Here is a 144,179-nt window from a genome sequence, read left to right on the forward strand (position 1 = left end):
AGCAGATATTTCCAGAGCTATTACACCAGTAGGCCTTTTACGGTAGCTGTTTAATTGATTTCTTGGTTAGCCAGTCATTTTAATGATTATCTTTTTTTAATAGTGTTGTGCTTAATGCCATACACCCTCCCTGATAGTTTATAAAGGAATAAATAATAGTAAATGCCAAATACTTACACAAAATAACTTTGTCTGGAAAATGCAAAGTACACACGCCTTGGCTAACAACTTCCCACACTGTAAACAGATATTTCAACCCCTGAAGCAAATAGGTTAATGATGTGACATTGCATACAGAACACTTATTATACCTGATAGAAGTTTTATTATTATTATTGGACAGATGAACTAAAATAAGCCAACAATATAATTATATGCCAACAGCCATCTCTCTAGCACAGGTGGTGATACACTGTATGCCCCTTTTCATCTGCCCCAGGCTTCCCCTGCTCAACCACTGCATTTAGGCTCAATTCCCCACTATTTTAATTCTGATGTTTGTGTCTGGGAAGGAGAAGCCGGGGGTGGGGGGCAGAGGAACCAGAAGCAATAAGCAAAGCATGTTTGTAGATGCTCTTTTGAGATTCCCATGCTGACGACACCAGGTTGACTGGTGAGCCACCTCAATTAGTGGGAGGCTTATTGCTACTCTAGTTGAGGCAAAACTCTACCCAGTACAAGCCAGCAAAGGGCTAGATGCAAAACGCCTAAGGGGAGGGAAAGGAAAGGGGACCTTTTAAGGAGAAACAAGACAAATCTCAAGCCCTCCCCCACCCCCAAAACAAAATATCTGCATCTTAAGCCACTTTACAAGTAAAAGTCACTTCTTATAACATTTATAAAATGGCAGTACCACCATCCTAGAGAGAGACAGACAGAAGGGGCTTGCATTAAGGACTCCCACCCCATCCCACCAAGGGAGGGGGGGAAGTGGGCAGAACAAAAGAAGACAAAGCGGTAGCCCAACTCATTAAAAAATGTGGTTCTTCTCTAAAAACAGCACTCATCCATCTGATAGGGGAGAAAAAGAAATAAGGGAGCAGGAAAAAAAATAGAACTGGTGCAACTTCTCGCCAAGGATGATGCATTTAAACGAAAGCTCCATACGTCTACATGTCCTGTGGTGGCAGCATATTTGCTTAAACTGTCATGGCTGTGTATGTCTGTATATATATACACAATATGCACATATACATACACACAAAGAATATAGAGTGTTTTGTTTTTCTTAAAAAAATGTTAGCATTAGTTTTGCTCCTGCTGGGACTCATCTCTCCTTCACATGGTTCTGTGCTCCTGCGCCGCTGCTGCCACTGCCACCACTGCCGTTGCCACTCCCATTACTGCTGCTGCTCCCACTGGTGCTACAGAGGACCTCCGTGAGGTCGTCCATGATGGTGGTTTCTTTAGGGTCCACCAGGTTGAACTCCCTGATGAATAGGATGAAGTGTATGTAGAGTGTGTTCAAATGTCCATGCAGCTCCAGTGCCAACGTTTCCTTGAAGTGTGAGGAGTAGATGTGGGCTAGCACATGAAACAGGTACTTGCAGATCTTCTTCACTAGAGACTCAAAAGAGTTGGGGAATTCCTTGCCTGCCACAAAAGAGAAAAAGAACAGTTTTAATGCTCAGTGGCCCATCAAAGCACTCTAGGCGTAAGGCAACATTTGCTTAACTCCCTGCACTGGAATTAGCCTTCTGCCCACTGGGCAAGAAGCTTGAAAGGCTTTTTGGTGGAATTCAACATCACTCTTCCAATCAGTCTGTCTGCGCAAGCATTTTAACATACCAGAAGGAATGAACCCCCCCCCCGCCCCCAACATATTGTTCTTGGGATTCTTCCAACCCCTCAATTGGGGGCAAGGGGGAGGGAGAAAGCCCTGTTCTGTAAACATATGTCCTTGCACAAGGGCTGTTTAGGTGAATCTCTGTCTTTGGGAGAGGCCAATGTTTCAGATCCCAAACCGTACACAAGCCACCCTCACATTTAGCCAGAAGTGTGTTCTCATGTCATCCAGCTCCTGGCACAGAAAAAAACTATTACGTGTATAGCAAGGAATAGCAGAGATGTGGCATACGTTTAGAAGTTGGTGTCATTTGATTATTCACTGATCAAAGTAGTTTGAAGAAGCTGCATTTAATATACAGTTTCACTTATTATTTATCACTTCTACAAACAATAGTAATTATACATATGTAATGCTTGTGTTTCAAAGCCATAAAACTCTTGACTGGGACGACTTCTCTTTGTAAACTGCTTTGAGGGTTTTTTTTAAAACAATGTGTATAATTTTTATGAATAAAATCTTTCCTGTGAAGCAACACACCATATTTTGTAGGAAAGACATCCTCATCTGTTACTAGCTTCTGCACTGAACTCATGACGAAGTCAACATATTGAGGAGCAGTACACTTGATTTTCTTTCCCCGCTCATCATACCAGTAGTATTGTCTGTGGAGAGAATTAACAACAATGTATTATCTGTCCTAGAAGTTTAATTCCATGTAGACCAAAGCAAGCAGAGTCATAAATTGTCCTCCCTGGAGAGCTAGAAATTTCACACAAGGTCCTGTATTTTTGCTTACTGAACGCAAGAGCTGGTGTTTAATTGGTGATGTAACACCAGGCGCTGACCTGAGAGTCTGTTTGTTTAAGCATTTTAATACTGCCTTTCCTGTGCCATCCTCAACAAAATAAATTAAAAGTGTTTTAGAACATTAACATTTTGATTATTGATTCTGGCATATTAAGAACACCATCTTCTGGAATTAGATATCAGCAGAAGCCTGGAAGCACAGATATGCTTTACCAATGCTTATAAAGATTTCATTTGCAGGTTTGCTGTTGGACCAAGCAGATCCTATTTAGAATTTTTACGGAGACCAACTGAAACAGAATGGTATTGCTCTTGCAAAATACGCAGCTCTTGCTTCTCCCAACATCAGCACAAATTCATCCTGCCTGCTGACCATTCTCGAGGCGGCTTGTAGCATTTAAAAATACAAAGACAAAATGAAACTATGTCAACAGAGCTGATCAGTTCTCTCTTATTTTGAGGACTACTCAATTGGCAATTCATTCTCTGCCACAGCCTAAGTCAATTGAGCTGTCATCAAAATAACATCTTCCATCCAAGTCAGTAGGTCCATGCACTACTGAAATGTGGGCCAAAAGCATGCCAGTGATCTTGTGACAAAGTATGACAAGTGAATACAGAATTTCAAGCTTTCAGACTGAATTGCAGCAGAATATTAGTGTGTGTAGAAAGACTATACATATTGTAAAGTTTAAAGTGTGTTAATAAAATCAGCTGTCAGGAGAGGGCACTATAGCAAGACAGACTTAAGAACATACTTTAACAGTCATTACACAGCTTCAAACCAGACTGATGTTAAATGTGTTCTTGCATTATGTGTCCACTTTTTCTTTTCTTTTTTTAAATGCAAACAGCAGTCACTTGGGGAGAGGCTGGTAATTACTGTGATTGAAGCAAGCAAGGGGAACCAAACTCTTTCCTCCTATGTGGAGTTCCTGATAGACTAGATCTTGATGCTGAGAGATTCAGGAAAGGCAAAAGAAAGTGTCCCTTCATACAGCACATAAACTACAGCATTTGCTCGCAAAAGATGTAGTGGTGTCTACCAATTTGGGTGGCTTTAAGAAAGGATTAGACAAATGCATGGAGGATAAATGGCTGTTCTACCACTGGGTAGCAGATGCTGGGAGTCACAGGCTGAGCTCCACTTGCAGGCTTTTCATTGGTATCTGGTTGGCCACTGTGAGAACACATTACTGGACTAGATGGACATTTGGCCTGATCCATGAAGCTCTTACGGCCCGATCAAAGTTGTACTCTGGAACAGCTATTCACATTGAGCAGAAATCTTCCCAAAGCAAATGGCTGTTTCAAAGAAATGATTTTCATTTGGAACACAAAAGTGGATGAGAGGTTGCTGTTTGCATTTTAAAACAAATAGGTAACAGCAGTTGTAAGCAGTAGTTATAACTACTGTACAGTAATGCATAGTGAAGTAAGAATAGTAAATTACACATGGTTACCATAGAAATACTGGTAATTCTGTCTACATCAATCCTGCCTCTGTCTACATCAATCCTGCCTTCCCTGCTATATATCTTATTGTGCATAAAGTAGGCTTTTACCTGTCTTGGTTGTCTGGAACTACGCATATGACCAAGCTTCCTTCAAGCTACCACTCAAACCTACCATCTATATTTCACTAGATTATACTGGAAGAATACACTCCTAATTCCAGTTCTACAAGTGGGTTTTAATCTCTTTAAGGAGCAGAGTTCAGAAGCTGCAGGACTCTTATTACCACCAGCAGTAAGGGTTTTGAGTTTTAAATTTGCTCCAGCCTTTAACCATCATCTAAATAATCCTTGGATTTAGACACTCAGATGTTGACTGTTACAACCACCAAATGAGTTTTACATATAGCAATGGGGAACCTTCTAAATGTTTTTATACTGAAGCAGCATCAGCTATCAGTATTCATTGTCATGTTATCCTTTTAAAATACTTTAGATATTCTATATTGAGAGGTTTATAAACAGTGAGTGGGACTTTGTTACAATACGGAAGATGAAAGTCATAGCATTCAAAACAAAACAAAACATAGTAAGATCCCTTCATTATAGATCAAACTGGCATCAAACTAAAACAATTCGGCAAACAAATCAATTCAGCTGGGTGGCCTGAGGAAAAAGAATGATTTTCAAGAGGCATCTAAAATGCATTATAATAGAAGCCTGTCTAACTGCCAAGGGGAACATCTTCCATTATGCTGGTGCAACCACACTGAAGACCCTGCTGCTGGTAACTACTGTACATGCAGAATGTGTAGCAGCCTCATCAGCTGAGTGCAGGAAGCAGGAGGGAATCAAGAGGGTAAGGCAGGAGCTAGGTGTTAAGGGTTTAAACAAAAATATAATTTTATATTGGCTCTTCAGGCAACAAATTTGCAATTGTTGATAACAAGGCCAAAAGAAAAAAGAATAATTTTATTCTTACTGGGAAATATTTTTAAAATCCTGTCCTTCATCCTAAATGAACAGTGGTGGAATGTCTCCAAATTCAGGCTGCTTGGGAGAGCAAGGGCTGCCAGCACCAGTGAGTCATTGAGGAAGCCATAAAACAAGACTGGGCTGTGTTTTTCAAAAGGGCAAGGTTTCCTTCCCAACTTCAAGAATATGTGCTTCTTGCATAACCCACAGAGCAGCTTGCTATCTATCATTCCCCAGTCGAGTAACTTTCAAGATAGGCTTAAGGACGACAGTTTCAATAGTCACACTCCTATTGCCTCACTGCAAAGTATATTTTCTGATTAAACCAAGACAGAGTGAGCACATGTGACCCCACCACTGATGATGTGTGCTAGAGAAACCAACCTGGCCTAACAGGGTCAGAAGTACTGAAATAAGAGGAAAGTCAGTCCCATGTCATTTTTAGGTCAACCTCAAGAAAACAGAATTGAACCGAAGCAGCTACAAAAGCAACAGAAGAGTGCTTTGAGAACAGAGCTCATGTACACTGGGCATGAATATAAAGGGCAAAATACAACTCTGTTGTAACAGGTCAGCAGGTGCCATTTCCAGCTATGCCTATCCCTTTCCATAGCTTGAGCTTCAGTCTGCTGACTTAAGGCAGGATGCCCTGTCTGCTAACCTCTAGGAGAGGTTCCTGATCTCAGCTGTCACATTTTAAAAAGAGAAAGCTGTACTTCCCAGAGTATCGAGAGCACAATCCTTTCCCAGGGGCAGCTCACTTTCTAGAGAAGCAATAGTGGACCTCTCTCTTCTGGCTGGTCTGGTCTGTGGCATGATTCCCTTGGGTCTTGCTTAACTCTCTCTCTCTCTCTCTCTCTCTCTCTAGTCACCCAGCTCCATCTCTGCTTGACAATGGGAAACCAATTTCAGCAGAACAAACTGGACTGATACCTGTATTTTTTTAAAAAACTGACTAGTGCTAATGATCCCTGCATCTGAAAAAGGAGTTGTCTAGAGCAAAGCAGAACTGAATACTTTGTTGGTCAAATGCTTATTTTACAGCATGAGCATTACTTTGAACACAGCCATCTTCAAAAGCAAATACATAAGGACTTCACTGTACTCACTCGATTTGCAGAGTCCAAGCTTAAACTTGTTTGTCTTTACACAGCATGCCTCTGCAACAGTCACACAGTGCAGAGATTGAATTCTAGACAAAAACTGTCTTAAAGTTCAAGAGGGCAACTTTTGGTCCAGGCAGTGTAACAGGAAAGTCCTGCTTTGGGCAAAATGCAGGAGGCATGTCCATTTTAACCGCAGGGAAATAGAAGAAGAACTTAAAAACTAAAGCTTCATTCGTGGCTGTTCATGTGCCCTAACAATCCAAAATTCTAGTTATTCCCAAAAGGGGTTTGACAACTGAGAATATGTATTGCAGCACTGAGCCTACAGAGTTGCGTGTGCCCTCATTTCCAGAGATAAGGTGGGAAAGACAGTCACAAACAGAGGTGAATTCTATAAGGAGCAGCCATGTACAAATATACGCCCCCCCCCCGGGTATAGGGCCAGGCATTTCCCATGCAACAGCTGAATGTCTAGCAACGACCAAAAGTCATCATATTACCTACATCAATCAGTCATATTGTCACTCATCCATAAAGCTTGAAAAGGATGTGACAAAGGGCAGGCAATGAGTGGAACCAAAACCAGGATAGAAGCACAGCTACTGCTGCAGCTGCACTGACTTCCTTGCAGAATAAAAAGTGAATGACATGTGGAAAGACTGCCGAAACTGAGGGATACTGAGGGATACTGGAGCAGACAAATGCAAACATGCCCTCAGATCCCATATATTTTTCTTGTGCAGAAGCAACTAACAAGACAGCACCCTCACCCCCACCCCCAACACAATTAAAAATGGGAAAGAAGACAAGGAGGAGGTTATGTAAGGTAGTAATTTCAAAATGAAGCAAAGCTACAGTCTGCAAGCATGATTGTTCAACTGCTCCACAGCACAGGAAAAACTGTCTCTCTGTTTAGTTTGATAACAACTTAACAGAATTGCACCCAGATGCTGCCTATTTCCTGTTATCCCCAAACAGCTGCAACTTCACTTTTCCAGAACTTTAGTAGTTTTCCAGCACAAGTTCCTACATGATGCAATGGCCAGTAGCATAAATACTTTTGAAAGAAGGTTAGGTATACAAAGAGTAAATAAGGTGAATAGCTTACTACCTATGAGTGTGGGAAATTCCAGCTGAATATAACTAGCAAACTTAGAGCTAGTTAATGCATAGCATAAAGGGTTTAAGACAACAGAACAGTATCCCTAGACTCAATTACATCATGCTCCCTCTCCTCTAGTAAAGAAGGAAGTAAAGCTTCTTTCTTCATTCTCTTCCACCATGTGAAGCCGACCTGGCAACACGCCTGAGCTTGACTGCTTCAAGCCCAGACTGCATGCTCAGAAATATTTTGCAGTATTTTGTAACCCAAGAATTTTCTATTTGTGTTGCTCTTCCTGCTGCATGGAATAATGCATGAATCTGACCTTTGAGTTTGTAAGTAAAACATTTAAGCTTACTAAACGGTGTGGTCTGTACACTGTAAAAGGGGTAGAAACAGGGGAGTGCTGTAAGCAAACTAAATAAGATATTAAAAAGGTCTAACCACCTATTGTTCCCATGCTTCACAGTGATGCATTTTCTGTAATTTTAATACTCTGCTGCGGGCTATCTCTTGCTGGAGAGTATGTTTAGCCCCATGCTTTGGATTTAGGATCCAGCCAATTCTTTTATTAACTAACCTGACATTGCTACCCCAGCAGTGAGAACTAGAAATGCTTCCATGTTCTGGCACTGTAGATTTTAAACTACCAGACACAGGACAAAAAGGGATTGAATAGCCTCACCTTGCTTATTATTATCAGTTTTGAAATGTGACACACCACTTTCCTATGGGACTGGGGCTGAAGTCACATTTCAAAACTGATCACCAAATACTTCTACATATTTTTGTTTTACTAGAAGTTTTTTAGTCCATGTGTGGAACATTAAAGGAAAATGCTATTTCATAGCACATAAAGACTGCCATTTTACTGGGCAATCATCTTGTGAACGTTTTATTTATTGATTTATATAGCCCCATCAGTGTGCATAGTTCTTTTTAGAACATAAGGGGCTTACGATCCAAAACACAAGTGAAACACAAAGTGGAGACAATATGCAATTGTTTCAGTAATTTGTGCTTGTGCTTAGTCGTAGTACAATATAGGAACTAGGAGGTGTGCTAAAGGCATCACAGAAAAGGTGGGTTTTAAGAAGGGACAACTGGGCTTTATAAGAAAATGTGAAGCACTCCTGTTCAGTCAGGCCCTCTTCTAAGTTATTCCATTACGCTCCTCTCCATTCTCTCCTCCCCCCGCCCCCCCCCCGGACAACAATCAGCCAGCACTTGTGGCCACTAAGCATGCTCAGTCTTCACTGGGCAGATTTTGGTGGTCTTTTATACTCTTAGCGTCCCTCCTCTCTCCAGCCTAAATACTGTTCTTCTGCAAACTTTGGAGCTTTCTCAAGTCTGCCAATGATACACATTCAAATATTGTGTTCAACTGTTGTTGTAGAATTTTTTTAGGAAGAAAGACAGGTGTCCTCATGCAGTTTTTCTGGGAGGCAGTTCTGAGCATACACGGTAGAAAGATGGAGCTGAAGGAGCAGGGACTAGGATACAAAAGAGGTAATTCAGGGAGAGGTTATGGGGGGCTTTGAAGGTTAGGGCAAAATATGAGTGCTGGATCTGCAAGAAGTCAGTGTGGTGATGTCACATGATCAGAGCTATGAGAGGTTAAATAATTTTGGTAGCAGGGTACTGGATAGATTTTCCTGGCACCCCACAAAACTGGCCTTGGAGAGGTTGACAGAATCCCCCAGAAGTGTGCATGGTGGGAGGAGAGAGGGGATTGTTCCATCTGACAAGCTATAACGCTTGCACCAATGCAACATTCACCATAGTGTGACACTGAATTTGGATCACAGAGGTGTGAAAGTGCAGATTGGCAGATGGCAGATAAGAAGCATGTGTGGAAATAGTGAAATACCAGCTTGAAAATTAAAATTTCTCAATTTTTTTCTTACATTTGAATGGAATTACATTCTTGTTTCAATAAAAACATAACAAAAACTATTTGCTTTACGTTTTACATGCATACTCTGATTGAACGATGTTTTCTTTTTCCAAGATTGTGATAGAGAAACAACCCTTCTTTTCACTTTCAGCAGTTCACTACTTTTAGAAAGATATGGTCAACCTCAAAGGGAAAACACTACGTAGGAGCAGAGCATGTTTTTTCCTGGTCCCCGAGAAACTGCCAAATCATGCTCACAACACTTCAGAGCTTTGGCAGCTACACTACTTGAAGGTTGTCTGCAGAATGGCTGGGTGCCCAGCCATCATTCCTGAGGTTAAGAAAGTCCCCCCAGGCTAGCAGCTCAAAAGTGGCCTTTTGTACTTCCATGTTGTGGGTTTTTTTTGGGGGGGGGTTTAGAGCTTTGAATAATGCAGAACTCAGTTCCAGAACCATAGAACTGTAGGCCATGGAGAAAACTGCAAGTGTGGATTATTTTTTAGGGTGGTGGGTAAGGGCCCAAACAAAACACATGCCAGATGCAGCAAATCGTTCTGTTATTTCTTCTAAAATTGTTATTTCAAAAAAGAATAACACTGAGAGTGAATATTTGATTCAAATTTGGACTTTTCTCTTCTTCCTTACATCTAATCCTTTAACAATTGTTTGGTCATCCTTTTAGCATGCACTAAGCACTTTTGCAGTCAAGTCTGAAAGCTTTCCACCTCTCACCATCCCTCACACTGTAGCAGAAAAGCCCAAGCCATCACCATACTATCACAAATGAAGACATCACTTACGTATTGCACACTGCCATGGTCTGACATGTATCTCCCGTACAAAATTCAGAGATTGTACTATATTGTAAATTGATATGGTGGAAAAAGGTTGTTGCTGAAAGAGAAAAAGACACCAAGGTGTTTCCATTACTCATTTGAACTTTTAGTTGCAGAAAGAAAGGAGCTGTTTAGGGAAGTTTTTAATCTGTGATATTTTAATGTATTTTAATCTTTGTTGGAAGCCGCCCAGAGTGGTGGGGGAAACTCAGCCAGATGGGCAGGGTATAAATAAATAAATAATAATAATTACACTGGATTTGGTGGTTCGCTTGAACATTTTCACAATTAGCCCAACAACAATCACTAAATTTCCCCTCGCTTGGTGTGTGCAATCCATGGCGTAGCAACCCTTTCCAGTACCTGGGACAGAGCTTTTTTTTTTAGGAGACCACCCAAGGTGTTGAGCTTTTTTGGGGGGAACAGCTGCAAAACTTGATTAGCTGGCATTTTGAGGGACAGACAGCTGTTCTGCCGCTCACCAGATCCCCTGCCGCCCTGCTGCCCCCAGCCCCATGATGCCCTGCAATGAAGATCATTGGCTGTCTTTGGACCAGTCACACATTCTCAGCCAACCTACATCACAGGGCTATTTGCAAGGGTAAAATAGGTGGGGGAGAACTTTAACCCTAAGCTATTTAGAGAATACAAATGAAAATAAAATAAGCCTATAGAAACATACATATCAAAATCCATTATTTTCCCCAAGGCCTTTTTTGTTATTTCTTTGCATGCATTTCAAAAATGGCAGTGGAGAGCACTAATCAGAAGCACTACTTAAATTATCCACAGGCAGCACAACAACTGGAGTAAGCAGGTCTTATTAGCACACTTTTCAATGTATGCCTAGAGGGTCATGCACACCAAGACCAGCCTGAATGGTTCAGATGAGGTTGCACATGTTTCCATACGTGAAGGAACACAGATGTCACCATCTAAGGCAGGGGCCTAAAATGCCCTAGCACTTTGTATCTTCTCACATTGACCAGAATTTTTTTTCAGTCATCCAGGCTTGTATTTCAGCACTCAGGATTTCTAGTTACAATAAGGGTACAATCATCAGCTTTTAGAAACGTATTCCATAGCAAACTGAAGGTCTCGTGCAAATGTCAAAGTGAAAGGAGAAACTTTTCACCTTGCTGAACTCATTTGTTTTGCAAAGTGGAAGAGTTGTTATCCAAATGCAACATCCTCTGCCTATTACAATTCCTTTAAAAAAATCAGAAAACCTACTAGCATGAAAACTATCTAGCAGGAATATTCAGTTATTATAAATATCATGGTACTTACTGTTGCTAGCTAGCCACTCATTAAGGTCTATTTCCCGTGGTAACATGACTAACTCTTTGAATTCAAAGTCAGTAATCCTTGACTTCGTGTATTCCGGCTCTAGGTAGAGTTTCTTTTCTTCCGGTGCTGGCTTTTTACCATTTGGTTTTCCCTTGGATTTCCTGCAAAAGGAAAAGGAAACAATGCCTTGAATTACAAGCTGAGGTGTACGTTATATAAACTCATCTCCCATCTTTTGTAATAACTTTCTCTTTCATACTGCATATTCCAATTTCCTTTATTAACAAAGGAAACCTGCTGTTAGAATCCCTGCAAGAAGGAGACCAATGGTAACCAAAGGAAAAGGCATACTGCTCCAGGCTAGTTGCTCATGGCCTGAAAATGCTATTGCACCCTGCCCTTTTCCTGGTAAAGAAATAATGAAAACTGGGTTCATGCCCAAGCTGATTTAAGCCTCCCTCTACCAGGTGATCGATTAATGCTGCCTTCTGTACCAGAGGTGTCCACTTTAGAAGATTGCTGCTTTAAATATTTAAAACTGTACATGAATCCAATTGAATCACAAAGGAAGCATTCTGAGCTGTTATGGGAAAATGTAGGATGAGAAATGTTATAAGCTGTTGTGAAAAAAAAATAATTAAGGTAAACTCAGGGTGGGTCCTTTGGACATCAACACCCGCACTGCAATCTTGGTATCTGTTTATTCATATATATTTTTATATTCTACACAAAAAACATTTTGTGCGTGCACACACACACACACACACACACATTCTCTCTCTCTCTCTCTCTTTTTCAAGTAAGGCTAACACAGAAGGGGTGAGAAGTTGAAACTAAAGAGTATGTTACTCCAGATACTCATTTTATTCTACTGAACATTTTTACAGTATTTTGCATTATTTGCATCCAATGAAGCATGCTTCTGCCTACTAAACTTCATGGCCTTGATTTATTACATTTGGCGTCCAACCTTCCTTAGGGGAGCTTAAAGGGGGTCTACACAAGTTTCCTATGTGTTCTTCCATCTAGCCCCTGATTTAGAGACCATGCCTGGCCTGGGCTCTCTGCCTCTGGGCCTCATTCAAGCTGAGTCATGCCTCAAAATACCAGCTATTGCTCAGTCCAAAGGAGCATAAAGAGAGAAGAGTCTTGCACCCGTGGAAAACACTGTTTAAATCTTTCTTTCTCAAAGTGGTCCAACTGTAAACATTCCACTTGACCTCTTCCTCCTCCAGGAATGCCAAGCTCCAATCATGGAACCAGTTTATCTTAACAGTAAACAGCATAAATCCAGTTCAAACTATGCACTTTGCCTCAAGGTAGCCAAGAAAGCACAACATGATGAGCCTGCCTCGTTCCAAAGGAAAATCTACACTAGTAACCCCCTGAATGCTGTGGACAAGCTGGCCAGGTTCTGTGCAGCATGCCTTTAATTCTTCTGTTCTTCTCTAGACAAAGTTGTGCGTGTAGAAAATAACAAGGTTTGGGGCAGGGGCAGCATTTAGGAGAGCCAATTCAAAACCTTTGACTACCATAATTGAAATTATTTTAAAAACAGAGCAAGGAGAAGCACGAGAATCCTGAGCACAATAGCCTTAGAAGAGGTTACACGAAAATGATGCTAGTTGCTGCTCAAAGTGGAAAGTGTGATACCACCACCACCTGAAAAATATTGTTTAATACTTCCTGTTACCTTTCATGCATTTATTTAGGCTGGAAAGCTGCTCCCGTGTCAAAGAAGAGATGGAGAAATTATGCCGAGCCCATTTGATAAGTGCAACCATCCTTGGGAGGCAAGGAAGGAAAGGAAAGCTGTGCTTTTGTTGTCCATTCAGTGTAGTGAGCGGGCATCTACTTGTGCAAAGGGTCTTTTTCTTTCCTTGTGTGTCCCCAATATCTGCTTTAGGGAATTGGGACAACCTCTGGAGCAATTTTTAGAGGTGTGAGGGCAGTTGCAGAAGGGAGACAAGAAACTGGAAGTCCTATTGATCCAGTGCTGTGTGATGATACACCCAACCCCACTCCCACCTATCACAGATACACCCGACCCCACCCCCACCTACCTTCCCTTTTCTTCCCAATGTCTCAACAAATGAAACTGATTTGTAAAAACGTTATGAGAGACATTGCACATATTTTTGTAAATCAAGAAGATCTTTAATAAGAAAGAAAAAAAGAAAGAAGGAAGGAAGCTCAGTGGTAGTAATTTGTGCACAGAGGGGAAAGAACTTCAATATAGTTTTATTTCTCCTTGTTTTTATTTTAAAGCCCTTATTTGTATCCTTGCATATCTACCCTCTTGCCTGCTTACTTTACCTGCTTTTTAGCATGTGGATAGGCTACTGACCCCTTCATTCTCCACAAACACCACTTTCCATGCTCTATACCGCTGGAGTACCCTGCAAGGAAATACACAGCGCGCTAATCCTATTCACCCAATTCAAGACTTTCAAACCATTGATTTTGGAGCTTCCTTAAGGGCTGAAAATCTTGTTCATGGTGCATGCCTGTGATCAGATTTTTCCTGTCACCCAACATTTTTCATTTTGGGTAGTACTTCTGGAGGGGGACATGTTGTGCTTCTCCTGAGATAGTTTGTCCACCTTTGGCCTCCATCCTGCATTAAGCTCTCACCTGTGGCTCCTGGAAGCTGTCAGCATGTGACAATGGTCACACTCCAGGAAATAGATTCGACTGGCCAGGTGAGGGTAGCTGAGTTAGGGATTTGCCCCTGCATGCAAGGACACATCCCAATGGATTGAGTGGATGAGACCAATAGAGGGTCCAATGGTCAAGAAGGCAAGACAGATGGATGCCAGCAACATCTACTTTTCCATTCTTTTGAATCTTGATAACATACATACACTTATTTCTAATGTGTTGGGCAGGAGAAACAAGGTATCCTTCAATACGCTTATTCACAAGTCACTCTGTCATGGCTATACATGCCTTTATATCTGAGTCTCACCAAACTGCGGGAGGCAGTGCAAAACAGGAGTGCCTGGCATGCTCTGGTCCATGGGGTCACGAAGAGTCGGACACGACTAAACGACAACATTCCTTCAGTTCCTGGCTAATCTGAAATGCCTCTACTAGATATACACAAGCTTGGACATAAAGAAACAAATGAAAAGCCCACTTCATGATGCTCAAATGTCAGTGAATATCCAGCTTGAGAAATGCAAGCTTTTTTCCCCTTTGTTGCTGAAAGTCAAATCACATCTCCTTGCAGTCTCTGAGGAAATAAACCTCAGCTATGTTAGTCAGTGAAAACACGACTGCAAACCAATTCTTCAGGCGGCTCTTCAAGCAAAGGTTACTTAAAAACCCAAACCACAGTTGATGCAAATGTCACAGGCACAAATCACCCTACAGAGTAAAAGGGAGAGAGAAGGGCAGAGAAGAATGCCAGACAAATGGAGTGTGTACTGAGGTCATTGTGTGAAATCTTATGCTTGCTCAGGTTTTTGCTGCTTCTAGCCAACCTTTTACACACATACCACTTTATATTCAGCTGGGAGAAAGAAATCTCTCTGTAGCTGGAATAATATAAAACACAATTACTGTAATGTACTGTACTGTAATGTGCAAACTGCTTTCTATCAGCCCAAGTGATAACATTTTTGTACTCAGCAGCCCACAAAATGCTATTGCAATGAAAGCTCGACTGCAAACCCACCACTGATCTCTGGGTTTGGCAAGCTACTTGCCTGGACCAAACTGTTACTTGCCTGCAGGCAAGTGGCTAATTTCAAGGCTTGTTACTCTCCTTGTTACTGATCCTGATAGATAGTGATATCCCCGCAAGTCTCAGTTCTGATGAAGGATGGTCAAACCCTTTTACAATGTGTCTATTCCATCCCATTTCTACATTTTTCCATGACTTTAAAAAAATGCATTTGAAAATTCACATTTTAATACCATTAAACAGTTACAGTGGTGCCTCGACTTACAAATTTAATCCGTTCTGAAGGCACCTTCGTAAGTCGAAAAATTCATAAGTCGAAAAACGCCATTGGAAACGTGATTTCCCATAGGAATGCATTGAAAATGGAAAAATTTGTAAGTCGAAGCAACCCTATCTAAAAATTCGTAAGTCGAAAAATCCCTATCTAAAACTGCCACAGGTTTTTTCCAGATTCGTAAGCGCACGGCCATTACCCCCATTCATAAGTCGAAAAATTCGGTTGTCGAGTTGTTCGTAAGTCGAGGTACCACTGTATAATTCATTTTCAAAACCTGAATTCTCTCTCTTAAAATGCCTCATCACCACGCTCCCCCCTCCACCACTACTTAGTTGAATATTGGTAAACATAATCAAGTTTCTTACTTTAAGCTCCGTCAGCCAGCTTTGGAACACAGCTTGTGAAGTTTCACAAAGAGAAAATTATTATTTGGCATTTTGTACTAACACCCAAGAATCAAAGGACAAAGAAACACAGATACTGTGAAATGTTTATGCATGTCTAAGTAGATCTTTAAAATTTATAATGCATTATGCACCTTATTTTATACTGCACTGAAACAGTAAAGGAAGGATTCGGTATCCATTTTCATGTATTTGAAATAAAAGTCCCCCTATTTTCTACACGTCTTCCCTTCACATGTCCAAAGACAAAGGATCAGGTGAGAAGATGCCCTATTCAAGCAATAAAAGGGCTTGAGAATACTTAAGATATATAAACTGAGCCATTTAAACTCATATGCACCCCAGCGTGTTGTACAGAAATCAAAACGCTGAACTAAAGAAAACATCAATTACCAAAAGATAACTCCCAGGTAAATATTTCTGGAATTAGAATCAATTTTTTTTTTTAAAAAAATATTTTTATTAATTTTCCAATTAAAACCAATTATATCACATTCAATATTTCAAATTATACATATATATATATCAATCAAACCGAATGTTATGCCAAATCATCTAAATAATTTATTTTTGGGTTCCCATGCTTCAAGAAATTGGGAATTCCTCGCAACTGTCCACTGCCGTCTTATTTCTAAAGTTCAAATCGTCCTCCAAGCTCATAATATTCCAAATCTTCCCCTTACAGTCACCTAGATGTTTTCCACTTTCATCCAATTGTTCCAGCTGCTGAGATAAATGTCAAACGAAGTTTCACAGATGTTCTTTCTCCTGTGTGAGTTAATCAGTCCAGCCTCCCCATAAATCTTCTTAGTGGAGCTCCCTGTTGCGACGGAGTAGCAGCGCCATCTTAAAAGGCTCAAATCACTTTCATTTTCTCTCATAGCCATGAAGATTTACGATTTATTTATCTTTATAGAATTTACAGCTTTTTCAGGCAGGAGACCCAAACATCCAACCATGAACTCTTGGTAAATTAATGGATCTCCTTGCCCTATAGCTGAACTTAGCTTCAGGTCGCTGCTCCAATTTAAAGTGCGTCACAGCTCATAAATCCTCCGAACGCGTCCAGGACTCCTTCCGTCTGACTAGGGGGGGGCTTTTCTCATCGGCAACTTCACATCTTTAAGAAATATGCTCAGTAACAACAGCTATAGAGTTCAACTCACACAGTCTTTTGCTTCTCTTTCACTCCAAACAAGCCAGGACATCGCGTCCGGGAAGATACGAGGCAACAATATGAAGAAAAAATAAAAACTTGCTTCCCTTATCGCTCCGTCCCCATCAATCCTTCTTCCAGATGCCGTACATTCTTTGACTCCTCTCGCTCAGCAGCATAAAATTCTCAGCAGTAAACAGCGCTTCTTCCCCTCCTTCTGAAGTATGTCCATAGATTTAAGCCTAATTATCTTCTTTAACCATGGAAATCCCCGCCATGCAGATTAGCGTCCGGGAGTCCTGGCCGTCGTAAGTGCTCAGCCCAAGCTCCCCCCACTCCAAAAACAGTCGGAGTGGGTCTGGGGGCATCGCGGGCCAGCGGCCCCTCTCCGTAACCCCCGGAGAGGGTAGGGGGTTGCCATTTACTCCCCTAGCAACCGCCAAATTCCTTACGAAGGTCAGAGAGATGGAAAACAGGTCCGCCATTCCTGCAGGCGGAAACCGGAACCCTGGAATTAGAATCAATTTAAGTTTCTGCAATGTGTATCAACAACTAGAAGCAGCACCCAAAATGGACAGCAACAACTGTTATGAACACTACAGATATAAATAAAAATAAATTAGAAATATTTGATCTAAGCATCACTACAGCTGAAAGTTATTGAAATGTTTTTCTTTTTAAAAGCAACTTGTTCCCTATATATACACTACACATGCACACAAATTTTCTACCATTAGCCAAGGATTCCATGGATATATATAACAAAGACATTGACCTATCTGAGGTTAAAAAGAGTTTCACAAGCCTAGTCACATAAATCACAACCTTGTTAAAGTCCAAATAAGTGACAATGAAGTGTTATAGGTTCTGTTCCCATTTATTATCACATCTAGGACTGCCAGATGTCCTTTATTCTCCTCCGAGATATTCTTTATCTCAGAGAGTTGCAGCTGCATACAAAGCATAATGAATTACCCCTGTTTGACATGCCATACCTCCAAACTGCCTCTTGTTTTTTTAAAACTTTGGATTTGTCACCCCTTGGAATGCATGCAAATATCAAACTACAGCCTAAGCTATTTCCCTGGAAACACATCTGAGAATGTCAAATGGCAGTTCCATGCCAAGCACCTCATGTTGACTCTCCCTTTCTTTTCATTTTGTCAGCCCTGAGGATCAGAAACATTTCAAACCAAATAACACGTTAACAATGTTCCTCAAAACAAACTGTCTATACTCACAATACTAACAACGTACACTTTATGCGTTCACTCCCTTATCAGAAAATGGATGAAACAGTAGAAGACAATATTAACCCCTTTCTAAAATCAGATTTGACCCTGTGGAAGAAACAGAAACTGAAACGTTTACCTTTTGATTCCCCTTTAGTTCCAATAACTCAAAAGTCTTCCTTCACACAGCAGCCAAATCAGGCTCACTTGCTAAGTGGGATTATATAAACTCAAATACTTCTACACTAATCAAAGCCCCTTATAGCTCCAGAAACAATTTTTATATTGGGAGATAACCCCAAATTAAACTTTTTCTAAATCAGCCAAATATATAGGGACATAGCTTAAATAGTTTAAAGCAACTACTCAATTTGATCAACCCACTGAGAAAGGAAATGATCTCCCAACTATATAAAATTATCACATAATTGGTTACCCTTCCTCTCACCATAGCTGCCAAGTTTTCCCTTTTCTCACGAGGAAGCCTATTCAGCATAAGGGAAAATCCCTTAAAATAAGGGATAACCTGGCAGCTATGCCTCTCACTCCACAAGACTAAAATGTGGGAAAGATTTTGGGGGAAAGTTTTTGGAGAAGAATTACACTATATACAGTTAGCATCATAGAAAACACTGACACAGCAGAAGAGAGAAAGCATATCTATTCAGGACATTAGAATGAAGTACTCTTAGTAGCATAAGGTATTTTTCCCCAATAAAGTCAACCCCAATAGCCTCCCAAAGAGAAAAACTGGCTTCAATGTCAGCCAATGGACAATTATGCAAGCAGTGAGACAATATTTAATCACATCTTGTAGGCCCAAACTTTATTTGAATTCCTTGATGTTCTATGCCAGGCATCCCCAAACTGCGGCCCTCCAGATGTTTTGGCCTACAACTCCCATAATCCCTAGCTAACAGGATCAGTAGTAGGGGAAGATGGGAATTGTAGTCCAAAACATCTGGAGAGCCGAAGTCTGGGGATGCCTGTTCTATGCTTTACTGTGAATAGAACTTTCTTTTTAAAGGAATCCACTCCAAAAGGAATCCACTCCAAAAGAAAAGAAACATGATACATGTTTCTAGTTTTACAAGTTCTTTTGATGTAGATAATTTAGTGATCTCACACCTTGAGGCCCCAAACAAGCTCTATCAACCCCCTTCCCATATGAAACATTGAACAAGTAGTGTTGGGTTTTGTTGAGTAGAATTAACCACATTTCCAAGCTAACCAGGTTTTGGCCCATGGTATGTCATGGTTGTGTATTGAGAAATACACAACCACAGACAAACCCCAGTGTTGTACAAGACACCATGTGGCGGGTGTGCATGCATGCTCCAAACAGGCTGAAGTACAGTCATACCTCGGTTTAAGTACGCTTCGGTTTGAGTACTTTCAAGTTTAAGTACTTCGCGGACCCGCCTGGAATGGATTAATCCACTTTCCATTACTTTCAATGGGAAAGTTCGCTTCAGGTTAAGTACGCTTCAGGTTAAGTACAGCCTTCTGGAACCAATTGTGTACTTAAACCGAGGTACCACTGTATTATGTTCTCTCAGACTTGCCAGCTGGTTAAAGCTTGTGTCAGCTTCAGAGGCAATAATGTTCCTTATCAAGCAAAGTTGTTCAGTGCAAAAATGCAACAAAATGTGTATGTTTACATATTCAAATCTGGTGCCTAACTAGATGCTCTGGAACAAAGAGGACATGTTTCCTCAGAAACTGTTCCAGTGAGTCTGTAGAACTTACTAGAACAAGTCAATATAGACTATTCTGACACTCAAAGTGACCCTCCTCTCCTAAGTCACAGGCAACAGCTATGGGCTATTCAGAGCTAAGTGAACAGTGTCACTGCTCTTGCTTGCTCTTGACCCAACCAAGAGTCTGCTTTCGTTTCTTAGGCCCTACACAAAAATTCCATTGTTATCATTATCAGGCATTCGAAAGTGGTTTACCATAACGTATATAAGATAGTTACATATATAAAGGCAGTTAAAACAATTTGCATATATAAAAACAATTATAAATATAAAAACAGTTAAAAACAGCAACTGTAGCTGGGGCTCTAGCAAGAAGAGAAACCCCAGACTATTAACCTGCTCCTTCAGGCAATTGAGCAGTTATCTAGACTCTGGATCCAGCCACAACACCTCTGTCTTGTCAGTTTATTGGTCCTCATCACATCATATCAGGGATGCAATAGTACCCTATGGTGCGGCATGCCACAGCACAACTGTGCTATTCTTTGAAACAGACACTGAAGATGAAACTGGAACCACTACAAAACAGTGTTCCAAATACTCATCTCATAGAGCTGACGTAGGAAGATACCACGGTCATTGGTATCAAAAGCCACTGGTGTATCAAGTAAAAATAACTGAGATCTGTACTTGAATTGAAGCTCTTCTGAAGAAGTGTGCATGCACACGAAAGCTCATACCAAAATAAAAACTTAGTTGGTCTTTAAGGTGCTACTGAAGGAATTTTTTTATTTTACTGATGAAGGATAGTAATAGCCCATAGTAGGGCCTGTTTTGTCTGCTACTGTTTTGGGACATAGATGGTGGAAGAAATGTCTGTTACATAACAGGGAGACTGTAGCAATTAAAGAGAGAAGGACAGAGGGAGTATGACCCTTTATATAGCACTTGGCATGTCCAAATCCATTATTCAGGCACTACACAGAACCTACACAGTTCTACAAGCATCTCTAAAGCATGTAGGATTTTAATAACCACTTAAAGCTAGTAGCGTCCATGCCTATATAAGGTAATGCTAAGAGTTCCTGTTATGGGATATATCAGGCATCCCCAAACTTCGGCCCTCCAGATGTTTTGGACTACAATTCCCATCTTCCCTGACCACTGGTCCTGTTAGCTAGGGATCATGGGAGTTGTAGGCCAAAACATCTTGGGGGCCGCAGTTTGGGGATGCCTGGGATATATCATTTTGTGGGATGCTTGTGAATGGGGTAGTCAATCCTCTACTTCCAGTGTTGGATGGGAAAAACAGAAAGGTAAAGCTCAACACAGAATAGTAGACAATCTAGATTGCATCTCTCAAAAACCTGAAAGCAAGTTATCTCCTCCAACATATCTGAGATGAGAGAAATCTGGGGTTAGCAGTACACAGTGTAAACCCTACCCAGCAGAATGCATGGCTAAAACAAAGCAGTGGATCAATAATGCCTGTGGGGTCTCAGAACTGGAATAGCTGCAGAAGTCAAGAACAAAAGAGGGAGAAGGACAGAGCATGTAACTTCAGGTATGCAATTCCCCCCCATAATGTACGAAGCAATGTTCAACATAAATTAATTAGTCAGCAAGCATTGCCAACAATTTAACAAAATATTAGTTACTTTTGTAAAGTTGAATAAGCTGTTAATCAGAGAGCCACAGCTTCAGATTTAGCTAGTTGTTTTATACAGTGCTGAAAATTCAACACATGCACCTCAGCTCCCTGTCTCTCTTGTTCCAGAGTCAACAGGTTCTCCGCCTTCTCAGTCAACCTAGAATACATGTGCAACTTCCTACAGCTCTTTCCCACCAGTTACTGCTTCTGAATCAACAACGTACTCTGTCCTTTTTCTAGGCTTCTCTATTCAGCACTTTTCTCAACATGGGGGCTTGCATGTTTCATATAATCACTGCAATTGATTGGCCAGGGTCAGGTGGGGTTGCAAGCTCCTTAGCTCAAGATATGAGCTCAACCCAGATGTTTGCCTGCATTTGTAGGGAGAAGGGGTGGGGGCAGAGAGACAGGTAATCCCTACCTGCAGCATGGCCAGGCATATCTTCCTTATTAGACCTTTGCATGATTAACGTGAAGGTTTATACATACTTTCTAAGTGCTTTGCATATAGCACACAGAGAACCTAGTGCTTCGTACTAAACACATGAATGTCTAAAATAAGGAGCACAGGGAGCTGCGAGCAAGGGGCTTGTATGGCTTCCCTGTTTTGTGTCTATGTTAAACCCAAACTTGTTCATCCAAATTCAGGATGGTGAATCCCATTAAATGGAACTCATATTTTTAGCCAAACTAAATTGCTTTAAAAATGTTTACATATTAAGGGGAAAGCATCATATTTAGGTCTACTTTGCTCTAAGCAGTATGAATGGATTTATACTTCAAAAATAAATAACTTTAATGAGGCAGAAGGTAAAGATTTTGGCAAACACTTAAGTCTACCTGAGTATAACTTACTGGAATATCTCCTCCCCTCTCCTCAGTAGTGAGAGGGGACAAGATTATTCAAATAATGGGATAATGGGTCAAGAAAATTCAAGTTTAATACTCAAGGTAAAATGATACATTCATAGTTGACTTTTCTGCGTGTGTGTATCCAACCTGAATGCTTCAATTTGAGCCCAGGTATTTTGACAGATGGGGATCAAAAACCAAAAGGGACAGTACAATGCTAGAAGGGAACACCAGTAGAACATGACCCAAATCCCATGAGAGACAGACATAAAGAGTCTTCCACAAACACTGCTTACGTATTAGCAAAACTTATTGTTATAAATCTTTGTCATTTTTTTAAAAAAGCGGTGTCCTCAAAAATCCAAATTCCCCATCACACATTAAATTTCATGCACCAGAATGTATATATTGGGATTTCATCTTCAATATTTTGGCAGGAAAAAAATATTAGCAAGAATAAGTGTTTCCCTTATGAGAGCAGCTTTTAAGTGCTTTTTTATTGCAAGCTTTTGTATCTGGGAGGTATGAGCACATTGTAGAGGGTCTAGCTGCAAGGTAAAAGTATGGGAAAAACTATTCTTTTATTGTTGTGGTCAGTTGGTTGCAAAAGAGAAGGCAACCAAGGCCTTTATGAATAATGATTCCCCCAGAACCCCATTTTATAGCTTATCTTTTGCAGTCATATGCTGGCTGTGGGCAAAGGAGAATCACATTGCCTTCTTTTGACTGCCAAAAGTTTTTTTTTAAAAAAAAAAAAGTTGGCTCCAACAACAGCTATTTACCACCCCCATTTTGTCCTTTTAAAAAAGTTGCTAATAGTTTAAGAGAAGGAAGGAAGGAAGTTCACTGCATGCCCGGGAAAAGATTTTCTTTCATATTCTCAGAGCAGATCTTTCCCTTAAAAGGCAATCTCTGCCTTGGCTCCAGATCCTGCTGGACTGAACACAGCCAGTGCCCAAGCATGGCAAACATATTAAAGATGACAAGTGCCATAACCTTATTGCATAATTCTGCTTTCTAAATTCAGCATTCACTGTGCAAATAAATGTACTTAACTTTGAGGTATGAAGACAAAGTTGGGCTTGTTAGTAGTATAATTATTGTGCCCAATATATTCCCATGACAAAATGTGTTGTTCTAGACTTTCTATGTGTCCAAGTCCTTCCACTTAAAAGGTCAGTATTAAGGGGGGGTGGGGAGGGCTCAATGAAATTTAATCAGTCTCATCTTCTGAGCTATATCACTATCAGTTTCTACTTCTTCATATTTATCATGGATTTTTTTTAAAAACTGAAGGTTTGCCCATATTGAAACAAGCTTACATATTGTTTCACGTCTCATCATCCAAAAAGCTTCCATTTTTATGGGGGGAAACAAAATGCTTACACAATCTATTTCATCGTTGAGATCACATTACCTCCTCTCATCAAGTATATAGCCCACATGCTGGTTAACATGTACACATTTATGATGATACAGAAATGAGGAACACGTTGTTATTACAAACAATCCCATCATGAAGGTTCAGATTTATTCATGGCTGGAAATGTTCACATTCATACACATACAGACACTGCCACATACAGTTTGTTACCTTTCTCTCTGATGCCAATATTTACGTTATACTTCAATAATTGTCATTATATCTTGAGTATATGATTGTTTGGGTTCATCTCTACTCTTCATCAAGTGATTAGAAGGGGCACCATTACAAGAGCGCTTTTTGCCCTGTAGATCACTTATGCAAAGGTTTGCAGCTATGTAAGGAATGGACAGGGCTTTCCCAAACTGTCTTCAAACAAATGCTTAAGAGGAACATGTTACACAGTAAGGAGTTACATAGTTTCACATTTTAAAAGCCGATCTAAATTGACACATTTTTCTAACAGCAGCAAACAAGATGCTTTCAATAAATCCACAAGCACAAGATGCTTTCCATAAGTCCTCCTAACAACTGTCCCTGAACATGTGAAGCTCAATATAGCTACACTGCCTGGTTGCCTTTTACAGTCATACCTCATGATACGTCCGCTGCCGGTTGCATCTTTTCAGGTTACGGACGCGCCGAACCCGGAAGTCCCAGAACGGGTTACTTCCGATTTCGGCGCATCCATAACCTGCACGCATGTGCAAAAGCGCAAAATCGCGCTTTGCGCACAAGCGCCACATTGCGTCATGCATGTGCGCAGATGCAGCGCTTCAGGATGCGGCCTTTTCATGTTGCAAACGGGCCTCCGGAACGGATCCCATTCACAACAAGAGGTACTACTGTATAAGCTTAGATACATATTTTGTGACTTACTGGGTGTGTTTTTTAATCAGCTGGAGAAACTGACCGATGCTTATAAATATTTTTGTACTACCATCATTTAAGCCATTTAGTTTTTTTGCTTTGAACTGTATTATGCTTTTATGATATGCAAGCTATTTGGGGCTAGACCCCCAAAAGTAGTCTTATTTTATATAATGAAAAGTGGGTAGAACACATTTTACTATCGAGCAAAGCTCCAGCATGGCTAATGGGCATAGGTGGTGGTGGTGGTGGTGGGGGTCCTGCAACATCTGCAGGGCCACAAGTTCCCCACCCCGATACAATTAAGTGCACCATCACCTTAATTGCTTTTGCTGCCCATATCTGTTTTTATGCCAGATTTTCAATATTCTTTCAGACCCATTTCCAACCCTGTCAGTAGATGTGTGGTTAGGATTTTTGGCCCCAATGCACATTACTTTGCCCATTGAACTGCATTTGCCATTTTTTTGCCTATTCAGCCAGTCTGGATAAATTGTTTTGGAGTTCTCTGCAGCCATATGAATTTTTAAGGGAACTAAATAATTTGGCATGATCAAGAACCTTGGCTATATATTGCTGACTCAACTCAGATCATTTATGAAACATTAATAGCACTAGGTCTTTAGGGGGCCAGTCTGCTTGCTTATCTTCACTTCAAGGTCAGTTTAATCCTGCTTTTCAACCCAAATCCATATTTGGCAATACCTTTGTTAGGTCAACAAAAATGTCACAAAATACTGTGGTAGGTGGTTTAAAAATGTGAGGGGTTGGGTTGGGGGATAAAAACTATGTTTATCAAGCCAGCCATGTCTGCATTTGGTAATAGTCCTAAGATGGCCATAACAAGAAATAGCCCCATTTAAGGAATCACTAATATCATCCCCCACCCCACCCCTGGCTGAGTGAAGAATGAAGCTGGGTTACACACTGTCGCTGATGAACGGGGGTGGGAGGTGGGGTGGGGAGCCAATGTGAAGTGTGAATCTATCTACAATGGAAAAACTACTTCCAGAGTGTTCAAGGCTACAAGTCATCTCCAGATATGCCATAAGATTCCAAGAATGAAGGCAGCTTTGTTGTTTAGAAGAAATACTATGCTATGGAATCTTTCACCTGGTCACTTTGCCCAACCAAGTGCCCTCCAGATGTTTTGAACTACAGTTTCTATCATTCCCAACCAATGGGCTATGGTGGCTTAGGCTGTTGGAGCTAAAGTTCAAAACATCTGGAGGGCACCAGGTTGGATAAGGTCCCCTATATAAAAGTGCAATTGGCATGGACTATTTCAGGGGCAGCCAACGCCCAAGAGACTGCAATCTACTCACAGAGGTAAAAACTGGCAGTGATCTATCCCCTTTTTGGGGTTCAGGTCAAAGTTGTTGAGCTTTTTTAGGGAGGAGGTAAAATGTTGAGCTTTTTTTAGGGGAGCCACGGTTGTTCAGATTCTTGGGGGGGGGGCTAATGATCTACCAGTGATCTACCGCAGACGTCCAGTGATCTACCGGTAGATCACGATCTACCAGATGGACATGCCTGGACTATTTCATTAGTCAAAGGAAGATGTATTGTGAGGACTGTACAGGCATGAAGGGCACAACAGCTGCAATCAGCTGCAATTTGACAGAGTGGGAAGCACAGATAGGAGAGTACAAAAGGATATGAATGAAGTAAGTGCATGTTCACAGTTTGAAAACACTTTCACAGTTCATCAATCTACAGAAATGCTTCCATGAGGATGAACGTTAGAAAATGTCACTAGGGGACTTTCCTTCATAATGGGCTAAGTGAGCTCCAGCTTCTTGGCTTCATTCCAAAGGGAGTTGTTCCCTAGCAGGTGGAGAGTGAAGAACAACACCAAAGAAGAGGGCAGGAAATGCTACCTGAATCATCTTGGCACCACAGGAACACCATGTAATTAATATTCCTGGTACCAGACTTGAATGTGACTTCTATTGTGAGGGGCTTCTTAAATCCACTAGTAGTGACTCTCTAGGCTATAAAGCAAAATATAAGTATTCTAAAATAAACCAAGCAAGCAAAAATAGTGCTATGCTGGAATGCAAAGATGACCACGTTCACCCACCACCATCAGTGAGTGAGTTCACAGAACAGTCATTCCACAAAGCTGAGCCCTCTTCTGCAGGATAAATATTTTTCAACACGGTGCAACACGTCAGCTGAGTTCACTCAGTCTTATTTCTGTTTTAAGTTCCCTGGGGGGAAGGAACAGCAAAAGGTCTGTCTTTAGTTCAGACTTGCCTTGTCCTGCCAGAAAAGCCATATATGCATTAAAGTGCTCTGAGATGAAGAGATTTGGTTTCTGTTTTGAGGGAGTGGAGAAGAAACCAGGTATTTTCCACATTTGCTCACTTCATTGTGTCTCGCCCTCACTGAAAATAAAAGGGTCCTGCCCTGCCTGATGCCCTTTCTGTACTCTTTCAAATTAGAGATTATAATACCTTTTAACCTCTTAACTACTTTGTGTGTACAATTTTCAGCACATAATGCCTTGCTAACAGTATGTCAAAATTCAGTCCATTACTGGATCAAACAATAACATCTACACTTGAAGCTGAACACCAGCATGTTGGGACTGGCATTCAAAACACCACCAATTCTATCTGGTTCTAAGTGAGTTGGCTGGCAGGACAATGTTGTTCCATTGAATCCAATTCAGTGTTGAATGGTAACTGCAGTATACCTCTCTGCCTCATTCATAAGCACAAGGTCAAATTAACCAGAAACTATTTTGTTTCTGGACAAGCCACAGAAGATTTTAGAAATACTGCAGGAATGGCTACAAGTACACACATACAAATTACTGTGGAAGAAAGAGAGCCTCACTCCAAAATATTCTGAGAATATAGCAAGATCTAAAAGTTCACTCTCCCCCCCCCCTTACAGCATGCTGCAAACTAATGTCTCCAAGTGGAATTTCAACATTCCTTTTCAATTGATTCAACAACATTGTAAACAGCAAGCATTTCTACACTTGGTAAATGGTTTGCATGTATGCACAAATACACTGGCATTTTCCTATGTACTCAATGCTGGCCAGACTGTAAGAACTAGGAACAAGGGTGACAGATCCCACACTTCTCTGCTCATACATTTAAGAAATCCTTCCATGTGTACTGTAATTAAAGAATACACCTACCAGTTCTTCTACATATGCCACTATATACAAGTTGTTTGGCATAACATTTTAAAACATGTTATGCTTATTAAAACATGTTATGCTTAAAGCATTAATAGGATCTGATGTTTCCCCAAAAAAGCTTTGGACAAAAATTGGTCTGCAAATGCCAAAGGTTCTCTCAACAATTTAAAACCAGCTTTGTGAAAATAACTTTACACTTGTTTTTTTAAAAATCAATAGTTAACAAGGAACATGGGCTTCTATTGTTAAATTTAAAACTAAGCTTCAGACTGCATCTTTAACAGGATTGGAAATATTCCCTTTCAATATAACTGACAATTGAACATTACACCTTGGATAAAATGATGTATCAATCAGAAAACTTCTTCCTTAGGTGACAATCATAAGTACCATATTGGTTCTCCTTTACACATCAGTATAACTCAAAAATTGACTAAATTCTTAATTTAAAAACAGAAGAAGTTTCAGAGTCCATGTCCATTCTTAAAGAAGTGACAGAGCATCTTTGAGAAACACGCACACATTTGGGCCAGGATTTCCCAAGTTCGTGGAGTTGTACTCAAGTGTACCACACAGCCCTTTTACTTTTTCCATCATGAGCACTAGAAGCAGAATTATGCAAAGTACATACATAGATCCAGGTGTTCTTATGTAGTGTTATTTATTTACGGTAGTTATTATTACATTCATGTCACCTTTCCTCCAAGCAGCTGAAAGTTGAGTACATGGTGGTTCCCCCCCATTTTATCCTCATAGCAATCCTGTAAAGTAGGTTAGGCTGAGAGATGGTGACTGGCCCAAGGTAATCACAGTGAGCTCCATAGCTGAGTGGGGATTTGAACCCTGGTATCTCAACAGTTACTCTGGAGCACAATTTTTATTTTAAGCGCAGAATATACACATACACTTTGTCATCAACCAATCAAGTCAATGCTTAAACATTTCTGCCAACCTTTTGCCAAGACCTAATGAGGCAAATGCTACTGAAATCTGATTGTGTCTTATTAGAAATATATCGAGGCAAATGCTACTTGATATATTTCTAATAAGACACAATCAGGTTTCAGTTTGAATCAATTAAAAGAAACTCAACTCAAGCTGCAGACAATAATTTGCTCTCCGTCAAAAGTTTTCCCTGCTACACTATTTTTGTCAAATGGAAAGTTGGAGAAAAGAACAGAGCAAGACAAAAATAGTTCAGAGCGCTCCCAAATTGCATTTTGCCCAGCAGTCTCCAAACCATCTTAAATTCTGCTTAAACAAGTTCCAAGATGATCTGTTTTCTAGCAATGTCTACAGAGTAGTTCAAACTGTGATTAAGTTATTTTGCCCAATCTTACAAAATTTGAACTTGGTCCATTAGAGATAAAAGTGGTCTAGTCTGCAAATAAAACATTGCTCAGAGCTAGTATGTGTAGTATTACACAACTGACTTGTTTATAAAAAGAAGCTGAACTTCCTATAAAAAAAACATTTAATTTCTCTCTAGCACCTAACTAAAATTAGTTGCATTAGTTGCACTGTAAAATTGATGGAGATTGATAAGACGTTAATCAAAAGGATTGCCAGTTTAGTTATATTCAACCTAACAATTTATAGAATACATAATTCAAGGAAGCAAAAGGTGTATCCTTGAGAGAGAGAAAATGTCATTATCATGGTGTTGCAAATACACTCAGAAGAAACGTGTGCATGCTCAGGATCAAGAGGGCTTCTACTAGTCAGAGTTGGGATTCAGGGATCTACATAGCTTCTGGTTCCTTACCTATGGCTACTAATCTGATAGTAGTGACTCATGATCCTTATTCAACTTTTCTACCATTCCTGTTTTTAATAAAGTTAAATTCTAGACCATATCTACATGCACAACTGAGTAAGTAACTGAGATGGCAACAAAGTGCAGAATTTGGAGTACTGGAGCCTAGGATTCAGCCAAATCATCACTGTATAAACTTAAATCAAATTGCACAAATGCACGACCATGCTTTTGCTAGAAGTTGCAATACAATTAAAGTATATAAGGAGGAGCCATGACTGGAAAGTGAGCAGTCCCAATACTGTTTGCTTTTGTTTAACAAGCAAACTAACTCAAACATAAAAGGATCATGGGCTTGGTGAATATGATCCAGTTCACAAAGTGTGTCCATGAAACAGACAAAATTCTCTCCAGAATAATGAACTTTCAGCAAAAGCAACAGCAGTAGATCTTGGAAATGGATTTTTAACAACCAGGAAGAAGCTTCACCAGATTTACCCTTCACACTAGATATTCTATGAAACCGTGCACATGTAAGTGGGCTGGCTTCCTACCTAAACTGTTGGATGAGGAGACGATATATTATTAACAAAACTTACTGCTACCTGATGTACTGTAGCAATTCAAGTAAAGCAACATTTTAGTTTTTACACACACATGCACAGCCCCTGCACATGCACATGCACAGCCAACTAAGTGGTAGTCAGGGAGCGGTAACAGCAAAGAGACAAACCAACCAAAGAGGTGGATAAATGTAAAAGGTGGTAGGAAGAACACAGGTGCTACCTTTGTATGAAAGCAAAGACTGCATAGGCTTCCTGAGAAACGTGGCAGCATTCCAATGGGAAAGCCAGGTGTGCCTGCTCCCTAATTCTCTCAGCAAACATTATAGCAAAAGCAGTTCTTTCCAGTTATGGCATGATGAATGGGTTACTGTTCTGCTGATTTTAGGTTCCACAGTCCTTAAACTGAACTAGCTGACTAAAGCCTGGCAAATTGAAAGGACACTTTGAAATTATCACAGCCAACTTGCCAATTTTTTTTTTTAAAAAAAGACTATTCAGAGAGTTAAATTTGTTTTCATCCTTCTTGGCACAACCCTCTGTCACCTGCCACACACAAACCCATTATACAATCTAAACTATCATTCATTTACCTTTCCTGAGCAGCCTATGTTGCCTTGTTCCTTCATGTCCCATTTCTAGTCACCCTTTTCAGTCATAGCCTATTTGCTCTAACAGAGCTATTAAACTCTTATATTAGTCAATCCTGCTGACTGATAATAATTGCATGCAGAACAGGGTATTGCAAAGAGATGTGGAAAGATTTAATTGGTTATTTCCTTTTTTTTGTTGGCACCGTAGGTGAGTATCTCAATACATAACTAGTAACTCATTTTAAATGAGATAAAAAATGGGTTCCCATGCTTGTTTGAAAAGTCAAAGGAACTAAGGAAATTCCCCTCAACTTCTCTTGAGTTTCATAGTAACTCTTGCTCAGGTCCATAATCTACGATGAAGAGAAACACATGCAAAGAACACAATACTGCACCAAGTTAGCCCAAATTCTGTGATAAGAAATACTGCTTTCTTTGACTTGGAATAAAATTTGCCAATTAAGCAAATGGGCAGGATCTCTTGCCCTGCAAAATTTGTTATCCTCATCCTTAACATGGAGAGAAGCAACAGCCTATACAGCCATACCTCGGTTTGCGACCGCAATTCGTTCCGGGGAGCCAGTCGCTCCCCGAGTTCGTCGTAAACCGAGGGGCTCTTCTGCATGTGCGCAAAGCGGTCGCAAATTGGGGTATGACTGTACATGGCATTGAAGCCTTGCCTGTGACTCCTGAAAATCTTACTCAGAAACTCTCACTGCCTTCTGAGATTTCATCAGACACCATCCACATGTTTTCACACGTACCTTCATAAACATAAGGCTGGGAAGTCTGGTTAGTTCTTGTCATTCCTTAATGACAGATGGTATTCTTAGGAAGTTGGATTAAGGTTTTTCTGTGCTTCTGCAGAATCCCAGCACACAAACACCACCTTTTTTTTTGTCCTCCTGCACAGCACACACCCAGAGCTTGCCATTTCCCAAGTTTTTCATATCCTTATGCACCAGAGAGTAAGTACCAAGTGCCCCAAACAAGTTCAATTTTGGATTATTCATTGGGGGAGGGGGGCAAGACAAAACCTGTAAAATGAAATGCCGAAAGTGGCTTGCTAAATTATGTAAGTCTACCTGTAGCATGCACATGCACACACACACATACACACCACTTAGAAGAGTCCAGTAGTCACTAATGATGAAAAATACTGCATTGTGACATCACTTTTTCCATCTTTGTTAATTGCAGTTTGATTCAGCAAAAGATGGCAGCCAACGCTGTCAGGCAAGCCACAACTCCACCTCAAAATGTAGTAATTATATTTAACTTGCAGTGAGGCGATCATACTCACATACCATATCATTACTCACAACCTATGTTGCCATTGCTACCGTGTTTCCCCCTTTTTAAGGCGTAGTCATAAAATAAGCCATAGCAGCATTTCTAAGCATTTGAGAAATATAAACCGTACCCCGAAAATAAGCCATAGTGATAGGCGCTGTGTGGAAGAGAGCACTGAGCTCCCCGAGTCAGCAGCAGCAACGCCGGCCGCAGCAGTGTTTACTGAGTCCTTTCTTGCTTTTGGGACTTGGTTACTGTGCTGGCTTGGGATGGTGTGTGTGCAATTGCTGTTGCTGCTTCGTGTTTTTCAGCTGGATTCTCTGGGTTCTAAGCACTTTCCCCCGTTTGTTTGCGAAGCAGCACTCGGCTGCAGCCCCTGCCTCTCCCGGCGGCTGCATCGATCCCCAGGAGGCTGCATTTGATCGCTATCTCCTTTTCTATTTCTTTTGTCTTTGAGCACCCGGCCCCGCCCCCTCTCCCCTTCGTGGAATGAAGAACGGAGTTTTAGCAGCATTTCCTCATTATAAAAAAAAGGTCAGGAACTTTTACTTTAACCTCAAAAATGGGATATTTCCTCTCTCTAAAAACAACTCTGACCTGAACACCAATAAAACGGGGGTAGATCACTTCCAGTTTATAAATCCGCAAGTAGATCGCAGTCTCCTGGAAGTTGGGCTCTATACTTTGGCTGATTGCAAGCCTTTGCATCTTTAAAAAACAAAAACCATGCGCTTCTCAGTCTTAATTTTCCTTTAATTCATCCCCCTATACCCTCCTCCAACCATTGCCTCCTTCCATTTATCCATTCCTTACCCCCCTCCCTCTCTCCCCACTTCCCTCACTCCTGTGCGATCTCATTGCTTTTTCTGTTGTGTTGTCTATTTTATATTTAATATTATTACCCTTTATGATGTTATTTTTTCCCTTGCGATAATTATTTATTTTTTATCTTTAACTAACTTTCCTTTCCATATTTTTCCATATATAACTCAACACTTTCCCATTCCTTCTTAACTCTTTGGATAGAGTGCCCCCCCCCATTATTATTGTTAATTTTACAATTCCTGGATTTTTTATGGAACCGAACAGCTTGGGTGCTTCAGAATGTGCCTTCTGTTGCTACAGGGCTATGGGGCTTCACTATTTGACCCCCCCCCCCAGGTTGGGATTATTAAAGTAGTTCTGTGGGTCCCAGGGCGCAGAATCACCCCCGATCCTTTCCTTTGTCTAAACAGACCTCTTCCCCCCTGACTTTGGAAGGCTGTGCTTCAAGGGTGATACCAGGGGTTTTTTAAGACCTGCGCCTCTTAAGGATTGTTACGGTCCATAACTTCCATTGCTTTCTACAGGGTTGGGGGTTTAAAGCACTGCCACCCCCACCCCACCCTGCAGGTGCTCGGAACTGGCAGCGCCAACAACGCGCCCAGCAGCGCGCAGAAGAGAGCACTGAGCGTCCTGAGCCAGTGGGTCCCAGTTGTACCAGCACTTTTTTTAAAAAAAGACACCCCCTGAAAATAAGCCACTGTGTGTTTTTTTGAGGGGAAAAAGTTATAAGACGGTGTCTTAAAAAAGGGGAAACACGGTAATTGGCTAGTTCAGAGTTTTCTTCATGAGCCAAGTACCCCACTTATGCCGTCTGGGTTCGTCACTTTCATGTCAATACCAGTGTTATCATTACAAATAATTGAAAAATGTAACTTACAAGACAATGCATTTCAAATATATCATTTATATATCATTTACCCCATGGATGCAGATAAATAAATGCCCATGACCTTTTTGTGGACAGCACAATGCAAGAAAGGAAGTGGGGGATAACATTCTGGTTGACATACTGCCCCAAAACCTTCACCAAAACCAAGTTGTGATAAAATAATAAACTCATTCATTGGATACTGATCTTTAACCACTTTATTTAACCATACATTCAAATTTAAATAAATGTTCATGTTTGATTTAAGAACTACTTCTGCTGAAAGGTATTTTTATTTCTGTAGTAACATTTCTGGAAGTTACAATGGAAAAGTAAACTCCTCGTCTGACCAAAATTCCTATTACAAACTCTGGACCGAGAGCCTGATTAAACCTTATGACCGAACACATTAATGAACAAAAAATAAAAATAAAACAAATTATTCAGCAAAGTGACTTGTAACCCAATCATATGCATTTTCACTTTAAAATAAAGATGCCCATTGTATTCAATGAGACTTACTCCACAGTTAAGCGCACACAGAACTGCAGCATTACTTAAGTAATTCTACCAGAAAACCCCACCATCAATATGCATACATGAAGTTTACATTTCTTAGTTGAAGCCCAATAACATTTGAACAAAGGTGTTCATGTGCTTTGAGAATAAGAAGTTCCAAACATTTTTCTCTTTTGATTCTGAATTCTAAAATAGTGAATGCAGAAGTCAGAAAAATTGGGGCAAGACTAAGCCATTTAAACTACTGTTGTCTTTACTAAAATCCAACCTAAATTTATTAACACCCTAGCTCTAAATACATTGTTCTACTTCACATGATCACCTGCAATCTTGCCTCATTTAAAATCAATTGTAGTTTTGCCACTATGTCTATAAGGATCTGTCTGCACTCAAAGTGAATTAATAGCCGAACAAGCTACAGAATGAGAATGCAACATATGCTTCTTCTGTCCCCCATCACATCAAGAAGATTGTTTAAAAGAAGTTACCGGCATTACCTTAATACTTTGCCCACTGCCTGAAGAACCATTTTGCAGCTTAATCCAGTTTTGGGAGTTTGGGCCAGTACTGGTCTTTCACCACTGAGGTTACAATGATCCCCAACCATGTTGGAGAAAGACAAGAGAGAGAAAGTGAGGGGGAAAGGGGGAAAATTGGAAACTGCCAGTACAGACTTGCAACGCTTTACTAGTTCTCTCTCCTTGCCTCCTCAAAAAAACTAGTCCAACCACATTCACAGAGTTTACACAGCTTACTTCACTCTAACCCTCCCTCCCTCCTTCCCTCAGCCAATGAAAGAGCAGCAAAGGAAACCGGAAAAAAACCTAGGCTGGAAAAGACAAACAGCTGCTCCTTTTTACAAACTCTAAGTAAAAGCCAAGCCTGAGGAGCCAGTGCCAATAAGGAAGCATTTGAATTGGCCTTTTCAGACTGGCGCCGGCTGTGCAACAGGACAAGAGAAGTAGTGTGAGGGATAAGCAAGCTTTTTTCAAGCACCCTGTTACAGAGGTACTGCATGGACAGAGGAGAGGAGGGAGCGCGTTTACACTTCAATTTCTGTGAACTGTGAAGTACTGAACCTAGCAGACCATGTCCAAAATCTCATAACACATACATGCCACCAGATAAGGCATGAACTCAATATAAAATTATATGTACATCTAGCTAGTCAAATTATGAGAGTGATAACTAATACATCGAAGTATGCTACAGTTTTGATGCAATATTCACAGCAAGTACTAATTATGAATCTCTCTCTCTCTCTCTCTCTCACTCACTCACACACACTCTCTCTCTCTCTCTCTCTCTCTCTCTCTCTCTCTCTCTCTCTCTCTCTCTCTCTCTCTCTCTCTCACACACACACACACACACACACACACACACACACACACCCCAAGTGCCCAGTATGGAATCATCATGAATGAAAAGCCTACTCTCGTATTGAAGTTAGTGATGAAGCTGAAATAAATCCAATTTAACTCAGAATTTGCTTTGCACTTTCAGAATCATGTCCATCGCTCATACAGATTATATTAATCCTGAAAGTATGGTACCTTTCCCAGATAGTACCTGCCAAGTTTCCAGAACTTAAGACTTTTGTTAAAGACTTGATACATATTCAACCCAGCATGGAATTCACTCCTCCTTAACCACTAATGATGGTCAGCAGTAGCACCCTATAAACACTTGATTAAAGTAATCAGCATAAACAAGGTGGGGGGAGGTAGTAGTTTGCAGACATCAGCATAAACACATGTCATCCTCAAATACCAAGGGTGCATTCATACCAGCATGTAAGCGTTTTGCTGCTGGAACCAATACTGGAAGTGTGCCTCTACAGCAGGGTCTAGGTCAAGTGAGGCATATTAGGAGAGGAGTAATCAGTTTCAGGCATATCAGGAGAGGAGTAATGCAGTATAGGTGTGACAAATTCTGGAAACTGAAATAATAATACCTGTTCTTCCCAGACAGGAGCAACTGGCTGGAGTAGTACAGTATTTCCAAATGAAGCATCTTCCAACTCTTATATGCAACACAGAAGCATTGGACAACCCCGCTCCCCCATGCCAGGACAGTATTAAAAAAAGAAACAAACAAGGGAATAGTAATGGAGCTGGGAATTCTGGTCTACAGAAGCAGTCAATGTTGAAGGAAGCAGGGGTCTCCAGTTATATACAGCATAAACCTACCGGTAGTTTGATCCAGGGGCAAACTGAATAAAGTCTTGTTAAAATGCTCAGATAGATTCCTTTTCCATATGGGTGGTACCTTATGGTACCTTCTACTAGGCAGGATCGGTATGAGGGCCAGAGAGCGATGGGCTGCTTCACCCGCAATAAATGACTGGTGAAGCCGCCAGCATGCTCTGGCCCTCATACCGTAGAGATACCATGCGGGCAGGTGGCTTCTTTAAACTGCTCTGCTGATGGGTGTGCAGCTGCCCATGCCTCAGCAGAGCAGTTTAACAAAGCCCCCACTCCGGCTCCTGCGAGCTGGTGGTTTGTTCAGCTGAGAAGCAGGCTTCCTTACACCACCCACTTCTCCTCTGATCAATCCCGCCCCCCAAAAAAATTGGCTTGCACAGGGGGGGGATGGGCTGCCTCTTCCTCCCCACCGCCCCACCCATTATAAGGTAGCAGCGGATGAGGCAGGTCCTGCCTCAGCTGCCTTAGCACGGGCTGGAAGGCATGGTCACCTCAGTTGCAACTGCTTTCTTCCTTCCCGATCCTTTCCAACACTGTAGTATACCGCCATTTTGTGATGCTTAGGTGGTGTAGTATTATGGTGTAAGAAATCAGGTATCGCTCAGCCCTACCTTCTGCTACTCTTTGAGCAAATAGGATAAAGAAAATATTCTGTATCTTCCCTTTCATATGAAGCCAAGGAGAAAGATTATGTGACTCATTTTCCACTTCAAGGGGGCTCATCTTCTCCCAGTACAATTAGGGGCATCAGTTCCATAAACAGAGATTTCACATATTGAATCTGCAATCTTGACTTCAATGCACTTACCAAGTAGGTGCATTTTCAAGGCCGTAGCAATAGCAAACACTCTTCACATCAAAGCAGGAAGATAGCAAAATCCACAAACTTAAACCTAAAACTTGATTTACACACTTTGAAAGAATCCTATTGTGTACCATTCTTGCTTTAGATTTTGGCAAGTATGCTACTATTGTTTTAAATTTAGACAGTTGCAACATTCCGACTCCATGAAAGAAAGAAACTTGAAATGCAGTTTTAAGCAATAATTTGCCTACTTTTATATAGACACTTTGTAACATGGAAGCTTTCAAAAAATCGTTAGAGAGCATAGGCCCATTTAGATGTTAAGAAAATCACCACTAAAAAAAAGTATCAACACCATTTAAGGGGTGTATCATTTGGTTCACAGTGCAAGTGCTTATTTGAGAGCATAACTGGAGTAATATTTTATCTTGAGATAATGGCAAAATCTGCCTGCAATATGCCATGCTGTTAACTGGAAGGTTAATGTGATAGTGTTGTTTTCACAGCCTGATTGTTCAGGTTCTGCCACTTCATTTCCCACACGAACATCCTAAGCTTACCCATTTGCTCCTTCAGGGTATTAAGCTCTACAGTTGTTCCTGAATCCTTTACTATCCTGTGGCTAAGTAAAGGAACTACTTACTGCCTAAACTTTCATTTCTATGAGAGGGCTATTGGCAACAGTACAATTGCTAAGAGCACATGACAACTCTCAAGGAAAACCCGTGTTAATGCACTGTAAGCATGGGCATCCCCATCATAGCTGCCAAGTTTTCCCTTTTCTCGCGAGGAAGCCTATTCAGCATAAGGGAAAATCCCTTTAAAAAAGGGATAACTTGGCAGCTATGATCCCCATTTTGTGTCAACAGTAGGAATGCTGTCAGAAATTCATGCATGTTGGAAATCCCTTTGCTTAGCCATTTCACACAGACATAATATCAAGTACAACATGATGAAAAACTTTCCAGACAGTTTAGATGCATTGCTATACCATATACAGCAGGAGCTGTGTTTAATTTCAACAATGACGACCTATTCAACAGCAAGGAAATATTAATAAGCAACAACACTTTGAGAGTTTACAAAACCACTTTATTTTTATGACCACAGAAAGAGGCAAATAAATAGCTAATTGAGCAACCGTTTGTTAACAAAGCATTCAGTGAACACCACAGAGAATATTAGTATCAGGAGGCCTGGAGGAAAATGTTCAAAAAAGCAATTCTGCCTCAAAATTAAAGTGAATCAAGTTCATTTTTCGGACTAAGAATACAGTGCAGCATTTGAGACAAACAAAAGTTTGCACGGTTTAATTGGAAAGTCAATTTAATTTAACTTGCAACCTATCCATACAGTGTGTCCCTGCCTAACATAATGAATGTCTTGATACTGCTAATTGACCTTTTCTTTTTTCACTTCATTGTGCTTGTTGTACTACTGCCCAACCAAACATGTCTGCTAAATATTTTAGACTGTTTTCTGAAATAATATTCTTACTTAAGCTTCTACTCAGGGCTTTCACTGAAAAAATGCTGCAGGCTTCAAGCTTGCAGCAAGTAAAAAGTGAAAACAATTCACACAAAATTACTGAGAAAGTTGTCTGTCCTATCCAAAGACTGAAGGATACTGAACAACAAATGTCTGAAGGTGTTGAAGACCATTGTCTGTCAAAGCTACCATATTTGGCTTTTTTAAAAAAAATGCATTCACTCGCTGCCTGATGGATTCTGACTCATAATTCGGAAGACTTGTGCCTCCTTTTCCTGTCTGAAACTGGTACTTTAGGCCCATAAAATATCCATTTTAAAAAAGTGTGAAGTCTCCTTCTGCAAGCAGAGCAGGTGCTGGAATGCTGGGGGGGGGGGGCACACTCTAGGTGTCATGGGAGGACTCCAACGCCTGTTAGGTGATGGGGGGGCATTCAATTTGCTTCATCACCATATCACAATATCACTTTGAAATTCTGTTCTTGAACAGAAGTGTTGACACAACTAAACACATATTGAAAGCACAGTAATTCTGAGCCCAAAAGAAACAGGAGAAATTCTTGTATCATCCACTTCTAGTAATAAGAAAGGCTATTTAGTAATGAAAACACATGGGATACAGCAGCAGCACAGAATATCAAACTTTCAAATAAGCCTATTCTCAAAAACAGCAGACAAGTTAATCTAGTTCTTCATTAGTATAACAGATTCCTCCCACAATTCAAGTGCATGTCTTGCAAAGCACTGAGGTAATGCAGACAGCATTTCCTGGGTGGCTTGTTACTTATGATGCAATTTCTTTTCAGGCTCTACCCACTCAAGCACAATTTCTTCATACACGTTTCTTTAGCCATAGCTTAGCGCTTGGGGAAGGAGATAATTATTTTGATTGATTACTACTGGTCCATAATACTTATTCATTGCTAGTATATAAATATATTTAAAGGACTAGTATTATTATTGTATTTGCTTTTTACTGATCAAGGTAGTGTACATGGTTCCCTCTCTCCTCCTTTAATCCCCACAATAACCCTGTGAGGTAGGTTAGGTTGAGAGCCAGTGACTGGTCCCAGGTCACTCGGTCAGCTTCACAGCTGAGTGGCGATTTGAACCTAGGGTCTCCCACTCCCATCTTGGTCCAACACTCTAACCACACTACACGAGCTCTCAATACTGTGCATATTTTAGTCACCATTTAGCACATTTGCTACTTATGCAATGTTAATGTCAGGACGTGTGTGTGTGTGTGTGTGTGTGTGTGTGTGTACACACCCCTCAATCCTTGAAGTTGAAATGCATTGCCAAGCAATGCAACCCATCTAAAAGGAAAGCACTGAACTTTGCTCCTAGAGCCCTAATCTTAGATTCTGTTTTATATAATGGCTAAGAGGTTAAGAGGGCTCTTCAAAGTTCAATTAACTCAGTATCAATTGCACATTTCACATAACATAACCCTTCCACTTCACAACGTGTCAATATGTGTCAACTAGTGTCATTCAGCCCGTTCAGTAAACGGGCGCTAGCCGGGCGGGAACGGAGGGGAAGCCCTGGGACCGCGCAGGCATCGCCTCCGTCGAGCGCCTGAAGCCCACCGGCCCCTCCTCCGCCTCCTCCCGCTACCCCGAGTGGCAACGGCCTCCTCCACCTCCCTGCTGCGGCGCGGCGAGGCAGGAAAGCAAGGGGCGACACGCTTACCTGAGGCGCGCTGTGGGAGGCGGCGACAGAGGCCTCTTGCTTCTCCTCAGGAGAAGGGAGGTGGAGGAGGCCGTCGCCACTCGGGACAGTGGGAGGAGGTAGAGGAGGGGCTGGTCTCTGCGCTCCAAGTCTCTGCGTCCAATCCCTGTGTCCGTGGGGCACATGCGCAGTAGCACGGACACAGGGACTGGACGCAAAGACACAGGGACTTTATTATATAGGATACTAAGCAAAACTGACATAGAAAATGGCTGAGAGTCATATATCTAACTTGTATCAAGGGAGAGGATATATTATTAATGGTTTATATAACTGGATGTTGTGCTCTGTGAAAGGCTGACAATATTTGCTGCTGTACTACTGGATCAAATGAACACAGGCACCTGGTATCTCCCTTCATATACACATATTTTTTCCTATGAACCTGTGGGTATAGGGAGGTTTACAAATTTTAAGAACAAGTGTGTGAATGTCAAAACAAAATTAAAAAATCCTTCCAGGAGGATTTTTTTCCTCCACAAGTGCTTCTGACAGAAGATGGGAACAGGCATGGTATCAGTCTCTAAAGCTATAGCAGGCTCTGTAATTCTCCCAATGGTTTGTGTTCACCCCCAAAGGTATATCCCTCCACTGTCTCCTAAGACAGAAAGATGCCAACAACAAAAGTAGACACCTCAGGAGTAGCATATGTGTTTCTGAATACAAGTGGATAAATCTTACATGACTCTTTTATCCTATTTGCATTGTTGTATACAAAGTTGGGAAGGGTAGCTTCATATTCCTAAGGTAAAACCTGTTTAGACAGGATTCTTGTGCCAGCATGTCTGCAAAGCAAGCAGAAAGCTACAGGAAAGGCTTAGGAACCTCAGTCAATGACCTACTTACCACTAATGCATGCCAGAAAGGTTAGTTGTACAGAACAGTTGATAAGGAAGTGCTCAGGCTTGCAGTTTCAGGGCTAAGTTCTCATGCTTGACATGTTGAGGATATTTCAGTCCTATTTAGCAGCTCAACAAAATTATTTTCAAATATGAAAAATACTAAGTGTTAAAACTTTGTTTTAATAATAATGTATGCTTTCTGAATATCTCTCTCACAAACATGAAATCCTTAATACTGCTTCATTCATAAGAGGGCTATACCATTCATACTGATCGGTACATAGAGCAAGATTGGTTAATATAAATTATGGTGTTCCACAGGTAAAATACCAGGGCTCTTGCATGTTTTGCTACTCGAAAATACAAGAAGAGATAGCAACTGTTTACAGGTAGGTAGCCGTGTTGGTCTGACATAGTCAAAACAAAATTAAAAAAAATTCCTTCCAGGAGCACCTTAGAGAGCAACTAAGCTTGTCATTGGTATGAGCTTTCGTTTGCATGCACACGTCTTCAGATAGCAACTGGTTGTCTATTGTAGTTGCAGTCTAGAACAGTGATGGGCAACCTTTTGAGCTTGGTGTGTCAAAATTCGCCAAAAAACCGAGCATAACTCAGGTGGTGTGTCACTTTGAGAAAAAAACCATAATTTCGCAATATTTATAGTTTAAATAACAAAAAATGTATAATTGTAACATATAACTGTATTTAATAAACCAATAACTAATTACTTAACCAAACCAAACCAAAAACCCCTTATTTATCACAAAGTGCCCAGAGTTGTTGAGCTTTTGGAGGTTTTTTGGGGGGTGCAAAAGTTGCTTTGCTTTTTTTGGGGGGAAATAGAACAGAAATAAATGACTATTAATACCTTCGCTGGAACTAACACGCAGCACCAACACATAGCTGCCAAGTTACCCCTTTTTTAAGGGATTTTCCCTTATGCTGAATAGGCTTCCTCGCGAGAAAAGGGAAAACTTGGCAGCTATGCACCAACATAGTCTGCCAAAGCGCCAAAAAACGTAGCACAGAACAGGTTAAAAAAGAACGCTGTTACACCCATAATCTGCCATAGCGCCAGAAAAAAACAGCACAGAAAGGGTTAAAAAACCAATCTCTGGCTACCAGCAGCAACAACAAAAAAAGGATCCGAGTTTTAACAGCAGAGACAAGCTCTAGCGGAGACAAATGGGGGGAAAACAACAGCGTGAATGAGCCGATGGAGCGCGTGCCAGCAGTGAGGGCTCTGCGTGTCACGTCTGACACGCGTGTCATAGGTTCGCCATCACTGGTCTAGAAAGAGGTTGAGTAAATCTTCCTTTACTTTAAACATGAATCAGAGACAGTACTATTTCAAATGGAATTTATTTTTATTTAGATTGGTTTAAGTCACGACTTAAACCAGACTTGAAGAGCTTCAACAGGCAGTAAATCTAGACTCCAAGAGCTAATCCAGCATTTAATTGATATCACATTTAAGAATCTGTTTTCTTATGGATAGGTGTTGTTCAACATTCACTTCCAACTACTGACAGATTTCAGACCACTTTCCTTCTTCTGTTTTCTTGGACTTGGTTAAAATTCTTCTTTGAATTCTATCAAATACGTTTCCATTAGTCAAGAAGGATGTGCACCAAGGTAGGAATCTCAAATACTGTCTGATCTATCGTTGCATTTTAATATTCCTGCTTCTTTGATACACTTTGGAATCATATTAGTCCTGGCTGCCACATCACTGTATGATGAAGTCATACTCAGAGCTTCAATAACTTCTAAATCCTTCTATCTAAACCATCCCTGTATTTTGTGTAACTTTAGAATCTTAAAAGTTGGAAGGGACCTGAGGGTCATCTAGTCCAACCCTCTGCAATGCAGGAATCTCAGCTAAAGCATCCAAGACCACCCAACCTCTGCTTTAAAACCTCTGTTTAACTACAGTAGTTTACATTTTTCTACTTGTATTTGACTATTTTTGCCAAGACATGCAGAACTGTGTTAGCAGCTTGCTCACTACCATGTGTATGAATTGCATGTTTCAGATCAGAAGACCATTTAAGAGTTACTCATGAATCTATCTTTGCAGTGCACTGGTCATATTATATGCTGCCTGTCACCATTTCAAATCTGTTGAACAGTTACAGGTGGATTTACTTGCTCACTTGCTAAAATATCTTTGCACATGTATCTAGAAACTCCTTCCACGTGTGCCTCTATGGCCCAGTTCAGGCAATTCATCATTTATTAGGTTAAGATCAAACTTATGTCCTTACACGCCCTCCTCCTATCACACATATGCTATAGGTGAAAAATTTCAGGGTTTGTCAAACCAAGGTATCTGTTTATATCAAGAGGAACTGTAATTTCATCTTGGTCTATCCTGGTTTCAGATCCTAGATTGTAGATCCAGATTAGACTATAGTTTCATAATTCAGATGTAATGGAAACCATGGTGAGGAGGAAAAGTACTGGTAAGGAATATACAGTGCAAGGTTTGTTCTTAGTCTAAGAAACTAGAGTTATGAGGGGGGAGCCTTAATCATAGTATACTTTTAATAAAAGCAACGTGTAAGATTATGATATGGGTGAAAGTGTGGATGACAATTTCTCTTACAAACTTCTCAGACTGAGCATTTTTGTTTCCTAACACTGCTCCGTTTCCTACCATCAATCTAAACTAAAAACTGAGCCTGGATTATAGTCTAAAACCCACAAATTGCATTTGGCCACATTTTCGTTCTTCCTCATTTTAGCCTCAGGATAATCATCTCAGAAGTGAAAAAAGAAAATGGCTAAAAAGAGTTCTTAAAAGAAAAGGCTAAAGTATTCGAACACAATTATTTGAACCTGACAAAGTAACAAAATTTTCCTAGTTCACTGTATTGCTCAGAGTTGGCTTCAATATGTTTCTAAGACAACCAAGTGGAATTTAGCAGTTCACAATAACAGTGATCTACTTCTCCCGAGCCTAACTGAACTAGCTGAAAACTGAAGCCAATCAACCAGATATTGCATTTACATTTATACCACAAGAGGTTTATAGTTTCTATGGTTTCTGGCTGAGCCAGAAGTTCTCAACAGAGATTCTTTGGATGAAATTGGGGACATTCTGGGGTGCGGGGGGGGGGGGGGAATTACTTCATCACTTTTTAAAGCCATTGCTACTTGTTTTGAGGTAGCAGCTGGTACACTATCATGTAAGTATTATTTAAAAGGATTCTGGGGAAAGTGTGCCCATCTAGCAGATACTATTTTTGCAAACCAAAAAACCTGGAATAATACTGTGACATGAAACACAGCGGAACCTGCAACAAAATGCTGCAGTATGCATCACGTCTGTTCAGTATTCCAATCAACTACGCCCTGTCACAAAACCCAATTCCACTCCTCACCCACTAAATTGTTTCTGTCCACCCCCAATCTACCAACAGGGCAGTATACAAATTTAATAAATGATAATTTATTAAGTGACAGTAAACCATTTGTAGCTATTGTTGTTGTTCATTCCTCACTTTGGGGTCCCATTTTTATACTAGATTTTAAAATTTATCTATTATATGTGGGTGGTGCTATTTTGGATACATAACCCTTTGCATGCGCATCTGAAAACCAGAGAGAACAAGGGGTTGCTGCAATCAATCAATCAATCAATCAATCAATCAATCTATAGCATACTCCTCTCTCTTCAGCACTCCCCTCTCACTTCAACTTCACATATTCAGTTTTCAACAAGATTCAAGTGCAAATCTAGTTTGATATTACCAAGTACTTGCCTCTGTCCCCAAGATAGCTCCATTGGCCGGGGGGGGGGGGGGAGAGAAGAGAGAACGAACAGCTATGGACAACCCATAACCCAATCAAACCAGTTAATTATTAGCCTATCCCCAGCTAAATATTTGCAAAAATGGTTTCATCTTTCAAGAAAGAGGCCAAAGTGCTTGAGAATGTAAGAGAACAATTCCTTTATTACAATTGCCAGTGTGCACTATATACCTAGACAGAGAAGTCCAGAGAAGTCCAGAATAATGGAAACTAATGTATTTCTCAATATGATTTTTTCACCTTCAGCAGATGGTTCAGACAATAGTTTAACATTACAAGAATGAACCACAGCAAGTTTGGACTCACATGCGTCTTCCTCCATTCTCAAGTGCTCACAATTCAGATGTTCTCACTTCCATTTAAACCCTCAGAATAAATTAATAATAAATTTTAGCTTGCCAGATCAAAAAGAGCCTACATACTCATGGATACAGAGCTATTCTACACTCAGCACTTCTGCATATATGTTGAAACCACAATACACTGCAGCAGTTATTTGTAATGGAAATTGTTACATCAGATGCAATGACCAGTAAGTAGTCTTGACATCCAGTATGTGTAGTAGGAAGGTGGATTTCCATAATAAAGAAATAAAATTGGCTTCCTCCATAGTGCCATTTCCATTTGAAAAAAGTGAAAGCCCAAGTACAAAAGGCTACTCATTACTTGTGGGCGGTTGGTCATCAGCAAGTGCCCTCAGACATAACAGAGGTGACAACAACAGCATTGTTTGGAACACATTGCTATTATAAATAGCCAGGACATGATGTAATGTTGAAGAGGTTTACTGCTATGGATTTCAGATTTGGTGTATTTGCTTTCACTAGTAAGTTCAAAATTTGCATTAAAAAAGCTAGTCTGACTAGTTTTAAATCAGGAGCGCAATAAACGGGGTTGCCTTTTAACTTGGCAGTTATAGGAGTCATGGCCAATAAAAGCTTTCAAATGCAGATACCTTATAAACAGAATGCTATAGTTTGAGGAAAGTGAGTTGAGAATATAAATGTTTCCTGGTAATATGGATTATTTTGCAGTTTGCACACCAATAGGTAAGAGTACTGTACACTGGATCTTTAATTTAGCTTCAATCCAAGAATTACTTATAATTAGTGCCAAAGACAATAAAAGTCATCACAAAGAAGTGGGAAAAGATTTTCAATACAGGAGATTTTTGGAAGCTTTGCACCATTGGTGTTAAAAGTTCCACCTGCCTTCACTTCCAAAACCTCACATACAAACCAACTGTCTTAGGTTGCAATATGAAACCCTTTTGCCTAGAAGTAAGGCTCCTTTAACTCAATGGGACTTAGTTCTGAGTAGACACGCACAGGATTGTCCAGTTAACAGAACAGGATCAGTTCTATCTGAAAGGGTTGGGAGCATTTTACCCAATAGTCTATTATTCTATTGAATAGAACGTAAGGAATCCACAAATGCATTTGTTGCAATTCCAGCTGCATATCCGACCACAAAAGCACCCATGCTTCATGATTCAGGGGTGTTAATAACATTGCTGTTGTTTAGTCTTTCAGTCGTGTCCGACTCTTCGTGATCCCATGGACCAGAGCATGGACATAGATCTCCTCAATTCAAAGGAAAAGGTATTGGTTTATAACTGAACTCCACAATAGCTGGAGGTAAAGGTAAAGGTAACCCTGACCATTAGGTCCAGTCGTGACTGACTCTGGGGTTGCGGTGCTCATCTCGCGTTATTGGCCAAGGGAGCCGGCGTACAGCTTCCAGGTCATGTGGCCAGCATGACTAAGCCGCTTTTGGCGAACCAGAGCAGCACACGGAAACGGCGTTTACCTTCCAGCTGGTAGGAGCTAGGACCGAGCAACGGGACGTCGCGGGGATTCGAACCGCCGAACACAAGACAAACAAACACCACAAGACAAATGAATTCTGAATTGCTATGCATCACAGGCTTTGAGGCTCACAGGAAGTACACAGACTTTTTCTTTTTACACACACACACACACACACACACACACGGGGAACTTGTTTGTGAGAGTGTGAAAATAATTCACTAAAATCTTAACACTTATCAGACTTAAGGAAAAGGTAAAAAAAAGGCAAACTTAAGTAACCCCTCTTGAAGACCACAAATACAATGAAGTCAGCTACCACCACAAAATATTCCTGGCTGTTAGATCGGTGATGATGTATTGTTATTGACTGTACAGCATGCTTTTCCAGGAGGTGATAAGAAACTTGGCAAGAAAACATGAATGAAATAAATGAGCCATGAGGGAAAGTCTTGAGGTGCTTATGTAACAGGCATATACACATTTACTTCAAGGACAGTACCCAATGACCAGAAGCCTTCTGAACACAAATACCAGGAAGCATATCTAAAGGATGTTAAAAAAGATAGGCAAAATTAAAGGGACCATGGTTTATTCATCTCTTTAAGTTTGGATTCTACTTTTCAAATACTGGCACGTTTAGAAAACTGTCCATAAATTGTAGCTCTCTCTCCTATCAAATGAGTGGTAGGCTACAGACCACGCACACACTGCTACCACCAACCCCCGGCAGCACTAAGGAGGCATCACTGGCTTCTTTGCTAGAACTGGAATTGACAGATCTTGCTACCTCAAACCCTCCTTGGCCTTATGTTTGCTTCCATCTATTTTTTTCTACTGCTGACAATGCAGCGGTACTGGTGTATCAATTAAATATGAACCTACTACGTCACTGGGCACCCTGGCAGATGATATCTATCAGGAGAGAGATAGGAGATGGTGACCCTGTTGATTCTCCTTGATCTCTTGGTGACCTTTGGTACCATTGGCGATGGCTTCCTGCTGGATGGATTCTTTTAGCTGGGACTAGGGGGCACTGTCTCCCCAATTTCTTGAAGGTCCCCATTTTTTCACAGCAAAGTTCAGCATTTATTGCTAGTTTTGAAAAATGTGCATTATGTGACAATAATAATATGGTGTACACAGAATGATGCTAATCAACAACTCATGATGGAGAAGCTAAAAGCTCACTAAAATTTTTATAAATAAGTCTACAAAAGCTATTAGCCTATGTATGTTTTTATATGTCTGCCTGTCAGCATTTACACATACTCAATCACTTGTGGCATACCAGCTACCTGGAAGTGAATGATCAAGAACTATCTCCTGCTGTACCAAGAATTCACTGCAGGGTGGATAAAAATCAATGATTTTTTAAAAAAAATAAAAAAAATCAGATTTTTTTTTATTTAAATCGGATTTTTTTGATTTAAATCAGATTTTTTTGATTTAAATTGGATTTTTTTTAATAAAATGCTTTTTGAGGAAAACATATTACCATCCAAAGGTTATTCCATCATGAAATAAAGATTAGTTTTTTAATTATGTAGTATAAGGTTGTATATGTTTAATTTTGGGGGTAAATAAATTCCATTAATCCATTCACAATGTCATGCTCTTCCAGAGGTTTTTGTAAGATTATTGGGCAGTTTCTCTGCCTACAAGATATTATCACAGGTGCTTGGTTTACTTTTGCAGTTCTCAAAACTGAATTTGACTCAACAGAGATCACATGCCCCTTCTTCACAGCAAAAATGTTATAACATGAACAGAGTTGAGAAAAAGACCTTAATCCTATTGTTCTACAAACCTATGAATACAGAAACAACCCCTTCAGTGCTAAGTTTCAAGAAGTTCAGTGAATAGAATAGAAACAATATTTTTCTGATTGTTTGGAGTGGACAGTATTTAAGTTTTTCATGTGTAGGCTGGGCTGACAGTCTAAGTTTCTTAAAATATATATATTTTGTTTTTGTTTAGCCAAATTAGTTAACAAACATGGATGTTTGTTTAAGCAAATAACATTTGCTGAAATGTTATTGTTTCAGTTGAATAAATCTATTTAAATTGTTATTATTAAGGTAATGATTATTTTTCTCCTTCCTAAGTACAACAGTAAAGTTGTCCAAATATGAATGATTAACCTATTAAACTGGGGATAAAAAAAACTAATATGAAAAGTTGTTATTCTAAAAATCTTCATCTACTTGCATATTAAATTTATACCAGCAAGAATTAGTCTTTATGATTTAAATCAACTATGATTTAAATCAAGCCTTACTGACTAGTGATTTAAATCGTGATTTAAATCAGTTTGATTTAAATCAAATCCACCCTGATTCACTGCCCAACATTGGCCTCCATAACTACTTGGTAGGATGTTCCACTGAAATTCTTTACCATGAGTATTGAACTGAGTATGCAAACAACTGTTGTCATGATCAGAATACATAGTAGACAGGCTCTAAAGTATCATGTATGTATGTATGTATGTATGTATGTATGTATGTATGTATGTATGCATTTTCTATGCCGCCCTTCATCCAAGGATCAGAGGGAGGCTTACACTATAAAGTAGGTAGTTATTCATTTTAATATGCATCCTCATAATCTTATATGCCTCAGTAAATAGGCTTAATACAAACACATACAAAACAGGTACATGAGCAAATGCTGCAAAGCTATATGTCAGACACACAGGTTACAGCAGCAAGAATGAAGAAATGTTTTAAAAACATACCAAGAAAAGTGCCTAAGTATAACACTAAGCAAATTGCTGCAATAATGACCTTCATGGTATAGAAAAATCTGCAGTGTAAATAAACACTGAAGAACAGTTGCAAATGAGAAGCCAAGCTGGAGAGCACAATGATACCAAGGACAAGGAGAACAGGGAGTACAGCAATTCATGCTTCAACCTTGAAGATGTAAATGCATGGCAAGAAAGCCTATGTGCTAATGTATGACTAGTAAATCTCCTCTAGGCAAATAGCAAGGAAAGCATTTCAAACTTTTTTTCTTTCTTTTAGGCAGCAAACAGCCTAGGGTCTGAGTGAGCAGGCAAGCTAGTAACATTTGTGGGTTACTTGCAGCACTGAAGGCTTCTTTCCTCAAGCCCTAAACTCCCATTTCCTCTAAGAATCTATTCTCATGGGACCCAATTATTGTGAAAGTCTTTCCTCTCTTCCCCTCCCACCTATCTGAAATGAAAACCTGAGAACTTTCTAATTCCAAGAAATGCCTATGACTTCTCATCTGGGAGTTTATAGCTCTGGATCAAGTCATTCAGGATGCAAGTGGAGCCTGGTACCACTCTGAGAAAAACTTTTTTTAAAAAAAAAAACTGTTTTACGCAACAATTTGTGACATCTGCACTAAAACTATTTGCTAATGTCTGGTTTGCATGGTGTTAAATAAGGGCAAATTGAATGAGATAAAAGGAACGGGTGTTTTTTTTTTTTTTTAAAAAATCATTCTTGAAGTATTTCCTGAAGGAAACTCTCTTAGTTGTTACACCTTTAAAGAATAGTTATGTTATGCAGGCATTACTGGGAATCTGTGTAACACATCTGAATTCTTAATTTAATACACAGTGCTTTGGGAGGGAACTGCAAAAATGTTTGATTTCCCAGTGAAATGATGGACCTATCCTACCCAGGAACCATAAGTGCCAAGGCAACTAAAGGCTACTAAGTCACCAGCAACTCCACTGGATATGGTAAGTGCAACTGGGAATAGGCCTCAGGATTTCATGTTACCTCTTCCCCGACCATGGGGGAAGAAAGTGAGAAAGCTTCTTATGTTTTGAAATAACCCTAAATAAGATGAATCAAACCTATTTTTGGGTATGTGTATATGACTTCTTCTACAACCTTATATCTTGAAATCTTCTCAACTCAAAGCAAAGCTCTGTAGTTGTTACCCTACCAAATCAACTTTGAAGTTCTTATCAGAAAGGTGCTAAGCTGCTGCCTAAATATACTCTGTTTAACTGTTGTTGGATTTGATGCTGTTTCAATTCACTTTTACTGCAGGTGCATGTTTTTATTGAAAGCTTATTGCTATTTTATGTCAACTTGTGAGTAATACTTTGGAAACTGGTTACAAATTCTCAATACAAACAGCTGAAGGTAAAGATGGCACAAGTAAAAACACGAAGAACATTCATGGTACAAATAGCCCAAGGTTTCTGACACTCAGCAGGCATCAACAACTGATTTAAGTACAGTTTACTTAGTTTACTGTCTTCACCAACCTGATGGACTGGTCATTACAGTGATTTAAAGGTTAGCTTCTTATCACATGTGGCCGATGACTACAAACAAGGAAATACCACGTACTCTAAGTATTGCCACCACTGTTGCAGGTGATTGTTCATATTTCCCCACTATAAGGGAAGTTGCACAAAACAGATAATGTACTGAACACATCACCTTTATCTTGTATTGAGGATCTAGATCAAAGAACTAAAAGAACAACTGTGAACTTTCCCCAAGACAGAGTGGAGGGGAGATGCTCAAATCTCTTTGGCAAGCAAGCAACCTGTCAGGACTCAATCATTCTAGTAGGATGAAGTCACATGCAACATATGCTGAAACAGATGTCACAAAAACACAGAACTGCAAACAAGAGTAAATGAGGAAAGGGAATGGATTCTGGCATTGCAAAGGCAGCCCACACAATCTTGCCATGCTTCCATGCTGCTTCTCTCATATTGCTTCCTAAAAGAAAAGATGCATTTGGCAGGCACACTCCCAGGTAGTTCACCTGGAACAATGTTCAATGTTTCAGATAGGTTCTGCCCTATCCTCTTGGCTTTTAATTTCTTCCCTACATCTATGAAGCTGTTTGGGAGGAGAAGACAAATACAAAACCAATACAAAATACAAAACCAATTACAAACCTGGTTACAGGTAGGTAGCCGTGTTGGTCTGGATCGAAGTAAAATAAAAAAATTCCTTCAGTAGCACACGAAAGCTCATACCAAAATAAAAACTTAGTTGGTCTTTAAGGAATTACAAACCTGTGATATTAAAGGGCAAGTTTTGCAAGGGCAAGCTACTTTTCTGCTGAGAAGTTAAAGGTTTGGCTGAACAAGAAAAGCTATTTTCTTTGGCATTGTTTCCATTACATAATGTTATGAGGCCACCTGTGATGAGACAAACAAATTATGAATGGAATTAATTAGATAGATTCTCTCCCCTACATGCACTGCTTAATTTAGAAACCAAGCATTTTTGTTAGAACTAATAGTGCTCAGGCACTGGAAAAACTGGCAATGCTGAGCAAGCAAAATAGCACCTGAGCACTAAGATATCAAAAAAGTTACTCCCAGCATGGCAATTCCTCTGCTGTCACAGAGAAGGAGGGTCTCAGGAAAAGGAGACCATCACCCCAGGAGGAAAATGATCCAGGGGAGCAACCAGCTATCTATTCACAGAAAGGATGCAATTTAGGGAGGCAAAGTAAACACCAATCACAAAACAGGTGATGTTTCCAGCTCAATTTAAGGTGCTCACACTAGTATATAAAGCCCTAAACAACTTAGGCCCCAAACAGCTGGAAGACTGGCTCCTTTCCTGCAGACCCAATTGGGTGTTAAGATCAGCAGACGGGGCGCTCCTGGTAGTTCTGTCAGCCTCAGAAGTTCAAAGGATGGCCCCGGGAAGGGGAGGTGCTGTACAGTTTTTGACTAATGCTGAAAATGTACCTCTCTACTATGGTCTTTGACAACTGAGATGTGTGTTTTCACACACACCCTATTCTTGTGACTGTAATTTGTACAATCTTTTTTTTATTGCTGAATTTTAAATTGTTACAACCCACCCCAGGACATGCAAGTGAAGAGCAGGTAATAAATTTATGATTAGTGGTGATTATGATGATTAGGTCAGTTGCCTGGTGTGAAGGCTGCACATATCCTCACTTACTGGATCATCACCTAGTCGTGGTGAGTGGGCTTGCACATTTCTATGATCTTTGTGAGTGAAGCCATCACGAGTCTCATGCTCCCAGTAGGGTTACCCAAGGTGGTAAGGCCAAGGGGGAGGAGCTAGACAAAGAATGACCCAATAAGTCCTCAACAGCAGAACAGGTGGAAGATGTTGGTATGTTACAACAGCTGTGAAGGTGGATGAAGGCTGCAGCAGATAAGACTCTACTGGTCGTGTGACACTCATGCCATCAGAGCCTTACTGTGCATTGGTCAGCATGCATTGATCTACCCACATAAAACAAATTCACACACAGGCATCTTCCAAAAACCCATCCAAAACCCAACCCCCCAAAAGGCCCATGGTGGCAAAAAAGGCAAATGGTAACGGTGGCAAGGTCATGAAATCTGGAAGCCCATAGTCATGAACTGGCACATGGATGGTGGATACAGATTCAGTCGTCCTGACTCAAGGAATGAGGCAGTTTAGTATCTCGGCAGCTGTATCCACAATTGAGCAGTCCTATTTAGGATCCACTCTGTTCACCCTGAAAAGGGGGAGGGGCTAGAAAAGGTGCCCTAACACAGTCTGTCTCCCTTTTTCCCTGACTGGATTACCCAGTGGGGTCACCACCCAGCAGTTGGAAAGTTAAGATCGTGTTCATGGAAGACAATCTTACTTGGCTAGAGTGATTGTCGCAGCAGCAGCACATGCCACTCTTTGTGGCCTCAAAGTTCAACTTAAGCAACTCTCTTGTGCATTTCACTGCCTTCTAAGGTCTGGTCATTAGAGAAGCCCCCATTGTGCATTACCATGGTAGCAGCCTATGTGTGGACCTCCTGTATCAAGTACTGACTCTTATCTTTGCTTTGTTTCACCAGCAGTTGAATACTTTTCTTTAGTGCTGTTGTTCAAGTGATTGCCTATGAGTTTCCATCCATAATACTGCTACCTGAGTGCTAGAGGGTAGGATAGGGTACCTAGCATCCAGCTCACAGGTCAAACTTGTCTGCTAGGCTTCCTCATTTGGCCTACAAGCACATTCTGGGATAGCCATACCTCTCTGCCCTTCACCTGATGCCTCATAAAACTTCAAATGTGGGGCACATAAGGGCAGGGCCTGACAGATGTTGCAAATTGACAGCATCTGCCAAGTCCCCTTGTGCAGCTTCTGTAGTGTGTGAAAACCATCTGGTTGACAGGAGCTTCTGAAACATTAACAAAGCAGGATTTGACTCCTGCACATCAGTTGATATGTAGGATGGTCAATCCTATGCAATTTGGGTATACAAGAGAGCTCCTTAAAGGAATTTTCATACACCAAAACCCAGCACTAAGCAAGATGGAATGCTGACTGTAACAATTGCATTTTTCTTTGTTTTAGTGGTGGTTACAATGGTGACTTCATTGTTTTACAAGTACCTGGCTGCCTGTGATATGGGGCTTGAAGCCCTGCCTTTGGGATGTGAAAGCACTGGATCATCTGTCATTGTTTGTGAAATCAGGTGATTGACCTGCCCACCTGTCAAATTTGGCAGATCTCTTATCTGTGGAGTCAAAAATCTTTTCCACCCCTAGAGTAGGCTACTTATGCATATTCTACTTCTTTAACATTGTCTGGATTGTTTAGTAGGCATAAATATTCATGGATTTTAAACTCTCTTTTAACAAGTCAGATTCAAAGTTATCAGAGACTTATCATTACAACAGCTGATTTAGTGGTCTGCATGGCACTTAAGTTCTATGAATGTGGTGCCCATTATATAGAATGCAGCTAAAACAACTCTTCTGAGCATATGTAGCAGGGTGGGCAGACTTCAGGCTTGTACAATCTACTTTGTTTTCTACCAGAACAGCAAAGATCCACCAACCAGAGACTAGTACAAGAGACATACACTACTAAATATTAAAGAAATCTGAGCCCAGGAATTTGTTCTGAGTAGCAGAACTTTCTTCATTTCAGTAGTATAACTTAGGTTTGGGGAGATCATGTCACTGCTTCTAAATTCAAAGTCAGAAATCCATGCTGATCTACTGCAAATTGTCCAGAGATCTACCTTCTGTCCACTCCAATTATGCACACTGGTTCAAAAGATTCCTATCTAGTTATTTCACCACAGGATTAATTAGGATGAACACTTAACTGAAGAGAAGATTTCGCAGAAAATTCAAAGACATACTAAAAAGTTAGATCAATTGTAGTCAATAGTTATTACAGCAAAAGTGTATTTAGGATTCAAGAGACTAACAAACCTTGGAAGCTGTTTCTGCACTTTGCCTCACTTTAAGAGTCTTCTCTTTAAAAAGGAATTACTACAATGTTTCCAGTATCTACAAAACAATAGCAATGTTCACAATTTATGGCATTAAACAAGTTGCCAAATCTATGTATAAAGTTATCATAGCAAGCTGCTACAAAACACAGGATTCCGCAACATATGGTTATCGTCTTCAAAATATTTAAAAGCAAGCTGTTGCCTAACATGTTCGTATCTTCCAAACCTAAGCATTATTAAATATAGCTTATATATATAACTAACTGATATATTCAAGGTAACTGATGATATTCAAGGTAAAACTGAGCTACAAAACGAAGTGTAAAGTGGGAGGGTTTTCACATTAGCTTTATGTTGTATTTAAAACTCCAAAATGAAAAGATTTCAGGTAAGCATTGTATTAAGAGTTGGGCTCCTTTCAACTACCAAAGCACCTTGCCATTCCTTCACATATAGGAATCCATGTAGCCCAGTTGGGAAGCTGGAACTTACTCCTGAAAGACCCTCATCCCGCATAAGTAATGAACTCAGTTTGACCTTGGGCAAATCACTTTCTCCTTGTCTAAGTTTCCTTCTGTAAATCAGGAACAAGATTGATCTACCAAATGAGGTGTTGTGAGGACATGCAAAAATGGGAAATAGTTTTGTCAAAAAAAACCCACAAAACCCCAAGAATACTCATGCTTTGGTCTTGCTTCAGTTCTCACTCAAAGTCAGTAAGCAAATATGTGATCATACCAGCAACAGCAATACAGACACTTTGGAAAACAACTATCTTAACTTCACAAACAAATTATCCCTTTCCATACCATTTGAGGGGGTGGAGAGTACAAAACAAATGAAAGTGGTTATCATTCCTTACCTATTCAATGTATAAGACCCATTCCTCTTGAGTCTCATGCTTGCAGACAAAAATTTGAGAAAAAAATCCAGAATGGAATATGCTTGTCCTAGTTTAATGAGAACAGAAGCACCTGTTTGTCAGAAAGGCTTTTGCTGGTCAGGGAACGTCTTTCCTGTTTCACACAGTCATCAGTTGGGAACAATCAGAAACTGCCAATTAGCAGGAAATATAAAGGAAATCAGTTCAGGCAAAACAAGAGCCTGAGGATGTAAAATACTCCACCTCTTTACAAGCAAAACCCTCAAAACATTTTCCAAAAAGGAGCAGAATTTGGCAGCTGAAGCAGAGCAAAAGGAAGAGATAAAAAATGTTACGTCCTCTCTAAGTTTCAAAGGATAATGACAAAGATGAATCAAGTTTGCTATGTTTCGCCCTCTTCTAATTAGTCTGCAAGCAGCTTCAGATATCCTCTCTTCCTCTCAAGCCTGCTTGACTTATTGCTCAAGTATTTATGACTGCCTCAGCAGAACAAGGCAAATGAGAAACAAATCAAAGTAGCTGGTGTCCAGATTCTTTAATATCACAAAAAAGAGATCAAGCCGCAGACAACCGAGCAGGAGAGTAGGTGGGACAGCTACATTTAACACAAAAAGCAGGCTGCTCTCGAGTCTTGCACATGGCAGGGTGGGGTGGGGGCAGAGAGGAAGAAATGCTTCCAATAGTCCAGTCCCCGGGCAGGCTGTCCTGCATAAATCACTAGATCACACTGTCTCTGATTAGGCTGCTTAGCCTCTCTTCCTGTACAGCCTGCCGCTCCCTGACTGTTTAGCAATATGCTGTGGAGACCCACACAATTTCTATAGCACAGAACTATAACTGTTATGTAATGTTCTAAGCATTTTTAAAATGAGACTCGAACAGAAGCACCTGCATTGGTTCCATAAAACAAGGACTGCTTCACACTACATGGAGAGCACTTCCATGGAGGACTATAATGTGAACATGTACACAGATGGTAAATTGTGGTTCTGAGTTTGCATATTGCACATTAGGAAGCTGCAGTTGGTTCCCTAGCACATGGACAAAATATGCAAGCAACAGGGAAAGATGCAAGATCTTCACACAATCTATATGCAGATTTCATCACAATCCTAACATGAGTCCCATTCTGCATGGAAATTCCAAATCATATAATGTGGACCTCTAACAGTACAAGAGTAAATTAATTGGACTAGCTTGCTTTTGAAGTAAGAAAAACAAGCTTTCAAGCTATTCAAGATTTAGGAGAATCAAAACAAAGATTAAAGGAAAGGCATCTTATGTGCCCAGACTGTTAAGCAACTCAGATGAGTCAAATGTAAGGTTATCAACAGCCTGTGTGAACATCCTATCAGTTCATTATTATTTGCTCTGAATACCCGGGGGATTTGTATCTTCACAGGTTTAAACCTAGGATTTTATGTATATACATCTGCAACATAGGGTAGCACTTCAGGCATGTAATGAAATGGACTCTAAATAGCATTAATGTTGGACTTTAGCATTATGGCCAAATTAATGTATTACATAAGAACCAGAGAGAAGAATTAACTGGAATCAGCAGGCGAGTATGAGCCAATTAAGGAAAGCACTGTACTTTTCCATGTATCAGACGACGATTTTATATTTAAAAAATCATGTTAAAAATGGTGGGGCATCTGATACATGGTTAGTGCGTGGGGGGACGTGGGATTGGTTGCTGCCGTGAGCTGGAGATTATCAGCAGCTATTGGGTGTGTTATTGGTAGCTGCGGCAAGGGCTGATGTTGATTAGCTGTTGCTGCGGCAATTTGGTTGGCAATTGGTGGCTTCTGCTGGCAAGGGGATGGGCGATAGGTGGCTTTTGCGGTACACACGAGTGTCAGCGGAGATCCGACTGGCGATCCCCCCCTAAGTTCAACAACTCTGGGCAATCTCCCCTCATTTTCTTAATTTGGAGTCCCCAAAAAATAGGGGGCGTCTTATACACCGGGGGCATGTTATACATGGAAAAATACAGTATATAGTACAAAACTAAACGCACCACTTAATAGAATAGGAAACAAGAAGTTGGTGGCATTTCTTTTCACATGTAAACCAAGCCAGTTATCAGCCCTAAATCAGGCAGGTAAAACATAAGCAGACATCTGTTTCTTTGCAGCTTTTACCATATGCAAATACAAAAACAACAAATCTTGGGTAGGAAGTTTCATGATGGAGTAGGTAGGACATATTTTGCCAAACAAAACTGCATATTTGGACAAAATGTCAGCACCACTACAACTGATTATTTAAAAGAACTCATGGATATGGTAGCGCTCCAAGACAAGGCTGAACTCAGAGTTCCCAAAGTGTGCTAGGACAAGATTCTCACACGTGAAAAACCATGTGTTTGAGCCACTAGAAGCGTAACCAAACTAAAACAAAGATCAAAATGAGCCATAGGGGGCCATACGAAGGACCCTGGAGAAAAAGGTTGAAGAAGAAGGAGGAGGAGGAGGAGTAGTAGTTTGGATTTGATATCCCGCTTTATCACTACCCGAAGGAGTCTCAAAGCGGCTAACATTCTCCTTTCCCTTCCTCCCCCACAACAGACACCCTGTGAGGTGAGTCGGGCTGAGAGACTTCAGAGAAGTGTGACTAACCCAAGGTCACCCAGCAGCTGCATGTGGAGGAGCGGAGACGCGAACCCGGTTCCCCAGATTAGGAGTCTACCGCTCTTAACCACTGCACCACATAAATCTTATAAATGAAAAACTGTTACCCATGAAATCCACCAACAAAATACCCATGAAAACCAACAGAAGGCTCGGGGGCACACAATGGAAGTTATAAAAGCTTTCGGAGTGCAAAGAGAATGAGATCCAAGGACAGGTAGCTATCCAAACCAGCACCATACCTTATAATTGAATTATAAACCAAATTAGATACAAATTATAATTGTATTTAAATTAAACCATAAGAATTAAGGGCTGTTCATATGCTGCTTCACACCCAGAATGAGGCTGGGAGAAAGCTCTGGGCTCCTGCACTGCTTTCCCTGTCCATTTGTGCGCAGGCAGGCAGGAGAATAATGAGTGAACCAGGAGATCAAGTCCTGCATGACTTAATCCCAGAGGTCAAAGTAGCATCTGGTCACGCCTCTGGGATTTCTACACTAGCAGAAGCTTTATGCTCCTGATACAACTCCAATGGTGGGATTTACATGAAGAAAATTATATTAAGTCACTTCTTTTTTCAGGCATTAAGAACTGTTAGCTTGGCACACATACATGGGTGGTACAGCTTGTACATGTTAAAACTTACTTCTCCTCCCCCCTCCCAGCTAAATGTCTCACTTCCCCCTTGAGGTTCAATTACTAAGTACACTATTTTAAGTAAGTAATGTCTAAAATTGTCTTAAAATACATTTAAAATGTTTGATACAACACAGTCTTGGTTCTGTCTGCAAACTGAATTCTCAAACATAGAACAAAACTACCTTCAAGTGTGAAACTACTTTAATAAAAACATAAATATATAAACTCAGATACACAAAATGTCCTTCTTTATCACAACACACAGAGTAAAAACTCTCCCCCCCCACACACAAACTTTTCAATTTTAGAGATTTGTTAGAGGTAGTCGTCAACAAAAGCCACAATTAAGAGTCAAGATAAGCATGCTTAACTGCATGCTGGACAGTGACCAAGTTCTTGAATATCCAAATACAGTACATGAAGCCACTATTCCTAAGAGATCCAAGTTCATAAAGTTACATAAAGAGAGAGCAGGAGGAAAGCTTGCAGTTTACTGGAGTATTTTTCCCCCTCGCAGAAAGGGAACAATCAGGTAATTGAGGCACAACATTTGCCCAGATACAGGAAGCGACTGTTCAGCTTGCCAATTTGCTCCACCCAAGTACGCCCTAGCTGGTATAAAAGGCTTTGCTGCAAAATATAGCCAGTGACACAATCTAGGAGGAGGAAAGCTGTGGAGGGAGAGCAAGAGACGGGAGTTCAGGAAGAAAAAGCAATGAGTTTTGCTTTAGCTGATATTTACAGTGACCAAAAAGAGTAGCAAACCCTCCAGAAAAATACTTGGATGGACACTTACACCACACCTGAGCTGAATAGCCCTCTGGGACAGGCACAGACAGACAGACAGACAGACATGATAACCAAAACTGCTTTGCTATTCTAGCTCAAGCATAGGAACCTTGGCTCTCCAGATGTTTTGAAACTACAACTCCCATGATCCCTGACCACTGGCCCTGTTAGCTAGGGATCATGCGAGTTGTAGTTCCAAAACATGTTGAGAGCCAAGGTTGTCTATGCCTGTTCTAGCTCAATCGCCTGAAGCAGGAGAAGTAGAACAGTTCAGTCCTCCACACTGCAGAGGGCTTATACCCTACGTACAGACCAAGAGTGAGCAGAAAAGAGCACCAAGAATGGGCAGAAAGTTTGTTAGCATTTCCTGAAAGTTCCAAATGATTTGAAGTAGATCAAAAATGGTTTTCTGTCTCCAAATTGTCTAATAATAGCAACTAAAAATTGTTTGGGCCCATCAGGGACCAGGGATTTTTATGTGAGAGACTGTTTTCCCTTATATGAACCTGCTGCCTGGGAGGCCCTTCTCTCAGCCCCGCCACCATCACAGGCAGACTTGGTGGAGAGGGCCTTCTCAGTGACTGATGCCAGAGTTCATACATTAGACTGGCTCCCTCCTTGCTGTCCTTCTGCCAGCAGCTGAAGAACTTTCTATTCCAAGAGGAATTTTGGAACTGAGGAAAATGTGGTCTATTATTATTGTCTGTGTTTTTAATGGATCTTTTTATAGTCCTTTAATTCTATTAGTGTTTGATTACATTAATGACAGACTTTCCCATGTTTTTAGCTTGTTCTACTAAGTCTCCTTGAGTCCATACTGGGAAAAAGATGGGATATAAATACATTGGTACCTCAGGTTAAGTACTTAATTGGTTCTGGAAGTCCATACTTAACCTGAAGCGTACTTAACCTGAAGCAAACTTTCCCATTGAAAGTAATGGAAAGTGGATTAATCCATTCCAGACGGGTCCACGGAGTACTTAACTTGAAAGTACTCAACCTGAAGCGTACTTAACCTGAGGTATGACTGTAAATATTATTACCACTACTATTACTACACTACTACTAATAATAATTTCAACACCAAAACCTCATACCGTGTTTCTCACATTTTAAGACATGTCTTATATTTATTTTTACTCAAGAAAATAAGCCTATGGCTTATTTTCGGGGGGTGTCTTATTTTATTTCTTTTACTAACCGGCAAGTTGCTGCTGCTGCTCAAGCACCGACAAAGCGCCCAGCAGTGTGCGCCGCATGGAGCCCCGAGCCAGCGGGACCCGCTGAAGCGCCGACAAAGCTCCCGGCAGCGCTGCGCAGAGCGCCCTGAGCCGCAGGAGGAGCACCGTGGCTCTCGGCCTCTCCGCCGTCCCGTCCCTGTTTCCGCCGCAGGCGCCGCCGCCTCCTGCTCCCTCCCGGGGTGTCCCAGGCTTCGTCCGCTCGGCAGTGCTCTATGCAAAGCCAGGGGCGAGCGCAATTCCACCAGGAGGTTCCTCCGCGGCACCCGTAGAGACCATAGAGGAAAGGCGCGTGGCAGACACACCACTTCCGACTTCCGTTACCCTCACCCACTCCTGCTGCGGCTCGGGGCGCTCTGCGCAGCGCTGCCGGAAGCTTTGTTGGCGCTTCAGCAGGTCCCATGCCAAGGGGAAAGGGAGGGAGGAGGGGAGAGAGAGCGGGCAGAAAGGGAGGAGGGGAATAATCGCTGGCGCTACACGGCGAAAGAGAAAGGCAAGTTATGGCTCCAGGTGGAGCGACTGTCCCGAGATAATTGGAAAACAATCCTGCACTGTGTGAGCGTTTCTGCAGACCACGAGGCGCTGCTTGGCCCTTCCAGTTTGCTGCTGCTGCACGCCACAAACAGCGGAGGGTGAAAGGAGCAGCGCCGGGTAGCCAGAGTAACCTCCACCACCCCACAGCCACAATGTTTCCCAGCACAGGATGATTGAGGCTTTGTCGGCGCTTCAGCTGGGTCCCGCTGGCTCGGGGCTCCACACGGCGCGCACTGCTGGGTATTTTGGCGAGGCCCTCCAGAACTGCACTTACGGTAGCAGTACGGCTTATTTTCGGGGTATGTCTTATATTTTTTCAAAGCATGAAAATCGTGCCATGGCTTATTTTATAGGGACGTCTTAAAATATGAGAAACACGGTAGAAATTGTCCTGCTTGATTCAGGGCAAAGTAAAAGGTAAAGGTAAAGGGACCCCTGACCATTAGGTCCAGTCGTGACCGACTCTGGGGTTGCGGCGCTTATCTTGTGCTATTGGCTGAGGGAGCCGGCGTACAGCTTCCAGGTCATGTGGCCAGCATGACAAAGTCGCTTCTGGCAAACCAGAGCAGCACACGGAAACGCCGTTTACCTTCCCGCTGTAGCGGTACCCATTTATCTACTTGCACTTTGACATGCTTTCAAACTGCTAGGTTGGCAGGAGTCGGGGGCAAAGTAGCTGTGCATAATTTCCCCATGAAAACACATACCACAAAAGCTTATCTTACGTATTTTTACTCTCATGGGACAATGCCAAGTAGGAAAATGACCCATGATGGGACGACCTCCCCAATTAATGATCTGTTTAACTCTAGCTGGCTTTCACTGCTTTTTATTTTTGAAAAAGACAATGCATAGAAGTTACATGCAATAAGATGTAGTTTGGCCAGGAGTGCTTTTTGCCAACTACTTTTAATATGCCAATTGCACCCCTTCCTAGAGAAATCATTCATTCTCTCCATGTAATGTACTTGACATTGGGCTGCCCTGAAGATCAGCTAATTGTTAATGCCTGCAAACACTATTTCAGGCCAATCACATCTTCCCCTGTCCCACAACTGACATCATTCATAACGTAAGTTTAGGTCATGTAGGTATAACTTGGTCAAAATGGTCTCGTCAGTCAAATGGTGAGGACTGGTGAGACTAATTGGGCCCGCAGGTGAAATGTTTCACACTGCTGCATTATGTCTAGGTGGGAAGAGGTTTGAAAGCAAAATGCCACAAAGTAGAGAGGAATGCTAGCATTCAATACACACCTTCTAGGCAGGTACATAATGAAGGTAGTCCCATGTTTTTAAATGTACTGAGGTGTCAATTTTTTAATACATGGAAATGCTATTTCCCTTTTTTACAGTTGTTCCAAAAGGTGGTATTCACCTAAGGTTTACTTTGAGTAAGCCCACTGAAATGAATGCATCTGATGGACCAAAGGGTTTGTGGGTTTTTTGCTACTCTATTTATATCTGGCCCAGTATATTTTAGAAGTATTGTCATTTTAATGCTGAAATTTTTCCATCACATCTTGTGTTCCTTTACACCACATGAATATATTTTTCATAGATGTTACATTTTCTGAATTACGGTACATATGATCCAAATCCCTAGTCTCTCCACAGAATCAAGTAGCGGTCTATTTTCTTCTGTTGCAGTCTTCTCAAGATTAAAGCCCATCTGGCTTAATATCAGAAAATTACACTGAAAACTTTTAACACATTTAAAAGTTTCTGAAAATAATTTACATACACATGAAAATTAATGAGTTCTCCCTTCATTTCCCAATTCTTACTGCTTCTGCTAGGAATTCTCTGGGTTTCTGCCTTACAGTCCTCAGACAGACCCACAGAAATATACCAGTAATTTACACTTTGAACAAGTATCCCTTCACAAATAACTTGATAATGAGCTTGTAAAGCCATGCCCGTTTACCAACAGGAAGGCAGCCCCAGCTGAGAAGCTTTACAAAGTCCATTTTTGACATAATTAAAATATCATCCATTTTTGACATAATTAAAATAATTTTGAGGGCAGGCATGTTTTGTTGTTTAGTCATTTAGTTGTGTCCGACTCTTCGTGACCCCATGGACCATAGCACGCCAGGCAGGCATACTGATCAGTAATGATCTGCAGGGCATTATATATCATTGGTGTCCAGAGCAGCCCAAAGGGATCCACAAATTTACACAGCAATGGAACCTAAAAGGTGGTTGCCCTTGGGGGGGGGGGGCTGCCAAAGAGAAAACAACTTTTGGGGGTGATAACAACCAGAGCTCCAGAACAGCAAGAGAAGCAGCTGGAATATATTACTGTTCTTCTTGATATCATTAAATTGGATATGTAATTGTAGTGCTTCATGCTGTGTTTTTGTTGTTTATCATTGTAAGCCACTTTGAGTACTTTAATAAAAAACAAAGTATAAATAGTGCATCTAAAATCTAGAGATTGCAAGTGATTCACAAAATTCCAGTATTCTTCATACTCAGAAGCAAATCCCACTGAATTCAATGGACCTTACTCCCAGGCTAAATGTATAAAGGACTGCAGTGCCTTTGTACAGTTTCATCCTCTTTCTGAGCACTGAATAACATTTCCAATCCTATACCATGGAGGGAGGTGATATGTTTGGTGGGACCAAACATGTGAAAGCAGTTGGCCATGTGGATGTTATCAGTATGATAGTGTCAATCCATTTTGTAAACTTGTTACATTCACTATAGCTCCTATTTGGAGTGGCTACAATATAAGTGTTTTTCATGTGGACTCAGTTTTAGTCTCTAAGGCAGTGTTTCCCAACCTTGTGCCTCCAGATGTTTTGGGACTACAACTCCCATCATCCCTAGCTAGCAAGACCAGTGGTCAGGAATGATGGGAATTGTAGTCCGAAAACAGCTGGAGGCACAAGGTTGGGAAACACTGCCTAAGGCAGGCATCCCCAAACTTCGGCCCTCCAGATGTTTTGGACTACAATTTCCCACCTTCCCCAACCACTGGTCCTGTTAGCTAAGGATCATGGGAGTTGTAGGCCAAAACATCTGGAGGGCCGCAGTTTGGGGATGCCTGCTCTAAGGCATCCTATAGCAAGAATGCATCAATATATTGGGAGATCAGAAAATATTTATTCTCATTCTTGCTGCAACAAGAACAAGGCTATGCAGATCTCATCATCCCTTCCATGCCTCAAATGCTTCCTGTCTCCAGTGGAGTTTATTTTTAGCCCTTGGAATTTCTTTCTATATGTTCCAGGAACAAACCATCCATCCTCCATCCAGATGGCAGACTTCAGTTAAGAGATCCAAGGCCTTAAATAGAGTGTTTCCCTGTATTTACTTTTTCCTACACTGCTGCTCACAATGTGACTGGGAAAGTGTCATACAGAAAACGCTTCACTGCACTGTAGATGTGTTCAACATTAATTTCATTTTCCTTTCATAAGAGACATTCTTTATTTGCTTATGCTATTAACAGCTTATGGTATTCTTTTGCGGTGGGGGTGGGGAAACAGGGTGTACTGTACATATTAACAACCTGACTAATATCTATAGGGAGTATTCTAGCCAATACTGGATGATAACCAACATTCTGTGAATAGAAGTAAGTGTCTGCCCATTCTTACCCTACAGTTCCCACACATACAAATCTATTCCAAAGATTTCCTCCTCCACCCCCACCCCCCGGCCCAAGATTCTCTGGATATTTCAGAGGTACATGGGGCAATGGGGGGAAGGAGAGGAAGAGCATATCCCACTGCACAAATAGAAATTTGGTCCACTCAAGGACGGACAATAGACTATCACCATCTGATAACACAAAAAATGTGCATATTCTACGGTGATAGGTACCAAGGATCCATGATGCTTTAATACAAACACTTTCCCAAGACGTAAGGACAAAAGTCAGTTATTTAGTCAAAAGCATCTTGTGCCCACATCATTATCAATCAGAAAGCAATTTTATACATTTTATTCAGCCATTTCAGAGAAGTTTAAAGGTTGGATTGAGAAGTAAAGTCTGCATATTAGCATTCCATGCACATCACAGAAGATATTATATTTTATGCCAAAACAGTCCCTCTCTCTTTAGACATGTATCAGCAAGAGGAATATCTTGCATTGACCAACCCACAGAAGAATGGATAACCTCTCAGGTTGCATCTCCCAACATTGCTGCCACCTCTCCAGCCCAAACAGAAGAATATTGAAGCTCAGTGTTCTCTTCTGGTGCCTTTCCCATTTTTACTTCATCACTATACAACTTTTCCTGCAGCTTAAAGCAGCACATCTTTGTTTGATTAGTGGAAAAAGTAAATTATCTTATACCCCTATCAATGAACTGATAGATATGTCCAAGTCAGCTAACCTTAATTAGTTCTATCATGTCACTCTCCACTATAATATCCTTAAAGGCAGATGTTGCCATTCATATTCTGAAGTGCCATCAGGCAGACAGGGAGAAAAGAGCATCCAGTGTCAAGAAAAGCAGGTTATTCAAGCAGCTAATCCACTTCTAATGCAGGTCAACTGCTAATTCTTGTAGCAAAGAGGAGTGTCATAGCCAGGGGTCAGCAACCTTTTTCAGCCATCCACCGTCCCTCAGACCATGTGGTGGGCCAGACTATATTTTTTTTGGGGGGGGGATGAACAAATCCCTTTGCCCCACAGATAACCCAGAGATGCATTTTAAATAATAGGACACATTCTACTCATGTAAAAACACACTAGTTCCTGAACCGTCCGCGGGCCGGGTTTAGAAGGCAATTGGGCTGAATCCAGCCCACGGGCCTTAGGTTGCCTACCCCTGGCTTAGCTTTAACAATGGCTATAGATGGTGGCGCTGTGGGTTAAACCACATAGTCTACCCCTGGTCTTAGCTTTAACAATGGCTATAGATGGTGGCGCTGTGGGTTAAACCACAGTCTAGGGCTTGCTGATCAGAACGTCGGCGGTTCGAATCCCTGTAACAGGGTGAGCTCCCGTTGCTTGGTCCCAGCTCCTTGCCACCTAGCAGTTCGAAAGCACATCAAAATGCAAGTAGATAAATACTTGTGGCGGGAAGGTAAACGGCGTTTCCGTGCGCTGCTCTGGTTCGCCAGAAGCAGCTTTGTCATGCTGGCCACATGACCCGGAAGCTGTCTGCGGACAAACGCCGGCTCCCTCGGCCTATAGAGCGAGATGAGCACCGCAACCCTAGAGTCGGACATGACTGGACCTGATGGTCAGGGGCCCCTTTATAGATGACCATTAGAACACTGCTCAAGGCAATGAGCATGACAAAATCTTGACCCCTTCTATCTATTTTGACATTTTATAAAATGTCTATTTTACTTCACAAATAATTGTTGAAGTAGCTCAAATGAGAGTTACAAAACTATGAATCGAATAGTTTTAAATGAATACAGAGACTAATGAATTATCTTGATAAGAAAATAAAAAAAAATTCCTTCAGTAGCACCTTAAAGACCAACTAAGTTTTTATTTTGGTATGAGCTTTCGTGTGCATGCACACTTCATCAGATACCATCAGATACTGAAGGAATTTTTTTATTTTGTTTCGACTCAGACCAACACGGCTACCTACCTGTAACTTATCTTGACAAGGTTATCTATCAATGGCTTCTAGTCATGATTGCTCTATACCACCTCAGTATTGGAGATGACATGCCTGTGAGTAAAGAACCTGGACAATATGAATGGGGATACTGCACTTAGGACCAAGTGGTGGCTTCTAATAGGCATCTTGTTGGCCACTTTTGGAATAGGGTGCTAGACTAAACAGGCTTCTGGTCTGATCCAGCAGGGCTCCTGTTCTCAATAGAAGGCTACATACTTTTAGATTGTGATGTTGGCTAGTCCTGGCTCTCTCGGGATTTTTTAAAGCTTTCGTGTGTTGCTGTGTTGTACTTATTGGTTTGGTGAGTGCGACCCTTCTTGCACAACAGGGCTTTCCAGCTCACCCACTACAGGCCCCTCAAAAGAGACTCTCTGGGACAACATGGGGGCTGCAGTGTGACAGGGAAATTGGGAGAATTCAGAACAGCTGCTTTCTATGAGCAGAAATGCCTTTCTGCTCTCACAAGACTGATTTATATACTTGTGGACACTTTGAATTGTGTTTGGTGAGGGAAATGCAACTTTAAATAAATACTAGCTTGCTTACTTCTTTATTTCTAACAAATCATTCCAGTAGCACCTTAGAGACCAACTAAGTTTGTCATAGGTATGAGCTTTCGTGTGCATGCACACTTCTTCAGATACTCTGAAACTTCTGTGTATCTGAACGAACTTTCATTCTTTTTCAGACATATCAAGAAGCAGCATTTATTAGCTGCACAGCAAACAACAATGCAAAGATATTTTAAGCACAGTTAAAAATGTCTGCAACTGCCTAGTGAGATCAGAACCATGCCCTCAAAGTATGAGCAGACATCAGATACTCATGCTTTTCAAGTATTCAGTCTTTCCAACTGTGTTGCTTGATCCGTCAATCATATGTCAAACAGGTATCTGAATTGATCCATGCCTCTGATACTTTTTTTTTTTTGCCAACAACTTGTTTTGCATGATTTCCCAATCTCAGGGTCAAAAACCCAGGCACACAGCTGGAAGGTGACCCAATACAGAAGGAAGTAAAGTAGTCTGGAAAAGCAGTGTAACGATACTTCTTTTAACAGACTCTAGACAGTGCTATTTAGTAATACCCAGCTACTGCTAGATGGTCAAGATAGAGTTCTGTTCCTTAAGAGTTTGGTGACAAAGGTTATACCTTGCTACATATGTTGAAATCCCATCACACAGACACCAAGCACTCATAGCACGCTATATCACATATTCCCCACACCACAGCAGCATGTAAACCACATAGACATTGTGGGGAAAAGTTTGGCATGCCAAACTCCAAGGGCTTCCGATAACCATAGGACTCGTAGATGGTAGTAAGTTAAGGCAGTCCTATTCAGAGACACCCACTTTCATTCTAGTGCAGTATTATTTTATTTATTTGAAAGCATTTTTATACTGCTCAATATTTCAAAAATATCTAAGCAGTATTGTCCAGATAGTAAATGCCCTTGCCTTCAGCTGAGCATGTACTTGCAAAGCAACTGTTGTACTACCTATGCAGCCCCAAAAACAAACAAGTGTCTTCTATGGGATTGAGTGAATGATGCATGCAGGATTCAGGGGTGTATATGATGAACATATTCACTGCCATCAGGTTATTTACCTAATGCTATGATTCAAACACTATTGTGCAACTGATACGTGGTAAGAAACCATTTTGTAACAAAAGGGCTAAATGTGATAAGTCACCTACTAAACTTGCTAAGATCAGAATAAATTGAAGTTGCTAGTAGTAGTAAACCCAAGGAAAAACTTGAAGAAACTGATGAAATTGTACAGAATCATCCAAATGCTGAAAAACTAAAGAGTGTTTAGTAAAGCAAGAGCTATAATAAAAACTCACACCAGCAACAGATAAAGAAATAAAAAAAACCTAAAGTTATTGTCAGAAAGGTGTGTGTTTGGCCAGAAAAACAAATATAAACACTCCTAGAAGAGTATACTATTTAAGAAATACACAGGAAGGAACTCATTCAGCTTGTATAATGCTCAAATGTTATATACACAAAATTGTCCTCTCCACTGCCGATGAGTTCTGCAGGAAATGGGACTTAGCTTTTGCTTCCTCATTTGCTCTAACTACTTATTATGTTGTTTCTGCTTGAAGTTGAATCCCTTCTCATATGAGAGTTAGGCTGCAGTTAGCAGCTAACAAATGGTTACCCTCAGGAAGTGAGTGGGCTTCTGTATTAAAGTTTCTATTTTAATACTGCATACCAAAACTTATTCAAAGCAAGCAACTATCTTCTGCCAACGAAGAAAACAGTCTCTTCCAAACAACTGTGCTCTTTAACTGTCCTCTTTCATTTAGACTGCTCTGACATTCTTGCTGTATTTGCCAGACTTTGATGCATGGGTCTGAGCAACGCAACTTTCCACAAACGTACCCCAAATGTGCCTCCAACTCGCTGCCTCCTTCCACCAATGCATTACTATCCCTCTAAACAACAATAATCAACAATAATGTACTAACTTAAACATGATAAAAAAGCTTTTATAGGGGCAACATAAGTAAAGCCTAGACAAACTTCCAGTGAACTCATAGGTGACATTGTATGAACCATTCAGCTAAGCTTTAAGGTATGGATGGAGAACCTGAGGGCCTCCAGATGATGTTAGGCAGCATGGCCAATGTTCAGGAATTAGGAGTGTTGTAGAGTCCCACAACTTCTGGAGGGCTACAGCTTCCCCATCCCCGCCTTAAGGATTTGATAATGAACAAAAGGAAAGAAAATTCTGTAGCCACTGATCTGATGCACTGAAGAGTTCAAAAGATGGCACTGACATCTGAAATTCAGTCTGGCAGACACTGACTAGTAAACGTCAAGGACATGCCAGCATTCCACCATGCTTATAAGGGAGGTTAAGCAGAACCATAAAATTATCTCACACCCTTCTTTTTGTTTTCAAGTCCTTCCAAAAGATTATGAAAGACAGTATTCAGTTCTCTCCAAACTTGAAGGAATAAATGAGGATATTAACTGCTTACCTTCCTGATTCTTGCAGCAAGACTATCTATAGATCAATGTTGGAAGACCGTTCCTGATTTCAGTATCACAAACTGGTGGAACAATGCTTGCAACTCTGCTCTTCAGGAAAAAACTTACATGGCATGTCAGATTCCTAAAGGGAAAGGCAAAACCAGGCTCATTTGTGGCAGTCTGGTGGGATTCTTAGACTTTGCTAAAAACCATCAAATACATCCACCTCTTCAGCAGCTATGGATATCTGGAAAAGTAACTTGCTCTATTCTCACCTTGATCTGTAGGAACAAAGCCATAATCCTTCTCCTCCTCATTTGATCCTCAACATTTTACTTGTCAACTTAACCATACTGATCCTTTATACTGTCTGTATCATAGTATGGCAAAGGAAACCAATAGCTGTTGCAGCCTTGTGCCTTAAGCTTGTTTTTCCGTTAATGTATTTACAAAATATGAAATTCTTAACATTCTTTTTAAAAAAGATTGGTGGCACTATTATTAATATGTGGTCTAAAAATATGTGTTCACAATTATACCCAAGTAACTATTACTACAGATTATCTTTAAGAAGCTGGGTGATGCCACTAAACTGACCCAGGTAAATGAAGCATGTAAAAAATTATGGCTCAAATATCCCACACCCTGAAACTTTGTCCTGGAAACATTACTACCTCCCAATTTTGAAAAAGCTCTTCTCAAGACCCCCAGGTGAAGTTAATACATGCTCATACCTCTCTTACTCTTTCACCAGTCAGTCATTACAGGATGAACAGATTTCATTCCAGTGAAACTGTGAGCGGGGAATTTCCAACACTACTGATGTGAAGATTTATTATATTGATTTTGATCCCCATCAAGTCATGAGGCATAAAATTAAAGGGAAGGTGGTGTAAGAATTTGTGGGTCACTGGTCCAAAGGTACTTGAAAGTCAAATAAGCTTTAAAGGCAAGAAGTCTCCCTTCAAAAAAACTGAAGTCTTGTCCAAAGGAAGAGAACAAAAAGGAATACAAACTGTGACCAAAAAAAAAGTGCAAGCAGACAGAAAGGGGTGCTTTTAAAGACTTTGAAGAACGCAGTGCTGAAAACATTAAGACCAACAACAAGGAGTTCTTTAAATATAGGGTCGCCATAGACAAACCCCAAAGTTGTTAAGCACCATCTTTCAAACATGGCAGCCCTATTTAAATATAATAGTAGCAGAAAACCCTTCAGGGAGGCAGTTGGATCCTTGAATGACAAGCGAGTAGGAGGAGTTGTAGAGGATAAAGAGATTATGGAGAAGTGAAATGATTTCTTTGCATCTGTTTTCTGATACCAGTGCCTGAACTAACTTTTGTAGGAAAAGAGTCTGAAAAACTAAGACAGACAGTGGTATGAGAGATGAACTTCTAGGCCTAATAGATAAAATTAAAACTAACAAATTGCTGGCTCCAGGTGACATCCACCAGTCTGCAAGGAACTCAAATGAGAAATTGGTTCTCATTTATCTTCTAACAAAAATATGTAACTTGTTCATTGGATCAGACTCCATACCTGTGAACTGGAAAACTGGCAATGGGCCGTCAATTTTTAAGAAGGGATCCGGGGTGGGGTGGGTTCCTGGAAAATACAGGCCGGTTAGTTTAATATCTCTCCCTGGAAAATTTGTGTCAAGTATTCTGCAAGGGAAAGTCATGTCTCACAAACCTATTAAGAATTCTCTGAGAGTGTCAATAAGCATTTAGATAGAGATGATCTGGTTGACATAGTATACTTGAACTTTCAAAAAGCTTTTGACAAAGTACTTCACCAAAGATTCCCAAGTAAGCTTAGCAGTCAGGGAATAAGAGGAGAGGTCCTCTTGTGGATCAGGAATTGGTTAAGCCGCAGGAAACAAAGAGTAGGAATGGACAGTTCTCCAAATGGAGAGAAGTAGAAAGTGGAGTCCCCCAAGGATCAATATTAGGACCTGTGCTTTTACTTATTCTTAAATGATCTAGAGTTAGGAGTGAACAGTGAGGCAGTCAAGCTTGCTGACGACACTAAGTTGTTCAGGGTTGTTAAAACAAAGAGATTGTGAATAGCTCCAAAATGACATCTCCAAACTGAGTGAATGTGCAGTAAAATGGCAAGTGCAATTCTATGAAGGCAAGTGTAAAGTGATGCATGTTGGAGCAAAAAATCCTAAATTCACACACACACTCATGGGGTCTGAACTGGAGGTGACAGACCAGGAGTGAGACCTTGGGATCATAGAAGATAGCTCAAAGATGTCAACCCACCATTTGGCAGCCATGAAAATGGCAAATTCCATGCTAGGGATCATAAAGAAAGGAACTGAAAAATAAGATTGCCTATCATGCCGTTCTATAAATCCATGGTGTGAGCACATTTGGAGTATTGTGTTCAGTTCTAGTCACCCCACTTTAAAATATTCCAACAATCAGTGCTTTCAGTTATTCATGGCGTTGGATCACCACTTGCCACACATAAGCTAACCCCTTCATACTCATTTGGAAACATTTGCGAACAAAGGGAGAATATCACTAAATACAGTGGTACCTCTGGTTAAAAACTTAATTCGTTCCAGAGGTCCGTTCTTAACCTGAAGTACCACTTTAGCTAATGGGGCATCCCACAGCCACCACGCAGCCAGCGTGCGATTTCTGTTCTCATCCTGAAGTAAAGTTCTTAACCTGAGGTACTATTTCTGGATTAGCAGAGTCTGTAACCTGAAGCATTTGTAATCCGAGGTACCACTGTACAGTTATCTAAAGCACTGGCTTGTATCTGTATGTTTAGAACCAAAACATTTCAGGCATGTGTTAAGCACCATTTATGAATTTTCATTGCCGCACTTCAACAGGATGCAAAGTTATGAAGAACATTACTTACCATCCTATCAATATCATTCAATACAAAAAGCAAAGAGGCAACTCGTTCATTGCTTTGTCTTCCTAACATTAGGAATTCAAACACTTCAGTGACTTAAAAGGAAGCATTTTGGTTCAAATTGTTTTACTGGGTATGCTAGTTTTTAATCTTTTCCCCCAAAAGAAATGGAAACTCCCCAAAAGGTGGGAACTCTCAACCATTTCAGTAGTGTTATTCAATTGAGAAAGGATTAAATAATCTTGCTTTAAAACAGGGAGCGTGCCCCATCTTGTGGGAAACATCTGCAATTACAACTGGGAAAACTGCTTTTATAAAAGAAATATGAAAGCCAGACTCCTCTACCACAGATCTTGTCTTAACAAAGATCTTCAAATAGTGTCTTGGTCTCACTGGATTTTACAAGTATCTTAGGATCCAGAGGACTGACACACGCACACACAGCTAAGAATAACTTCTTTTTGCTTCTTCTTGTTGTTGTTGTTTAGTCATTTAGTCATGTCTGATTCTTCGTGACCCCATGGACCAGAGCTTGCCAGGCACTGCCTCCCACAGTTTGGTCAGACTCATGTTGGTGGCTTCAAGAACACTGTCCAACCATCTCGTCCTCTCCCGTCCCCTTCTCCTTGTGGCCTCAAACTTTCCCAACATCAGGGTCTTTTCCAGGGAGTCTTCTCTTCTCATGAGGTAGCCAAAGTATTGGAGCCTCAGCTTCAGGATCTGTCCTTCCAGTGAGCACTCAGGGCTGATTTCCTTCAGAATGGATAGGTTTGATCTTCTTGCAGTCCATGGGACTCTCAAGAGTCTCCTCCAGCACCATAATTCAAAAGCATCAATTCTTCGGCGATCAACCTTCTTTATGGTCCAGTCTCACTTCCATACATCACTACTGGGAAAATCATAGCTTTTACTATACGAACCTTTGTCGGCAAGGTGATGTCTCTGCTTTTTAAGATGCTTTTTGCTAGAGTTCAACTATACTGTAAAATATGGGTTGAGACTCATCATTCTGATTTTATTAGGTATTGCATTTTGCTAACATTTTACCTTACTGAGTAAAGTGGTTTCATGCTGTAGTCTATAAAACAAAGGCTCACATGGCACAAAAATGGTCTTAAGGTGCCACAGAACTCATTATAAAAATGGTTTCTGCAGGCATGTCATAACTGCAGGCCTCCCTTTTGAGAGATAAACAGAAAATTGATACATTCCAATTCACTTTTTTACTTGGACACAGATAAAGCTCAAAAGCATCCTATATTGTAAATGTGCTAGTTTTATTGTTTCCTGTCTCTAAAAATAGTGAGTGCTGCTGTCTTAAGCACAAAGAAGGCAGATAAGTTAGATATCAATTAACAGGGATTTTTATTTTAATATAAAATACATTTGTTCCCATTTTGCCCTATTTTATTTAGATAATTCTTCGCATTGATGGGGTTCATTATTGGAACCTTAATGAAAGAATACAGGATACCAATTCATTTATGTAGCTATTAAAAACCTTGGAATATTATCATTTTAAATAGTACCAGGTTACTAACTAAGGGCAAATGTTCCACTGCACTGACAAGATGCCCAATAGACATTAGTCACCACCACAAGCAAATTTATAATTTGCAAAGAAGTGAACATGCACTTAAAGGCAAATCAAAGCTATTTAGTATTTAGGACCAACTTTTTCAGGCAGAATGCAAATCCACTATTATTTGTTAGAGATATGCAAGGATTCATCTTGTACCTGCATATTTTTAAAAATCTGGGTTCTGACTGAGTCACGCTCTATACAGCAAAGCTCTGTTCTCCCCATTCACTATAATGGGGTATCTAAATTGGCTATTATTGTTCTCCTTTGGCCAAAGTGAATGAAATTTATTGGTACAGGAAAACCTGTATAGTATTTTAAACCTCCCAAATTGACAGCAGATACACCCAGAGGTCTTCTTACAGGGCACTCTTAAATTTTGATTTTTAAAAAACAAAGGAAAAGTTTAGGAAAGGAAAAGTCAAACGAAAGGTCTGTTAGATTTTTCTGCCAGCATTGGATGCAATCTGCAATCACCCGTTCTGAGATGAAGCCTACCAAATTTCAGAGATAGCTTAAGATGTGAAATAACAAGTTTCGTTAAAATTTCAGATGAAAAGCACATTTCCTCCTATTATTTAGGCAGTTTAAAATATTTTCAAAATATGAATATACTAATTCCAGGCAATATTTCTCCTAAACAGATTAGTTTTTAGAGTGGACGATTCCCATATTGAGAGAAAATAAAAATGAGACAAGAGAACAGCAAGTGCTAAATCATTACTATGAGAATAAACCAAGTGTTGTGAAATGGAAACATGAGAAGGGGAAGTAACACAAACAGATGGAAGTAAAGTTTTAAAGTAGTATTAGACACCATTACACACACACACACACACACACACACACACACACCCAAAAAGAATGTATCATATTACAGAGTAGAGATTACGATAGGAACATTTTGAAAAGTACTCTTTTCAAGCTTCAGAAAATCTGACAAGTAGTGTAGGTTGTGTCTGCAAAATAATTAACATTTGGTTTTCCTAGTAAAGGGATCTAATACCACCAAGAATTTCCCAGCTGGAAGTAGTGAGCAACAAAACAAGGAGAGGTCATGGCCAATGTTATTTGTGACAACTGTTCCTACCCTTCCTTGCACTATGTATGCCTGCTGTATGCCTGCATCCCTCTGCTGACTGAGTCATCAGCAGGTTAGCTGCTTAAGAGAAGCAGGCTAAGCTATTCCCAAAGACCTAATGCTATGAGGTACAGGATTCAACTCCTTCACAGCATACATTTAGTGCATAAAAGCTTGCAAAACAAGGCTGATTCTGGCAGTTTACAGCATTTAGCATCTCCTGTTTGGATGGTGTGTATCTTTGAAATACAATAGAGGTGTGAAATATAGACTGTGCCAAATAACACTCAACTACATTCATTCAGTATTTTCTGTAAAGAAAAGTATCCAACAACATCAACATTGGAATCACTGCTTATCTAATATTTTCCTGCCTACTACAAAATACTCTGGGTAGGATTCACCTAATGAAGTTGGTCAGCGTGAGAGCATCTGCTTGCGCCATGGGACTTCCTCCCCTCTCTTGCCAGAGGAGATCATTCTGCCTGGAGAGCTGCAATGTTCTGAATGACAGAACATTCATCAAAGCAAAAAAGTTGAATTCCACCCTCCAATGCCTCCTGGCTAGAGACAGTGTACAGGTCCACCTTTTAATGCGATGATGTGTGTGTAAAATTTCTGCCCAGGCAGACAAGTTATAAAGACAAAGCTTCAAAGAAGATACACTTTCTCTTTCCAGGTCTGCTTTAAGGTTTCTCATAACGAAAGAACTGCTATACATTACTGGTTTATCTTGGTCTACTCTATCCTAAATGAGAGAAACACCGTAACAAATTAGGGATTGATGAGTTGATAATGCCATGAGTAAGCATAATGAATGCAAATACATTTAGCCTGCTACTTTCAAAAATAATAATTCACAGCAGTTCCATTCTGGGGGGTGAGACTGTTGTTGGTTTATTTCCCCCTCGTGAATATTAAATGATATAATGGTAAGTACCAAGTAGCGAGATTGGGAAGGTATTTTGAAGACCGCTAATGTATTCTGCATTACATTTTTCATGATTTAGTGGGTATTCATGCTCTTCTGTGAATGAAATTCAGTCAGCTACCAGCTTTACAAAGCAACTTCTAACAATCTCATATCCTGCTTTTTGACTAAACATACGCAGGCTGGCATATAACACAATCAATATAAATGACAATAACAGTGATTTCTAAAATCACAATTCAACCTGGAAGTACGGTAACTGAAGCATGGATGACAGAAACCAAGTCTGCCTCCCTAGGAAATGCCGTAGTTGGCCAAAAGCTAATAAAGGGCACTCTAAGATTGCTTAGAGTAGCAACCAGCAAAGTATCCAGTAAAAGCACTATGTCAAGGAGTACAACCAAGCTTGGGAATGTAATATTGTACAAAAATTCTGCATCAAACTTTTCATGGTTATTTGTATTATCACTAAACAACCCTTGCAGCCTAATACAGCATCAGCACTCCTCGCGCTGGACCTTAGCTCAAGTTGTGCTAAAGGTCATAAAGAATTAACAGGTTTTCTTCTGTCTGCAGCATGCCTGCAGTGGAAAAATCAATCAAAAATACCCATGAATCAATGCTATGTGGGATGTGGCCTTTTCAGAAAGACTAACCTGCCACAGAACAGTTGTACAAGAAACTTCAAAAAGAGACAAGTTTGACATGGTGTGACATCCATTTATTTTTTTATGTCAATGAACATGGAAGAGTCCCCATTGCCCACTACTAAAAAAGATATGCGGATAGGTTATCTAAAAATTGATCTGTCTAAAGCCAAAATAAGGGCCCTCTTGTATTGTTTAGTCATGGCAAATATATAATGCAAGTTGTGGTAAAGGTACTGGACTACAATTTAATGTTTTTGTTTTGTGAAAAATCAATAAAGTACAGTAAGTTTGAAAGTGGGAGAAAAGGAGTACTACCAAGCTATGTGACTGTTCCTTCAAGGGGAGTGTAGTACTATAGGTTTCGATCGAATAGGTTGAATCAGCTGTCCAATCTCACAATAGGTAGTACCTCTGCTTACATACCCTGGAAAGTCAAAGTAAAACATCCCCTGTACACCATCTGCTACAAATCAATTACCAAAGTAATTCATTCCAAAACCAAGCCTAAAGTCAGACTGAACTGGAGGTAAACAATCAATTTCATTCAGAAAGTCCTGGAACCACTAAATCCATGCAGTCCCTTTAACACAGGCATGTCCAAAGTCTGTTTCGGGGGCCTAAACCGGCCCGTGTGGCAGTTTATTTCCTGGGGTAAAATCCTAAAAAAAAACCTCAACAACCTCAATCCCAAAAGAAGCTCATCAACTCCAATCCTAAAAAAAAACTCAACAACTTCAATCCTAACTTTGGGGTCAAAGTCAACAACTTTAATCCTGAAAAAAGGTGAACAACAGCCCTTCACTTCATCAAATCTGGCCCTCTTTGAAAAAAGTTTGGACACCACTAATTTAGCAGGATTCAGAAGCAGCATCTCTCACTCAAGCAATTTGCATAAGGGAGTGTTTGGTTGGGTTGCTATTTACATCAACAGCAGAACAAATTTTCTAAGTTCCCACAATATAACCCAATTTAAGCATACACTCTTGCCCTGGGGAATTCAACATACATATTTACTTCTCAATGTAGCATGGGATGGAGTCCTCACCTCAACCATTATAAACTTCTCACGCACCCTAGAAATCTAAATAGGAATAGCAAGGGAAATAGCTTCATACTTTCAAACAGCCGATAAGACATTACAGTGCTAGGGGTTCTGATGCATTGTAACTATTACACTCTGCACTTTTCTCTTTCAAGAAAAAAAATGCATGCAACACTTAACAAGCTGGGCAATGGGGTAGAGGGAAGAGTCAGGTGAAAATCAAGCAGAAATTAGAAGTGCTGGATTGCAATACTGACATTCAGATGAGGTCAGATAGAAACAATACATTAAGTTTTAATGAGATATAATACACTTTTATTAAAAATATTTTCTACACATAAAAAGCAGATACAGTTAAATCATGAAAAACAGTGATTATAATGGACAGGAAATGAGAATGTGAATCTGGTATGACATATTTACAAATAGGAATTGCACCCAAGCTTTTGCTAAGCAAAACAAACTGAAGGTTCAAACACTGCCTACTTCTGTCTTTCTACCTCCAAATAATCATGGGGACTATTACACTCATCTTTCTATTGCACCAATATGTGTTGAGAAAAATGTAGGTGGGTAGCTGAAATGTAATCAATGCTGACTTGCATCAGTGCTAATCTGTAACAAATTATTAAAGAAAAGAGCCATTACAAAAGTAGATGAGATACTAATAGCTTCTTGTTTGGTTTAAGCTTCAGTTCCCTACTGATCTGTTGTGGCCCAAAAAAGATGTGTCATCACTTCCAATTGCTATTTTTGTAGTTTGACAATGAAATGAGGTTTTAAATAAAATTGCAAACCTCAGCCATTCTGCATAATAAAGGCAGATAGGTGGCTTTATACCTATAGCACTTAAGCATCAGAGTGTCTCAAAGGGGGAAAGAGACAATGTGCCCTGCTGAGTCATTATAATAGTGTGGTTGAGGAACATGCCCTTTTTATGTGAGGGCTGCTACCGGTACTTCTACAAAACAAATACTCATTCTGCCTAAGGCAAAGAGAGGAAAGGCTGAATAGCCTAATGAGCTGCCCATCAACCAGCTATGGTGGCCCCTCCCTTGCCACCTGGGGAGAGGGATCTGGCTTTCAATTTTTTTCTTCTCTGGAGTACTCTGCCTAGTTCTGGGTACCACAATCTAAGAAAGATATTGACAAGCTGGAATGTGTGCAGAGGAGGACGACCAATATGACATTCTGGAATCCAAGCCTTATGAGGAATGGTTGAGGAAATTGGGTGTGTTTAGCCTAGAAAAGAGGAGACTGATAGGAGATATGATAGCCATCTTAAAATATCTAAAGGGCTGTCACATGAAAGATGGCACAAGCTCGTTTTCACCTGCTCTGGAGAGAGCAGGACCCAAACCAATGGCTTCAAGTCACAAGACAGGAGATTCCAACTGGAAAAACCTTCTGACAGTAAAAACCTCATTGACAGTGAAACAAACTCCCTCAAAAGGTGGTAGACTCTCCTTCCTTGGACATTTTTAAGCAGAGGCTGGATGGCCAACTGTCATGTATGACATGCCTGGATTCCTGTACTGCAAGGGGTTAGTCTAGATGACCCTCAGGGTCCCTTCCAACTCTACCATTCTATGATTATATGAAAAGTATCTCAGAGGACATCAGTTTTGTTTTTTATTTTGAGGGGCCTTTTAAGAAAGGCAAAAAGCACAAGTGTTACCAATTGAATTATTTTGCTCTTTTGAGTACTGCAAGTGTTTCACATACCACCTTTGTTTTCAGCACCTTTAACAAGGAAATATTGTAGTTTCAAAATTTATCATCTTTAGTACAAGTGATTTTCAACTTACCCAGGGATTATATTCTGAGCACAGCCCGTAAAGTCAAAAATTGTGTATCGTTAAAACACATTGGGTTCAATGGTGTGTGGGGTTGGTGAAGTCTTTTTTCCCTTTGGATGCCAACACCCTATTTGTTTATTTTTGCCAAGCACTTAAAACTGAATGCATACAAGCTAAATGCATGCAAGTCACAAGGTTCCTGTACATGGTTTAACCTGGTTTCCATCCAGGCTAAACACAAATCTACTGGTTCACTAGTAAAGCCAAAGCAGAGGCAACGGGGGCACTAGATGATTATGGGGTGGAAGAGTTGCAGAGAGAGTTCTGCAAGTTAAGTGGCAATTCAAGAGAAGTGAATCACAAATTGGCAGTGAAGAACAGGAGTTATGTTAGAGCATGAAGCTTACTGAAAGAGCATAGCAATGACAGAACTAAATGATGCAAGTGTCAGTTGGATGAATAAATCAGCAGCTGCTCATACAGTGAAAAAATACCCGAATTATTTGCAAGCTCAACAAGCAATCTAAATATTTCATTTAGCATGAAAAGTAAAGATAGCTGTGCTGACCCATAAGAAAAACTCCAAAGTCCATTTTATAGGACACAACTTTTAGACCAACCAAAATATTAGGAAATAGTGCACAAAACTTTCAAGTTCCCAAGAATTCTTCATCAGCCTAGATGGCATGGGAGCTATGGAAGAGGAACAAAATATTTGGCCAATGGTAAAGCTATCTCTATCAGCATTTTGTAGTCTTAAGTTGGAGTAAGGGTAGAAACAGCAGATATTCAAATAAGGCCTTTCAGGTGCTATGCAAGCATCAGGCTGCATTAACACTCACTGGAAACAAGAAACATAGCAATGGCTGATTTTGTATCTGTGACTATAAAGCTAGCAGTTACCCATGTCTGTTTCTACCCTTAAGCAAAATACAAGGGTTTCTTGACAGGTGGAAATTAAATTTTAGATGGTGTGTTTGGTAATACAAAACAAAAAGCCCCACATGATTACATATGTAACATGATTACTTTTACAAGATCATAGGATGCCTTACTTTGGTCCACAGAGCAGTTATTTTTAGTAAATTACCAGTTTCCAGTTCACAGAGTCCTTATCTGCAAACGCAGTTTGATGCCTGATTGGAGAACAACAACTTCTGTTTAAAGCAAACTTCTGTGATCCAGAGCCATAAGAATTAGCCTAAAATAGCTCAAAATGTCTACCCTGCTCTGTTACAGCCTGCCAAAAAACATACTTCATCTCAGCAACCCAACAGCTCTTTAAAGTGTGGTGTTTTCAACAAGACACAAAGCCAAGAGGCAACATGCTTCAATGGATGGTTATGGATATGGGGTTGGGGGGTCAGAGTTTAAATTTTAGATCACCCACAGTCATACAAAGCAATCCCAGCTCTCACTTCCATACAGTTGCACATGTGCCCACCTATGAGAATTGTCCCTCCCTACACACAATACACAGCATACAAGTAGCTACATCTACACGTCTAACACTACTTTCATGTATTACCTGGCTGACCCGATAACCATGCAGTGTCACAAGATTCACACACCACAGAATGGCATAAACCATGTCAACCCAATACCTTTATTTTGAAATATTGAGCACTATATACTTTTTATATAAATTAAATAATACTCAAAGTGTATGTGAGTTCTTCTAACCAACCCATCTCCTTACCTAAGAAAATAAATCTGCCCCATTTCAAAGTCTTAGCTCTGAAGCAAAAGGAAGATCTGAGTGGTGCATGACCTAAACTGAGTTAAGGCTCACCAGTTTTTACATCCAGAATTTGCTTTTCCAAATATGAAAGCTGATCCTCACTCCTGGGAAAACTGAGAATTCTTATTAATATACTTCTTCTAGATCAGGGTGGTCTAATGTGCAGCCCAAGGGTCTTTTTTGGCAGCCCTTGGCAATATTTAATGCCTGCCCCTCCAGCCCTTGTGCTGCCTTCTGAAAGCCAGGTAAGGGAAGTGCTAGCTAGGCTTTGGGAATGAGGCATGGGGGCTCTGACACAGTCCTAGAGTCCTCCCATCTCCTTCCCAAAGCCTAGTTAGCACTTTCCCAGCTTTGAGAAGGAGGTAGGAGGGCTCTCAGACCCAGCCTCATACCTCATTCCCAAACCTGGCTTTGGGAAGGCAGAAGGAGGGCTGGGTTGGGCATCAAATGCTGGGCTCACTTCCCAGCACAACAAGGTAGTGTGCAGCCTGTGGTTTCCAGGTGAAAGTACTATTGCGGCTCACTTGCTATGAAAAGTTGAGCTGCCCTGATCTAGATTAACAGATAGAGAACATAAAGATGTGGTTGGTTTTGCATAGATTGTCTGGAATTATAAAGAAAAGAGGGCATATGCAGCATATTCTCTCCAGTGTAACCACAAACCACCAAATACAAATTTAGAATAAATACTGCTAAAGAAGACTTTCTGATAGACTTGGGCCCTGACATAGTTCATGTTAAGCTGTTTTTAAACATTCCAAAGGTGTATAAAATAATGAGAGGGCATCCCTGAGTATATCCAAGTGCCTTTTACTAGTGAGTAACTACATCAAATTATTTCACATCTGCCATTAGGAGAAAGTTATGTAATTTTCAAAAGGTGTGACTCTGGCCAAGTTTCAAATCCAGCACCTCCTATTGTTTCTAAAATGAAGCACAGTATTGTTAAAAATAAAACATGCTGGAGCTGAACAGTTGACTAGCTTCTATCCCGATGGAAATGAGTTAATGAGAATGGAGAAAGCAATTTATCAAGGTGGAGGCAGCGGCCTTCTCCCTCCCATGATGGTAGAAATGCTGAGGCTTTAGCTCTAGTCCATGTTTTCCACAGAACAAATGCTTTGTGGCAGAAGTCCAGAACTGATCCACCTCTCCACGATCACCACAATCCACCATTACAGTAAAAATGAGGTGGGGGGGGCGGGGAGAGATGCAAGTATCACTTATGGGTTGGCTTCCCAGGGCAATTATTCCAAGGGGCATATATATGATTTCTGAAGTGTTGTGTTCATACTGTAGCATTATGCTTGGACAGTGTGTAAACGTGCACTTGGAGAGCACTATCAAGTAGGTGAAATCAAAAGGCTGCAAGGCAGATTCCATAGAACACCAACTGGGAGGAAGTGAATTGAAAAGCTCTCTACAGCTGATGGTTTATGTGTTTTGCCCTTGGAAAAGTTATAATGCATAATACATGGCAAATACAAGTTACAGATTTTGTATGAAATAAAGTCAGTTAATGCTGTTAATTTGGTTTCGGCATTCTGAAGAAAGGAGGAGCCTGCACTGATAAAGATTCCCTGTCTAGCTGGCAGAAAGTGCATTACTAAGTTAAGAAGCTGCTAGCTAGCTAGCTAGCGCGCACACACACACACCATGTTTGCAAATCCACACAAAAGAAGCCATAGTCCTCAACTTCAGATTTAGAGCACATGGCAGAGATGCTGCTAATATCATTTTCTAAGAAACAAACTATATGCCTCTTCATCCCATGCAAATAGCAACTGTACAAATCATATGAGGAACAAGAAATGCAAGTGGAAAAGCTGAAACAGCTGCAACGCAACTACTTCTGCCCAGATGTTGTTTAAGGGGATGCTAAGAAAACTTAAGAAATGTAATGTGAATAACTGCTGGAACACAGGTTGTTTAATTTCAAAGTTCACATCTCTCGTAGCACTGAGTACAAAAATACTGATAATAGAAGAACGACACTTCGTATCACATAACTGAGTTCTCATGTCCCTGCCTTAGTTCAAGCTTAGTTTATCAACAACTAATTTCAAATGGGGATTGGAAGATATCCCATTCAACAAATTCTTATGTCTGTCCACATCTCTTGTCAGCTCTCATTTCTGTACCTGAGCAACTGTAGCTGCTTGGAATCTGACGTCCCATAAACTCTAAAGTAACACACATGGAATATAAATTAGGGCCTTGCATCTCTAGTTACAAATGCAAGAAACTCTGGTGCTTAAAGAGCTGAGTTGCAAGGAGATCTGCAGCCTGCAACTTGAGTTGGCCCAGGTCAAAATAAAGTCAAGGAAACCTTTCATAACTTCAGAAGGGAGCAGGGGAGTCTGAGTTTAACAACCTACATTAAAATCATTGCTCATCCTAGCATTTGGTTGCTTTTTAAAAAAGAGATGTGCTCTTGTTCTGTGGTTAGTTCTGAGGAAAGTTGTCTAAAGCTATACAATCTGCTTTCTGAGACAAGATAGACAGGTGTTTTTTAACCCTCACGTCTTAAATAGGATAATACCAATATCCCGATAAAAATAACGTATTTTGGATACAAAGTGCTCTGCTAGTGCAACAAAATAAGGAGACTTTTCAAAGAATACATCATAAAATTCTCAAATCCAGAGAAGCCCCCAACACAAAGTGCACTTCTAGTAGTGGCCTAGTATGTGGGTGGTAGTTATTACTATATTGCATTATAGTTTAATTTTTCTTTTTTCTTTCCTTCACTTTATTTATATACTTTATTTATATATCTTCAATAAAATACAAGTATTAGTATGTGAATAGTCTGTAGTATGTTTTACATAACGTGGGGTGGTATACTCAGAGTTCCATATACTGTACCATTATTTCAGTAATCCTTACAAACCACTCTATGAAGAATGACAGCATAACTGCCCTCAAACTACAGAGAGGGAGCTCTTCAGCAAATGCATTCAAAAAGAGCACTCCTACAGCTTCCATCCTTCTGATTTTTAGCTCCTTATACTCTTACACAATTCCATTTTTCCACAAGTTACCACTTGCAAAAGTCAAAGCCATGTCTCTTTTCACTTAACATTCATACTCAGTTAAGGGATGTAGAAAATACTTATTACAAATGAGGATACTTATTACAAATGAAGTACAAGCAACTGGAGTTAATTCCTTATTTTTCTGAACACTGAGTGACATAGAACTGTAGGGCCATCCTCTTCAGTGGTGGAGAGGGATGTCTGTAGTTGAATGAGACAATTCACCAAAGATCTATTCATGGCAGAAATCTCCCCTGTCCCTCAGAGAGGAGCATACCAGGGATAGATCAGGCAAGTCTTTGGAGCCACAGGACTGAAATCCCGTTTCCCCAACACGTGTATATATACGCTGTACCAGGAATCTCTCTGCTCCTCATCTCACAATTAGCCCAATTTTTCTTTCTTCAATCCTTCTTCACCCTCATTTCTGTTCAATACAAGGGTACCCACCAAGTGCTTATTTTTCCCAGCAATTCATTCAGAGTTACAGCATTAGACAGCAGGGGACCCAAATGTGTCTCTCCAGGCCTCCATATTCAGCCATTGAGACCCCACAGACCCCACTCCATGCCCTTCTGGGTGCTTTTGCCTGGCTAGAATGCAGCTTACTAAACAAAGGCAAGAGTCACATCTACTGCTCCACCCACTTTTGCCTCTAGCTATGCCCACCACTGGCATGTGACCCCTGGAATGTTGCCCATGACACTGAAGTTCATGAGCTGAAAAAGGTCCTTCTCCCCTGTAATACACCACAGCCAGCTGCAATGAACTGGACAAACTAATATGAACTCCAGCACCCTTCTTGGAACCAAAGAGAGCAGGAGCAACACACAACTGTTGCGTTCACTACTGATTGGATTTTGGAAGAATCCTAGGGGGCTGCAAATAGGCTGTGAGTAAGCCCCACATCTGGCTTGCAGTTATGTTGCACGTGTCTGGTTTACAAGAAGAACTGAATACTAGTTTAGACTGAGAATCTCAATTTCATGAAGACAAATACAAAGTTCTATTAAATTGGACCTATCAAACATCTAATCAACACACCAGTAATTGCTTTCAATGAAAAAAGTAGTTTTAAAATGGTGACAAGACTCATTAGTCAGGACAATGATTTACCAAAGGAAAACAAAACACAGCTATGGCTCATTTACCTTTCCAGCTTGTTCAGGCAGGTTTTTAAAAAAGACGTATGGGGTGTGGTATGGTAGAAAAGATCTACACAGCCTTGTTAAAGTGACTAATTCATAGGCAATCATTTTCGCAGAAATGTCTTTCTATTTGGCAGTTATTCTAAATGGGAGTTTTGGAACAAGTAAACACAACAGAAAATAAAAGGGCAGCAGCTAGTCAGCAACTACAGTCAAGCAACAAAAGTCAGCTGCAAGTCACACACAAAAAAAAGTCAGCTGCAGTCAGACCAAAAAGTGAGAGGACACTGGGGGCTACTCAGTGGAGGAAGAGGTATTCTCTCCATGCTGTAAGTTACTCATTCCAAGCCTGAGGACAGTACTACGGTATAAAGAGTAAGGTGGTTAGAGGGCTAGTTGCAAAAGAATCCGATCATCAAGTGCCTAACCTAAGCAGCACCGTGAGGTATGCAGTTATATACTTCCTCCCTGCTGTGCCTGATAAAGTAATAGAATTGTAGAGTTGGAGGGAACCACAAAGGTCATCTAGTCCAACCCCATGAAATGCAGAAATCTTTTCCCAACATGTAGCTCCAACCCTGTGAATGACCCTGTGAATAAGAGTCTCATGCTCTACCCACTGAGATTTTTTTAATTCTTTGCTAAAGTTAAGGGAAGAAATATCACCCGTAAACTTCTTGTATCTTCATCAAATGGACAGGCAGAAATTGGTCCTCTGGAGTCAGCTTCACCCTCCAAGCGTGCAAAGGTCTCCACTTTTTCGGTGGGTGACTTTGTTTCATCACCCTCCTGTCCATCAAGTTTGCTACAAGATAAAATCAATACTGGCAGCATCTTTCCACTGAACCATGATTTGAATTGGTTTTGTGAAGTATCACTTGGAGGCAAAGCAATGCCACTGTGTGCCAATTCAGATGTCACAGTAAAATAACGTTAAAAATCAGGGAGGAAAGGAAGAAATGCACAGACCAATATGAGCACTCCTGACTGCCAAAGCCCTGCTTTGCTGTTGCCAATTTAAGCCAATGATAGAAACGAAAACGTACGTGTACATTCAAAAGTTACGCTAATGTTAAATGAGATCTATCCCTACAAATGAGGAAATGCTTGCCTTCAGAAAAGGGACTGGTAATTTGATTGAAAACTATTATATGAATCTTAAATGGACTTATATGAATCTTAAATGGACATCAGCAGTAAAAGGCCAAAATCATCCCTTCATCTAACTTAATTACATCAGACCATGACAACAATGCACAATGAGTAATTACAACTAGCATCAGGAGTCATTGAAATTTATTCCGTTTATTCCACAGCATTTGAGGGGGGGGGGAGAGAAGCTCAGAGCAATAAGAGCTCTTTAAAGTAGCATTTGCCACTTGCATTTCTCTAAAACGAAGTTTACTACACCCCATCATGGCACTTTAGCACTTTGTGCTTTACAAGCCTTTGTTCATCTTCACAATGTGTCCTTCAAATAGGTTATTATTCCTATTTCAGATAGAAAATTGAGGCTGAGCGAACAGCGTGTTAAAGGCCATCAAGTTAGTGTCTCAGCTATGTGAACCCAGGAATTTCAAGTTCACACCACACACAAAAATGGGATTTGTTTCAATCCAAGGGTTGCCAGCACAGCAGATCCAGGAACACATACACCTGTAGAGGCATTCCCCTAGTGCCTGCAAGATTTCTCCCCTCACCCCACCCCCCACTGTCACTGAAGTTCATGCTGAAAGCAGCATTAAATAGAATAGTCGTCATTGTCGTCATCATCACTGAATAGCTATCAATAACTTCTGAGCACCATCTACCCAAACTCTGAAACATTTACCTCAACCTCCCCAAATATATTGTGACAATCATCCAGTAACAATAAATACAAAATGCCAACACATCTTATTCTTCAGTTTACCAATCGCATATCACAGCTGTTGTTTACATTTAAAAATACAAAGAGACTTTCAGCCAGCAGTGAGTCAACTTCCCAGAGTGTCTTTGGATATCTCGAGCAGGAACAATAGAGGCTTTGCCTCTCCAGTTAAAATAAAAACATAGTCCCCAGGGCCTTTGCAGGTTGATACTCTAATGGAAGAAATTCCTCTATCCTCATCATATGATGAACCTCTGTCCTTAGTTATTTCTTTAATAAATGTGAAAGCCCAAAATGTACTCATCACAAGGAATAAGTGCAATATCCTTTGGAAGTGGGTTTTAATGTAGCCAGATGACTCCATCTGTCTTTACTGACATCTCAAAAAAATATGAAGGATTGGTGGTGGCAACCTAGGCCAGTACTTCTATTTGTTTTCCCTATATGTTTAATATAGGTGCTTTCCACTGATTTATTTGGCACACACTTCCAAATCCATCTGTCCCAAGACATACGGATGCCAACCATATGGGACAAAAAACTAGTTTTAGAGGTCTATAATTTCCTGGATCATCCCTGATCAACTTACACAGAATCTACTTTTGGTAAACAGTACATGCCAGTATGTTTTAAAATGAGCAACAGAGAAATTAGATGCATTGTCTTCCCTCTGTTTAATCACAAACAACAGGGTGGCCAGTGAGTGGCATTCCCTCTTTTCTTGCCCAGTGCGGACAGATTCCAGGCCATCTGCATGAAACCGCAGGCAGGACATTCTATCCTCCTTACAGCATGGGCACAGTGGTACCAGCCACCCCACTGCAAAGGGTGGAGAGAGAAAGGAGGGAGCCGCTGTTGTTTTTCTTATTTGTGTTTTATCCTGGCAGCAAGCAGAGGCCTTGTGCTTGCCAAGCTCATTACCATTGTAAAATGTTCCCAATGATGATGGGATGGAAAGTGGGTTTGGGGGGAGGAGGGGCAGGGCAAGAAAAATCAAGTTTCCAAACAGGGCTGCAGGGATCAGCCTCAATTTCAGGCAACATGAAACAAGCTAGCTGACTGTGTTTATGGAAGAGGATTACACCCTCTCAGCAGCTGATCTGGCAGCTATGACCACTTCGCCTGTAGTTGCTGTTTCTTTAGTGCAAGGTAGACACTCCAGTGTTCCTCTATGCACTTATTTCTGCTCAGAAATCATCTCTACTAGCTTCTCCGCAAGTGGCACTAGCATTAGACGTAACACATAGTATCTGTGATAGGACAATACATGGATGGGCAAACTAAGGTCCAGGGGCCAGATTTGGCCCAATCGCCTTCTAAATCCGGCCCGCAGACGGTCCAGGAATCAGTGTTTTTTTACAGGAGTAGAATGTGTCCTTTTATTTAAAATGCATCTCTGGCTTATTTGTGGAGCCTGTCTGGTGTTTTTACATGAGTAGAATGTGTCCTTTTATTTAAAATGCATCTCTGGGTTATTTGTAGGGCATAGGAATTCATTCATTCCCCCTCCCCCCCAAAAAATATAGTCCGGCCCCCCACAAGTTCTGAGGGACAGTGGACCGGCCCACTGGTGGAAAAGTTTGCTGACCCCTGGGACAATACATTTCACAAATGTTTTTGAACTAATGAGAAATTGGGCTGTTATAAGTCCACCATTTGCTACTAGAATAACTAATCTTGGATTGGATTTTATCAGCACAGGAAATATAATTTAGTCATTTTAGAAGGACATCACAGAATGCAAACAATGCTGTAATTTGTGGGATACATTTTCTAAACTCCTTTCAATTTCAACAGAATGCCAAGGATTAGGTTTGGTCAGCATTGCCTAGGGCTTGCCAATCGGAAGGTCGGTGGTTCGAATCCGCCCGTTGGGGTGAGCTCCCGTTGCTTGGTCCCTGCTCCTGTCAACCTTGTTGTTTAGTTGTGTCTGACTCTTCGTGACCCCATGGACCAGAGCAGTTTGAAAGCACATCAAAGTGCAAGTACGGTAGATAAATAGGTACCGCTCCGACAGGAAGGTAAACGGAGTCTCCATGTGCTGCTCTGGTTCGCCAGAAGTGGCTTAGTCATGCTGGCCACATGACCCAGAAGCTGTACGCTGGCTCCCTCAGCCAGTAAAGCGAGATGAGCACCACAACCCCAGAGTCGTCCGTGACTGGATCTAACGGTCGGGGTACCTTTACCTTTAAATTCCTGAAACAATTTTTAATTCATTTTATTCCCCAACAAGCTATGGTCAAAAGGTACTTGGTGCTGAACCTTACTGAAGGCAGGCAGGTCTGGGTCTTTTCAACACCTAGACAGGAGATCACCTGGAAACTTTGTGTACATCATAGTAAGTTCTACTGAAGGATAAGCCTGATAAATAATAAATGCACAGCTTCTCTAGAATTTCACACCTAGAATTAGAAGGGATAAAAAAGTCTAATGAAAAGTACCAAGTGGTTTACATTTTCAAACTAGATTTTCAGCCACAATAGCCTCCCAATCTGTACTGTGGGGAAAATTATACCGACACTACACTACCTTTCAGAACCATTAAGATTTCTAAGAAGTGTTTGAGGGATGAAGAAAATATCAACACAAAGCAGTATTATTCTTATTCTTTCCATAAAGGTCTAGAATTCATATTGTACAGACTCCTCCTTTCCTATCACTAATGAGCTACATGTTCTTTGATTAGCACTTTCAGGGTACAATACATAGATTACATAGATTATAAAGGTAAAGGGGACCCCTGACCATTAGGTCCAGTCGTGACCGACTCTGGGGTTACGCGCTCATCTCGCATTATTGGCCGAGGGAGCCGGCGTATAGCTTCCAGGTCATGTGGCCAGCATGACAAAGCCGCTTCTGGCAAACCAGAGCAGCATATGGAAACGCCGTTTACCTTCCCGCTGTAGCGGTACCCATTTATCTACTTGCACTTTGACATGCTTTCAAACTGCTAGGTTGGCAGGAGTCAGGGGCAAAGTAGCTGTGCATAATTTCCCCATGAAAACACATACCAAGCAACGGGACCAAGCAACGGGAGCTCACCCCGTCACAGGGATTCGAACCGCCGACCTTCTGATCAGCAAGCCCTAGGCTCAGTGGTTTAACCACAGCGCCACCTGGGTCCCATCACATAGATTATATAGAGGGTGAATTCATTGGCTATTCCCTGCCTCAAAACACCTTGACCCATCTCAAGGTTGTACAAGCCATTTCAGCAACAGCAACAGCCTAGCCACGCCCATGTTCAATTCACAATTGATAAAGGATTACTTAAGGCAAAATTGAGAATGTAATAAACTTATTTTGAGGTCTACAGCTTAGAGCGGTGCTGCTACAAAGATCCATAAGCGAAAGGCTTATTAAAATGTATTGATGCTCTATTTCTTTTACTCACAGGTTTTGTTCTTTAGCAGGGTGTTTTTTCAAAGCCAAACCTGCAATTACATCTTAATCTCCTGCAAAAGCTACTAGCCCCATCCCTTGCCACTCCACCCATGCAACAATCTACAAAATAAAAACAGCTGCTTCTGATAAACCTATCCCACTGCCTTTCACATTACACCAGAGAGCTGTGAAACTGTCACAGTACACTTAAGAGCTGTAACAAGTGTACTGATGCACTGCCTGTTAGCCTGGGGACAGAGGAAAAGAGAAGCGAAAAGATGTTAGAAGTGGCAGGCAAGTAGAAGTGCTTCAAGAGGCGGCTAGAATACTCGCACTCAGCAAACCAGGCTATTCACAGGAACTGCTCCTGGGTAAAATCAAATGCTATACAAGTGCATGTCCATTCTGGTAACAGGACTTCCCTGCCCCTGTACACCCCCAACCGCAAAATCTACTCCAAAGAGGCACACAGTGGGTGGACAGGAAGACAGTGAGTGTGAAACTATTCTGCACATGCATGGATGCAGTTAATTACACCCTCTGTGTGTAGATCTGGTCTATGATCCCTACATTTCAATTCCTGAGAAATGAATGGGGTGTGTGTGTGTTCAGGCGTCTTACCACAAGCTATGACTCAAAGTAGTTGCCGGCTGTTAGAAAACTATTAGTGCCTGGGAACACACACAGCAGCACAACCCTGGTTCTGGTAGACAGAGAGATGGAAGTGAAAACAGGAGATCTCAATGAAGTGACAAGCAGCAGCTGGAAGCCATTCCCTCAGTTCCTTTCCTCAGACCAGTGGCATGAGTAGCTGGGCAGGCCCTGGAGGCTGCCACTGCCTCCAATCATCCTTCTTCCTAACCTCACAGACCTCATATGAATCTTTAGTATCTCAGCCGACATATTCTTGTATACAGCAACAGGATGCAACAAGATAAGCAGTGGTGCTGGGAGCTAAAATGGGTTTGGTTGAACACACACACACAAATGTGTGTGAATCCTAAAAAAACAATTTAGCTCATACAAGACCACAAGAAGGTTATGTGGATGCTAAATTACACATCATAATTTACCTCTCTAAGATCACTTGACCATAATACTCTTACCACCTGGTGCACAAGGGCAGAGCTCTGAAAAACTATCATTATTTCATAATCAGGTCATTTAACAGGATTTCACTGAACATATCCAAATGATAGCCATGGATTGACAATTTTATCTAATCAGGCCTACTCCTTAGTCAGTCACTTACTTTTTAAAAATAGTATCATGTATTTTTAGCTCAAAAGATATTTTAATGTCATGCAAGTGTTTGCTTCTGTCCAAAAATCCTAATCATTTTAGTGAGCTAAAAAAAGCCTCCTTCCATCAGCACCGTACTTTTATAGATAGTTCCAAGGCTTCAGAGATGGACAAGCCTCTCACCCTTACAACCCAATGCACCAACATACAGTAATCTTTTGTAGGACAAACACCTACCATAAATAGAAGTTCTCTGTTTTCTCCACAGTCATAGTTCTCATTTCATTTAAGGGGATATCAAACCTTTTAAAGTTACCTTTTCAAGGTTAGGGAGTTCAGATTAGAGCTACGTTTTCATAATTGTTACCTACTACCGTAAACATACAGATATTTGCTGGGGGAAGAGACCTATCATGTTCTCCCACTGCATCAAAAGGAATATGACAGAGATATTGCCAATAAATAAATAAATAAATATTGAAGCTTACTTAAGGGCAGAGCACAGGTCAAATACTACCATATTTCTCCAAAAATAAGACACCGTCTTATATTTATTTTTCCTCAAAAAAACCCACGGTGGCTTATTTTCAGGGAATGTCTTTTTTTTATTAAGTATGGTACAGTTTAACCTACAAGGTTAAACTGCCTATCACTATGGCTTATTTTCGGGGTATGGCTTATTTTCAGAGAAACACGGTATGTACTGGGGCATTTGTTTAAAAACAGCTAAATATCATCAGCCACAAATGCCCCTGTAAGCAGTAATTTCTTTTCTTTCTTTTTTACACCCATCAAAGTTACATCTGATTGCAAAGAAAGGAGTGATTATTTGACAATATTTTGTTGATGGGTTAAATGCCTAACCCTGCATCAGGATTTGGTTGAGTTTATGGAAAGGTCTGCCTTTTTCTGATGATATAGGATCAGAAGAGCACAATTTAGTCCCTCCACTATGCAGAGGTACAACTGCTTTCTTGATGCCCAATGGATGCTTAAGTTGAAATACCTGCATTGCAGGGGTTGGACTAGATGACCCTCAGGATTCCTTCTAAGTCTACAATTCTATGATTCTATGAATTCTATTTGCAGGTCCTTCTTCACCCATAAACTGGAGCACTCTATACCAGGGGTAGGCAACCTCAGGCCCGCGGGCCAGATGCGGCCTAATCACCTTCTAAATCCGGCCCGCAGACGGTCCAGGAATCAGTGTGTTTTTACATGAGTAGAATATGTCCTTTTATTTAAAATGCATCTCTGGGTTATTTGTGGGGCATAGGAATTCATTAATTTCCCCCCGCAAAATATAGTCCGGCCCACAACATGGTCTGAGGGATGGTGGACTGGCCCACGGCTGAAAAAGGTTGCTGACTCCTGATCTATATGTAGGAATCTGCAACCTTAGACCAGAAATCATTGTCACATAGGAGATTGGGAACACTGGGTTTTATTGTAACAAAGCTAAATTCTAAAGGAGTACCCAACATGGTATCTTCCAGATGTGTCAAAAGGAACTAAGAAGTTAGTTTACCCTGTAGAATCTGTCCCACGTACAAATACAGTGGTACGACTTACGAACGACTCGACATCCAAATTTTTTGACTTACGAATGGGGGTAATGGCCGCACACTTATGAATGTCTCGACATCTGGGGGAAAACCGCGGCGGTTTTAGATAGGGATTTTTCGACTTACGAATTTTTAGATAGGGTTGCTTCGACTTACTAATTTTTCCGTTTCCAATGCATTCCTATGGGAAATCGCATTTCCAATGGCGCTTTTTGACTTACGAATTTTTCGACCTACGAAGATGCCTTTGGAACGGATTAAATTCCTAAATCAAGGCACCACTGTATACTATTTTAGAAGAACATGCATTATTCAAATTGCTGCAATGATTTTACATTGCTTGTGTTCAGAAGCCTACATAACTGCAACTTTTACACTGCAAAAATTGGGCAACTGGTAGTTAGATAATCTTGATTAATAAGTCTTTATAACCCATCACTGCTGTCAACTTTTCCTTTTTTTGCGGGAAATTCCCTTATTCAGCGCCCTTACTTTCATATCCGGGAGCTGACAGCCCCATAGGATTCCTTATCTTCAAATCCGGGGGTTGACAGCTATGTAACCCATACCTATTTATACCTCACATCAGAACAACGAGCACAACCAGCTGCATTTGTCTTGAAGAGGATTCACTGAGCATTGTAGACTGCTACCTAGTTCTGTGGCTTTAAACAGATTTATGAAGAATTACACATATTTAGAAAAATATCAATAAAAATAAGGATCTTAACATTTCTAGCTTATACAATTGCTGATTATATTTAAGGTAACCCTGAGCTGACAAATTTGACATAGCCCCTAAAGCTGTGGTGGAAAATTATGTGAGTTCTAATGCAAATTATTTCAATTTAGAATGCAGCTAGTTACACATTTATTTTAAATGCGCAGATAGGATCAACTTTCAATAAAATGAACTTCTTACTTTCCAGTATTATACATCTGCACATCTCTTTAGCCAGATGACTAAAGAGAAACAAGTTTAGTTTCCTCTCCAAGACCACTTCCTTCACTGTGCAATTGTCGTTTCTCTGTGGTTGAATTTTTTCATAGTGAGAATCTTAAACTGGTTAGACAGTCAAATAAAGAATAACTACTAAAACATGGTATTTCAACACCACAACTGGATGAAGCAAGTGTTATGCAGGAGACGTGTTTTAACAAAACAACAACAGTGGTGGGTGAGGAGAACTTTTGAAATATTTTCCAATGAGCACTGCATTGTATATCCATCCCTCCAAGCCACATTCTTAATAGAAACATCAGAAAAGTGCAGTGCCTGAAAACAGGATGTGAATATGAGGTGCTTTGCACGCACATGTCTTCCTTGCAGAAACTACAGAAACTGGAAAAGAACAAAGTACCAGCATCAAGTCTACAAGTTATAAAATATGCAAATACAGTACTAAAAGGGAAAGGAGATAGTGTAGCTGTTCTCCCAATGGAAGAGTAATAATACAGAAAATAGGATAAAGATAGAGGTTATTTCCTACAGACTTTGTTTGAAAATAATTAATTTGATATGCACACATAAAGATGTGTGCACACAGCAAAAATTAACAACCCCACACTTAACTCTATCCACAAAGCTACAGCACTTGCATTATAAAACAAAATCAACCCCCTCACAGACTGATAGCTGCATCCATGCATTCCTGAGGGACAATGACCCAGTTTAGATGCAACGACAAACCATAGCTTGTTATTAAGTGCATAAGTAGCAGCAAGTCATGGTGAGCCTCAGGAAGATGTTCTCCTTTCATCTTCCTCCTCTCATCCATGCACAAGGCGAGGAAATTAGACAAAACACATATTTTCTTCTACAGCAGTTCCTGGTTTGTATTAGGTATAAAGGACTATTTTTTGTTCACATTGCATTTTATGTAAGCCCTACAATATTCTGTTGCTCCGGATGCTCAAAGAGAAGTACTGTATAACCATTAGCATTTAAAAAAACACTACTGCCCAGCAAGTGGTGGTGCCACAAAGCCCCATCTAACAGCATTAAATGCCTGCTCTGTGACAAACACACGTATGAGAAATTAACACTTTTAGTTCAAATAATACAAGTACATACTCCAGAGCTGAAGGTCACAGAGCACACTCATCATCAAAAAGTGCCTAGGAAGAAGCATAAATTATTCAAACTGATCTAAAAAACATAGGAGGATTAAAATGTAACATGTGTATGTGCACATTAATCTGATTAACAGAAATAGCCAGGCCATTCTTTTACTAGCCAAGGGCCTATTAACTTACTATGTGCTCTTGCCACTGAAGACATACTTCCGTATTTCTAGGCTGTGAATTTGCTGCATAAAGACAACAGGTACAGCAACAAAACCAAGACAACTTACAAAGTATTTACAAAAGGAAGGTGGCTCAATTCAGCAGACAAATCTCACATTAACTGAAACCCATAAAATTGTTACTTCAGAAACTGAAGAGAACTCTCCCTCCGACAAGTGGAAAGATAACAAAGGAGGCATTACATAGCATATGGGGGGGGGGACGTCTCTCCAAATAAGAAGATGAAGTTTGTGCACTGAGTAATATTATCAGTACTAGCATGAACTAACAAGTCCATGCACCAAGTTAATCAAGAAAACCAATGTTATGTGTTCATGTAAGAGAGAAAACCCAGGCCAGCTTTCAGTTCTTTCAATTGCCCTTCATGCCAGGGCACATTGCCCACATTCTCCAGAGGCCATGAGACAGTCCAGCAAACATACCACACAACCACAAGAAGAATTTTTATCACAACTATGACCTGAATTCTCTTGGCATTCAAGAGTTAAAGGTTTAATTTTCTTAAGAAAAATGAAATCAACGTCTGTTTAGTTATTGTCTTTGTTCAGCTTACAGTCCAAGGCATCTGAAAACTTTCTGGTCAGCAGCCAAAGCTAAAGCAATGCCCTCCTGTGAACCTTTGTTTGGTATATGAAGGAAAAATACAGAACTCCTTGAATATCTCATCCAAACCAAGCAGATCAGTACCTATATCATATATATATACTGTCAAGCCACTGCATTTGTTTTCATTCTTTCCTGGAGATTCTCCTGTGTACTGTCCTATTAAAAGAAAAAGAAACAACAACCCTGTACCTACAAATGCACAAACAGAATGCCAAGCAACTAGCACACTATCATTATAAGGATAATACTCTCAGGAACATGGCCTTAATTTTTCTTTACTAACATCATGCTACAGGATGCTGATCTTCAAACTGATTTTTTATTTATATGACTGTGTATCTTTCACCTGTTCTCCATTAGAACTCTTATTCAGTGGTGGGGAACAGCAGCCCTCCAGGTGTCGTTGGACTCCAACTCACATCAACCCCAGTTAGCATGGCCAATGGTTAAGGATTATGGGAGCTGTAATCCAGCACCATCTGGAGGACCACAAATTCCCATCACTGCTCTGATTCATGCAAACTTATTTAGAGCACCCCTGCTATGAATAAGCTTCACAGTGTCCTGAGAATATAAGATGCCAAAACTCTCTCTTACTGAGATAATTTTTTGTAATGGCAGATCATCCACTTATTTCTTCTGTTACAACAATGAAATGCAATACCTGCTAGGCAGTATTAGAAACTCATATAGGTTACGGTTACCAGATGTCCCTGTTTCCCGGGGACAGTCCCCGTTTTTAAAAATCTGTCCCCGGACCCCCCCCCCCAAAAAAAATAGTGTTCCTGGATTCTTGGGGGGGGAATCTGGTAACCTTAGTCTAGGTGCCATTTTTTGGACCAGACAACTTGAAAGTCGTATTTCTCAATACTGTACAACTTTTTGGTTCCTTTCAGAGGGTGGTACTTTCAGAGGATGGGAGACATCAGGCACCATCCTAGTGCCTGGGCATTTTCACTTGGTCACAAGTGGTCAATATCCACCTGACAAATTTTGAATGCTGCTGCTAGGTGAATCCCAAAATTGTCAAACTTCCCAATGATTTTTTCTATACCCTTAAGTATCTTTGAAGAAGTCACGAAAATTATTGAAAGCAGTATATCAGACATTTATGGCATACGATGATCAATACATTTCAATACATGAACCTTTTCATGGGTGGAAAACATAGGTCTGATATCTTCAGTAGTTTTCTGTAGAGGGAAAGAAGTTCACAAAGGGGGGGAAAGCAGTGGGAATAGAAAAGAGTAGCACCTGCCTAAATGAGAATAAAAAGCAAGCATATACACTGCACCTCTGTAAATCAAAGTGACACCAACAAGGTTTTACAAAAAGAAGGAAAAAGTTTCTTTTTAACTCATTATCCATCCATAGCAACTATCTAGTTGTGCTGTAGCAATAAAACTGTCAGAACATTTGCAAAGCTCAGCAGGGTCCAGTACGGTTTCAAATTGATTGGGAGACAGTGTGTTGAGATTCCTGCATTTCAGGAGATTGGACTAGATGACCCTCCGGGTCCCCTCCAACTCTACAATTTTATGTTTCTATGTGTAGTAACCAACTTGGATTTGAATCCACTTCAAACAGAAGTTTGGTAAAGTCTACCTACAAGAAATAGTGATGAGATTATATCATAAGATTGTATCTGATCTGTTAGCTGCTCTTGAGAAAATCCCCAAATTTTCTAAGTTGTCTCAACAAAGCCACAGAGAATTTTAATAAATGTTTAAGATCTAATTCATTTCCTGTATCAGACTGCTGTTATGTTTAGACAAGGTGTTTTGGGTAGCTGCCAACCTTCTTAACTCCTTCATGGTTCTCACTTATACATGATATCAAAACTAGTTCCAGAAGTGTGCAACATAGTAGACCCTTATAGTACCATAAACAAAATATAAAACGTTTATAATGGTAAACACACTAATAGTGCCCACAAACTAATACACACACTGGTCTTGTCTGCACATTGTAATAAACCATAATTTGAACTAAACTAAGGTTTACCATGAACAAACAATGTGCTCTGCGCTCAATCTCACCTGCTTCCCTTGTTCCTTTGCCAAGCTGGGAGAAGCCACGGAGAAACTATGTTGGTGTTACATATGGTTTGCTTCTACGAAACAAGCATCAAGTAGTAAGCTACGAAAAATACTTTAGCTTCCTCTCATGGTTGGGGGGGGGGGAACCATGCACACTGAATCACATATACTGTAATGCTAAGCCATCCACTCCATGGGTTGCTCTTCCTTTTGCCAAGCTAGGTAACAAAGCAGGCACAAACATACCGGTAGCAGTTTACTTCAAACTATGGCTTACTGTGACTGACATGTAAACCAGACTGAGACAACAAACAGTTGAAACTTTACTAAAAGTACTTTTCCAATGAAAAATCCAAGAGTTCTCAAGCCTCCTTGCAGAAGGAGGCTTAGTCAACAAAGATAGCTAGTTAACAAATATTATATTGACCTAAGCAGCTGCAGCACTTTTAACAAACATTAGGGAGTTCTAGACTCCCTAATAATAGTCTGTAGTAGGAACAGAGGTTATGTGAAATCTGATTAAAGGAGTGAAACTCAGAACAGGTTTACACATTACCTCCCTTGATGGTCATTAAAAATGTCTTTTACATGCAATCAATACAATGGGGGAGCAATGTTTAGATGTGGTGACAAAAATGTCTAGATAAACATCTTAGAAACATTAGTTACAGAGCTGCCTAGATGAGATCAAGTCCAAAGGTATGCCAGTATAGCTAAGAAGCAGAGACAAGGAAGCCATAAAAGCCAAGACGGTTTCCTCTAAATAAAATCTTGTACAAATGAAATGGAGCACAAACTGACAAAAAAGTGTCCTGACAATAGGCAACAACAGAAGCAGGAAACTAGCCTGGGAGGTAACTGTTAGATAGCCAAGATGTGAAAGTACTAAAGGAGGGCAGGGCAATATCATTCTGCTTCTCTGCATCAATCTTCAGCGGAAGACATTAGATATCATGCTTAAATTACGTTTTTCAGGCAAGACATCTCAAGAATTAGAGGTGACAAGAGATGACATTCTAGGGCTTACTGACAAACTACAAGTTAATCTACTGATTAGTATTAAATTCAGGCCAAACAAAAGTGCTTCGTCACACAATGCATAATTAAGGAATTAATGCATACAAAATTTGCTGCCACAATATATGGAGAAGGGTACTGGTTAAGATGGCTCCAAAAGGAATTAGCCACTGATAGAGAACTTCTTCATGAAGTTGTCTATCAGTCATAGTTACAGGTAGGTAGCCGTGTTGGTCTGATGTAGTCGAAACAAAAAATAAAAAAATTCCTTCCAGTAGCACCATAGAGACCAACTAAGTTTGGTCTAAGGTATGAGCTTTCGTGTGCATGCACACTTCTTCAGGTACTTCTTCAGAGAAGAAGTGTGCATGCACACGAAAGCTCAAACCTAAGACAAACTTAGTTGGTCTCTATGGTGCTACTGGAAGGAATTTTTGTTGTTGTTTCTATCAGTCATGACAGCTAAATTTTACTTCCGTTAGCCCAAATGGGCCATGATCCAATCTATTAATGCAATTCTAAAATGTTTAGATTTAGTCTACCACACATGAGGACCTAAACATGTTAAATGTTTCATGTTAGCATCATAACTCTAAGTTTACATGCACATTGGAAATTCCCAATCAAGATGTCCATAGTTTCACTAATATAATACAACCATATTTATATGTCACCATCACAACTGGCTTCTTGGGGTAACATGGACCCAGATCTGTCTTTCTGTTGGGGGAAAGGACTGAGAACCAGTGGAGGAAGTTCCTGCCTCAAACTCTCCGAAGCAGCTTTTCACAGGGTACTGAGGGCTGCAAGAGGAAAGAGGACTCAGAGAAAACAGGTGGCTCCCACGAGCAGTGTCAGTGCTCGGGAAGTATGGATCCAACTACCGGTAGCTTTAAATGAGGAGTTCTTTCCACTGGAGTAAGCAATTTTTGCTCTATGTGGAGAGCACTGATGCTACACCATTAGTAACTGGCACAATGTTTACTTTTTCAAATTACATGTTCTGTCCTGTGGGCATGAAGAAGAGAGCAAGGAAGACAGGCAAAGACAACATCAGGAACTACTTCAACCCTACACCTCAACTTTACATTTTATGTCATTTATTTGTTTTGATATTTTAAAAATTACCAACAGTGTTGCATGCCTTGGTAGAAAAGTGGTATAGAAATAAAATAAAATAAAGAACAATTCTTGACACTCTACATAGAAGGTGCCAGAAATGTGCAAAATGTATGAAGAATATAAACTTTGATGTATGTAACATACTAGCATAGATAAAGGATGGATTGGGTTTCTTAAAACAATATCCCTCAGTTCTTTAACTATTCAGTTCCATATGATGGTGAATTCAACATGGTTATAATACTGACCAGCTTGAAGCTTCTACTGAATAATGAGGTCGCTGCTCTGAAAACTGGACACAGAATAGAAGGTTGATGTTGGCATTTATATGTTGCCTTTCTGCCATGGCACTCCAGACAGTTTACAATTTTAGTATTTCTAAAAACTAGCATATGGTACAAAAACAAAGAACAGGGTTCTGTCACACCAACTGGTTATCATTGTACTGGAGTCTATGGCACAAGTTCCCTGCCCCATGTTTTTGTCTTCCTTTAGAACGTACAAGTCTTTAAAAGTTCCAAATGTGAAAAGATTAACTGGCTACAAAATACTTGACAGGTGATGTTAAAATGTCTCCTAAAATAAGATGCTCTTCAATAAATCATTTTAATTGTCACATAACATTATATCAGCTCCCATGATGTCTTGTCACTTTAGAACTACAAATTTATTAACAGTTTTTTTCCCCCATAAAAAGTTAAGAAATTTATATAGTAACAGGAAACAACCACAAATACTATTTGTTGACACTTAAAACTAACAGAACAAACTTTCATAGCAATCAATCCTCTTCCAAAAGGAAACAAAGCTCTCAGCATATTCATACCAAATTTAAGTGCACAAAATCCAAATGCAACTCTGAACTCCATTCAAAGTGGTGTGTCATATGTTTACATATACAGTAATAGGAACATTTTAATCTCCCATTCTTAAAAGTTGCAATATATTGCTTAACATATTCCCTGTTGCTATGCAACACCTGTAAAGACTAACTGGATTTGCACACACCTGTAAGTCATTGACCTTGACATGACATGAGTGTTCAGCACCAGGATACACAATATTTAACTAATGTAAAGAAAGGTCATAGAAATTTGGAGATCCAGTTATGACAGTTTGATTCACATAGTTCTTCCCTCAAACTTTTAGCAAATCATACGAGAACACAAAAGAGAAGCACAATGTTTCTGGTACAAACTCAGACAATAAAACAATAAAAATATATTGTAAGACCAAACATAGAGCACCACAATGAGGGTAAACACCCATCACAGTTAGCTTTAACCGAAGCTTATAAACGAGACTCAAACCCTGGTTAAAGCTAACTATGATACAAATAGGATGCTATACCACGCATCATGTTAAACACAGAAGGCACCCGAGTCTGTGCATGCTTCCAATCTCTTAACTATGGTTAATAGATCAGAAAACATTACATCCGCACCATGCTTTCACTCAGGTAACCAGAGATTTTGAATAATGGCTCAAAAGAGCAAATGAACTTGAAATTGTGAAAGCCTAGAATAAGGACAATGGTCAATGTTGCTCAATACAAAAGTATAAAAAGCAATTACTTCTGGGTTTTCGGCGTTCGAAAACCAAAACGTTGGGCTTCCAAAAACAGAGGTACCACTGTATATGCCTACTCAAAAGTGAGTCCCAATTACTCACTTGAGAGGTTGTGGACTCTCCTTCCTTGGAGGTTTGTAAGCAGAGGTGGATGGCCATCTGTCAGGGGTGCTTTAGTTAAGATTTCTGCATTGCAGGGGGTTGGACTAGATGGCCCTTGGGATCCCTTCCAACTCTACAATTCTCTATGAATTACTCCAACAGGCTTTATTCAGGGGTAATTAGGTAAAGGACTGTAGCCTAAAGGAAACCAATACACAACAGTATTGGAGAGAAAACACATAAAATTAAGAAAGCAGTTTATTTCACAGAAATCCCTCTTTTAAAAGATAGCATAAACTTTAGAGGGGTGGCTCTGGCTATGTTAATTTGTTGCTGCAAGCTACAAACCACAGTGGCTTAGCATTACGTTTGAATCAAGGATGGTGGTTTGTTATTTTCCAGGTATTCAGGACCTATAGCCTCGTAAAACACTGTTTGAACACAGATTCTTCACAACAAAACATTCCCCGATCATCAGTTTTGGAAACCCCAATATTAGTGTTTCCCTTACAGCAGGTTTGTTTGGGGCCAAACATACCATGATGTGAAGCCAAGGTTTGTTCTTGTCTTACTAATCATGGTGTGGACCGAAACAAACCATGATCCCCAGTTCAGATAGAACACTAAGCCAGGCATTGTAGTTTTCGCTCACACTAGGGGAAGAGTCAAAAGGGTCCATTTTCTATGATTGCAGTAAACCATTAATAATAGTTTATATTGACATGCAAACTAGGCTTTTGTTTTTTAAGTTTTAGTTGCAAGTCTGTTGTCCATTATCAGAACTTTGCTACAGTAGTAAAATACTACCGGTATGTGTTTTGTTCTAGAAGTGCACACTTTAACTTTTGAAGGCTTCCCGCTTCAAAACCAGACTATACAAGTAGAAAGCCTATAGTAACTGAGATAAAACAAAGCAGGCACCATTACTGCTGACAGTGTTCCAAAAGTTGCAGGTGATAGCAGCAAGGATGTACAGCAATGTAAGTTTGATTTGCATAATGCTGTAAGAATCCCAGTGACACTAAAGTACACAATTCTATTCAACTATATATGATTCAGTTCAGAAAAAGGTCAGAACAAACCATTAGCATTAAATTACCCTAAGTGTTACTTGCAACTACATGGTCCAATTCTAGCTTCTATACGTTCTGATTTATAAACACAAACATCAAAGCAGTAACTGGGCTAACTCCGGAAAACCTCTGAGGTTTTAAATAACTAACCTTCATCATTATGTTACCCATCTCCACTGATGGGCATACATGCAAGCATAATACACTATCAGCCAGCTTGCCTAATCTGATAATACACATAAAGTCAATGCTTGCTCCAGATGTCCCAGCAAGTATTCTCGAGGAGCACCATATGCAGCTGCAAACTCTTATTAGAAGTATTACCCAAAACTGATTTGATTTCAGTCACCATAAGCATAAGACACCTTCCCCACCCACATCTAAAATTGCACAAGGCTTGTGACCCCTCTACTAAAACTCTATGATATCCTGTTAAACTATTATCCTTTGGCATAGGATCAAATTATTACATAAAGATAAATAACTTGAGTGCACATTTATGGAACACATCTTACTCACCAATGAATTTCACATCACCGTTATTTATAGTTCACCCACGTCAAGAATAGTTGTGCAGACTATATTCAAGCGTTTGCATTTAATCATAGCTAGCATCCCTCAGCTGCCTGAGATTTTCAACCCTAAAACCAACAGCAAATAGCTTTCTACCTTCTGTCTCTCTGGGTAATTAGTACTATTAATCCCAAGCTTTCCAAGCCCCCTGGCATGGCAATGATTTGGTTTTAACCTCCGCCAAGGTCTCCTCTTTTACATTCTAGCAGGCAAAGTGTTGAAAAAGTTTTAAGGTGTGACCTGAAGTGATATTACAAAAACAGAAGTCTAAGTTGACAGAAATGTGCTGCAACTTGCTGCTCCTGAATCCAAATTATTACTAAATTGTTGGGTTACAGCAATACTGTATATGTATGCTGCATTTCTCCTCTCTCTGAACCCAATTAAGCAATATTCATGTCCTGGACAGCTGACTAGTATAAAAGCATCAGTCCATTAAAAAAAAATCCCCACTCCTAACATTACTGTACATTACCTCTCTGCCCCTCAGCCTGAACAAGTTATGATTTTTTGGAAACTCCCTTGTCAAGCCCCCACCATTACAAAGCACTTCAATCCCAACCAGGTATTACCAACCATTTTGTATTCCTTGCTTTCCAACAACACAGGATCCCAAGCCAGCTGTTGTGATGCTCCATATTTTGCAATTAGAAAATGTCATTTACGGACATGTGATCCAGCATCTCTGCCACTCAGCAGAACCTTAATACACTGACCACCACATACACACATGAGACCAATGTACTACTCCCATCAAAGTGAGCACTTTGCATTTCACTCACACACCACTCCCTTTTGTGCCCCTTGCCAAGTCTCCCACCACTGGAAATTCCTCCTTGACATCCTGGTGCTGTGTCAGGGTTAAGGTTTCTATAGCAACTGCATCTTATTCAAGCCAGATCTGCGGCCCTCCCCCCACCCCCGAAATCCAGGACACCCCCTGCATTATAGTCTCTGGTTCTTACACAACTGCATGGGACAGTGCATGCATAACCAAGCATAAAATAAAATAATTTTTTTTCCTTCCAGTACAGTAGAACCTTAGAGACCAACCAAGTTTGTCATTGGTATAAGCTTTCGTGTGCATGCACACTTCTTCAGATACATTTTACATACTGAAACTTCTGTTTCAGTGTATCTGAAGAAGTGTGCATGCACACGAAAGCTCATACCAATGGCAAACTTAGTTGGTCTCTAAGGTGCCACTGGAAGGGGGGAATTATTTTGTTTCGACTACACCAGACCAACACCTGTAACAAGCATAAAATAGCTCCCAAATACTCTCAGATTGTATCTTTAAAAAACAAACTCAGGACTTGCTAACCCTGATTCTAGATGGCAAATAAAAATTGTAACCACCACTCCATGCATAAGGATGCCCTGCGCAAAGCTACATGTGTGCATAACACGTGCGCGCTCGCGCGCACACACATTATGCATGTTCGGGCAGGCAGCATGAAATTCATCTTCTTCCATTCTTTACCTTGCCCCGACTGAGAATCAGTAGAAAGGTGTGGCTGGGATTAAAGTATGCTGGGCGCTAATTTAATCCAAGTTAATCCAATCTTGACTACAACTCAGGAACAACTTACACCTGACCCTGCCAGCGCCGTGCCAAAACCGAGCCCCGCGGCCTGAGGGGGGAGAGGAAAGGAGGTGGGGGGGGGGAAGGTGGGAGCAACCGCTAGCAAGCCCGGAAACACCCCTTCTGACCTTCTTACCCCACGATGAAGCTCGAACGAAGCACAAAACCCCAACTCAGCCCAGCCCGGCCCCCCACCGCCCTCCGCTTCGCCCAGCCAAGGCTACTCACCCCATGAGCCAGTCCATGACGCCGCCTGCTGCCTTGCGCCGCCGCGGTGCTGGGCCGGGCGAGCAAGCAGGCGGCTCCGGCTGTGTCCCTGCTTGACCGCCTGTGCTCCTCTCCTCACCGCCCGCTCCGGCCTCTGAGGCGGCTCATGGGTGGCGCCTGTCCCGCACCGGACCTTCTCCCGTCTGGCGCCCCGTTCTCTCCTCCCTCAGGCGGCGGCGGAGGAGGAGGCTGCTACTTCGGCTACTTCTTCTTCTTTCTTCACCGCCGCCGCCTCGTCTTCCTCCTGCTGCTGCTCCGGGCGGCTCCGCTGGGTTCCCGCCCCCAAGGCAGCGCCCGCCGGGTCCCCTCAGCCAACCAGCCTCGGCGGGCGAGAGACACACAAGCGCTCTCTCGCTCGCCTCGCTCTCGCGCTCAGGATGGCCGGAAGTAAACACACTGCCTTTCCTCCAACATTTTCTCCCCGCCCCTCTCTCATCACCACCCCCCCTCCACACGCGCGCCCGGCACAGCAACCCGGAAGCGACCGCCCTCCCGAGGGACGATGGGAAATGGAGTCCCGGCGCAAACTCCGAGGGAACAGAACCTCTAAACGGGAACGGAGAAGGGAGAGTTTCTTCTGGCTGCGGAAAGAGAGGGGGAGGTTTAAAAAAACACCTGGAAGGCTGAAACTACGGCGGCCGCTGGGAATCATGCGAGGTTCATGCGATACTGCGCTTTCTTACCGCCTTATCGACCCGAGTCTTGGTTTTCCCACGTTGCGGCTGCTGTTCCCACGCGCCAGGGGTGCCCCATGTGGATGGTGGCGGACTGTAGTTCCCGTCGTTCCTGCCCATTGGCCGTTGGGGCTGGGGCTGATGGGAGTTGGAGTCCAACAATTCTGTAAAGTGTCACAGGTTGGGGAAAAGTGCCTCTTCGCACCTACCTGGAAGTACGGTATGCCCCATTGAACTCAGGGGAGCTTACTTATGTGTAAGCATGCATAAGTGTTTTGTTTTACTTCGTTTTGCCTATATCGTAGCTTTTGCAGCTGGAAAAGAGAGAAAACCCCTTTTTTCTTTTTCTTTTTTAGATTACATGCCTGAAGGCATGGGTAAAGAGTTGAATAAAACTTGTTTAAATAAATAAAAGTTGAAAATCTATAGGCCGAGGGAGCCGCCATTTGTCTGCAGACAGCTTCTGGGTCATGTGGCCAGCATGACTAAGCCGCTTCTGGCGAACCAGAGCAGCACACGGTAATAATAATTATATTAATAATTTTATTATTACAGTATATTATATTAATAATAATTTAAAGCCAAATAATAGTAGTATTATCTGGCTTTATTTAAAATAGTATGTAGTCCTTCATTCTCATGGAAACCAGAAGAGGCTCATGCTTTTAGCCAAAAGCCCCAGAAAATAAACCTGTCTCTAAAAGTAGAAATGACTTTAGAGCAGGACTTGTTTTGGGGTAAACATACATGGGATTGAACTGCAAATACAGCCATCATTATTAATTAGATTGTTGAAACTTGCACAGGTACAGCCTGACATCTTTCTAACTACCACACCTATCAGCCAATCACCCATTCCCACCACCCTTCTGAGTAATACCCCCAGCTCCACCCTCTGACTATACATAAGGGACTGGTGACTTCTGTTTCAGTGTATCTGAAGAAGTGTGCATGCACACGAAAGCTCATACCAATGACAAACTTAGTTGGTCTCTAAGGTACTACTGGAAGGAATTTTTTTATTTTGTTTCGACGTCAGACCAACACAGCTACCTACCTGTAACTGGGATTAGGATGTTTGTCAATCTATTTTTGGAAATGAAAGCATACTTCCAGTTCCCCTTCCTAGCCATGATCCATGCCTGAAAGATTCTGAACTTTCACTTGGAATGTCATGTATTTCTGAAAACAATGGGTTGTGCGGAAAAAGGGAGGGGAAGTTCTTCACTGAACTGTTGTTGTAGAAGTCTCTGCAGGAACAGGACAATTTAATTGGATATGATCCAATAATGCTGAAGTACAACCAAGACATTACACTAAATGTGCAATTGCATCTCATATGTCTAGTTCTCCCTACAAAAAAACGACAACCCACCAGCTGTGGAATTGCACAATCAGGATTGGGTCGAGTGGGTTAACCTTTTCTACACACCAACACCTACCCATCAAAACCTACATTGGCCTAAGCAGAAAAGGGCCAATAGGAACTCCGAGAGTAACAACTAACAGTTTCAGTGGAATTTTCCTTATATGCCATCTGAATGCTGAGCCTTCCCACCACAGCAATGCATGCTTTAATTCATGTATCTTCTTCTCAAGCATGGTCCTCTAAAACTTCCTCAGAGCTTTCCCTACTGTCCACTCCCCCCCCCCCAAATATATCCTTCAAGGAGGACTGGAGACACTTTCTCGTCTATTTAAAAAAATAATATTTAATATGTGAAGTCCACTGCTGAAGTTTGATAGAGAGAAAATAGCAAAATATGTGAAGAAACTTTTTAAAGAGGAGGAAACTGGACGTGATGGAATTTTAAGACGCAATTGTTTGTGATTATAAATATCAAGGGTGGGTGAGCGGGGAGTCATTAGTATTATAGAATGAGGATTATAACTGTTGAGAGATAAAATGTAACTTTGAACCTTGAAATAAAAGAAAGAGAAATCTGGGGAAAGGAAACAGTATAGCTATAATGTGTTAATGATGTGAACAGATTCTGCTGTTCTGCTCTGCAATTAGAATATCACCTCTCTCTGGGAGTTCCGCATACCTTTAAGGAATAAACTCAGTGTGGCCTACTTCTGAATAAATATTAAACATATTGTACTGCTAAATGCTTAGGAGTAGGCATGAATCTGAAAACTCAGACATGCTCCTCCTGTGTAAACAGTTGGTGGGATGGAGAATGGAAATATTTGTGGGGAGGGGAAGGGAGGAAAAGGCAAGGGTGCTTAGCCTTTTCCCACCTACTGTTTTGCCTCTACAACATCACAGCCACCAAACTACTTTTCCCTTGTCCAGGGTTTCAGATGTGTTAAAGAAAAGTTGCTGGGGTGGATTGCAAGGTGAAAGTCTTTGTATGATAAATGGTGGCCCACATTACAAAGATGTTCAATGGTCAACACATACCGGTACTTGGAAACACCAGTTCAACTTCATTTTTGTAGTGGAGAAGTACAGCTACGATTTCCTGACAAATGTTGACCACCCAACAAAAAAATTCGTTCTAGTCTTTATCATGAAACAATGGTATGAGGATGAACAAAAAACATAAATATTGTACCTGTTTCAACACCAGGGTAGGATAGATGTCAAGCAAAATACAAAAGGAAAAGCTGACATGGTCTTAAAGTCCAGCCTTTGCATATTGAAACAGTCTAAGACAGGGGTCCCCAGACTTACCGCGCGGCGGGCCGGTGCCCGCCGCGCCGACCGCGCGGTGGGCCGGAGGGTAGGGGAGTGCGCGCGCAGCGGGCCGGAGGGCGGGGGAGTGCGCGCCCGTGCGCATGCGCACACGCACACGGGCGGTAAAAAAAATCACCGAAAATCGCTTGTGCGCATGCGTATGGGCCTCCCCCGACCCGGAAGTGCACCAGAAATGACCTCTTCCGGGTCGGGAGAGGCCCGTACGCATGCGCACAAGCGATTTTTGGCGATTTTTTGGCGATTTTTTAGATTGTCGCTGCGCCGCGCGCCGTGAGAGCGGGCGGCGGCAGCGGGCGGCGGGGGTCGTCGCGGGCCGGATTGGAAGGCCGATTGGGCCGCATCCGGCCCGGGGGCCGTAGTTTGGGGACCCCTGGTCTAAGATATCTTCCAGGTTTTGTGCAGGCTTCATTAGATTAGCCTCTGCTAGGTGCGAAACAAAGTTGCACCAAGGGTTTCTGGGGCAGCAAAACAAGAATGGCTCCGCCCACCCCCAAGCCACCCTTTTTTAAAAAGAATCTCAGATCTTGTTACAGCCCCACTGGGGACACATAGGTCCCTTGAGAAGCAGATAAAAGAAATAAAAAGAAGCATATGAGTCATGCTCTTAGCAAGGCTAGAGGTTAATTTAGATGTTCCTTAGGTTAAAAAACCAGTGGATGCTAAACTGCATAGTATTCATAGCTGCCAAGTTATCCCTTTTTTAAAGGGATTTTCCCTTATGCTGAATAGGCTTCCTCGCGAGAAAAGGGAAAACTTGGCAGCTATGATAGTATTATCTAGTGCAGGCATCCCCAAACTGCGGCCCTCCAGATGTTTTGGCCTACAACTCCCATGATCCCTAGCTAACAGGACCAGTGGTCGGGGGAGATGGGAATTGTAGTCCAAAACATCTGGAGGGCCGAAGTTTGGGGATGCCTGATCTAGTGTTTGGAGAGCACATAACTACCCCAAAGCTCCATATTCGGTGTCAGAAAATGATGTACCCCTGGTTTCAGGTCCAGAATGGAGTCTTTGAAGCCTGAATTACTCAGATACTATCTTACTATCTTTAGGGCCATAAATAACTAAAAAGTATAAATTGTCATTTGATCTCATAAATATTGCTGATCCATTTCTTACGCTATGTTAAAATTAGTACGGCAACTGGACATCTAAAAGGCATGGTTCCTGGCTATATGCATGCTAAAGCAAAAGTTACTTGATCTGTTTACATTTTGAATGTTATCTTCCCCCAAATGAACCAGCCAAAGGCTCCCGTAAACATGGGACGGTATTTTGGAATACATGGAAAATTACTAGTTAAGCTGGTAAATTAACCATTAGCCTAGACCTCCAAACAACTTGCTCCTCTGCAGCATTAGCTAACAAACAAACCAACTCCATCTAGGCAAGGCAAGAAGTGGAAAGGATCAGAAGCAGTAGTTCAGCAATTCAGGAGAGGCTTGATTATTATCATTTTAATGCTTTGTGTGCCTGTGTCTACTCTTGCCTCTTTCTAAAAAAAAAAGTATTGGTGTGCATTTTTCTTTTTGTAAATCCACCCAAAAAATGTAATGAAATAAAATTGGGATTAAGGGTTTTTCTCAGGATGGTGGAGGGTGTGTGTGCTGTGTCCCATTGGTGAAGTGGTAGTGGGACTCGCCCTTCTTTTGACATGAAATGCTCTGCAGGGGAGGGGGGACAAAAATGGGGGGGTTGAGGTGGGTGAGTTGGGGAGGAGTCAGAAATGTCTCTGTTTTCATCTGAGGAATGTTGGAGGTTATGCAATGGTTTGAAAAGGATACACTTACAAAAATGTGAACATTCCTCCTGTCAATAGTAGTTTCTTCTAAAATGTCTGTTACAACATGCTTTTTAATTCCTGCTTTTGATCTTCCACCTCTAGTTCTGTTTAAATTCTGCACATGGAAATTGTTTATTTGTCGCCCATAGTTCTGAAATTAATTTTATTTAACATATTCCACAGCTTTCCGTCTTTATTGTTGTTACATGTACTGCTATATCGTCACTGCTGCTTAGCCATTTTTTCCCCCTTCCAATTTCCTTTCATACCTAAGAAAACTGCTTCTTATAATTTGTGGACTCTATGGGATAATGAACACCGTTGACAGATCCATCGAGCAATTGTTGCTGTTTGTTCAATATTACTCAGCTTGCTTGCATTGTATAAGGGAGGAATCCTGGTCATAGATCTGCCGGGCCAAGCAGCTTAGGATCCAGCAGATCTCCAGCTCAGCTGGGTCACACCAGCACAAGACCCTCAATCCAATATGAGTCCCCCATATGAGCTCAGCTGGAGTTCAGCCAGCTGAGCCAAGTCTGGTGGGTCATATGCTTGCGCAAGCCTTGAAATAGGGATGTAGTGAGGGCAGGAACAAAGGAGGAGGTACCTTTGCTGGATCCTAATCCCATTCAGCTCCATCACATGACCTGGAAAACCAGTGCAAGTTCCACCACCAAAAAGGGTGGTGTAAGTCAAACTGAAGTCAAAAGGGAGGGCACAATGTGCTTTTTGCCAATTGTCCTAGAGTTAGTACTGGATCCCTAATACACTTTCAGAGCCACTTTCAGCTCTGCCTCTCTTTTAAATCAGAACCAGTGAAGGCGGTGAATGTCCTGTGTGAGTGCCTGGAGGCGGTTGGAGGATGGATGGCAGCTAACAGATTGAAGCTGAATCCTGACAAGACAGAAGTACAGTTTTGGGGGGACAGGGGGTGGGGGTGGGGGTGAGGGACTCCCTGGTCCTGAATGGGGTAACTGTGCCCCTGAAGGATCAGGTGTGCAGCCTGGGAGTCATTTTGGACTCACAGTTGTCCATGGAGGTGCAGATCAATTCTGTGTCCAGGGCAGCTGTCTACCAGCTCCATCTGGAACGCAAGCTGAGACCCTACCTGCCCGCAGACTGTCTCGCCAGAGTGGTGCATGCTCTACCGTAGTTATCTCCCACTTGGACTACTGTAATGCGCTCTACATGGGGCTACCTTTGAAGGTGACCCTGAAACTGCAATTAATCCATAATGCGGCAGCTAGACCGGTGACTGGGAGTGGCCGCCGGAACCACATAACACCGGTCCTGAGAGATCTGCATTGGCTCCCAGTACGTTTCCGAGCACAATTCAAAGTGTTGGTACTGACCTTTAAAGCCCAAAAGGCCTCGGCCCAGTATACCTGAAGGAGCGTCTCCACCCCCATCGTTCAGCCCCCACACTGAGATCCAGCGCCAAGGGCCTTCTTGCGGTTCCCTCATTGCGAGAAGTGAGGTTGCAGGGAACCAGACAGAGGGCCTTCTCGGTAGTGGATGTCAAGGAAATAAGCAGCTATCCTGTTTCTTAAAGACATCTGAAGGCAGCCCTGTTTAGGGAAGTTTTTAATATTTAATGCTGTATTGTTTTTAACACTCAATTGGGAGCCGCCCAGAGTGGCTGAGGAAACTCAGCCAGATGGGTGGGGTATAAACAATATATTATTATTATGTGGGTGAGGCTGCTGGGTGAGGCTGGGCCCAACTTCTGTGTTAACTTGGCAAACTGATCTTTTTTCACCACCCCATGTGTGTTCATGCATAGGTTCCCAGTGTTGCTGCACTGATGTTAAATGAGAAGCTAGTGGTTTGCCCTGCCCTCTGCTTTTTACTTCTGCTTCCCCCTCCCATCTTGAATTTTTTGTTGTTTCAAGATTACATGGTTTTAAAATGTTTATGCTGCTGTCTTGGACATACTGTGCCCTGGGGGGGGGAAAGCCATATAAATACCAGGTTGGGCCCATGGAATATCACTGAAAGGGGGGGTGGGAAATAGCATTATGTCAAAAACACAACTACCATTCGGACCACTTGATCCCAACAAGCAAAATGGCAGAAGTAGTCTTAGCAGTGTGTATCTCTGTGCCTGTGTTGCTTCAGCAGTAGCCCTTTGTCAGTGAGGTGTGGATCAGGTTGCTAGTGAAAGAAATGCATCAATGCCAATATAGAGAGACTCATTCTTAGCCTGTCTGGACAGCTATATAGTCTTAAAAGGTAAAGGCAAAGGTACCCTTGATCGTTAGGTCCAGTCACGGATGACTCTGGGGTTGTGGCGCTCATCTCACTCTATGGGCCGAGGGAGCCAGCGTTTGTCCTCGGACAGCTTCCAGGTCATGTGGCTAGCATGACTAAGCCGCTTCTGGCGAACCAGAGCAGCGCACGGAAATGCCGTTTACCTTCCCGCTGGAGTGGTACCTACCTGCACTTTTGCCGTGCTCTTGAACTGCTAGGTTAGCAGGAGCTGGGACCGAACAACGGGAACTCACCCTGTCGCGGGGATTCGAACCACCGACCTTCTGATCGGCAAGCCCAAGAGGCTCAGTGGTTTAGACCACAGTGCCACCTGCGTCCCTCTATATTGTCTTAGTTTGCCTTTAAATGGATACTGTATTAAATAAGATACCTTCATTTTCCAGTGCCATGTGTACCTGACTTGTCTTCTCCATATGTCAGGTCAAATGCATTGTCTATATATGGTGCTTACTGTCCAAGTCTATGGAATGTTGCCAGCTCTGAGTGGTTCCACAATTTACAGGATCCCAAGGCTTCACAGAAATAGACAATGAGCCTCAAAGAGTTAAGTGCAAAATTATTATTTATTTATTTTATACCCCACCCATCTGGCTGGGTTTCCCCAGCCACTCCTGATGGCTCCCAACAGAATATTATAATAACAGTGCTTTTTTTCTGGGGGGATGCAGGGGTATGCATACCCCTAAACATTTTCTGAATCTAAGTTTGGCCTCATTGTGGGGCAGTATTTCAATATGAGTAGGAAAATGAGAGTCCCCATAAACATTTTTTAAGAAAAAAAAGCACTGAATAGTAGTAGTAGTAGTAGTAATGTGATATGAAGGAGAACCAGGATTTTATTCAGAGGAAACATACTCCGTAGAGAGGAAGTGCAAAAAATTCATTTGCACTATGAGATTCAATACCTAGGCTTTGTTTTGATTTCATACGACTTACTCCATGTAATTTATTACAGAAGCAGGGATTTCTCCTGTCCATAGTAATACAATGCTCCTTCTGAAACAATCATTGAAAAGTAAAGATCAAGCAAACATTTTAGCAAAAATCCTTTTGACCCATGGAAAGCTGCTCAGAGCTACTTTTCCTTTAAACAGCCAACTTCACTGAATCCCCATAACCCGCCCCGGCAAAGCATAGACATGTTGCTCATTTTATATTGCAAATAATAGGGTAAAATGCTACTAAATACACTGTAGGCTGGCATACAGATGTTTATAATTTAAACAGTATTTGAGATTTTCATAGCACCAAAAATGAGGTCACCAAAGTATTATGAGAACATGTGACAACCATGATTGTATTAGAGTGAGTGTAAATACACACTTATGAAACACACACACACACACTTCATAGCATAGTCTTTATTCCTTGTCCTTTTCAGGGACAATTTGCACAAAGGGTTTCCACATGGACTTCATGCATCCTACGGTTGGGCTTAGTGGCTAGTTTTGTTAATGGTCTGGGTTTTGAATTGCCTCCTGAGGGCAACAAACGCCAATGGCAAATATATGCTGACTGCCTACGCTTTCCATAGCTCCCAAGTTATCCCTTTTTTAAAGGGATTTTCCCTTATGCTGAATAGGCTTCCTCGCGAGAAAAGGGAAAACTTGGCAGCTATGACGCTTTCACAAGAATGGCCACATCAACGTGCAGTGGCTTCTCTGTGAAACCAAAAGAAAAGATGCAGAGGAAAATATGTATAGCAAACTTCAGTGGCTCCTCCTTGTGTTAGCATTTGGACAGACAACCATATGGAACTTAGTGGAGTTTGCTTTAACTCATGCTTATTTTTAAGAACTCAGAACAGATCGGCGAACAGCTGACCATAGCATTTGGAAATCATTTTATATTCTACAGCTTTTGTGCTATATTTGCACACGCCACTTCTATACATCATTTGATTTAGATGCCATCCTTTTAATATACACTATACATACAGTATATCGGTGATTGAACCTGTGTGCTATAGTTAGCTCAAGTGATTAGGACTAAGAAGACTCAGCTTTAAATCTTTATTCAGTTTTGGTCCTAGAGTGACCTAGGGTCAATTGCTTTTTAGGATAATGGATTTTTAGGATAATGGGCTGGGAGGGCGTGGAATTGTGTACCTTTCCCTGAGCTCCTTGGAGGCCAGGAGGTATATCAATGCAATAAATACATAAAATGTCAATGTACAGTAAGTTTCTAGGTTATGCCGTCCGTTCTCTTTTGTGGTGTTTTTAGGGGAGACCCTTGAACATTTATGTACACCACTAGTATCATGAAGCCCGTTAAATTAATGGGTGCTAGAATTAATTAGCGGGTTCCCCCCCCCCCGGTGACTCACCCACCGCCACCACCTCAGCCCCTCACTCAGTCCCTTCCCCGCCCCAGCCAGCTGCCTCCTCAGCTTCCTCTCTCCCTCCCCATTTCCCACCCTCTTTTTTCTACTCCTCTTCTCTCTCTCTCTCTCCCTCTCCCCCCCCCTCGCTGGTCCCAGTTGCAGCAGCCCTTCCAACCCCCCCCCAAAAAAATCCACACACACTTCCAGGGACTAATTCCCCCTTCCCCCACGGGTGCGCCTGCCCGCCCACTCTCCTGCTTTCGCCCCTCAGTAACGCTAAACGATCCTTCAGCCCAGCAGCCGCATCACTCGCACGCTCTCTGTATCCACACCCACCTACCCTCCTTTTCCCTTTCGCTGGCACACGCCTGCCTCCTCTCCTTCCCCTCTAACGGAGAAGAAACCAGGAGGAAAGAGAGAGATCCTTCTGTAGCGCAGCAGAGGCAAGGAGAAGCCACACACTTTTTTTTCTGGTATGGTTTATCCCGTCCGAAGTCTCTGCGCTCCAAGTCCCAATGGCTGTCCGTGGGGCACATGCGCAGTAGCGCAATCCCATGGACACAGGGACTGGACGCAGAGACACTTGCACTTTATTATATAGGATTCCTAAGAAAGTTCTACATCTCTTACTTGTAAGGGTTATCCCTTTCCTCCTCTTGTACGATAATACATGCCATAAAACGGCGCATAGCAGATGTTGCAGATGTGCATTGAGCCTTACATTTTGAAATCTTGAGTAATCTTGCTCCTTTTGCCCCCCCCCCCCCGCTTGCAGCTGCAATCACTTCACTTCTGAGAGACCATCGAAATGGTAGGCAGCATGACATAGACAGGCAAGACCCAAAGATCAAAGTAAACGCTACATTCCAACAACAGTATTACCCATCGCTTCACATAAAATCCCTTTACACAAAGAAAACTGTCTCAGCATAAAACCCCAATGAAGATTAACAGTTTTACCCAGTGTGACTAGCCATGAGATCACAAATAATCATCTCTCTTTCAGGGGTCTGTTTGAAAGAGTAGAAATCATTCATTTGCAAATCACTTTATGCTGTATAGAAAAATGACATTCTGCAGAAATCATACAATTCATTGCAGTGATCATTTCCTTTTCTCCCCCCTTTCCAGTTTTTTTTAAAAATAATAATAATGATAAACCATCTGCTGATAATAATTATCCTTTATGCAGACACTTGATCCATCATTATCTGCAAACACTAGAGAACAGATGTCCCTTATCTGAATTATGCTTTCTTGTTACCCTTTGTTAAGAGTACTTTTGGCAGTGAGTGAAGGATGATTTTTCTCTAGTTCCACTGTGCATAGCATTGTACTAAGAGGAGGGTATTTAGTTATATGGCACACATTTTAATCCATGGTTGACTCCCAAAACAATGTGTGCGTCATGTCAGATTAAATATTTTCTCCATCAGGCTGATGACGATATATGACAAAAAGCAAAAGGAGATTATCACCACAAAAATTTCATTATAAAATACATTTTTTTCCCAGCAGGCTTTTAAGAATATTGTTTTTATGGATTTTTATTTTTAACCGCCACTGGTTTCCTGTACTGATTGCATCCCCTTAATTGTAGTTTAAGACTACAGTATGTTTTTATTTTCAATATTTTAATTTTTGCACTTTGATAGCTGTAACAAGTCAGGATAGAAATATTTAAAAATTGGCTTGCAAATACAAAATAAAGGAATGAAGGAATATTGGCATCTGTTTAATTAAGGCTGCAATACTATATACACTTACTAGGGAGTAACCGTCTCGTTAAACTGCACAGATGGCTCCTGAAATGCAACATATATTTATCTAAAACAATTTCAAATTGAACTTTTTCCACAGGAGAAAAGGTAATGAAGTACAGTACTTTAAAAAAAAAATCAGAAAAATATTGGACTTCCCTAAAAGTAGCACTTAAAAAAAACACAATCAGAAATGGCATTCTTATTATTATAGTTATATGAACATTTCTTGCAGCATTGCTGTGAATAAAATCATAGAATTGTAGAGCTGGAAGGGACCCTGACGATCATCTAGTCCAACCCCCTGCAATGCAGGAATATGCAGCTGTCCCATACGGGGATTGAACCTGCAACCTTGCCTAACCCACTGAGGTATCCAGAACAGAACTATACATTTTTAAACCAACAATGGCCTGATATCTAAAGGCCTTTCACCCATGAAGTGAAAGCTCACTTCACCCATGAAAGATCAGTGTGTACTGTGGTTTTTTGTTTGTTTGTTTGTTTGTTATTATTCTTATTCTAGGGATTGGTATTAGTGCAGTGAAATTCAGAGGACCAACATTTTTATGAAGGCTTCTTAGACCTTCTGACTCTTGAGCCCATACTTTTAGTTGAGAATAAACCCATAAAAGTCTGTCCCAGTACCTCCTGCTTCTGTTATTCTTTTGTTACAGCAAAAAGAATGTTAACAGATCCTTGTGTACAGTATTTGGTAAATGTCTGAAAATACAGAAATAGACCAGTGAATGGTCTACAACAAGAGGCCACTAGTACTGCTATTACTATCATTGTTGTTAATTGTATATTTTTATACAAACTGCCCTGGAAATTATTACTGACGGATGTTACGAGAGTCACTTGAATGATGCAGACAGAGTCCAGAGGGAAAAGACACTGATAATCCTATACTGTATAAACTGAACAAAAACAGTACATAATATAAGGAGGAGTGAACAGAGAGGTTTGTCTTTCTTAGTAGTTCAAGCCTAGTACATAGCAGGAAGATATATAACTACACATACAGGAGGAAACTCCCTCAGAACTACACAGCCAATCAGAACTAGAGTTACATCAGGAAGGATGATACCAATCTGAGTGGTTGCTAGATATACCTCTACCAAACTATTGGTTCACAGTGAACAGAACTGTAACCCTTAGACTACTATCCAAATGATCCCTGCTGCTGCACTTCCAACAAAGGCTCTTATAAATCCATGTGTGTTCAGAGAGTAGACTAGTGCCCTAGAAAATTCTGACGTGGCTACTTCTTTGTAATACATTTGTCAACAAGCCCTCTAAGGTAGTCTTATTCTGAACATACTGCAGATGGCAGGGGGAATGGGAAGTTGAGCCTAACAGTAGTTTGACTAAAGTCACCTAGCGAAGTGAGATTCCCTCCTGACTTTGACATTTGTTGTAAACTACCCTGTTTCTCATATTTTAAGGCATCCCCATAAAATAAGCCATAGCAGGATTTTTAAGCATTCAAGGAATATAAGCCATACCCCGAAAATAAGACATAGTGATAGGAGCAGCAGCAATGCCGGCCGCGGCAGGAGGAGGAGGAAAAAAATAAGACATCCCTTGAAAATAAGCCATAGTGTTTTTTTTTGAGGAAAAAATAAATATAAGACGTGTCTTATAATATGAGAAACACGGTATACCTCTCTCAAGCTGTTTCACAGCGAGTAACATGAGTGGATAGTGTTGAAGATTAATTCTGTTTCTCTTTTCCTCTAGTTTCCTTGTAAGCTTGTGCATTTGTGCAAACAAGACAGTGCTCTCTTCTGATATGGAAAATGCATTGTTACATTCTTCCTTTTTATATAAAAAAGCATATTCTATTTTAATACCAGTTCAGATCTTCCCTGCTCACAGAATTTGAGGCAAAAACGGCATCACTCTTGTATGTAAGAGAGGTACAGTATCAGCAGACTTGGGTTAACCCAGAGGTTTGCAGGTGCCCAAAAGTGTATACAAAAGGCTCTAAGAGAATGAAACCCACACAGACAATAACCGCTCCACAATAACTCAGAGGCACAGAATATTGAACAACTGAAAGGAAAACTCACAGCTAGGTCAGTGGGGGGGGGGGAGAAGGACATATAGATATTTTTAAAGGGTAAAAAGAGCCACCTCATTGCCTGGGTAAGTAAGTTTCTAGTTCACTTTGAGCAGCAATTTTAAAATGTCCCCGGGGAAGTAAGTGACAGCTTGCTCATAAACATCAGTGGAGAAACCAGTAATTTTAGTGCAGTTGGTATTATTAGGCAGAAGGGCATCCACACACCTAAATGGAAATAGGGAAAAACAGGCCCAATGAAAACTGATGGTGCTCAATGAGCATAGGATGCTGAATGCCTGTTGGGGAGAATGGAAGAGGGTGGCTGGAATCCTGAAAACAAGCACTCTGCACTGGAATTTCCTCATCCTCACTGCTGGGATTTCCTTATCACCCTGCTTCACAACTACTGTGCAATGTTCAAGTAAGTATGGTAACATAACTTCTTTTTATTAAGCTACATAGGATTTCAGATTTTGCTGGCCAGGGTAAGTAAGGAACGAGAGTCTTCAAGCACACTGGGTAGAGGGCCTTTTTTAAAGTACGGGAACTGTACTGAGTCTACACTGGATTAAGCCACTGTAAGTAAAACCACCTAGGAGGTGGTTTTAGATAGGACTCTATTTAAGCCAAGGCTCACTTGCACTTAGCCCCACCAAACCTGTTTCAGTGGCTGAATCCTGCTACACGTGAACCAATAATAAGTACGAGTGCATCTCTTCCTCCTCAAGCAACAACATGCTGCTACAAATCTGGAATTTGGGAGAAACAATACTGGTATCTTCCAGGCCCTGATGCCTAACATCTAATTTTAGAAGTCAAACATTGGTCGACAAAGAAATAAAACAAGGTTTAATAAGGAAACTAGCCCATCTGAAGGCTGGAGAGGGAAATTCTCTCTGCGTACTGGGATTGCTATTAATTCTCCATTTCCCCTGTGGTGCAGTTAGGTAATTTTGGACTCTGGACTTATTGGTCATACAGGCTTTCCCTTCAGATGGTAATATCTGTGTGTACTTCAAAATGGGGCAAGCCAACAGCCCTGCTGCCTTTGTGGGGGGGGCCCTACTCATTCTCCTGAGCGAGGCCCTGACAGCATCACTGTCTTTCCCCCTTCTGGTTTTACAGTAAGAGGAAGATGATTTAAAACAACAACCTTGTTTGCCTCACCCATGCAATAACTCTTTCCAGCACAGCAAATCATTCCTTCATCATCGCAGGGACCACAGGCACTGAATAGTTAAGCTGAAGGAAAACTTATTTTAATTCCGGGTTGTTTGGTTGCTTGAGGTAGCTGGGAATATTTGCTAAGTGTTTGCTTCCTCCTCCTCGCATTTTGCTCTCTGCCCTCCCTTCATAAATCAACCGGCCACTACACGCCTCCATCCATAACAGTGGCCTCTTTATATGTCTCATGCAAAATTTAAGGTCATCTGATTGGCAGTCAAGCTGCTCTGTGATTCTGCTTGCAAGAAAGCCTGCTGTACAACAGCACCCTGTTAAGCTTCAGGCTTGGAACTGGGACAGCAAATGGACAGGCTCTTTCCAACAGGGCTGCCAAATACTGTGTGGCGAATGTGACTGTTTTAGAGATGGGTAAGGTTGGCAACATTTGTAATAAAACAAGAGTGCCAGGGTTTATTTAAAGAAAGAAAAAACATCTGCCCCATGATCTGGGGTGAGGGTGAGGGGAAAGCAGCCTGGAAATGTGTGGCAGTCCTATAATGAAGGTGCTCTATAGGTATAAAAACTAGTTAAAAACAGATTTTCAGTCCCCAAGTCATCACTACAGTTTCTGGGTGAAACTACTCACCTGGAGAGGACATGGGCTGATTCCATGCTTCTTCTCTTGGCAGCAGGGTGGAGATCTCTGATACATGATACACTGAATTTGTTTAAGAAGCCAGTAACCCCCATAGTAAAACATTAAAACAAAACTATAAATCGCATAAAGCACTGCTGTAGACACACAACCCAGAAAACATATTATGGCCAAGATTACCTAAATCTGTAAATAGTCTCCATAACAACATGTGCATTTGGATGTGAAAGCTGCCTTATCCTGTAGATAATCATTAACAAAACACTAAGCATTACATAACACTGTTGTAAGTATCTACTTTGGACATGGAGGATGAACTTTTCTCTAGACTAGGCATCCCCAAACTGCGGCCCTCCAGATGTTTTGGCCTACAACTCCCATGATCCCTAGCTAACAGGACCAGTGGTCAGGGAAGATGGGAATTGTAGTCCAAAACATCTGGAGGGCCGAAGTTTGGGGATGCCTGCTCTAGACTTTCGGTTAGCATACTTAAAAGCAAAAATAGTTATGCAAGGCACATGGAGGGCTAGAAGACTTTTGCTTAAGTGAATGCTGTCAGTCTGTGATGGTTGGTGAGCACCAGGTGATGGCCCACCCTGCCTGTTTAAGTGGGGGTTGGGCAGATTGAATGCAGTTGCAGTGGGGAAAAGGTGTTGGATTCTCTGCAGTTGGCTGGCAAGAAGGGGCCTTGGCATGTATGCAGAGGTCTTTGAGGGCATGGTCTTTCTGTGGATCATCCAGAGGACTCTGTTGACTGGGTGGCCAACAAGGGTTCTAAATCAATTAATTGCTGCCTTGCCACATTTCTTTTCTTCTCTATACCATTGGTCCATCTGTCTCAGTACTGTATACATGGACTGGCAGCAGCTCTTCATCGTTCAGATGAGGCATTTTCCAGCCCTACCTGGAGATGCTAGAATTCCCCCCCCCATTGTATTTGTATTATTATTATTATTTTGGACTGCAGTAATGTTAGCAACTTCTGCTGATGGGAACAGTTTGTCTGCTACAGTGAAGCACCTGCTTTGCACCCAAAAGGTAACAGGTTTGATCCCAGGCAGGACTGGTGTGTGGAAGCACATGTCTGCAACTCTGGAGAGCAGTGCTGGTTAGTGTAGATAAGAATGAGCAAGATGAGCTTGTAGTCTAACTTGTTCTAAGGTGGTCACCTATGTTCCTATGCATACTGATGGGGAGCAGATGGAGGATTTAACGTAGCAATTTGCTGAACAATGAGTAAAAAGCACGTGTAGTCCTGAGTGTTGAAGAAACCTAGGGCCCTTGCTAGCCTGGGCTTAATCAGCTTCTGACAGTGCTCCGCTCCCATCCTCCACGTTTTAATGGAAAATGCCTGGTGGAACCAGAACCTATTTGTCTGCACCAGTGGTCTCTCACAAACAGAGACTCTTCTGTAAATACATCTCATATGAGCAATTAGCTCAGACAATAAAGCAGAACATATCCCTGAAGATTACCTCAGGGAAATGTAATTTCAATAGAAGGGAAGCAGGCCAGGCCTTGAGTGGAAGAGCTACAGCAGCTCTCCTCTCCTCTCCACTTTCCCACTTGGGCACACAAGGAATCCCCAGCATCTCAGAAAGGGCACAGCTCTTGCAACTACCTGCAGAGGTTAAGTAAGAAAAAAGCACAGATTAATCTTGGGCTCTCTGTGGTTCTGCGATCCTGCAACTTCAAAGCAACTTACATTCATACAACTAAGTACTGTATGAATATAAAGTTATAAGAGACAATGAAAAAAGTACTTATTTTAGGGCTCAGGAATGTAAATATGATGCCCGTAAAAAAGCACTTTCCACTATGCTTGGAATACTGTTAAATAGACGTTGTTACCACATCCTGAACTTAAATTGGTTTCTTCATTCTTTCTGTGGTCACTTCTTGAGCATTTGTTTAGGCTGGTCTTTGGTTGGGTGTGATCTTCTGAATAACAGAAGTTTGGGCCAGCCTGGGATAATGGATGAAAAAGTGGCCTTGGAAGAAAGCGGTTGAAATTCTCCCTTACTGTCTCCAAAAAGTCATCTCCAGCCTGGTTCACTAAAAATTGGTGATTAGTACTACATATTCCAACAGCTAGGGTGACTGGGTTTTACTCTCATCCCATTGGCCAAAGCAGTAGTTAATTATTGTATCTTCCAAGATAAGAGAATAAAATGCAATTTCACCACCTAATGGTCATGTAAAAAAAGAAGAAAGCCTATCTACCCCACCACCACCCCCAGCTGACAATGGGAGGGACTGAAGTGGGGGGATATGAACTTACAGGATGAGCATAAAGAGATTTTTTTTTAAAAAAAAACCCCACAGTACTCAGAAAACTTCAAGTAATAAATTCTGTACCAAAGGTGCCCCTTGATTTTATTCTCTAAATACAGGAGCCAGTGATGGAGCTTCATGCTCCGGCACCGGGGGCCGGAGAGCAGGCAGGGATGGGGCTGATGCGCGTCCTGGGGCGTGGTGTGCGTCCTGGGGGCGTGGTGCGCTGCCTACAGGGGCGCCCAGTACGGGCAGGGGGGGCAGCCACAATGGCACCCTGCTGGGATCACACTGCCGGGGGTGGGGCGTTCCCCCCACTCCTCTTCCTCCGCCAGTGACAGGAGCCCCTTCAGTTTGGAAGATTTGATATTTGTAGATTTCTTTACAAATAAGTTGCAAAGAGACTTTTAAAGTCAGAGGTAGCCAGTGTGGTGCTCTTCAGATTTGCAGACTACAACTCCCATCATCCTTGTCCATTGATCATGCAGGCTGTGGTTGATGGGCATTGTAATCCAAATCATATGGAGAGCACTCTGCTAGCTACTCCCGACTTAAATGGTAGCAGGAGAGCTAAATATCATGGCTGAGATCCAAATAGCTGCTGCGGCTCATGCAAGGGCCTTGCTGTGGCCCCACAGAAATAGTAGCCCATGATAACATGATAAAAAATAACAGCCCATGATAACACATGTAAGCTTTTTAAACTTCACTCAGTGCTCCCTTCTGTTTGATGAACAACAAATCTGCTCCCCCCTTGGTGTCAACCTCCGCACTTTATGCATTGAGTAGCACATGAATTCACCACAGGAAGATAACAATGCATCACCTTCATTATTACACTATAATAGAATTATAAGATATACACTGGGAGTGTTGTGATATCTGTGCCATATACTTTGTGAGGGACTGCTGCACTGAAGTCACAGAAACAGTAAGTAAGGGTGCAGTGGATTAAGAGTGATTTTTTATTAAAAAGTGTTGTGACACACTTTACAAATAATCCCTTGCATGTATTTGCAAGGCAAGTGGCCATTCCACAGTCCCCTAGTAGTTGAGATTAAGAACTGGGATTTCAAACCGGGGAGTTACCAGTGTGGAACCTGAATTAGTCCGCTCCTTTATACTCTTTATGCGTATGATTGTGTCGCTGCCCACCCTAGAAATAGGGTTGTCAAATTTGCAGATGACACAACCGTGATCGGACTCATCTCTGATAAGGAGGGTGAAACGGACTATAGAGATGAGGTGGAGCGGCTGACAGAGTGGTGCAGAGTTAACAAGTTGCTCATAAATACAAAGAAAACAAAGGAGCTTGTGGTGGACTTTAGGAGACAGAAGAATGAGGTCCAAACAGCAGAGAGCATTATTGGCTGCTCACTCTCCACCTTAGAACAAATCTACACCACCAGGTGCCATAGAAAAGCACTAGACATATCAAGAGATCCAACGCACCCTGGTCACCATTTCTTTGAGCTCCTGCCATCGGGACGGAGATATAGAACAATGAAGGCAAGAACGAGCCGTCTCAGGAACAGTTTCTTCTCTAGAATGATTTTGGCCTTAAATGGAAAGCCTGGACTTTGAAGTCATCTTATTTTACTTGTTATTTTGTATTATATTTACTGTTTTTAATTAGGTTTTGTAATTTTGGATTATGCGGAATGCTTTATCTGAGTGGATGTAGCAACCAAGTAATTTTGTTGTTCCCGCAAGGGGACAATGACAATAAAGATATCTTATATCTTATATTATCTTATCTTTTATCTTATTACCTCAGGCCTGATTTTAAAAACAACAATGCATAACCTCCTGTGGTTCCTACCCCGTCCCACCCCAGTAACACCATGACCTTGTGGCAGCAAAGTACCCCAGACCAATCTGTGAGCTCAGTGGCTGAAATGTAATCGAAAACAAGCATTTTCTAATTAGCCATCGCAAGGGCCATGTGCTCATGTTGTCAGGCTCCAAACTAAGCCCCACTTATTTTGAGGAAACGTACTTCTGATCTCAGGATCATTTCCCCAATAGACCTTGGAGGATAAAAGTCAGAAACATTTAATATTCAGCAAAATGCTGGACAACGCTCACTTGATAGCCGCACTGTAAGCTACTGCTTCTTTAAATCCCACTCCCACAGCCTCCCTCACAGAGTAACACCACAGAGAATATTATGTAGGAGAAGGAAAAGTAGAGATTTCCTGAAACAGAAGCCCTCTGGGGGAAGTTTAAGTGGAGGGTGATCGATAGCTAAGCTTCCGAGAGCCTCCCAGACACTCCAGATCAGCAATAATGGAGGGATGACCTCATTGCTAACAACTCCGATAGATGCCAGACCCAAGGGCACCTAGTGGCTCAAGCAGAGGTGAAACGTGGGTATCATTTCTGTGCATCCCTGTTAGTCAGCAACTATGGCGTTTCACATCTCTAGGAGGCAGGCAGACAGAATGCTGTGCTCAGAGGCCATGCGATATGTCTTGAGAGAGCGCAAGGGCAATGATGACAGTCACCTTACAGAAGCAGCCAAGATGGTTGACATACTGCTAGACTTCTAAAGGCTTTGCTTAGGTGCTCCAATCTGCAAGGCCTGAACTAGTTTCCTGGAGGGCTGTTTCAGAAGCTGCAATGCTCCTTTTGGCATCCATTTTCTGCAATGTTGTCCCATGAGTAGGCTTACTGAAGAAAACTCTCTGTGGAGAAGCAGTAAACATTACCACACAGGCCCAAGTTAAATGTATTTTTCTTCACCGTCTTCTTGCAGGCTGCGCTCTCACCCACCAGGAAATTATGCTCCATTCATGTGAGCAGGGCCTTCTCCCTGAAGTGTCTCATTCATCACTTGAAAAAAGGCAATAAAGGAGAACGCACCCTCACCTGGGCCCTCCACACTACCACTCCAGTTCCAGTGCACAGGAGAAAACTCCAGCCAAGAGGACATGGCGAGGAAGAGAAGCACCTACCCAGCATGCAGAGTCTCTAGTGCTCCAATGGAGGGGGAAGATGATAGGAGAGGTGGACCAGAGGAAGAGGCCCAGCTTCTTTTTTTCAAGAAAGTTGCTCATTCAGAGCAACTCCATAGGTGCCTCCTGAGGACCAGAACAGAACCAAGGGGAAAAGAGCACACCTGAGCTCAGTCCATGAATGAAGTTAACTGGATGGTCTTACCCAAGCATCTTACCAGAAGAGAAGGGTCCAATGGCCAGCCTGGGTGCATGGAGGTGGTCCCCTGCCAGAAAAATCTTCACTGAGAAGCTGCCATCTACAGTTCAATAGTTCACCACACAGTACTGCTGCACCTATACCAACATCTGCTGACACTGACAAACATAGGTTAGCATAGGACAGATCCACTCTTTACAAATTGTGAGCTCTGACATAGCGCTCAGAGTATGGGCAAGGTATGCCACCCTGAACTCCTTGGAGGAAAGGCATTATGTAAATTAATGAATCAATCGATCAAACAAACAAACAAACAAATGTATGTTAGAAGGATTTCAGGACACCCAATCATGTCCCCCAAGTTAAAGCTGCACTTCCTTGAATTGCCACTAGATGGTGCCAACATGCTTCTTTATCAGAGCTGGATTTTCTGAGAGCAAAATCCATTCTAATATCTAAAGGGAAATCCTTGGGTGCTTCCAAGCAGGTGGTGATTTGGGGACCAGTGCTTCACAGGTGCCCAAGCCCCCCCCCTTTGCAGCAGCCACATGGCATTGTGAGTATCAACATGCTAGATTGTGTTCCGCTCCCACCCCCTTTAATCCAGGGGAAACCCAGAAAGTGAAACAAACCTGTTGCTAACTACCCATTTGCGACTTCCAGAGCACCTGACAAGAAGCTTATTGGGCATTTGGGAAAGACTAAAGAAAATGCCAGTGCTTTGACAGGTGTCAATCCCCAATGTCTTTATGAAATCAGATGATTTGGCCACCTGCCCAAGCTGTCCTACAATAACACAGTTATATCTGATTTTTTTTACAGTGCAGTTTCAGTTCAAACTATGCACACAATAACCTGCAATTTACAGGGGGGAAAAGCACAAAATGTGCATTTTGCTTTAAATATATGAATAGGAGATGAGTGTGTATGATGAATGTGTACAAAATGCTTACTTAAAGGAATATGAACTTTGGATGTGAAAAAATGGGAACTTATGATTGAAAGCATGTGAAAGAGGCTGACCTGTCTACCGTACTGCCTGTAGATTGGGGGGGGGGGCAAAGTGCTGCATGGCATTTGTGTTCCAATACCTGTTGAGCATTGGATGCACTCATCATAGCAGCTTAATTCTTTTACGGCATACTTCATCTCCTATTGCAGTACACTGGAGTGTCCTGGCACACTGTTCAGATAGCACTGGCAGAATCTGTGAGCCTCTACAATATCAACTAGGGCTGCAACACAGTTTTGGCCAATTAATTGATGAAGTACAGTACAGCCTCATTTTCTAAAATCACCATAACCACATGCAGAATGTTTTGCTTTGAAAGCAAAGCCTTTCTTTTCAGGGATGCGATTTGGACATTTTTAAGTGTCTGTGTATGTGCAAAATGTTTTGGATAATCAGTTGTTACACAATAACATCTGGGTCAGATCATGATCCTGCTCGCTTGCTATTCTGTCTATGGCTTTAACTTTGAAAAGGAACACAAGCCAAAGTTGTGATGATTTTTTTTTTTAGATGCAAAATTTTTTATTTTGTATTTCGACATTTACAAATCATCATAAGAAACAGAAATCATGAACAAAGGAGATAATATAGTAAACAATAATAATAAATCAACTAAAAATTATGGTCATATAAGGTTCAACAAAATATATACAAATATATGTATATATATGTATATGGAATAATGACAAATAATAACAAAACATAAAAAAAAACATATTAGTATTGTGTTCCTGTTTCCCACCACCACCCATCCCTCCACCCACCCGTGTGTGATTTGGTACTTCCAGCCATAATTTGTTCTGCGCCTTTCATGTTCTCACGGTCGATCGTATACCTGATTATTTATTATGACTCTATTAAGGAACCTTTTGTTGCTGAGCCTTCATATGGCTTCTGCAAGCGAGGGATTTTCCACCTTTGTCATTAAATAATCTCTATATTTTCCCCAATCTTTGTTTCTGGATTCTTCATTAATTCCTTTAACTTCAGCATTTTTTGTTGCTGAGTTATATTAACAGTTTGTTCTGCCAGTCCTCTTTGGATGGTATCTTATTACTTTTCCAATTTGAACCAATTAGATTTCTAGCTGCTGTCGCTGCATACATTACGATATTTCTATCTTTTGGGCAAATTTCGTCGTGGAATTCCAGACTGCATTTAAAAAAACAAAACAAATAAAATTAGAATAAAACTATTTGCATAAGATGTTCTAAAAAGGGTAACTCCATGATCATAAAATGGCATTTAATGTTGAGATTTATACTGAGATCCAAGAGTCTGATTGGGTCCACCCCAAAAAAAGAAATCTTGGGATTATGGCGAATAACTGCTTACTGAAAAGACAAAATAAAAGATAATCCTAATGCTATTCTATTAATCTATGCTGCAACCATAAATGGAATACTGTGTGCAGTTCTTATAGCCCCACCTTGAAAAGTGAAGTAAATTCCATTCCATTAAATTCAACAGGACTTCCTTCCAGGTAAGTGTGTAGAGGGGCTGCTGCCAGAAAGCTGGAAAGAAGAACTGAAAAGTGCAACTGAAATAGTCAAGGAATGGTAGAAACAACTTCCTGTAATCTCACGGTCATGGGATTGAGCCCCACATTGGGCAAAAGATTCCTGCATTGCAGGGGGTTGGACTAGATGACCCTCGTGAACTCTTCCAACCTTGCAGTTCTATGATTCTATGACTGATGTTTTTACATCTAGAAAAAGATGACAGAGAGGACAAAATAAGCATTTATAAAATGTTGAGCAAAGCAGAAGGTGTAGACAAAGATTCTCTTACCCCTCATCCCCTTATAATACTAGAATTTGGAGTCGCCTCACGAAGCTGATTGGGAATAGGTTATGAGGAGACAAAACAAAAGTTTCTTCAAAATGCAATGCATGGGTGTCATAAGACATGGTGCTGGCCAATATCTTAGGTGATTTGGAGGAGAGAGGTCAAATTTATGGCTAGATCTATCAATGAGTTTAATATAAACATGTATGCTTGACACAAAGTCAAATCTTATGATATACCGATTTCTAGAATTGACATTGGTTCAAAATGCTGAGAAAGAAGGCCCAAAATGACTATCCAGAGCTGTGGTTCCATTTTTATTATTTTGGACTGGAACTCGGAAGAAGCATTAGAAACAGAGACTATAATATACGGAATCAGTAGTTACAGGCAAGTCTCTCCACAGGTAGGGGTGTGTGTGTGTGTGTGTGTGTGTGTGTGTGTGTGTGTGTGTGTGTGTAAACAGGACCCCAGTGCAAAAGTTCAGCCAGATTTGCCAGTGCAAATCATCTTGTCAGCATAGAGATAATGGTCATTTTATGCCTGTGGAGAATCTTTGTGATTATGCTTGCCATAGTGAGTCACTATGTTTTTTGTAGCAGCTATACCGTTGTTGAATTTTATTTTGTTTTTGTTACTTCCTTATGCACATCATGTGAGTCTGTTCCCTTGTCATGGATTCCTCAAAAGACAATCAAGGGAATGGCTATAACATCCATCTGCATTCACATAAGCCACTCATACTGCAGTCAAGATGGGAGGCTTAAGTAGACACATACATGTGTGTTTGCGCGTATTTTCTTAGTGAAGTAATCCTCCAATCCGGAGTGACACGATGAAGTAATGCCAGACCATTACACACCCTGAGTAAAGGATTCCAGTCTGTGCAGATAACTCCTGGTGCCTGGCACTGTGTCGCCATCTCAGTCTGCCAGAGATGTCTTGTTCAAGCCTTTCTCATAGCCTATAAACATTTCTCCTTTTAGCTATTATGGCCCTTTAAGTGGTTTTGCTTACAACTGTTGCCTGGGCTCTACATAACACAAACCAGTATCTCCAACCCAGAGCAATGTAATGGCACCAAATAAACACACTGACTTCACGTTTTGTCCTCCGATGCAGAGCATTTTCCCTGTTGTCTGGACCAGCAAGGATGCTGTCAATCACATCATCAACAGGCTGATAACTGCACCTTTGGGAGACTGACAGCAGAGTTAACATCAATAGATTTTCCAGGGCCACTATGTGTCCATACATGTACATTTGTTTACTATAAAGAACAATGTCACCTTCGTCTGGTTGTTCTCACCGCAGAAGCATTTCAGCTTGCCAGATGAATGATTCCCATCTTCTCCTCATTTGTGCTGGTCCAGGGATTCCCCCCCAAACTCTACAAGCCAATTTTGGAAGTGGGGGGCACACAGGGAGAGGAGAGGGGCAAACACCTCCCCCCAAGAAGTCTCTCTCTCTCTCTCTCTCTCTCTCTCTCTCTCTCTCTCTCTCTCTCTCTCTCACACACACACACACACACACACGAAGTCCTATGCAAGTTAGTAGTGCATATTTTCTTCTAAAAATGTGTTCCTTTTGCTGAACTGCAGTTGGCTCACTTAAAGGGCAGCTAGGGATTTATGGGACTTTGCTGATACTTGTGCCAAAGTAGATGTTAGGAACTTGTGACCCACCAGATGTTGCTAGACTACAACTCCCATCGTCCCTGAGCACTGGCCATGCTAGCTGGACTGATGAGACTTGTAGTGCAATAACACCTGGAGGTCCCCCACTTCTAGTATAGGGGACTGGACTTAACCGTCCAGGGGTCCTTTACCTTTTGCCTTTTTAGTATGGGGAAGAGTGCTAGAGGACCTCTTAAGACATTGGGAGAGTTATGCCGAAGTCTTTGCCTTGCTCTCGTCTGGTGTCTGTGTTAGCTGTTCGGAGGCTTTTAGCACTCCTGCATGCATCTCAGGAGAAACAAACAAAACAGCTGTGGACCAGCAATTTCCAGGCCCGTGTCAATAATGAGAATTTACTTAGCATAGATCTAGCTGAAAATCTGTTTACAGGGATATTGTGGTAATGTTTGTTATGAGGTACTACTAACTTCAGTGATTACAAATTTTAAACGTGTGTGTGTGTTGGTGAAAGTACAATTGGAATTAGATTACTGCAGATTACTGACCTAGCCGTTTGCTAGTGTTACAGGTTTGCTTATAAATAAATGGCAGGATATCGGGATATTCCATAAATTGGACAAAATCAGAGATTTTACCAATAGGGCCAAGGGCTACATTGTATAGAAACCATCAGTTTAGGATGTGCAAAGACTTTATTAAATACTTGGGTATAATGATTTCATCAGATAGAGACCAAATTGTAAAATTAAATTTGAATCAAATTATAACTGAGATTTCTTTTGATATTGAAAGGTGGGGACCTCTAAACCTCTCTCTTTGGAGAAAGGTTAATGTCCTCAAAATGAATGTTGTTCCAAAGCTTTTATACATTCTTAGAGGATTACCACTATATATTCCCAAATTATACTTCCAAAAAATAAATCAACTATTTAGATTGTGCCTGTGGGGTACAAGCCACTTTATTACACAAAGACGTTTTGCTCACAAGGTAGTCCCTAGAGCCAATTGGTATCTGCCAGCCAACCCTATCTGCAACATGATCTATGATCAGGAATAAAGAGGTCTGGGTGGCAGGGCTGTAAATAATGTAATATTGGTGATTAGAACTGGAGATTTGTGGGTGGGTGGGTGGGTGGGTGGGTGGGACCAAAGTTCCTTCGGCTTCATTTGCATTGGCTGTACAGTTCTGTTTACATGGCACAGACCCACTACGCTGATGTCATCTGTCTTTGCTGGAAGGAGGCTGGCAATGACTTCAGTGCAGTGCACACAGGAGCCAAAGCGTTTGCTCCTCGTTCAGCCACACATGATGGAGGAGCCTTGGAAGATTAAGGAGTCTGCCGGCAGACCCATTTGTTTTTTTTTCTACCTGCAATAATAATAACCAAATAAATAAATAAATAAATAAAAAATAAAAAAATAAAATAAAATAAAACTAGAGCTGGGGCTTTGGTGTTTTCTTAAGGGGTGTATGTGTGTAAAAATCCTGCATACTTTTGAAACCACAAATTTCATCTGCTGCATAACAAAGCAGAGTGGTGTTATCAGCTGGGAGTTCTGACCTTTGGATGTCAAAATTGTTACAATAGTTATGCACACTTAATCCTTCATTAACACATGTGACTGACATGTTCTGAAAATCTGGAACCCAAGTAATAATAATAATAATAATAATAATAATAATAATAATAATAATAATAATTTTTTATTTATACCCCGCCCATCTGTCTGGGTCTCCCCAGCCACTCTGGGCGGCTTCCAACAGAAAAATAAAACACAGTAATCTATTAAACATTAAAAGCCTCCCTAAACAGGGCTGCCTTCAGATGTCTTCTAAAAGTCTGGTAGTTGTTTTTCTGGTAGTTGTTTTTCTAAAAGTCTGGTAGTTATTTTGATGGGAGGGCGTTCCACAGGGCGAGCGCCACTACCGAGAAGGCCCTCTGCTTGGTTCCCTGCAACTTGGCTTCTCGCAACGAGGGAACCGCCAGAAGGCCCTCGGAGCTGGACCTCAGTGTCCGGGCAAAACTATGGAGGTGGAGACGCTCCTTCAGGTATACAGGACTGAGGCCATTTAGGGCTTTAAAGGTCAGCACCAACACTTTGAATTGTGCTCAGAAACGTACTGGGAGCCAATGTAGATCTTTCAAGACCGGTGTTATGTGGTCTCAGTGGCCGCTCCCAGTCACCAGTCTAGCTGCCGCATTCTGGATTAGTTGTAGTTTCCGGGTCACCTTCAAAGGTAGCCCCACATAGAGCGCATTGCAGTAGTCCAAGCGAGAGATAGCTAGAGCATGTACCACTCTGGCTAGACAGTCTGCAGCCAGGTAGGGTCTCAGCCTGCGTACCAGATGGAGCTGATAGACAGCTGCCCTGGACACAGAATTGACCTGTGCCTCCATGGACAGCTGTGAGTCCAAAATGACGCCCAGGCTGCGCACCTGGTCCTTCAGGGGCACAGCTACCCCATTCAGGAGCAGGGAGTCCTCCGCACCCGCCCGCCTCCTGTCCCCCACAAACAGTACTTCTGAAATTATGTAGGAATTATGTAATTATGTACATAACAGTAACTATGTTGGAACTGCTGAGTTATAAAGTCGGACAAAAAATTGGCCCATACATCAGAGTTTAGGTGGACACAAAGCCCTTTTCCAGTATCAGACCACATTATGTTGAAAAAGTGATCATGGGAGTCCCATAGAATGGCTAAAATTCACTCATGGCATGCTTGTTATGATGATTTGGGGGAAATGGACATGTATTATTTAATCTCTCTCCCCTGCCTCTGCTCCTGCGCCCCCCTCCCCCACACATTCAGTTCTGAGAAGACTGGAAAATTTGTGGAGTCAGCGCATGCATCCATTAAAAATGTGTATGCCCAATAAATAACTTTGCACATAATTTTGTCCCAGCAGCGTTCAACACGGTACACAGAAAAATGATTTCATGCAGATACTTGGAACCTATACAGTATTGGACTGAAGCTGCTAACAGAAAGCATTATGAAAATAAAGAAAAAGAGAAGAACAGCATGCCTCATGGAAAGAAACCATTGGCTCCATCCTAGGGCAGCCTAGACTGATGAGTAATGGGCACTTTTGAGTAATGACATGACCAGCCAGCACTGAGTCACTGAGGAAGCAGACCCATGCTGGAGCCTCACCATGGCTATTCTCAATCGCAGTCTGTTCCCAACAGATGCCTCACAGGGAATAAACAGGTTGAAGGATCAGAGGGGTGGGAAGCTGGTCTCCAGCTTTGAAACAACTCCATGCTTTCTTTTGTTTTATGACCATCTAACCTCTTCTTCCTTTCCTGGTCTACTGTCTGCCACTTTGATCTTCCCATAGGAGGTCTGCTTCTTTCCATATACATCAATTGCCTCCTCGGGATGCTTACGGAAAGTACTGGCTGCACCATTTACAGTTCTTCCCATTGGAGTCCAGAAGTCCAAGGCCTTGTCAACCAGCTCATGCAAGGGATTGTGGGCACTTCAGATGGGGTGGCAGAAGCCAGTTTGTAAGTAGCATGTGCTCCATCTGGGGCAAATCCAGAGTGCATCCTGTTCCTCTCTGTTCCATCAGAGGCCTGAATGATCCTATTAGGATCATCAAGGCACCACAGGATTGTATCCCCCACCCGACTCTGTGATCCCTGAAGCCTTTGCCCTCATCACTTTATAGTGAGACTGACAAGCTAAGCCAAAGTACTCTGTAAAATGGCAATGCCTAAGAACTGGCAAGTGTGGGTTTATCTAAGTTTCAGGTGCATGGAGCACACAGCAGGTGATAGCTGGAGTTTGGGTGTTCCACTAGTGTTCTGACATTGAAAGAGGTGAAAGGTTGATCATGCTGGTTTTCTTCCAAATTGCACCCTTGAAGCTGCACAGGAGAATTCAAGTTGCACATCTGTCTGCCTGTCACTCATAAAAGAAATGACTCTGATACTGAGACCCTTTAAACTGAAGGAAAGAAGGGTAAATGTGAGGCCTTCTGAATGTGAAGCAATACATGTGCCACTACTGAGACATGAGGTACCTCCTGGAAGCACGAGTGTCTCAGTAGGTAACCTGTATTATGAATGGAGGATGTGGGAATAGCAGTTATATAATTATGTTCAAAACACTAAGCACCACAAAGTAAGAAGCTAGGAAAATTGCACCAGAAAACTTACTTCCAACTGTGCACATGGATTGTATAAATCTGTGTTCTACCCATGCCCGAATATCTGCTTTACATCAGTGTTCTTCACTTTGAATGCTTAATTCTGGAAGCAGTGTTGGAGCTTTTGCACAGAATGTAATAATTCTGTAAGCAGCAATGTGTCAGGAGAAACACATTTTAAGTGAAGGGAAGTGGGTTCACATTGGCAAAAAGGAGATAATAACTGAGACTTTTGGGTGGCCTTTATGGCAAAGAAGATGGCTTCCTCATCAGTGCCCCTCCCTGCCCCATTATGGGATGTTCTTCCTACAGCGCCTGCTTGCCTGGTGCCAACGTTGGTCTTTTCAGTGCCAAGCAAAGACTTTTCTGTTCTCCCAGGACTTTCAACATTCTTTTAGCACCTTCTCATTCCAAATTAGCATTATTGGATATTTCCTCTCTGCTTATCTTGCAGCTGTGTTGCTCTTAGCTGCTATGTTATTAGCTCATGTAAGATGGTCCCAACTCTCGCACACATGTAGGTGGATTTGAGTGTGGTTGTTGGATTTTTTTGATCTGTACTGTTTTGGATTTTATTGCTTCATGAATCAACGGAGGGGCTTTGCTTTTAGTATTCAACTGCCATGAGTTCAAGATCTAGGAGAAAAACAAGACATTCCCTCTCATACCGAGCCGTGTATTATAGGTCAGAAGGGCCCACCAGCCTCCCATATAGTACTCAATGGAGGCTGACCCATGAGAGCTGCCCCACCAACCTCAGTCAGCTCCCATCTGCCCTGCCTTCTTTCAAACTACAGGGGAAGCACTAGCTGTCAATTTCCTGCTCCTTAGTCCCATGCAGAACTGAGCAGGGAAGAGGATGGGGACAAAACTAGCATTCTTTGGCTCTACCTGTCACTGGCTGTAGCTCCACTTCTTGCCCATACCACCAGCCACTGCTGCCCATACAAATCCTAACATGCTTTGTTGTGCTATCGGAGCAGAGTGGAGAGCAGGCAGAATTTTCCTTAAAAGGCCACTCAGTCATGACCAGAGCAAAACAGGTACACAGTCTTACCTTGACTCTCTCCCCTTGTTTGTGTGTGTCTGTGTGTTATACTACCGTAGGAGCAAACACAAAGCAATTGATAGAAAGTGTTCTAAGTTAATGGGCTCTATTTGCATAATTAGGGAGCAATTTCCATAATATGCAACTGAAGCTGCCAGGATTTGGGAGAATTAAGTCTAGGTTGCCTCTATCAGAGTTAGTAAGAAGTTGACAGGCATTGCTGTAACCCACTTTGTCTTAGGACAAAGGCCAGGATCTCGTTTGTTTTTGTTTTCTTTTTGAACCAAGAACTAAACAAATAAATTCCCAATGCCCTATAGAAGACTGCTGGGGGGACTGCAGATGCCACAAGCAAGCACCTGTGTCACAGATTGCCTATTACTGCCCTGAACAAGATGGAAAGCCCCCCCCCTCATTGTGGGGCAAGGGCTCCAAGATTGCACCTTGAAGGGTCAGTTTATGTGCAGAGGTTCAGAAATGCAACCCCCTTCCGCTGATGCACTGCAGCGCCTTGGCCTGCTGCCCTCCATGGGTGGTCACAGCACGATGGGGATAAAGCAGTGATAGATTGGATATTGGCAGCCTCTCATGGAGGCACCAAGCTAAATAAATAGACTGCAGCCTGTTTCAGTAGCTTCTATATTTAGCATGAGAACATTTATTTATAGGTTTGGCAGCCACTCTGAGTCAATAAAAGCCTGAGTACTGGAAAAAGGATGTTCCAGTATTTCTCATGCAATAAATGCTGCTACCACTGCCACCTGAAGGAGGCTTCCCCCACATTCATTTATGAAGTCGTATCCTACCTTGTCCTGATGGCTCACGATAGGTTGCTTTTCCTAGTACAGTATATTGAAAATATATAAAAAGGAGTTACTAAAAATTGTTACGTTTCTATGCAACGGGAAAGCAATAGCTATCATGGGGTTTGCTTTGCAAGCTGATTGTGTTACAGAAAGGTCAAACGATCTATATTAGAGCTTCAGAGTATTCCTTGATTAAATTATGAGACTAGTGACTGATGTTGTGGTTCTGGTGGATCCCACTTCTTGGTGCAGTGCAGAAAACTAAATTCAATGACATTGATCTGATCAAGTGCATCAAAAGCAGGGAAAGAGCTGGCCAAGAAGCTTTCTCCCAGATGTGCTAGCTTTCTGTTTGCATGGGGGAACATTCAGAAATGATATCCCCTGTTGATACCATGTGCGTGTAGTTTTACCACGTTGGCCTTTGAGCTGCTTGCTGTTCTGCGTGCCCACGGAGCATCACTCTGCTTTGTCCCCACAATGTATTGCCCAGCAGAGTCGAGGAAGGATAAACTTAATGATAAACGATAGAATCATAGAGTTGGAAGAGACCACAAGGGCCATCCAGTCCAACCCCCTGCCAAGCAGGAAACACCATCAAAGCATTCTTGACATATGGCTGTCAAGCCTCTGCTTAAAGACCTCCAAAGAAGGAGACTCCACCACACTCCTTGGCAGCAAATTCCACTGCCGAACAGCTCTTACTGTCAGGAAGTTCTTCCTAATGTTTAGGTGGAATCTTCTTTCTTGAAGTTTGAATCCATTGCTCCGTGTCCGCTTCTCTGGAGCAGCAGAAAACAATCTTTCTCCCTCCTCCATATGACATCCTTTCATATATTTGAACATGGTTATCATATCACCCCTTAACCTTATCTTCTCCAGGCTAAACATACCCAGGCTAAACATGGTTGATAGAATCAACCATGAGGCTTAAATTGCTATACAAGTTGGGTTTGGGAAGTGACCAAACAGGATTTTTGAGCAGAGAGGAAAACATATGAAGACTGAATAGGAAGACTGCAATCCTATGCACTTTTACTTGGTTGTAAGCCCCAATGAATTCAGTGGTATTTCTACAGCAGCAGGTTGTTGCCACTGAAATGGTGGCAAACTGTGTCACAAAAGTCAGAGAAGTCTGGGAGGTGCTGATCTGGTTTTGTGTATGGGGTGGGGAAAGGGTTTTTTCTACTGTTAAGACAAGTCTCTTTTGAGGTAAACTTTGAGTGAACTTGGATGGGAAGCGGAGTTTCAGGGAACATTCTAGGTGTGGTCTGATGTTAAGTGGGCTGATGTTCTGTAATTGGTTCCGATATATGGGGTGAAGTTTTATGATTGGTCAGTATTTGAGCTAGTTAGAAGGTTCTGGAATGGGCATGCTCAGTCTGGACAAACTGTGGTAGCCTAAACATAACTTATCCTACCCTACCCTATAAAGACCATTGCTTAACCTTTGCTAGGGGTTTCCAGCCTGGCCATTGTCATGTGTGTCCTGGCCATTGTCATTTGTGTGTCTGCTGGGAGCCTTTCAGATCAGAAATAAAGTGTCTTGAGGTGATTTCCTGAGTCATCCTGTATGTCTACCTCTTACATGGGTCCCCTGGGAATTATAGGTCATTTCTAAAACAGTGTCATATAGGAATCTTCGCAGATTGCATTTCTCAAGCAATTCCAGCCTTCCCCAACTGGGTGGGGCTGATGGGAGATGCAGAATAATAGAATTGTAGACTTGGAAGGGACCGCGAGGGTCATCTAGTCCAACCCTCTGCAATGCATAAATTATATGCCCAACATGGGGCTCGGACCCATGACCCCAAGAATGAGTGTCTCATGCTCTACCGACAGAGCTATCCAAAATATCTGGAAGACATCAGGTTGGGGAAGGCTGTTCCCGTTCACATCCCAACACTGGTTCCATGGCAGAATGTGGGCTTTCTTGGTTTGAGCAGTAAAATACTGTTGTTTTAGCTGACCTGACCATTGCACCCATCAGCTTCATTGTGATCCCCTTTGAATGCTCCCATTACTCCCCCCCCCTTTTCCTCCTCCCTTGCCACTCCACCCACCCACCATTAAAGAACAAAACTGACACCGGCTGTTAAAACATCTATTAGGAATTTATTACAACACATTGTTCCCAAATACAAAAGAAAGGAAAAGAAAGAGAGGGTAAAAAAGCACTGCTGTTTACAGCCTCCAGTAATAAATAAACAAAGTCAAAGCCGGGGCAGAGCGCACCACTTAGTCCTGCCAGGCAACATCCAATGTCAGCATTCCTTTAGCAGGCAGAAGGGGATGGATGCATTTTGGTTATCATGACTCATGGGAGAGGGAACGAACTCACAGACTAGATGCAAGAAGTCTATTCCCCACCCCATCCCACCCGACCCTGGACAGTACTCGGAATTCAATCCCAGAAAGCACAGGGGCTTCAAAACTCATTCCCTAGCCTTCCAAGGGCAACCTTTGATACTGAACTGCTCAGTTCAAGACCTATTCACTTCTTGTGTCTGACGATTTCCCCACAGACAAAGACCTTCCATTCTGCACCTGGACTAGGGGTTCCAACAACTTGCCCCTAAACAATCTTTGTCTGTGAATGTTTGACCTGGGATAAAAACGTGGCTCTGAAGACAAGAGACCAAAAAGGGATTCTATGTTTGCCTCCTGAGAATATAGGTAACTCAGTTTCTCTACTCCTTCCAAAAGAATTCTGAGCAACAATAAATAAATCTAAGATAATGCGGAAAGACCTCATTCTGCACCTCTCTTTCTCCACCCTTTGTGTCTTTTGCATTGCAAATATAGTCTGTTTGATGGCTATTCCTAATAATCTCACCTTAAAACTGATTCCTACCAAGGTTGGCTAGGAAAGTACTGTGGCACAGAGGTGTTTTTACAGGAGACAAATAAGTCTTTTTGTTCGCTGGAGTTCTCCGTAATACTGACATTTGTTTCCAATGCTGGGAAGGAAAATGTGTTTAGCAATATAGGAATGTTGAGACATGAGTCACCAAGTGATACCTAGACACATAGGGATTGTGCCTGATAGTTTCTGTCATCCTAAATTCCTTGAGAAATTTGTGACAGAACATGAACAGTTATTTCTCATACAGGAACAGGCCTCATTGCACTTATCAGGGGGTGTTTGGGAGACTTGTTCATGACCTGGAACTTTGTATAAATTATATTGTGGTTTTTAGTTTTACTAGGACAATAATTCCAGTAATAATTTAATCTTAATTCACTTTTGAACTTTCTCATTAGTGATGTGAATCTCTGATCACTATTAATGTGGAAGAGGGAGAATTTTGCATTAGCATAACAAAGCGACTGAAGCAAGAACAACCTTAAAGATTCCTGTGTGAAAATGTCCTTACTTCTAAGTAAATCATAAGCATTTAAATCTCTTCCGGTCTGTTTGGAACAATGTAACCCCAGTTCTTGAGGCGGCTGAAAATTCTAGAGTACAGTGCCGTCAAACTCCAGAGTTTTTATGATGGGAATTGGAAACTAAACGCTACATCATCGGGCACAGAGGCAGGCTTTTTTTTGGTTTTATTTCTATCTCTAGGGAGAAATCTATACTACTGAAATGTGGTCACTGTACTATAATTCTTAGGGCTACTTGTGGGGGGTAGGGTTGGGGAAGACATTGCACCAAAACATGTTTTTTTTGCAGTGCGGACAAGCTCTAGGACAGTGATGCACAAACCTGGCCCTCCAGCTGTTTTGGGACTACAGTTCCCATCATCCCTGACCACTGGTCCTGTTAGCTAGGGATGATGGGAGTTGTAGTTCCAAAACAGCTGGAGGGCCACAGTTTGGCCATCACTACTCTAGGTTGAAGAAAATGTGGGATATGTTGGTTCTGCATCTTCTAAAGTACTACTTAATAATTTTAAATCATTTTGGAACACTTCTGTTGCTCCCTAGAAACTTCCGTGGAATAGAGATAGCTACTCCACACCTTTCCAAACTCCAGAAGAACTGAACTGTTCCTCCTCATGACATCCAACGACCTGACGTGCCATAGTACTGACCATACACTACCTACAGTTGGAGTAAGGGAAGGCAAAAGGGCAGTTGGAGATGGAAAAGTTCTGCATATACTCACAACAGAGAAACAAAGATCAACGTACATAGAAGTAAAATTACATAATAATAATAATAATAATAATAATAATAATAATAATAAATACTTAAATCTATAATTCATACATTGCAATTACAACATTGATAGCTTATTATCATTAGCATTAGGATCAGGAGGAAGGCAGAAAAGACCTCCTTTTAAAGGGATGGCGTCCAGGAAAGGAGACAGAACAAGAGCATATGGTTACAGGAAGAAACACAGGGAAAAGGAAAAATAAATAAAACCAGAGAGCGCAGATGAGAAAAGAGGTGGAGGGTCAAAGAAGCATAGCACAGACTTACAAATCGGGAGGGAAACTCAACCTATTTTTGTTGCTGTTGCAAAGAGAAGGTGCTGCAAGCCAGAAATTCACCATATAAGACCTGGGTGGAGCCAGTCTTAGAGTATTGCACCTAAAGTGAAGTCCAAACAACACATCTCCACCACTTTTTGTTTTGTTTTTTAAGCTTGAGTGTTAGGAAAATGATACTTCTCCAGAATCTGCCATGAAAACAAACTGCCTCATGGAAAGGTTGGTCCTGGACTTCCAAGATTTGCATTATGAACTCAACGATCCTGCATTGTCCCACAAACACTAAAGCTTGGATTTATGAGGATTTTTTTTAAAAAAAAGTTCCTGGGATATTTCATTGGCATTGTACTCAAGGCCAGGTCGTAGTGTCTGAGGGTGGTTGTTTTGTAGTGGGATTTTTGTTTGTTTTTGGCCTTACCTTTTCAATAAAGCTCAAAGACCTTATTTGCATCCTGAAAGACACTTGTCTCACAGCAAATCAAATGTTTTCATATACTTCTGATTGTCCGTGAGCATAACCTATTTGCAGTCCCTAGATTCCTACTTCTGAGTTCCCACGGGGGCTTTGGTTCTCCTGCATGCTGCTATTGAGTTGGCAATAATTCTGTGTCAGATAACTGTGTAGTTGAAGCATGAACATCAGATCAGAATTGGAGTCGGAGGTCCCTTGGAGCAATTTCCTGGTTGACAAGAACTGGCGAGTTCAACTAGGGTTGACATACGTCCAGAATTTTCCAGACATAGCTGGGATTTGGCCAACCGTATGGCAGCCCATGTTGGACGTGCAGATTTTGGCAAATTTCCTTAAAAATAGCTTGAAATTTAGCAAAATTTAGCAACAACTTTTGTGGCTGGATTTTCATTTTTTGAAATATGGCAGCCCTTAGTTAAACAGCTAATAACATTTTTAGGAAAAGCTGTTCTAGGTCACCAGTGGGCTTAACCTGATCCCAATGAAGACAAGACAAAGATGCCTTTTGAGTTCAACTAAGACAAGCATAATGGCATTTTTCTGATGTTTTCAATAGAAGGCAATGGTAGATTATTTCCAGAAGGATACTTTCCATATAGGGCTATGGAAAATAGCCCAAATATGGCTTCTTGTTAGAAAGGAAATAGAAAATGCAAATTTGATTTTCATAAGAAGAGTGAAGATTAAGACTGTGTCTTTCACCATTTTAAATTGATCTTCTTTTCTTGATATTCTCTTCGAGAAAATCCCCAGATTTGCACCTCAATCTCCACCAATTGTCCTAGAAATCCCCCCCACACTCAGATTGGCCCACTTTTTTTCCTGCTGAAGGGAATTGTTGGCAATTTTGCAGCTTACTGGGAATGCTAGCCTGAATACCCACATATTCTTCCCCACCTTTCAATTCTGGAGGAGTGATTGCTCTGAAATGACAGCAGGTGGCAGCTTTTCAGAGCAAACAACCATTCATTTTTGTCCTTTCCCACTGATGCTATTAGTTGCTAGAATATACTGTAAGGATTGACTTTGCAGCACTGGCTGAAATCAGATTGTGAACTGAGAAAGTTTCCGTCTGACAGAATGGACTGCAGCACTTTTGTATAAATTTCCAAGTGTTCAGTAGCTGTCATGGAATTTGTCCTTGTGGTAATTCCTGTACCAAACACTGCTACACTTGTAACACAGAACAGATCTCAAGGGCCCATGGTATTCACAGAGTGCAAGTAGCACATTATGTAATGGACAGTATGTTCTAATAGCAGCTAGCATCACAGGCAGATGCAAATATTTAAGATCAAGCCAACAATATTCAGTGTCACAGCAAAGATGGCAGCTGACATTGGAAAGAGAGAGGATTTTCCAGGTCATCCCTGTGAAAATTCCCAAGGAACATGCTGAACACTGCAGTGCCAATGATCTGTGAATTTTCCAAGTGACTGTTCTTAATTCCTTGTGGACTTCTTGC

At 41.3% G+C, this 144,179-nt stretch overlaps 1 protein-coding gene across 6 annotated transcripts; it reads right to left on the bottom strand.

The window, feature by feature from the left end:
* Nucleotides 1-302: 302 nt before the first annotated feature.
* On the bottom strand, nucleotides 303-106,888 carry MOB2 (MOB kinase activator 2). Of its 6 annotated transcripts, none has more exons than XM_088666124.1 (6): nucleotides 106,476-106,888; nucleotides 70,315-70,448; nucleotides 11,257-11,417; nucleotides 9,931-10,024; nucleotides 2,327-2,451; nucleotides 303-1,593 (listed from the first exon to the last, which is right to left on the bottom strand). In XM_088666124.1, the coding sequence occupies exons 3-6, from the start codon at nucleotides 11,300-11,302 to the stop codon at nucleotides 1,268-1,270; spliced, it is 591 nt and encodes a 196-aa protein (XP_088522250.1). In that variant the 5' UTR covers nucleotides 11,303-11,417; nucleotides 70,315-70,448; nucleotides 106,476-106,888; the 3' UTR covers nucleotides 303-1,267. The 6 variants fall into 6 exon arrangements, with proteins under 6 accessions (XP_088522250.1, XP_088522257.1, XP_034977563.1 ...); XM_088666131.1 differs by lacking the exons at nucleotides 70,315-70,448; nucleotides 106,476-106,888 and adding exons at nucleotides 54,969-55,046; nucleotides 55,854-56,338; XM_035121672.3 differs by lacking the exon at nucleotides 70,315-70,448.
* Between the last annotated feature and the right edge of the window lie 37,291 nt (nucleotides 106,889-144,179).

This window comes from Zootoca vivipara, chromosome 1, assembly GCF_965207765.1.
Source record: "Zootoca vivipara chromosome 1, rZooViv2.hap1.1, whole genome shotgun sequence".
Classification (NCBI taxonomy): Eukaryota; Metazoa; Chordata; class Lepidosauria; order Squamata; family Lacertidae; genus Zootoca; species Zootoca vivipara.

Coding starts and splice junctions, on each gene's coding strand:
- MOB2 (XM_035121654.3), bottom strand. CDS start 34,693: ATGGTTGGGGATCATTGTAACCTCAGTGGTGAAAGACCAGTACTGGCC. Junction 11,418..34,583: donor GCAGTGGGCAAAGTATTAAG/GTAATGCCGGTA, acceptor TTCCTTTTGCAG/GAAATCCAAGGGAAAACCAA. Junction 2,452..9,930: donor ACCATGGCAGTGTGCAATAC/GTAAGTGATGTC, acceptor TTCTCTCCACAG/ACAATACTACTGGTATGATG.